Source organism: Suricata suricatta, chromosome X (assembly GCF_006229205.1).
Source record: "Suricata suricatta isolate VVHF042 chromosome X, meerkat_22Aug2017_6uvM2_HiC, whole genome shotgun sequence".
Lineage (NCBI taxonomy): Eukaryota > Metazoa > Chordata > Mammalia > Carnivora > Herpestidae > Suricata > Suricata suricatta.
This window is the reverse complement of record NC_043717.1, coordinates 92,627,539-92,771,717: the sequence shown is the minus strand read 5'-3', so window position 1 is coordinate 92,771,717 and position 144,179 is coordinate 92,627,539. Positions and strand designations below refer to the sequence as shown.

General features: G+C 40.7%; 1 protein-coding gene and 1 long non-coding RNA gene across 2 annotated transcripts; one reads left to right on the top strand and one right to left on the bottom strand.

The window, feature by feature from the left end:
* Positions 1-24,488: 24,488 nt before the first annotated feature.
* ARHGAP36 (Rho GTPase activating protein 36) lies at positions 24,489-29,426 on the bottom strand. Its single transcript, XM_029930438.1, has 9 exons — positions 29,280-29,426; positions 28,817-29,009; positions 28,533-28,588; positions 28,140-28,290; positions 27,536-27,684; positions 27,185-27,361; positions 26,886-26,983; positions 26,643-26,749; positions 24,489-25,764 (listed from the first exon to the last, which is right to left on the bottom strand). The coding sequence occupies exons 1-9, from the start codon at positions 29,424-29,426 to the stop codon at positions 25,676-25,678; spliced, it is 1,167 nt and encodes a 388-aa protein (XP_029786298.1). The 3' UTR covers positions 24,489-25,675.
* A 25,332-nt stretch (positions 29,427-54,758) lies between these two features.
* On the top strand, positions 54,759-68,688 carry LOC115284361. Its single transcript, XR_003905170.1, has 2 exons — positions 54,759-54,912; positions 68,385-68,688. It is a non-coding gene; the product is annotated as an uncharacterized LOC115284361 (long non-coding RNA).
* The last annotated feature ends 75,491 nt before the right edge of the window (positions 68,689-144,179 follow it).

Genomic DNA, 144,179 nt, shown 5'->3' with positions numbered 1-144,179 from the left:
CTGGCTGAAAGCTGTAAATATTGAGAAGTCATCAGCTTCTGCTTTTGCCTCCTTTTCCTTTTTTTCCCCTTGAAATGATATGTGTGTGTGTGTGTGTGTGTGTGTGTGTGTGTGTATTTGGGGGTGGCTGAATCTATGGGTCGCATTATTTTCTATTAGCTACTGACTGCCTCTCTTCCTATCCATGCCTTGGCTTCCTTGAATGATTGCATTTTTTTGGCACCCTGTTCTCCAAATCTAAAAGGGCCTCCTAAAGAGAACATCTCTTCCAGTTTGTGCTTCCCCTGAATATCTCAGGGTTTCTAGAAAAAAGAAACCAAGGGCCATCAACCCTAGGTCTTGGTGGGGATTCACAGGAAAAGTCATCAACTGACATTATTTGGCCCTGAAAGTATCTTAAAGGATCATTCCTCATAGTACTCTGAGATGATGCTCTCAGACAGAGGAAAAATAATACAGGGACTGGTTAGTCTGATAATAACTTGTAGAATAAAACTTTTTCTATAAAGCTGGAAAAAAACATATTTAAAAATGGGCAGAGGCACTGAATAGACACTTTTCTGAAGAAGACATGTAAATAGCCAATAGATACACAAAAAGTGTTCAACATTATTATTTATCAGAAAAGTGAAAATTTAAACCACAATTGGATATCACCTCACATCTGTTAAAATGGCCACTACCAAAAGACAATAAATAACATACTTGGGAAGGATGTGGGGGGAAGAACCCTTGTGCATTTCTGCTGGGAATGTAGATTGGTGCAGCCACTATCAAAAACAGTATGGAATTTCCTTAAAAAATAAAAACTAAACATAGAGGTACATACATCTTTTCAAATTAGTGCTTTTGTTTCCTTTGGGTAAATACCCAGTAGTGGAATACGTATGCAGCCCAAGTGTCCATCAACAGATGGTTAGATAAAGGAGATGTGGAATATTATATATATATATATATATGTGTGTGTGTGTGTGTGTGTATATATATATATATGAATTATATAATATGTAGTATATATAATGGAATAGTATATTATATAGATATACAATGGAATATTAGCCATAAAATGGATTAGATCTTGCCATTTGTGACAACATGAATGGGTCTAGAGGGTATAATGCTAAATGGAATAAGTAAGAGAAAGACACACACCATGTGATTTAACTCATATGTGGAATTTAAGAAAGGACATAGGGGAAGGGAGGAAAAAAAGAGAGGGAGGCAAACCATAAGAGACTCTTAACTACAGAGAACAAACTGAGGGGTTTTAAAGGGGAGGTGGGGGGGATGGGGTAAATGGGTGATGGGCATTAAGGAGGGCACTTGTCAAGATGAGCACTGGGTGTTATATGTAAATGATAAATCACTAAATTTTACTCCTGTAACCAATATTGCACTATATGTCAATTAATTAAAATTTAAATAAAAACTTGAAAGAAAATACATAAAATAAACAAAATAAAAAACATTTTAAAAAGCAAGTGAATAAACAAATAGAAGCAAAAACAGACCCATAAACAGAGAGAACAAACGGATGGTTTCCAGAGGGGAGTGTGGGAGGATGGGACAAAGGGGTAAAGGAAGTGGAAGATACAGGTTTCCAATTACAGAATAAAGAATTTATGAGGATAAAAGGCACAGTATAGAGAATATAATCAATGGCATTGTGATAAAGTTGTATGGTGACAGATGGTATCTACACATATGTGAGCATATTGTAACATATAAACTTGTTGAATTACTATATTGTACACCTGAAACTAATGTAATATTGTTTGTCTACTATACTTCAATAATGTGTAATGTATAGTAAAAAATTAAAAATGATATAGAGTGGCCAATAATCCATCAATTCCACTATTGGGTATTTATCTCAAGAAAATGAAAATACTTATCAAAAAGATAAGTCAGACAGAGAGAGATATACTGTGTGGTATTACTTATATATGGAATCCAAAAAAGTCAAACTTGTGAAAAAATAGGGTAGGATGATATTTACCATGGGTCAGGGGGAGGGGGAATTGAGACGTTGGTCAAACGATACGAACTTGCATTTAAAAGGTGAATAAGTTCTGGGGATCCAATGACAGGATGAAGGTTATAATTAACAATATTGTATTATATACTTGAAAGTTGCTAAGAGACTAGATCTTAAATGTTCTCACAGCAAAAAAAAAATAATAATTATATGACTGGTTGGATGTGTTAGCTAATGCTACAGTGGTAATCATATTGCAATATATAAGTGTACCAAATCAACATACTTGAAACTTCCACAATCTCATATGTCAATTATATCTCAATAAAGTGACATATTTATAGATGTATACACAGTGGTTAAATTTATACACTTTTATCTTCCTGGTCAGTGAGGTGAGAAACCCTAGGAAGTAATGTAACTATCAGCAAACATACCTAGCACCCAGATCTGGTTTCTAGCACCATTCTCTCATAGAAGAAACTAGGGCTCCTGGAAGAAATGGCTGATTCTAGCACTGGAGTGGGAATTGTACATGACTATTATGGAGTATATTCTAACGCCAGAAATAAATATGTGCTGGTGTATATAAATTGGATCTATGTGAAAAGAATACAAGAGTCAATTGAAATGGCTCTTACTGACCAAAGCTATAATAATTTGAATAACAAAGCAATAAAATAGTATAATCTTGTAATTCAAAAGCATGAGTCCTTCCTGATATAAATAAATTACTGAAAAAAAAACAAATAAATGAGGAGAGGCAAATCTCAGTGCAGAAGAATTCCAAATAACTAAATACAAATTCTGCATGTTTAAGGAGGTAAAGCATGACTCCCCACTCTATAAGTGTGGGCTGCATATAGTGACTTTCTTCCAAAGAGTACAGTGTGAAAAGAAAGCAAAAATAGTAACTTTTACAGGAGAGAACCTGACAAACATTACTTCAAGCTGGTGATCAGGGTCAATATATATTGATAGCATCCTTTTGAGACATTATGATGAGAATGGCACTTTACCTCTGAGGTTTTCCTCCCCAAAATACCTCCAGTATAATTATGATGGGAAAAAAAAAACAAAAAAAATGGAAATACATTGTACTGAATACCTGATCAGTAATCTTTAAAATTGTCAAAGTCATCAAAAACTAGGGAAGTCTGAAAAATTGTCACAACCCAGAAGAGCCTAAAGAGATGTGGCATCTGACTGCAATGTCATATCTTGGATGGAATACTATGCAACAGAAAGGAGACAAGATGGAAGCGCCTGGGTGGCTCAGTCAGTTAAGCATCTGACTCTTGGTTTTGGCTCAAGTCATGATCTCAGGACTCATAAGTTTGAACCTCACATCAGGCTCTGTGCTGACAATGTGGAGCCTGTTTGGGATTTTCTCTCTCTCTCTCTCTCTCTCTCTCTCTCTCTCTCTCTCTGTCTCTCTCTCTCTCTCAAAAATAAATAAATAAACATTTTTTTAAAAAAATGAGACATGAGGGAAAACATAAAGTTTGAACAAGGTATGGATTTCAATAATGCTGTATCAATATTGGTTCATTAACTGTGCAAAATGTGCCATGTTAATTGAAGATGTTAATAATAGGGGAAACTGAATGTGCAGTAAATCAGAACTCTGTACTATCTTTGCAATAATTCTGTAAATCTAAAACTGCTCTAACATAAAAAGTTTACTCAAGACAAATTGACTATATATATAGTCAAAGGGAGATATTTAGTGTAAATGTCCTATAATGGGATAAAACTATAACTGACTTATATATCCTTGGAAGGCAAAAGCAAGAGTAATTGAATTTTCAGTGGAACAGAAGTCAGGGAGAGTTTCATCGAAGAAATGGCTTTTGAGCTGGATTCATTTCATTCTTTCTTTTCCTAATTGCTGCAGATATAACAGTGAACATCACAGACATGATCTTGCTCTCTTACCATTTATACTGCAGTTAGGTGTGACTCAAATAAACATATGCAAATAAATTAAAATTTGTCTTTAATTATGAAAAAGAAGAGATGGTACAAACAAAGGAAACATTGCAAAGGCACAGAAACATAAAGGCACTTCATGTGTTTGGGGACACAGAGCCTATCATGAGTGGTTCCACTATAAGCAAGGTTGGGACTAAAGTATGCTGAATGAAGTACCCAAGGCACAAAAATTTAAGGAGACACTTGCCCTTAGATTTATGCCCTAGGTACCTCACTCCCCCTAGTTCCACCTTTGAGCACAAAGTTTGCAATGCAGAGTTAGGAGAAATTATGTCAAGAGACCAGACTGGGGCCATATTGTGTAAGATCTTGCATTGCATTTATAAGAAATTGAGGTTTGAGCTTGCAAGTAGTGGGGAATCAGGAGGATTTTAAACTAGAGTGAAAACTGGTCATATCTGCTTTAGAAAGGTCACTTTACAAACTGTGGACAAAATGAGTGGGGTCAGTGCAAAACAGGAGACTAGGTGGCCATTAAGAGTACAACTGGTTTTCTTTATATGGAACATTTGTGTCTATTTTTGAGGGCTGAGGGGAAGAAGATAATAGAGAAGAAAACATCCAAGAATTAACTGAGTGAGCTACATGAGGACAAGAACAGTTAGTTTCATTCTCAGTTGTAAACCCTAGTACAGTGGACAGTGCATGAAAGGTAGAATTGTTTAATAACTATTTGTGAATGGATAAATGAGTAAGTGGAAAATATAAAAACAAGGTCCATTAGGACCTGGAAGAGAAGAGATTTTAGGGTAGGAATTTGTCTTATAAAAGAGAAGGGCATCCTTTTCTTGGGAGAAGTTAACACAAAAGTGATAACTCTTCTTCCAGGAGAGTTCCACTTTGAAGACCAATGTAATGCTTGTAGTATCCTTAGGGGATGTAGAGGACTGTAATAAGATTGAGGATTGCAAGACAGTGAGGCAAAATATGCATGGCCGTTGGTCAGCAGTAGGGTGACTTGTGAATAATGACCACAGAAAGACAGACATGGCCTGTGTTTCTTATGAGCCAAGGAAGCCACCACGCTGTTGAAGTCAGAAGAAGGCTCCTAAATAACCCCAAGCTCTTAAGAGCCTGATATGACTATGTCATCCAAGGACCAACTCCTCAGTCTAACTTTTGGTCTGTGCAGTGTTGTTTCATCCCAGAGTATCTGAGTACTGTTACTTCTACCCAGGGAAAATAATCAAACAGAACTAATGAGCTACAGTGGGACTAACAATTTTAAAATAACTTCATTTTATGGGAAAAAGAAACACACGGGAACCAGAACCTTCTTATGATGGTAAAGAATGCATTTCCCTGAGGAAATTGGTTGTAAGTTATTTTATGGACTCTGTCCAAAAAACACCCTCCAGCAGGACATTAATAGATGTGCTATGAAAAATAGGTTCTCTAGCAAAATGAGTGTTTGAGTAAAGGCAGTTGAATAGTGCAACTCAAAAAGTAACTTATTTTTTATGACACATCTATTAATGTCCTGCTGGAGGGTGTATTTTGGAAACAGTCTATAAAATAACTTACAACCAATTTTAAACACCAACTTTCCAGTGTAGGACAGTTATAAAGGACTGGAGAGATTTGGGTTAACCTTGACATCACAAAAGTTAAAGCAGATGTACCCATAAATCTCCAGTATCACCCCTGATACACATGTTTGCTGAGCTATGTACAGTTAAACTGTATGCTTTATTGTAATATGTGTTGAACCCTTTAATATAGTAAATGAGTGCTATAATCACCTCAGACAGGATGAAGTTTGCAGTGTTCCCAGGTATTTAACCTGGAATACCTGACTAGTGTTTCACAGACCACCATTTGGGATACATTGTTCTAAAGCATATTTCTGAAAATCCATTGTCAAAAGGTAACACTTGGGGAAAATAATGTACTATTAGCACCCACTTTTATATTTGATAGCAACATGTTCTGGAAGGGATAAAGTATTAGAGATGTACATTACTCTCAGGGAGTTCACAGTCTACAGTTGAGACACAAGAAATAATAAAATATACAATAAATATCATGGTAAGAAATTAAATATACTATAATATGATGTGGTGTTTTGGATGAGAGGATGGCAGTGAAAATGGAAAGAAATAATCAGGTTTGGCATATATTTTAAATCCAAGATCAATAGTACCCATAATGGATTGAAGGATGTAAAGTGAAGGAAAAGAGAAAGTTAAAAAATGACTCCAAGGTGTTTGATTTTTGCATCTACATGGATGGTGATGCCACTTACTGTGACAAAGAATGCAAAAAAGGAGTGAGTTGTGGGAAGATGAGTGTAACCTGTGGGATTTCTAAAGACAGTTATTCTCAGGATCACCTTACGTGCTGTTATTACTCTCTCTATTCTGCTACATGGTAAAGTGAAAAACCAGTCCTCATGAGAGATGTCACACTAAAGATTCTGTCTAAAGCATTTATCCTCTCACTTATTCCTGTGGTAACGTAATTGATTAACTGAAATACCAGACACAGCCTATAGCAGTTGGAATTTCATAGACAGAACAGAGCTATTTCACAGAATAAGGTTGTTTCTGATCAAATATAGGAGATAACTAGATTAATAGATTGATTATTAAAATTTATAATATTTTAACACTAAAGAGTTGAAAATATAGCAAATTATATATAATTATTTTTTCCATTTACTCAACAACGAATATTTGTTGTGTGTCTAGTAATTGCCAAGTTCAATAATGAATTATACAAAGATGAACCAGTCAAAGCTCTTTATATTAAATTGTTTGGTCTTTGGGTATGTTGGTGTCATAAAAATGTAAAATTAAGTGTAATAAAGTTTTAGAAGTTTTGTGATAGAAGGCTATATTGAACTTAGTACAAAAACAATGGTGAAAGTACTCCATACTAGTGGAGGGTGGGCAAACAACTTGACACTTAAACTCATTCTTGCAAAATGGAAAAGATATTTTTCAAGTGGACAAAAGGGTGAAATAGAATGCAAATATAACATTTCAAGTAAAAAAAGAATATTACTACAAAGATTTGTATATTTGAAATGTATCTTGCAGGTAATAAAAAGCAATTTAAGGATTTTACACATAGAAGTAATAAGTCACATTTATGATTTATAAGGATAAGCCTAGCAGTTACATGGAGGGCAAATTAGAGAGAGCAAGACTCTTCCTGAGGGCAAGAAAGCCAATTAAAATCTTCTGGAAGAGTTCAGACAGAAGATAATGGAACAGTATCCGTGGGGATGAAGAGGAGATAGATCAGAGATAGGTCAAAAACTTAGAGTCAAAAAAGCTATTGACTTTCTGTATGTGCCATAGATATCAAAGATGGAATCTAAAGATAATGCTCTATTTTTTTTCTGCACAAACAGTGGTACAATTTTATTTATTTCAGCAACAAACATTCAAATTGAAAAGGAAATTTAGTAACATTGTAATACAGTTCTGTGTCCACTTAGCTAAACTGTAGTCTCCAATTATTCAAACACTAATCTAGATGTTGCTGTGAATGTACTTTGTAGATGTAATCATGTGTAATCAGTTGACTTGAAGTAAAGAAGAGTATCCTAAATATGAGTAAGCATGACTGAGTCCACTGAAAGGCCATAAGAACAGAACTGAGATTTCTCTGAAGAAGATATTCTGTCTCTGGTCTGCCAGTCAGCCTGCTCTATGGATTGCAGACCTGCCTAGCTCCCATACTCATATACATTCCATTTCTTTAGTGGAACCCTGACTGATCCAGATATTTCTAGAAATAGATCTGATGCCAGATGCAAAAGACCTTTATACTGAAATTAAAAATCACATTTTGAGAAAATTCCAAAGACATAAATAAATGGAGAAATAGAACATATTATGGATCAGAAAACTAAATATTGTTAGGGTGCAAAATCTCCCTAATTCATATGCTGACTCAACATAATCTTAATGAAAATCCAGTATGTTTTTGGGGAACTTACTAGGTGATGTTGAAATTCATAAGGAAAAACAAAGGGCGGGAATAATGGGGATTTTGTAGAAGAGGAGCAAAGAAGATAAATTTACTACCAGGTAAGAATACAAAGAGATAGTAATTAATAAATTGTAATATTGGCAAAAGTATAAGCAAACTAATTAATGGAGCAAAATCTAGAGTTCAAAATCAGACACAGACATATATGATGATATGATTTATAAAAAGAAGACATTGCAGTACTTTGGAAAAAGAATGGTATGTTTAATAAGCACTTCTAGGTGAAGAGGATATCCATATAAAAAATAAGCTTTGGATAGATTTCTAGAATGATAATTTGAGAAACACAGAGGACATCACCATCCCCAGCAAAGCAACCATTTAACTACTGGAAATTGATTTCTTGAATATCTTTATTTATTTATTTATTTATTTATTTATTTATTTATTTATTTAAATATTTTCTTATTTAGAAAGAGAGAGTGTTTGCGCAATTGGGAGAGGGGCAGAAAGAGAGGGGAGAGAAAGAGAATTCCAAGCAGGCTCCACATTGTCAGCATGGTCCATGAGATCAAGCCCCACGTTGGGCTCTGTGCCGATAGTATAGAGCCTGTTTGGGAATCTCTCTCTCCCTCTCTCTCTCTCTCTCTTTCTTCCCCTCCCCTGCTCATGCACACTCTCTCTCTCTCTCAAGATAAATAAACATTAAAAAAAAATTAAGAAAATTACCTAAATCTCAATAAGAACAATAAAAGTTTGTGGCATTTGAGTCTTCACATGCGTTTATCCCCTCCAGCCCAGTGGAATAGAAACTTTTCTCCAGGTATCTGCAGTCAATAAGATGGGCTCCCTCTCCACCTAGCTCCCAAACTAGGACCATAGTTCTATCCTGAGAGGGGCTGACGGCCAGCATCACTTATCACCCCAAGCACCATATTTCAAAAATTCTATTCTAGACAATTACAGTGAATCAGCCTTCCTTCCCTCCACCAATCTCTACTTATAGAATGGAAGCTTTATTCCAAGCACAGCAGGAAGAGTATGTTTGACCCCAAACAAACCTGACCCAACTCCCTAAAAACCCAGAGGTTACACACTAAGAAGATCAAGCAGAGAGGATCAGGAACCTCTCTGCTTTATGCCCAGAGTTCTGCTCCACAAGCTGGGGCAACATTCTAAGAAAAACATGCACCTGTCCCTACCCCTTGCTCCCTTGCATTGACACAGAAGTTCTTCCCAGGGGAAAAAGACAGACACAAGAACTAAAAGCTCCACAGATCATATTAAGGGGACTAACTTTATTTTAAAAACAGTGTGGAGAAGTTCAAGCACAAGGGCTTGTTGAAAAAAATTCAAACTTTACTGGTGACCAATTAAGAGAAAACTGGTAGTTCTATGATACTTACAACAAGCTAAAAGGAGGACCAACTAGAAGTTTATCAAAGAGAACCAGGAAAAGATACCAGAAGAATCCACTTTAGGTCCTATAGCATAAGGTTAGCTGTGGATTTTAACAGATGCCCTTTATCAGATCAAAGGACTTTCTTTCTATTCACTGCTGCTTGAGTGTTTTTCTTATGAATAGGTGTTAAATTTTGCCAAATGCTTTTTCAGCAACTATGGACATGGTGGTGTGGTTTTATCTTACAATTAATATGGTATATTATACCGATGGATTTTTGTATGTTAAACAAAGCTAGAATTCCTGGAATAATTTCACCTAATCATAATGTATAATCCTGTTTATATTACTGGATTCACTTTGCTAGTATTTTGTTGAGTATTGTTGGTCTATATACAAAATAATATTGGTCTCTAGGTTTTTTTTTTCTCATAGTGTCTTTCTCTGGTTTTGGTAATAAGGTAATACTGACTTCAAATAATTACTTGGGAGTGTCTTTCTATTCTATTTTTTGAAAGAGTTTATAAATTATATTATTTAAAATATCCAGATTTCAACAAAAAATTACAAGGCATACAAAGAAACAAGAAATTATGGCTTACTAAAAATAAGTTAAGAGAAACCATCCTTGAGAAAGCACAAACAGAACTCCCTAGACAACATTTTAAATCCAATATCTTAAATATATCACTTTTAACAATGGATAAACTCCTAGAAAAATCAATAAGGAAATAGAGGATTTAAACAAAATCATAAATGAACTATATATCTATAGAACACTGCAGCCATCAAAAACAGAACACACATTCTTTTCATGTGCACAAGGAACATTTTATACAATAAACCATATGTCAGACCATAAAACCAGGCTCAAAAATTTTTAAAGTTTGAAATATTACAAAGGATCTTCTCTGGAAACAATGGAATGAAACTAGAAATCAATAACAGAAGAAAAACTAGAAAATTCACAAATGTGTGGAAATGAAATAATACACTCTTAGCCAATTGGTCAAAGAAGAAATAAAAACAGAAATTAGAAAGTACTTTTAGATACATTAATATAAAAACACATCATACCAAAACTTATGATAAACAGTCTCAGAAGAAAATGTTTAACTGAAAATATCTACATTTAAAAAGAAGGAGTTCAAATAACCTTTCACTTTAATAAAATGGAAAATAAGTGCGAATTTAAAAAGTTGGAAGAAGGAAATAATAAATATTAAAGCAGAGATAAACTAAATAGAGAATATAAAAAACAATAGGTAACTCAACCAACAGCTGGTATTTTGAAAAGATCAACAAAATTGACAAAACTTTAGCTAGACTGAAAAAAAAGAAGACACAAATAACTATAACCAGAAAGGAAAGCGGACATTACTAATAATATTACAGAAAGAAAAGATTGTAAGAAAATATATGCACAACTATAAAATAACAAAGTAAAAAACTTAGACAAAATGGAAAAATTTCTAGAAGCACACATACTACCTACCAAAACAGACTCAAGAAGAAAAATGGAAAATCTGAACGGACCTACAAGTAAGGAGATTGAGTCAATAATAAAATCTTTATTTAAAAAGGAAAACCCAGGACCAGATGGCTTTACCTTTGAACAGTATGGAGGTTCTGCAAAAAAAGTAAAAATAAAAATATCATATGATCCAGTAATTCCACTAAGGGACATTTACCCAAAGGAAACAAAAATACTGATTCAAAAACACATATGATCCCATAAATTTATTGCAGCATTATTTATAATACCCAAAATATGGAGGCAACATAAGGGTCCTCTGATAGATGAATGGATAAAGAAAATGTGATATATACATACAATGGAATATTACTCACTTATTCAAAAAGTTAATCCTTGCTATTTGCAACAGTGTAGATGGATCTAGAGGGCATTATACTAAGAAAAATAAATCAAAGACAAAGAGCATATAATTTCATTTATATGTGGAATCTGAAAAAAAACAAATGAACAAACAAATAAACAAACTGAGACAGAATCATAAATAGACAACAAACTGGTGGCTGCCAGAGGGGAAGGGGCTGGGTGATGATCAAAATAGGTGAAGAGGATTAAGAGGTACAAACTTCCAGTTATAAAATAAATAAGCCACAGGAATGAAAACTACAGCAAACAGAATATGGTCAATAATAATGTGATAATATTGTATGGTGACAGATGGTAACTACACTTATGGTGGTAAACACAGAATAATGTATAAAATTGCCAAATCACTATGTTTCACACCTTAAACTAATGCAACATTGTATATCAAGTATTGGTCAATAAAAATAATTTATTTAAAAAAAATAAAGAAAAATCAATACCACTGTTTCTAAAACTATTCCAAAACATAAAATAGTATATCACACTTCCTAACTTTTTATAAGACCAGCACTATCCTCATACCGAATCCAGACAAAGACATCACAAGATACTAAAACTATACACCAACACTCCTGATGAATATAGATACAAATCTCCTCAACAAAATAGTAGTAAAAGGAATCAGCTGCCATATGTTAAAAACAGTATACACCATGATAAAGTGGGATTTATCAGTAATGCAAGGGTGGTTCAACACATGAAAAACAGCCAATGTAATACCCACATTAATAACACAATATTTCAATTGATGCAGAAAACATCTGACAAAATCCAACATAAAAGACATTACACTTTAGATTATAATGTAAAAATCACAAAAGACCATTGCTCCTACCCTATGGATGAGACCAAGCTGCATAACATACCAAAGTATGATGTTTTTCCAATAGCATCAAAGAGTTGAGGTTGCAAAGTGACAAAAATGAACTATTTTCCAGAAAATGATAAGCCATTCCTAAGAGACCCATGACCACTTCATCCTTAGAAGACTGTTGTGGATAAGGGTAAGAAAAAATCTGCTAAACTTCCTAAAGGAAAATTAAATATCCCATATTGATAAGTGTCACATTTTAGATTCCCAAGGAGTCTCGTTCTATGAGTTAATTTGTACGTATACATCAGCTACTTCCCAGAGTCTTCCTAAATGCATGGAGATAATACACTAAATCTGGTAACGGTGATACTGACAGAGATATCCCACCCCAAGTTGTGAGGTACAGGATAATTGAGAGAAACTTAATGAATGACTGCTGGTCTTCTATGAGTACAAATCAGAGGCTGATGAAGGCTAATAATAATTGAAAGACATCTCTCCACAGCACTGCAAATCTTGAACAAGATAGCAGCTAAAATTGTCCGCTGAAGACTGGGGGCAGGGCATCAATGTGATGTAATATTTCCTGAAGCACAAAAAAAACAGAGGTAAGACTGGAGAGCCAAGAAAACTTATCAGAGAACTAAAAAGTTGTCAAATTTCTTAAACAGACAGAAATCTTCTGTAGGTCTTGAAGTGGGCAGCAAGTTGCAGAGCACGCACACACACACACACACACACACACACAATCTTTGCAGTCCCCTCTGTGCTCAGATCATAAGCTCTGATATACGGAAAGCCTGCACACAAATTTTTATAGCTGCTTTGTTCATAATTGTCAGAATGTGAAAGCAACCAAAATGCCCTTCAAGAGGCAAAGGGATAAACAGTGTTAAAAAGAAATGAGGGGCACCTGGGTGGCTAAGTCGGTTAAGCGTCTGGCTTTGGCTCAGGTCATGATCTCATGGCTGGTGGGATCGAGCCCCCCGTCGGGCTCTGTGCTGACAGCTAACTCAGAACCTGGAGCCTGCTTCGGATTCTGTGTCTCCCTCTCTCTCTGACCCTCCCCTGCTCACGCTCTCTCTCACTGTCTCTCAAAAATAAATAAAAAGCATTAAAAATTTTTTAAAGAAAAAGAAATGAGCTATCCAGCCACAAAAAGACATTGAAGAAACTTAAATATGCATAGCTAATTGAATGAAGCCTATCTGAAAAGGCTATAAACTATATGATTCCAAATATGTGACATTCTAAAAGGCAAATATATGGAGACAGTAAAAAAAAAAATCAGCAGTTGACAAGAGTTCTGTAGGAAGGAGGAATGGATGAGTAAGTGAAGCATTATATATGGGGGTTTTTAGGACAATAAAACCATTATTCTGTATGATGATGACTATAAAGATGAATATGTCATTATATATTTGTGAAAATGCATATAATTTACAACACAAAGAGTGAAACTTCATGTAAACTATGGACTTTATTATTTAATAATAATGAATCAGTATTGGATCATCAACTGTAACAAATGTACTACAGTAATGCAAGATATTAAATCTAGGGGAAATGGGGGGATGGCTTAAGGGGTAAATGGAATCTCTGTACTTTTCCATCAAATTTTCCTGCAAACTTAAACTTATAAAAAGAAAACATAAAGACTATCAATTAAAACCATTTAAAATGCAGTGAAATTAGTTCTTAGAGGAAATTGAGAGCTGTAAAATGCAGAATGAAAAAGAAAAAAAATCTCAAATGAATAACCTAACCTTCCACCTTCAGACACTAGGATTGGGGTGAAAATTAATTATTAATAGAAAAACAAAACCAAAATTTTATTCTTTGTAAAGATCAACAAAATTGACAAACATTTAGCTAGAATGACCAAGAGAAAAAGAGACAAGACTCAAATTACTAAAGAATAAGAGGGGATATTACTACCAACCTTATATAAACAAAAGATTATAAGAGATACTATGAACAGTTATATGCCAACAAACTAAGTAAATAAGATAAAACAGACAAATAGCTAGAAAAGCGCAAACTATTGGAAACGACTTAATAAGAAATAGAAAATATGCTTAGATAAATAATACGTAAAGAGACTGAATTAGTGACAAATAACTTCTTATAAATAAAAGCCTAAACTACATGCCAATGAGAAAGAATGAAATCTGGCCACTTGTAGCAACGTGGATGGAACTCAAGGGTGTCGTGCTAAGTGAAATAAGTCAGGCAGAGAAGGACAGATACCATATGTGTTCACTCATAAGAGGAACAGGAGAAACTTAACAGAAAGCCATGGGGGAGGGGGAGGGAAAGAAATAGTTAAGGGGGGGGAGGGAGGCAAACCATGAGAGACTCTTGAATACTAAGAACAAACTGAGGGCTGATTGGGGTGGGGGAGAGGGTAAAGGGGGTGATGGGCATGGAGGAGGGCACTTGTTGGGATGAGCACTGGGTGTTATATGGAAACCAACTTGAGAGTAAACTATAAAAGAAAATAAAATAATAAATACCAAAAAATAAAAATAAAAGCCTAAGACTAAATGGTTTCACTGGTGAATACCATCAAACTTCTTTAAAGTTAAAAAGTATTTTTTTAAAGATTCAACAACTATCTCTTTCAAACTTTTCCCCAAAAAATGGAAGAGAATCACTTCTTTCCAACTAATACTGAGACCAGTATTACCCTCATACCAAAACCCTAAAAACACAAGATAAGAAAAGAAACTACAAGGATGTCTGGGTGGCTCAATAGGTTAAGTATCCAACTTCGGCTCATGTCATGATCACACGGTTCATGGGTTCAAGCCCCACATCAGCCCTTGTGCTAATAGCTTGGATCCTGGAGCCTGCTTCAGATTCTGTATCTCTCTCTGCCCCTCCCCTCAACTCACACTGTCTCTGTCTCTTGTTCTCAAAAATAAACATAACCCCCCCAAAAAAGAAAAACTACAGACCAATATCCTTTATGAAGTTGGGCAAAAATTCCTCAACAAAATGCTAGCAAACTTAATCCAGGAACATATAAAAAGGAATATGCAACATTGGATAGAAGTTGGATTTATCCTAGGAATGCAAGCTTAGTTCAGATTCCAAAATAGAATCAATGAAATATACCATATTTACAGAATAAAAGACAAAAACCACACAGTAATCTCAATATATAAACAAAAAGCATTTGACATAATCCCACACTCCTTCATGATAACAGGATTCAAAAAACTAGGAACAGAAAGGAACTTCCTCATCCTGATAAAAGGCTTCTATGAAAAATCCCCACTAATACCTTACTTAATGGTGAAAGACTGTAAGTTTCATCCTAAGATCAGGAACAAGACAGGATATCCATCCTTACTACATCTACACAACATTGTATTGAGGTGCAATCTAAGATAATTAGACAAGAAAATGAAATCAAATTCATCCAGATGAAAGTAAGAAGTAAAGCTATCTATACTTGTAGATCACATAATATTATATATAGAAAGCCCTACAAAATATACCAAAAACTCTTGAAACTACTAAATTAGTTCAGTCAGTTCACAAGAAAAAGATGATGATATAAATTTCAATTGTATTTCTATACATAAATAATGAAAAATCTAAACATGAAATCAAGAAATAAAGTCCATCTACAATAATGCCAAAAGGAAGAAAATATATAGGAATAAATTTTAACAAAATAAGTTCAAGACATACATATTGTAAACTAGAAAACGTTGCTGAAAGAAATTAAAGGAGATCTAAATCAATGGAAAGATATGGAAAGATGCTTCATGTTAAAGTATAGGAATACATAACATAATTATCAGTATACAAATTCAACACAATCCCCATCAAAATTTCACCTGACTTCTCTTTAGAATTTTATAATCTCATCATAAAGTTTAAATGGGTATTCAAAAAATCCAATGCAGCCAAAACAATTTTGACAAAGTAGAAATTGGACAACTCACAATTCTCATTTTCAAAACATACTACAAATTTGCACTAATCAAAAGAGTACAGTTCTTATATAAAGATAAACATATAGATCAAAGGAAAATAAATTGGAAGTTCAGAAATAAATTGATTATGATGAGGATTCCAAGACAGAGTAATGGACCTAGAATAATATCGTCAACAAATGCTACTGTTACAAGCAAATATCCATGTACAAAAGAATGAAATTAGACCACTGCCTCACACCACACACAAAAATTAACTCAAATAGATCACATACATAAACATAAGTTGAAACTATGAAACTACTAGACGAAAATTTAGGAGTACATTTTTATAATTTTGGTGTTAACAGGTTGTTTCTTTTTTTCTGTTGCTTTTTTATTATTAAGTTTTTTAATTTTAATTCCAATATAGTTAACATACAGTATTATATTAGTTTCCGGTGTACAATATAATGACTTAAAAATTTTATACATTACTCAGTGCTCTTTTTTTTCCCCATCAACTAGTTGTTTCTTTAATATGAAAATAAAGTGCAAGTGACAAAAGATAAAACAGATAAAATGGACTTCATCAAAATTAAAAACTTTTGTAGTGTAAAGTATATTATCATAGAAGTGAAAAAAATAACCCACAGGTTGCTTTAAAAAACTCTTGAAAATTATACTTTTGATAAAATACTTACATCTAGTATTTATAAAGAATACTATATCTCAATAATTTAAAAGGGAAATGAAATAATATAAAAATACTCCATTGTGTATATACAACACAACTTCTTTATTCATTCATCAGTCGATGGACATTTGGGCTCTTTCCATAATTTGGGTATTGTTGATAATGCTGCTATAAACATCAGGGAGTATGTGCCCCTTAAAATCAGTACTTTTGTCCTTTGGGTAAATACCTAGTAGTGCAACTGCTGGGTCATGGTGTAGTTCTATTTTAACTCTTTGAGGAACCTTCAAACTGTTCTCCAGAGTGGCTGGACCAGTTTGCATTCCCAACAATGCAAGAGGTTTCCCCTTTCTCCACATCCTTGCCAACACTTGTTGTTTCCTGTGTTGTTAAATTTAGCCATTCTGACAGGTGTGAAGTGATATCTCATTGTAGTTTTTTTTTCTTTGTAGTTTTGATTTGCATTTCCCTGATAATCAATGATGTTGAGCATCTTCTCATGTGCTGTTAGCCATCTGTATGTCTTCTTGGGAAAAATGTCTATTCATGTCTTCTGTCCATTTCTTAACTGGATTATATGTCTTTTTGGGTGTTGAGTTTGGTAAGTTCTTTATAAATTTTGGATACTAACCCTTTATCAGATATGTCATTTGCAAATATCTTTTCCCATTCTGAAGGTTCTCTTTTAGTTTTGTTGATTGTTTCCTTTGTTGTGCAGCAATTTGTCTTGATGAAGTCCCAATAGTTCATTTTTGCTTTTGTTTCCCTTGCTTCCGGAGATGTGTCTAGTAAGAAGTTGCTATGGCTGCATCAAAGAAGTTGCAGCCTGTGTTCTCTAGGATTTTTTATGGTTTCCTGTCTCACATTTAGGTCTTTCATCTGTTTTGAATTTATCTTTGCATATAGTATATGTTGTGTTTTGCATATGTTAAGTGTCCAACTCTTGATTTCAGCTTAGGTCATGATCTCATGGTTTGTGAGATTGAGCCCCGCACTGGGCTCTGAGCTGACAGCACAGAATCTGCTTGGGATTCTCTCTGTCCCTTTCTCTCTTCCTCTCCCCTGCTCATGCATATTCTCTCTCTTTCTCTCTCTCTCTCTCTCTCTCTCTCAAAACAAATAAATAAATAAACTTAAAAATAATAGGAAGACTTTAAATAGACATTTGTTTAAAGAATATACATAAATGGCAAATAAAGATATGAAAAGATGCTCAGTATCATGATTTATAGAGGAAATGTAAGTCAAAGGCACAATGAAATGTCATTTCCTACCTACCTGGATGGTTGTAATTAAAAAAGACAAAAATAATATTTGGCAAAGATATGAAGAAATTGGAACCCTCAGACATCACTGGTGGGATGGAAAATAATGCAGCTACTTTGGAAAACAGTGTGATATTTCATCAAAGTATTAAGCATAGAGTTTCTATTTGACCCTTAAATTCCTCTCCCATGTATCTTCCCCAGGGGAATAAAAACATATGTCCACACAAAAATCTGAACTAAAATGTTCACAGTAGCATTATTCATAGCAGTCAAAAGTGTAAACAACCCAAACGCCCATAAGATAATGAAGGGATAAATAAAGTGTGGTATGTCCGTGATGTAGAATACCTATTGCCAAATAAAAATGAGTCTAGTACTTATATATAATCCAACATGGATCAACTTTGAAAACATTATGTAATATAAAAGAATGCAATCACAAAGAGATGCATACTATGAGGGTCCCTTTATAGAAAATGTTTGCAATAGGTAAATTTATAGAGCCCGAATTTAGGTTAGTAATTGCTTAGGACTGAGGGCTACAGAAGGTTGGGGAATGGCAGGAAATGTATGTAAGTTTTCTTTTGGTTGAGAGATAAATGTTCTAAATATGAAACGCTTACAGATAAATATGACAAAGGCAAGACTATGAAAACTAAAAAAATATATATGACACATATATGTGTTAAATATTATATATTATATAAAATGCATGTAATCTATAGTACATATATAATGCATACATAATACAATATATAGTTCACATATAATATATATTACATATATTATATAATATCTATAATACATATTATATATAAAAGAAGAAAATAGAAATCTGTTAAAAAAGCAAATCTCACCATTTGCAACAACACAGATGCACCTTGAGGGCATTATGCTAAGTGAAATAAGTCAGATGTCAGAGAAAGACAAATACCATATCATCTCACTTACATGTAGAATCTAAAAACATCAAACTCATAGAAACAAAGAGTGGAACTGTGGTTGCCATGGCTGAAGGGTGGGAAATCAGGAGTTATTAGTCAAAGGGTACAAACTTTCAATTATAAGATGAATAAATTCCAGGAATGTAATGTATAACATGATGACTAAAGTTTATAATACTGTATTGTATACTTGAACACTGCTATGAGAGTAGTGCTTTAATGTTCTCATCATCCCCAACACCACCAAGTGTTTGAGGTAAAGTATATGTTAACTAATCTTTTTTCAGTAACCACTTTGCATACTATATATGTATCAAATTATCACATTGTATACCTTAAACCTCCATTATATTATATCTCAATTATATCTTCAATAAAGCTGGGGAAAAAACTACAAACTTGCATTCCTAAATTTAAATATTCATTATAAATCTATAGCAATCAAGAGAGAGGGTACTGACATAAAAGTAAACAAATAGAGCGATCAGACAGAGAAAAATGCAGAAATATACATAAAATGAATGATCAATCGATTTTTGACAAAGTTGTAAAGGCAATTAAATGGAGAAATTAGTCTTTTCATTAAGGATGCTAGAAAATGTGGATATTTGTGAAAAAAATTGAAATTCAACTCATATCTCACACTATATACAAAATCAACTCAAAATAAATTGTAGGCAGAAAAATACAAATGAAAAATATAATTTTTCATTTTTATTTTCTTAATATGATGTATCACATTGATTCACATTACTGACTTCAGAGAAATGTAAATCAAAACCACAATGAGAAATGAGTCACACCACTAGGAGGGCCTTAAAAAAATAATAATAAAAATGGCTGGTGAGGACATAAAGAAATTGAAAATCTCATGCATCACTGGTAGGAATGTAAAATGGTGCAGTCACTTTAAAAAAGTTTGATGGTTTCTCAAAAATATTAAAAATAGAATTGCCTTATGACCCCAAATTCCATTCCTAGATATATACCTAAAAGGAATGAAAACATATCTTCCACAACAACTTGAACATAAATTTCATAGCAGCATTATTTATAAGAAAAAGGGGAAACACCCATCTGGCCTTCAACTGACGACTGGATAAATAAGACTATAAAACTTCTTAGAATAAACATAACATAAAACTGTAAAGTGTAGTGAGTGGGGGACCTAGGGTGCAAAATTGAAGAATCTCTTCACTTTCGGGGACTTTTACAACTTTGCAAGTGAGATCCTCCTTAAATTTTGAACACTAGGCTCTTCATCTCCTCGCTGCAGTATAGATTTTGTGAGAAATGTTTAGTGATTTGGGGTTAGGCAAAAATTCTTACCAATGACACAAAAAGTAAGATCCTAAAATTTTTTTAACATGATAATCTGAACTTTGTTAAAATCAAAAACTTCTGCTCTTGGAAAGATTCTGTTATGAGAATGAAAGACAAGTCACAGACTGGAAAAAAATTAATCCAGAATGTATAAAGAACTTTCAACTGTTAATCAAAAATATCAGTTAAAAGTAGGCAGAAGATTTGGACAGATACATGACCAAAGGATGGGGGTCAGGATATGAAAAATGCTCAAAATCATTGTTTAGTAGGTATGTGCAAATTGAATTTGGTACATCCATATGATAAAATATTATTTGGTATTGAAAAGGAATTAAGTACTGATGCATGCTCTTATATGGATGAAGCTTGAAAATGATATGCTACATGAAAGAAGCCAAACACAACATATCACATATTGTATGATTCCATTTACATGAAATGCCCAGAACAGGGAAGTCTGCAGAGATAGAAAGTAGTTTAGTGGCTGCCTAGGTTTGGGCAAGGGGGGAACAGAGATTGATTGCGAATTGGTATGTGGTTACTTTTTGGAGTGGTGAAAATACGATTCAATTAGATTATGGTAATGGTTGCACAACTCTGTGAATATACAAAAAATATTGAATTCTACACTTTATAGATTGTATGATATGGGAATTATATCTAAATAAGGTTTTTTTAAATATCCAGGAGACTTATGCTCAGGACCAGATCATATGGACCTTTTTTTCCCAAGCCCCTTCCTACTAAGTACAACTTAATATAAAGCCTGAAAATAACTTCAGAGCAAACCAAAGGAGAATTCTGAAACATGACAGAGGAAAGTATACTGGTTTGGGATCCCAGGACTGGAGAAACAGCACAGTATCAGGACATCTTACAACCTCTTGCCCAACAGAAGAAGATGACCCAGGCCTGCCATTTCCTGAACACCAGCTTCGTTTTAGCAATCGAAGATAGGCCAGGAAGGCTCCTTCTTCCTCTAGATCAAATGGAAGTCCTACCTACATCATGTGAGCCAGGCAGCACTATGAATCAATAGCAGAAAGATAACAGAAAACTTTCAAAACACATGGAAATAAACTTACCATCTGAATAGTCTGTGGGTCAATGAGAAAGTCTCAAGGGAAATTAAAAAATATGCTGAACAGAGTGAAAATACAATATCAAACTTGTGGTAGACCGCAAAATACTGAAAGCTTACATTAGAAAAGAGAAAATCAGTATGTTCCTCCCTAAAGAAACTAGAAAAGAAGAGGAAAGTAAACCAGAATATAGAAGAGAGGATGTATTTTAGACGAGTTCAAGTAATTAGGGCTGCTATTTGAGGGGAATAATGTAGAAATGGAATATGAATGAGCAGAGATTTAGAAAAGAAGACAACCTGGGGCATGTGAGAGCATTATTGATTGGCCTGAGGAACCAGCTAAGACTGAAATTCTAATTATTAGAAGCACCAGTATTTGGAACACTACTCCTGTCTCTCACAGTGGTCATTGTGAGATTGGAAAAATCAGATGTTTGGAGGACCTCAAACCTGAGACTAACTAGTGCAGATGTGGTACTTGGAGGCCAAAGGGTTGAAGACGTAGTTCTAAATTAATATGCCCTGACATCTGGCTGGATGAGGGAAGAAGTAAAGAGGAAAGGGAAGGCTTGTGGCACTAGGCACCTCAATGAAGGCAAATAGCAGATGTGTGGGACCTGGCCACTGTTAGGAGATTCGAGTCACAATGAGACATTGAACTTTACCCCTCAGAAGTCCACTCATGCCCAGTGATGCCAAATGGCTGGTTAAGGTGCTAAGAAGTTAAAGGAGAAGGTGGTGAGTGTGAGACCAGGTTGTGCAGAATGGGTCTTCCATGTGGATATTGTTAAGACCCCCTAGGATGAGACCAGGATTGGAGGGTCAAGGAAGCCTCTTGACATCACCCTTGGAGTATGGGAGACTGGGGATAATTCCCACACCCATTTGCCACTCTCAGCTCAAACCCTCTGGTTAGCAGTCAGCACTGGGGAAGAATTTAAGGGAAACAATAAGATCAGGGGGGAAAAAAAGCTGATTTCAGAGAAGGGCAGGAAGTAAAAGGAATGTTCTAAAATAATAGACTTTCCTGCTTATTATCTGGTTTATTGGTTGGTTTTTAAGCTGAGTGGGGAAAGCACAGGCCAACTCTTCTGGGGACACATTTTGCTATTTTGGCCCCGTAAAGTTCTAAAATGGCAGTCACAAGGTTTGTCTGTATATTAATCCAGATGTCTGGCCTCAAGTCAGCCATTTGCCAATATAAATCTTTGTGTGACCATTTATATAAGAACAGAGTTGGAATAAATAAACTACATTTCCCACTGGCTTTAATACATATGGGCCCTCGATGCATAGTCTAGGGCCCGCCTGAGCTAGCACAGTTGTTTTCTAATAACTTCTCCTATCTAGAGAGGAAGGACCTATGCGGAAGGAAGATGAACATTGCTTGTTAAAAGTGCAAATCCCATCCAAAAATTTCCCCCAAGACATCATAAAGCATCTTCTTGACAGAGGAAGAATTCTAAAATGGATGGCCCAGGATAATGTAGTCGTGAAACACCCCAGCTTTGGAAACTGGTTGTTTTCCACTTACCAGATATTTAATTTGGCCAGATTATTTGACCCCTCTGTATCTCACTGCCTTCCAGGAAACAATGAGGATTACAGTAATATGTACTTCATAGAGTTGTGAATATTAAATAAAATGATGCATGTAAAGCTTCAAACCCAGTGTCAGACACTTTGGAATAACTCAATATATATCAATGATTACTATAAGAATTACAGCAATTATTATGGGAGGGAGCTAATGTTATTACATTTCTGCTCTCTGTAAAATTCTATTAGAGGAAATATCCTAAAGCAAAGTGTACAACAATAAATAATACACAACATTTCACTTTCTGGGGCTCTATGCCTGACACGGGAAATTTCCAAGCATGTCATGAAGTCTTAATTTTTCAACAAAGTTTGGAGGTCCTGTCAATCAAACTGCAGCATGTTCTTCTCTTGCCCCTGAAAATCGTGTATTTCCAGATGTTTTCAGGTTTTCATTTTTCACCAATCCAAGGGGGATATCTCAGTTGAGAACATCTAGTTATCTCTCCCATTCACTTTTAGACACCCTCCTCTTAAGCTTCATTCTTACTTCTCCTTTATCCCTCCTCAACCATTTATCCTACTTTAACTCTTTCACTCTCTTTATTCAACTACAGCTCTTCCTTTTTCTTTCATCTTACTCCACATCCCCCTTCCCTTTATTCCATGTCACCCACCTTTCTCCTTTATGCCCCATTACCTCCACCTCTTTATTCTCCACCACCTCTGCTTTTTAGTCCCCATCACCCCCCTTTTATCCCCATCGCTTCCATCCCTTTACCTCACATCACGCCCCCTTGCTCCACATCACCCGTCACCTTCATACTCCATCATCTCCTCCTTATTCGCCATAACCCTTCCTCTTTTGTCTTTATCACCTTCAAAACTATTCCCCATCATCTCTCCCCTTTATTCCTTACGCCCTCCCCTTTATTGCGTGTCCCCTTTCCCCTTCATTTCCCATTCCCCCCTCCTTTATTCCACACCTCCCTCTGCTTTAATCCATTCCTCCCCATCACTTTATTCCATGTCACCCCCTCTCTTTTTTTTTCCTCCATAATATTTTATTGTCAAATTGTTTTCCATACAACACCCAGTGCTCTTCCCCTTAAGTGCCCTCCACCATCACCACCACCTCTTTTCCCCCCTCCCCCTTCCCCCTCAACCCTCAGTTCATACTCAGCATTCAATAGTCTCTCAAGTTTTGCATCCCTCTCTCTCCACAACTCTCTCTCCCTCCTCCGTTCCCCCTGGTTCTCCATTAGGTCTCTCTTGTTTTCCTGCTAGACCTATGAGTGCAAACATATGGTTTCTGTCCTTCTCTGCTTACTTCACTCAGCATGACACCCTCAAGGTCCATCCACTTTCCTACGAAGGGCCATATGTCATTCCCTCTCATGGCCATGTAGTACTCCATCATGTATATATACCACATCTTCTTGATCCATTCGTCAGGTGATGGACATTAGGGCTCCTTCCATGTTTTGGCTATTGTTGACATTGCTGCTATGAACATTGGGGTACATGTGCTCCTATGCATCAGCATTTCTGTCTCTCTTGTCACCCCCTCTCCTTTATCCCTCTTCCCTACCTCTCTTTCCCCTTCAGCTCCATTCAGACCTTCCCAACTCACCATCCCAATTTTCAAATAAACACACACACACACAGAGTAAGCCATGGATATGCTGCTGTCACAACACAGATGTTTATTAATGATTAAATGCCAGAGAAGTTTTAACAATCACAAATCTTTGAGTTCTGAGGTTGTTACCCATTGTGTGATCAATTTCTATCCCTCAATACAAGACACTCTTCATTCTATGGACTTTGGCAGTTGTTACCCCTCAATTCAGCTATAATTTTGGATGTCATACATAACCCATATCTGTGTGTTACCAGAACATGTCCCACAAATTTGTATCGTCCTGCATAGAGGAGCTACAGAGACGATAGGTAAGAACATTTGGAATCAGGTGACTTTAACTACTTGGAACTATGTGCCTCTACCTAACTAGCTGTTTTCCTGACATCAGGGTGTGAACCCCAGCTGTCTGTAAAACAGATCTAGGTAATAAAATCAAATTTCTCCTCTAACTTTTGACCCCAGAAGGCTAGTTAGGCTTACATTTGAGGTTTCCCTGTTAGCATGACCTAAGCAAAACTGCACAGAATTTTGGGGGTGGCTGCTTGATGAGCCATTGGTCTAATTAATTTGGAGGGGGGGGCAAAAATCCTGAGGTGGTGGAGTTGCTGCAGGGACATGGATATGAGTTGGTGTGACACGGTTTTAGCATTAATTGTTTGTCAGCTGTCAGTAGGCTGACCTAACATCCTAGCATGCCTCTTGAGGGCCTTTCCAATTGAGCTCTCGGGAGGAGGGAAGGAAAGTCAGGAAAAACATGCAATTCCCTTTTTGGGGGTAGGGAAAGCATCTTGAGATTTGTGAGCTTCTCCGGGACAAGGTGTTTACCACAAATGTCACATCAATTAAAGGACAGGCTGTAGTGTGGGAAAGCCAGGATCAGGGGTAAAAGAGAAAGGCAAGGTCACACCAGGGAGCCTGGGTGTGACACAGAAACATCTCTGCTTTTACTAGCTGAAGGGACCAAACATCCCCAGTGAAAGGGCTGACAGTGTGTTTGGAGTTCTCAGCCTGACCCGAGCATCAGGTGGAAATCCTTCTTACCCTCAGATCTTTACCCTCAACGTTTCCTCAATGTTTCCTGAAACATCTCAGGTATACCCCCACCCTTTTCCCCTGTCCGGCATCTGACAGAAGGAAAAACATCTAAGGAAAGAAGTAGCTGATGCCAGTTTTGGCCTCCTTCTCCTGGGGCACACGGAGCAATGGGCGGTCTTATTCCGGAATAGGGAGGCTATCCACTCCTTCCTCGTTGTCAAGGAAATAGGCAGTGCTGGGAGGCACATCTGGCTCCTCAGAGGAACCTGGAAAATAGTAACAGTGTTAACTCCTTATGTTTCTAGACTTCATAGTTTGCACAGCACCCAAGGGACTACGACCTAATTTTGCACTTCAAATACAATACGATGCAAGAAGTTAAGGTAGGAAAGATATCCCCATTTGACATGTTAAGAAAACTGCAGCCAAACCGTGGGAAGACAGACCTCTAAATCTAGGCCCCCTGTAGAAGGTGGTGGGGGTAGGGCTGTGTTAGAGAACAAAAAGAGTGAGACAGATACCCCATATTTACAGCAAATGTAAAATACCACCCAGCAGGTGGGGAGGAAGGCCACCTCCTAAGAACCACCACCACCCTACAACCAGCCTGACTTGTTTTACTAAGCAAATGAGTAACAAAGGTCAAGATTTTGGTTGTCTTCAAAATCTGGCCCTTCTTCGAGGTTGTGGTTTGGGTTTTCTCCAAGATTTGGGATATCTTGCATATCTGGGGCTCCTTCAGGGTCTGGGACCATATCAAAATATGGTATTTCTTCAAAATCTTGGATTTCCGTAAGTTCAGGATTTTCATCATCAGGGTCTAGAATATCTTCAAGGGGAGGAAGATCATCAAAATTCAGGGAATCATCATTGTCATTGTTGTCATCATCATCTACTTCTTCATCAAGTTCTGGTATGCCTTCGAGATGTGGACCTTGAATCTCAAGGTCATTTGGGATCTCAAGACCTTGAATTTCTCCAAAGACTACTCCTTTATTGAAATATTCAAATATTAGCTCTTTATGGCTTAACACACCTTCCTCATAAGATTCATCTTCCTCAAGGGGCTCAACTTCAGCAAGGACCTGGCCTTCAGGAAGGGCCTGACCTCCAGCAAGGGCCTGACCTCCAGCAGGGAACTGACCTTCATCAAAGGGGTTGTTCTGAGGAAGGATAGCAGCCCGGGCTTCAGCAGAAGTTTCCACAGGATCAGAAAGTAAAGCATCCTCTTCCATCTTTATGCGAGCACTCCTGAGTGGGAATGAATTTGAAAAAGCAAGTCAGTTTTCATACTTGGGTTGCCTAACATGATGGTGGTCTCAGATTGGAACCCACCATAGGAGATTCTGCTTCAGGTTAAGCTTAAACTATCCAAGAAAACACTCACTGGATCCTCCTCAAATTCCTGCGTCTGATAAAATCCAGGGCTTCAGGACTGGCTCTCCACACACGCTTAGCAACCTGTTTCTGAATGTGGGGAGGTACCTGAGGGTAAAATGAGCAGTGTTAGCCTTTATTACACAACATTTTTAAATTGATACTCCTCTCTCTCAAGTACCCAGGACTGAAGACATCATGACCGCTGATGCAGGAGGAATTTCTGGAAGATTTAGTGGCTGATTGGTTTGGCTACCCTCAGGGATGCCTTGTGAATAGGAAAGAAGTTTTTTCAAAAGCTCTCCTTACCTGGAAGAGGACATCCCAATTATCAATCATGGCACGAACCACATTGACAGAAGCAACATGGTGGTCAATCCCCAGTTTTGTTTTCCTGGACTCCCTCTTGGCAAATTTTCCTTTCTTCAGGAGAGCAGATCCAAACACCAGAGCCAAATTGTTGGAAGTCATACGGTTTCCTAAAATCTACAAAAAGGAAAATAGAAAGTGATCAACTCTGAGGCAGTAATGGAAATGACACAAATATGAATGTCTCCTTTTGTTCTTCTTTCCTTCTACTGTCTGTCTCTGTCTCTCTCTCATACACTCCCACACATGTTCCCTACTGCAGCTCTCACTACCCTTCTCCAGATGTTTTACCAACTGTCCGTCGATGCCAATGGAGTCCTCGCAGTTCTCAGTGATCTTATGCAGGGCCTTCAGCAGACGCTCCAAGGTATCACTGTGGCAGGGTGGCATCAGGTAAACCAGCAGCTGCAGGGCAGAAAGCTGATCCTGTGGCTTTAAACCTAGAAGAAAGAAAGCAGGGTCTGGCTCAGGGGGCTAGCCTTGACAGCAGCCTGATACCAAAAGAGATGTTATTATGCTTGAAAACTGAGGAAGGGCTATGGAGGAAGTACCCAGGCATCTTGTCTTTGCTCATTCCCAAAGCATTTGAGCTCAGGAACCTTAAAAGCAAGAAGTGCTCCCATCAAAAGCAGACCCCTTCTATAGAACATAGGGCCTTCTTTGTCATGGGAGGACACACATAGTTTCAAGAAATTCTAGAGAAATCTCCAAATAATAGACTTATAACGGACTATTAAGAGATACAAAGAAAGTAATCTGGATGGGTGTTTCCATCTTCAGATATTTACACTGTTTTAGTTCCCTGGGGCCCTGTAGCCAGAGCTCTGTCCCCATGCTGCCACACCCCCATATTATTTCCTCTCTTTGCCTGACAAGATAACAGCAGAAGACTCACTTGCTGTCAGGAGGAAGGACAGGTACAGATCATCTGGCAGCAGAGAGTCCTTCATGTCATGGAAAAACTCCTTGAGGAGTGCAGCCACATCATGCACATTCTGATTGTCATCCAGCACTACATCCAGACCCTGATCAAATTCTTCACGGAGCTAGAAAAAAATGGAGAAAAGACATGGACCTTCTGCTCTGCCCATCATATGTTCCCTCCTGGGATTTCCTTCCCTAAGTCTCAAGCTTCAGTGGAGGTGGCTGGCAATATGGTGTGCCTGAGGAGCTAGAAAGAAGCCTTGATACCCCCCACCAGGCATAAACTGCCCTCAGATCTGTGGGGGAGACCCCTCAAACCTTTTCTTCCCCACTCAAGGAACACAGGTGTAAACAGCCAGTTTACCTGACGCACTCTCTCCGCTGAGTGTTCCGAGGTGAAAATCCCCACTGTCCTTAAGCCTGAAAGAAAAGACCAGGGGATGCATATAAGTATCTCTGGTCCCCTTCCCTATGGCATTTCCCCTCTCTCCAACTGAGTACCAGTCCCAACTGGTGGCAGAGGAATGTTCGCATCCTTTCTCGGTGACCTCTTTTCTCTACCCATTTCTAGAACACAATTCTTTCCCTTTAATTGCCTCCTACCTTGATTAACCCATCATTTAATCCTTGGCCTTGAGGCCTCCTTACCATGTTTCTCAATGAAGCTGCAGCAAGCCTCAACAACCTGAGGAATTTGTTTAGCAATCGGATTGAGGCTCATTTTCCTTTTGGATCCCAGAAGTCGCTGGCCAATCGGAAAGGAAATCCTGGAAAGTTGCAGGGTCTGCAGCAGCAGGGCCCCATCCTCCAGTTCAGCCAGGCTGTCCACGGATATTGCACCCTGTAGAGGAAACCAGTCTGTCTTAAAGTGGGGGAGGAGGAGGGTCACTTCGAACCTTCCTGGGGAGGCGGAGGGTCACTTCGAACCTTCCTGGGGATTGTGTCACATTCATTACAGGAGACTTTCCGTGGGAAGCCAATTACGCCCACACCCACACTTGTTCTGTTCAGCTCGCCCTCCCTCTGAGAACACAGGCTTTGACCCTCCCACGTTGCATCGCTGGATGCCTCAGGGGTGGCCACTGTTTGGAACTTGAAGGTTTTAACTCACTCGACGCCCACGGCGAGTAAACTCCCTGGGCAAGGTGGGCTCATCCCGTCTGCGACTGAAACAGCGCCTGATCTGGCCAAACATCCTTTGCACCACGTTTCCCCGACGACGGCGCGAAGCCTGACCCGTGGATTCTTCAATCTGCATCGCGGATGTTAGTTCACGTTGCTTGCGGCGGGTAAACTCATTCAACAGCACCTCTTCCAGGCGAATACCAAACGTCTTGAGTGATGCGGCTGGAGAGCCAAGGAAAGAAAGAATGAGAAACGTCAACTCTCCGCAGTGTTTAAATCAGGAAGAACTGCATGGGCTGTAGCGCTCCTCTAAGCAACCGCCTGCCGCCCACCTCACCCCTCCAGACCCGCAGCGCCCCTCCCTGGGTGGGTGGGGGGTGGGAGTCAAAAAGCCCCTGCAGTGGTTTGGCGGAAGGACTCGGCTCCACTCAAACTACCCCGACGGGGCTCAAGGTCTCTGCCTTAGGTCCTGCCAGGAGGTGACAGCCTTGAAGCAATGAGAGGGGTTTCTTCTGGGAGACTGTCTGGGGTAAATCCATGGGGAAGGCTTAGGCAGATCTGCTGGAACTGCCCGGGTCTGCAGCGAGTGCGCCATTTCCTGAAATCATCCCTATGGGGTTGGGGGGAGGGGGTTGAGTGCCCCCAGAAGCCATGGGCTCCAGGAGCCAGGGTCGCCATACGGGGGGTGGGGGGCAACAGCCCATTTATTTCCTAAGAAAAGTACGAGAGCCCCTCACCCCTCGGCTGTCCTCTGAGAATCGAAAATCCGTTCTCCAAGGTGTTTGGACGGTCAATAGGTAGAGCTATGGAAAGAGAAAAAGAAAAGACACGCACACTCACACAAACAGGATTTGATAAATGACGACAACATCGCAATGCATTGATACGCGGGGTAGGAGGAGAGCAAACAGCTCCGTCCGGCCCGCTGAAAGTGTTTTACTTTGTCCCAGCCTCAGTTTCCCCGTTTGACAACAGGACCAATCTTATCTACCACCTTTGAGACTCCTAGAATTTAACCGAATCAGACGATCAGAGGCTTCTCGTGCGCAGCGCGCACCGTGTCACGCCCCAGCAGCAGCACCGCACCGGGCTTTAGACATCCGCTGCGGGCTTGGGGCGCCCGGACCGTGCAACAGGCTAGGGGAGGGGCTCCGCCTGCGCTGCGGCGGCAAGTAGGGGTCGCCAAGTTCCTGCGGGCGCGCTAGCGCCCGGGCTGCCGTCGGCTCACCGTGCCGCAGCCCTGGCAGTGGCGAAACGCGCCGTCCCCGCGCTCAGACCCCCGCCGCGGGGTCTTTTCGCCCCTTGCGTGGCGTCCTCAGGTCCCAGCCTCCGAGCGCTCCTGGCGCGCCCGCCGCCCCCCTCACTTTACTCTGCACTGGGGGCTCCCCCTTCCCATCTCCCGGGGGCCGCAGAGTCCATGCTCACGCCCCAGCCCCCTGCACGCTCGGGCCCCATCCAGGGCTTCGTCCCGCTCCCTCACCCGCAGCTGGCGGAGGTGGGCAGCGATCGCAGCGCACCTCCAGCCGACGCTCCCGCGCCCGCACCGCGCTCCAGCTCTGAGCCCGGATTGGCGCGTGTCTCTCTCACTGTCTCGCTATCTCCCGTCTCTCGAGCACGCCGTCTCTGTGCGTCTTGGTCCTTTCTCAGAGGGTCCCTCTGTGCCTCTGCCTCGCTCTGACTCCTTGCCCCGCACTTGCTGCATCAGTCTCTTCACCTGCCCTCTGTCCACCTGTCTCTCCCTGCCGTCCACCTGTCTGACCGCCCCTCAAGCCCCCAGGCTTCGACCCAACTCAACTAAGCTTGATGTCTTCCACAATTCAACCAAAACCCTTCAACTCCTCCTTCCTCGGTGGTCCGGGAGCCAGGGGAACGAAGCGGGGGCCAAGACCCGGGGGAAGCCCCTCCCGCCCTCCTGGACCCCAGACTCAGCTCGTACTGCCCGGGGGTCCGCTCGCCCGAAGGCAGGGACGCCACGCTCCGGGGCCAGCTCACCTCGGTCAGGTTTGAATTCAGAGAGGAATTGTCTGGCCACGAGTTCGCGGTAAGCAGTCTCTTGCAGCTTCAGACGCTCCAGCTCCGACAGACTGTGTATCGATACCATCTTCGTCCTGCGGTCTGGATTGTGTCCTGGGGCTCCTCCCAGAACGTTCACTAAAAATATGAAGGCGGACAATAACAGCAAAGGGGGCATGATTCTGGGGCACAGTGCCCTTGCTGCCTTTAGAAAAGAAACGCAGCCACCCATTCTGGAATAGGATGATTATCTAGGCTGCATCATCCAATTGTCACTGGACCTGGTGGAAGGAGCTATGGGGGGGGGAGGGTGATAAAGGAGGAGGGAAAACTGGGAGGTGGCTTCACCCTCAAGCCGAGCTGCCTCTGCTTGCTTATTTGGGAAAAAAAAAAAAAAAAACTTAAAAAACCCATCCCTGAGCTGACAACTCAGAAAATAGAAAACCTAATTAGACAAAAGAAAAAGGAGAAGGAGGAGGAGGAGGAAGAGGAGGAGGAGGAGGAGGAGGAAAAGGAAAAGGAAAGAAAAAAGACTTAAAAAAAAAGAGAAGGAAAAGAGATTAAAAAGAAAACCAACCAACCTTATTCACAATTTTTAAATGTATGCTGAGACAAGTATAAGGTAACAGTGTCCCTCAATTAATTAGAACACTAATGGAGTTCATTTAATTGTGATACCCTGTGCTGTCCAGGCTGGATGAAATGGGCACAATCATCTACGTTAGGAGCACTGAAAATGTGTACAATTCTTCCAAAAGGCAAACTGGCCATATAAGTACAGAGCCAAAAATCATCCCCAGAACCTTTGACCCAGTAATTCCCCTTCTAGGAATCTATCCTAATGAAATCTTCCTTCGGACAGATATGTCCGGACCATATGTACATGAGCCATAACAGGAAAAAATTTAAGGGAAAAAAGCTAGCCCAGTTATGACACAATAGTTAAATAAATTATGGAATGACCACAGTCTGGAAATTATGTAATCATTAAAGTGATATTTACAAAGAGCTATTAAACAGCAGATACAAAATATAGAATTGTATTCATTATGATTACGTCCATGTGAAGAAAAATCTTTTTATTTTTTAAAAGACAAAAGAAATGCACCCCCAATATGAACAGCATCTGTATAAAGTTGTAGGATTTTGTTTGCCTTTGCCTTTTCTCTATTTGCTAAAATTATGCAACTTGATTATATTATTTTTTTCATGAAAAAAAGAGACATCAGTTTGTACCAAAACAAACAAACAAACATCGTTTCCTGGCCAATTCTAGTGAGACTCCCAACACAGGACTGGTGATCAGAGTGAAGTTTGTCTTAGTGGTCTGGCAGACCTGTTTCCTATGTCCCTTCTTCATGGCGTCCACTACCCCAAACTGCTGCTCCAGGCTGCATAGGATCCCCCAGTAAGGATCTACCTGAACCCCACACAGTATTCTTTCTTGCATATCCTGGTCTCTGTTACTCATTTGTTCTTTCATTCATTCATTTTTTTAAAAATCTGTATTCATTACCCACTTTGTGCCAGGCACTAAAGATTCAACTGTGAGCAAATAAAACTACTTCTTTCATGAAGAATTTGACAATGCAGTGAAGGCAATACACAAGTTGGTAACAATTTACAAAACCTTGTGAGAAGTCAATCACCAAGATAGAAACAAAGTACTGTGAGAGCAGAAAAGAGGAAACATCTAAGTCGGCCTTAAGGGGGGGGGGGATCGTCCAGAAAGAGAACAGCTTGTGCAAAGGCAAAGAGTTGGGAGAGAGGTTGTAATACTCTTAAAGCTGTAGAAAGGGGATGTTAAGAGATAAATCTGCATAAGCAAGCATGAGCTCAGCAATGGCCCTGTAAGACATATTACGGAGCTGGACTTCTTCTGAAGGGATTTAAGTGGAGAGGGACAGAGTCAGAGCTGCATTTGGAAAAATCATGAGGAGCAGTGAAAAGCCTGGTCTGAATAGAGTCTGAGGTACATAGATCAGCCAAGAGCCAAAGGGATGCTGATACAAGCCAGTGTGGCTGGGGCAGGGGTAGGATTCTATGGGTAGAATTGACAGAGCTTAGGGGCATTGTAATAAGAAGGAAAAAATTTAGTATAGCACCAAAGGTTATGGTTTGGGTGAGTGAGTGGATTCTGGCCCTTGAGAGAGAAGATAATGTGGGACATGGGGAACTAAACCTTTTGACAAGAAGGGAAGGGGTCACATGCTATTTTTCAGAGCTCTCCTTTGTCATGGAGTTTTAAGACAATATTCTATACATTATAGTTGGGTTGAGTAGGGGGCTTAAATCCCAAAAGGCAAGTAATGTGGGTTTGACAGAGAAAAAGCAGCAGAAGTTTATCATTCAACAATCTATCCAAATGAACTCTGTCCAGAACAAGCACAGAAACCCACAAACCCACCAAAATCCCACCCTTCCTTTGTTCCAAAATTCTCTTTTGCCCACTTTCTTTAATAGCCAAAGTCACACTTATCAAAAATAAATTCTTACCAGATAACTGAAGTGTAGTATGAGAAAAGATGAGGAGTCTTTTTATGGCTTTTGAAATGAGCTAGGAGGAAAAGCCTTAGCAAGGAATTTTTAAACTCCTTCAACTGCAAAGCACCATTCCCTGGATCCAAAGTGAATGCCTAAGCCCAACTACCAAACTACATCCACAAAATGATCATTTTAACCAAAGATACATGCACAGCATCCACCTCAGTCCCAGACTAAGTTCCTAACAATTGTCCATTCATGATAGATGTTCCAGAGCCTATTACCCAAGGGTCTCATCCTGACCCATACAGCCTAGCTCTGGCTTAATTTTTTTGACATTAATCTCCCCCTCTTCCTCTTTCCCCAATTCAGGCATGTTTGTACCTGCTTTGGAGTTGCGGCTATTTCTTCTTGCCAAGGGTTACCAGATCTGGTCATCAAAAGAGTATATAGCTGAATCTTTTACCCAGAAACCAAGATGAAAATTGATCCCTCTACCCCCACCCATAAGGTATGAACAAATAAGAAAATTTCAAAACAACACCAGCAGAGAGAGAGAGAGAGAGAGAGACCTTTGAGAAATGAGTCAGCCTAGATGCTTACAATTACTTACGAAGGAAATCAAAGGCCTTAGAATAAACAGTTTGTCATTGCCTCCTGCTCAAAGATACAGGGCTGCTGTTATGCCAGCAAAATTGACGCTGTCTTGCTTGCCTTCAACCCTCTCAAGCCACCAGAAGAATACAGGACAGAAGTAGAGTTAGGAAGGCCAGTGTGCCCAGACAGGAAGCAGATGGAGATGGGGGGTGGGGGGATAAGTAATCAGGCTTCAACACCAAAAGAGACACAGAAACAGGTTCTTGAGATTTGAATACTTGTCCTCAGGCTTGGTTTTCCAAACTGAGTACAAAAGGAGGCACCTCACAGGGAACAAGGTGCCAAGACTCTCTTAATCCAAAGTGCCTTCCCCTTCCCCTTTCAGCATGCTGGAGGGCTGACCTGAAGTGATCATGACATCAAAAATATACTAGAAGGGAGAGGAAAGCAGGGTCTCTCAATTTCAACCAAGAATTCAAGACATTTGCAAAAACAAAATCTTTAGACATATATCTGCAGGGGCTGCTGGAGTCAGAGCTAAATAGAACAAAGTTGAAAGCCAAGCTTTACAATATTTTGGCTGTGTAACCTTAAGAAAATCAGGTGAATTCTCTGAGCTTCAGTGACTTCTATATAAAATGGAAAGATGATGCAGTACCCATTTCAACAGTTGTATGAGAATAAATGAATAATGCATGTGTGATAGTTAGCATTCATTTTTAATAAAAACGTTGATCTTGAAGGTTCTTTGCAAAGGAGTTTACCAGAAAATATCAGGTTTCAAAAGTAATTAGATAAAATTAGAATTTGTATCAATGCATACAAAGTCTTACTCTGTTCAAGCTCTACTAAATTTGAATTAAATTAAAACAGGTAAAGAGATCTTGGGAGACTGTTGGGAATAGGTCTTTCTTCTTCAATCTCCAACAGCATCTGGGTCAAGTCTAAAAAAAGTCATCTTACAAAATTTAGGAAAACTAACTGCATAGATTAGTTTTTTCAAATGCTATTAGTCAGGTTCACAAAATGCCTATGCTTCTCAAAATTTATTTTTCTTTCAACCCATACAAATTTACATTGTCACTGGCAAAAGAAAGCATAACTGTATGTAAATCAGTAAAGGGGCTAGGATATTAGCAGATGCCAAAAGAGAGAATGTGAACAAAGACCAGAGGGACACCCAGAGCAAGTCTCCAGCAATACATAAAGGGGAAACATATTTGGGTATCATCAAGCTTGTTCCTCGTGTCCTCCCAAAATGCATGGCACAGATGGAGAAACAAATTAAGTCAGAAAGGTCACCCTTTTCAGCATTGTGAGGATAGGAATGCTTTCATCTAGGCATAAATCCACAACCCTCACAATTTGGAAGACTAATTTACTCCACTGTCCCCATCAAATAGTTTGGGATGGTGCAGTGCTCACTAGCAAACTCCTATGAGAAAAAAAGCAGGGCACTGCAGAGATGCCATCATTTGAATCCCTATAAACTAGGCACTCTATGGCACCACCAGAATTTTGCTCCAAGACTCTGAGAGGTCTTCAGAGTTTAAAAAATTGATAGTGGATGTGGTTGAGTGCCCAGAAGACATTGTGTCCATGTTATTCAAATGTCTACAGGCAGTGACAATAGATAAAGACATCCCTGTTAATATATCACAACATGGGAAAGAGATACAGGTCTCCAGATAAAAATTTTTGAGTACCAGTTTGGTCTGCTGGCATATTACATCATCCATCCCTGAGTGTTAATGAGTTAGCCTTTAAGTTGTTATCCATAACCTCAATTTCAGCAAAGACTATAGTCATGATGAACAAAATGGCTCATTTTATTCTACACGGTGATGGTGCCCCAAGATAATTAAACTCGGGTACAGTGCTCTTCAGTAAGTGAAGTCAGCTCATCATGTCATAGCCAAAGCTCATAAACCGGAGGTAGTACTGTTAAAATATATTGAGTCAAGCTCTGGCTTTTTTGAAACACTTTCTTTTTAATGTTTCAGGAATTGTTTAGTATATTAGAATGGACCAGAGAGAGAAGGAACCTTAACCATCACCTAGTCCAGAGCTTCTATTCTACAGTTTAGAAAACTGAGGCTCAGAGAGAGATGGGAGTTTGCCAAAGGCCACACAGCAATTTGACAACAGAATCTAGACAAGAGCCCAGTTCTCAGTCCTAGGGCTCTTTCCAGTGCCCCATGTACCTTTACTCTTAATAGCTGCAAAATAATGCACAGCTAACTGATGAAACCAAAGAATGGACACATAATCAGAGTGTGATTTGATAAGCCAGGGGAGGTCATATCTCAAGGCAGACAACTACCACAAATTACAATTTCTGTGTAAAATAAGTACAGTGATCATTGTATAGAATGTGGGATACCCTTTTTAAACTTTATTGACTAAAGAAACAACTCAAGCCCAGGATGGTGAAAGGCAATCTTTATGTTATAAACATCCCAAAGGATAGTGTAAACAAGGTGGAGTGACACCAAATACAACAAGATATAGATATTTCCACTATTTGCTGCAGTGTCTGTCAAAGTGCATAATAGTGCTGGCATCACAAGCTGTTCTGCTGCTTTTCCCCCTTTTGGTTGCTGCTTCTATTATGTTTTGACAAAAAAAAGTAAAAAAAAAAAAAAAAAAAGATGTTCCATCAATAGGCAGTAAATTTTTTTAAATGTCTAACTTGTCTTGTGCTTTTCATTTTCTCAAAAGCTTTTAATATGTCCATTATCTCTAGGCCCTAGCACACAGTAGGTGTTCAGTAAGTGTGTCTTGGGTGAGTCATAGGATTATACTCTTTGAGGGTTTTGAGAGAACATAAAGGTCTTGTAATTAAAACAGAAACAGCTCTTCATGATTCATGGATAAATGAATCATGCCATTTTATTCTCACAACAACCCCTGGGAAGGAGAGAGGTTGGGTATTATGTTTCCTCAATTTAGAGATAACAACAAACTAGGGCTTTGAAGAGGTTGTGACTTACCTGAAGTTACATGAAAATGCCATGGAGGAATACGACCTGGGAACCAGCTGTCCCTACCTATCCTCAGGTCAGGCTTTCCTTTCCCACTAAACCATGTTATTTCTTTGTGGGACTATCTGAACAGAGACTGCATTCTTTCCTAAGAAGGTGGCTGGATTTCTGAGGTCTCGTTTATACATACTATTCTTGGGAAATGGTAATAAAGGTAGATCAGATAGATCATTGGATCAATCAATTGATAGATTGATAGATAGGTAAATGTGATGATGATGATGATGATGATGATGATGATGATGATAGAGAGAGAGAGACAGAGAGAATGGGAGTGACAGAGCCAGAGAGAGATAGCTGAGAAAAAGACTATTGCAAAAGATAGAAAAGAGGAGTGGGTAGAGGGAAAAGGCACCAAAAGCCCTATCTATTCCTCCAGCCACATCCCTCACCCTAGCCTACTCCCACACTGACAGCATGCTAGCCTGAAAAGGTCCTGAGATATGGACTAGAACTTAGGTTCAAATCTCACCCTTGCCACATGTAAGTTCACATACTCATCAACCAAGTGACCTGTAGCAAATTATCTCACTTTCCTTGCCTCGATTCCATCACCCTGCAAAACAAGAGTCATGATACCTATTAGATGTGACTGTGGTAAAGATTAAATAAAAGATAGGGTGGAATGAAATAATTCTCCATAGGGTACAGTGCTGTACGAAGGTGAGGAATTGCCCCCAAATAAATCTAAAAGTGAAATTTGAGAGGAAGACTGAGAAGTGCTCTGGAATGAGGCAGACAGCATCCTCATTGAAGAGTCCCCTCACACCATTTTTTGAAGGCAAAGGTGGGTACTCGCCCCCTGCCATCAGGAAGCACACACTTTTCAGAGGGGATGAGTTAGCATGTGTCTTCATTGGATCTTTTGGTGACCAGAGATGCAAGGCAACTAACTTTGTTTGGACAAAGAATGGGAGCTACTCTAGGCTGCAAAATGAAAACAAAAGGTAACTGGCCCACAAAAAAGATTGAGACCCTACCTTTGGCTTCCTAAGCAAGCACAGTGTGCAGGCCATCCATGCTAGGGATAGTAGAGGAAAATGAGGAGCCATCTGGAATGGAAAGCCCCAGTTTCTGCTCTTGGGATTTTGCAGCCCATTTGAGGTCACCTTTATGTCAAGAATCTGAAGGACTGTCAAGAAAGGCCCATGGATCTAGTATCATTCTTCCCTGCTCTAATTTAAATCCATTTCCTCTCCTTTTTTCCTTTAAGGAATATTAAGAATTGATTATTTCCTCAGTCTCACTAGCACTAGGAAGACCCTTACTCACCTGTAAGTTTTCAATAAACTCTGATTTGTTTTCCCCTCTTTTCACGATCCCTGCCATCTCAAGCCCCCCTCTCTAAGGCACACTCCCTTTCACACACACACATTCACTCTCAAAGACATCCGTGCACACACACATCCTCAAGCTCTTTTGCATATGCATTTTATACACCCCCCCCACACACACACATATTTGGTACAACAGAGAGGGGGGACACTGCGATCAAGCATTTGTATCTGCAGACCACAGCTGGGGCTTCTACAGAGTGGGCATGAGAGAGAAAAGACCAATGGGGACACTCCTCCAAACTCTATGGACAGATGCCTAGGAAGGAAACCTTTAGAATAAAGTTGTTCTCAGAATCTGTGCTGAGAGCTACCTCTTCCCCTTCTTTGTTTCCCCACCCCCACCTGATTCTCTTCTCCTTTGATTGTATCTTCCCCCAACAAGCTTCCAATTTCTGCCAGTTTTCTCCTTCAAAATCCTGTCTGAGTGGCTGTCACAGAGAATTGGGGCTGTAGGAGATATTCCCCAGGTAGTTGTCATGCTAAAAATGATATTTTAAAACTACATTAAAACAACCATATTTTAAAAAAAAAAAAAAATCAATGTCTGTCTCTCTACCTACCTATCTATCCCCTCTTCAAAATTAGACCACTGTCTTGGCTGTGATGCAGTGGAAAAAAAAAGCCCTACACCAGAAGTCACTAAGCAGCTGAGTGGCCTTGGGAAAGTCTGAGACCATCTCCAAGCCCAAACACAATTGGCATAATTTATTATTATCCCGTTTATCTAAGAGCACCTTAGAAACACTGCTCTCAATTCTGCAGAATCCTTGATATTTCTACAGGACTTCGCCATCTCCAGAACATGGGGGCACACTGCCGCTGTCCACAGTTGGGAAGAGAGAGGGTCCTTTGCCCCTCCCGCAGGTCTAAGGACACCAGAGTGCAGCGGGTCTAAGGGTGTCTCCTCCTCTACCGCTCCCGGAACTCCAGCTGGGCCGTCTGCCCCCGACCTCTAGCTAGGCGACCAGAGAGGGAGGGGAGGAGGGAGGAGGGGTGAGCGAGAGAGCCCGGGGCAGACTTTGCGCCCTCGGCCCCTGGAGACTGGCCCTGGGTCTCTGGCTGCCACCAGGCTGCAGAGCGTGGCCTTCTGGCTGGGGCGCGCATCTCATCCCTGTGTGGCTCGAGATAGCGCAGAAGCTGCAAAGTTAAACAAAGCCCCGCGGCGCGCAAAGACCACTCTCAGCTACCTCTCCGCGGCAACAGAATTCCAAACATTAAATCTTGCTCCCGCGCTGGAGGTTTGAGCATTGAAAGAGAAAACCCGGAACTTGCGCAGCACTCGCGGTTTTCCTCTCCCTCCCACGTCGGGTCCTCCACTTGGAGACCCTTCACCTCCCACTCTAACCCCTCAGTGGGCTGCACTCAAGCCCCTGGAGCCCTGCCCCAGCGATACCTCTTGGCGACTGTCCTGGTCCGGCCAGGGAATACATGGCTGCGAGACCCGTTGGTCAGTCGTTCAGCGCGGCCACAGCTCGTCCTAAGACGAGCTGCAGGCTCTGCGTGCGAGCTCTTAGCTCTGCCGCTCAAATTCCCCCACTCTCTGTAAAGCCTTTCCCGGTGGGGCAGGGGTGATTCATAGCAATTTTCCACGCAGCAGCCAGCTCAGTTCTTTACGCATACCTGTTTGCTAAATGCCCTGGGCTACTCCCACGGCTTCGCACTGTACCCCACAGTCTTCTCTCCCGTTGCTCAAAGCTGAGCTCTCCTTCAAGATTCAGCCCAAGAGTCCCTTCCTCTGAGTACTGCAAATTTCCCCTCCCCTGGGCATGCCACATAATCTCACATTACAGGTGAAGGAGAGAAAGAGGTGGGGGAGGTTTAGATGGCTAAGAAACTTACAGAAGGGCACAGAGTTCATTAGTGGCAGACCCAAGAAGGCCCAGAACTCCTGGATCCCAGCTCAGCACACTTTTTGCTACCCCTCATTGTTTCCCTTCTGCCCTGTTTTGTATTGCACTGGAAGGCAGGGAACATCTCTTGGCTGGCCCCTTACACACAGGAAGTTCGCAAGGAATAACCCCCTCCTTTCCTTGCCTCACTCCTCTGGCTCCTTGTTTCCCACAGTGTCCAGGGCCTCTGCCCTTGAAGATTCAGAGACAAAAAGATCATTTTGTTCAAAGTCCAGTGCAAGAGCAAACAGAAGCTGACTTCACCTCTACCCTCCTGGATGAGAATGGTCTCAGTAACCTCCCCCCTGAAACACACACAAACACACACACACACAACATATAGTCTTCACCTTTCTTTTTCTGTCTTCTTGGCACCTGGCAAAATCAGAAGGCATACACACTGGTCCAAACCATCTTAACTTCTAATATCTTTTTTAAAAAATGCTTCCCTTCTAATCTGCAGCCCAGCAATCATATGTACAAATCACTATTCAGCCAAGCAAAAATATGTTTTTCACAAGTACTATTCTCACCTGATGCAACAAGGGTAATGCGGGGTTATAAACGCAAGCTCTCAAGAGGGAAAAATTTCAAATATGCAATTACACCCCCTCCCAACTGGATTTCTCCTCTCCTGGACAAAGAAAATAGACAAACAGAGGGTGTTTTTGTTGACTTGCAGAGGGACAGGAAGGGAAAAGAAAGAGGAGAGTCAAGAATGCCAGAGTCTATGAGTGAACCTGGCAGGAAGGAGCCAGAAGCAGAGCCTAGGCAAAGGAGAGAAGGAAGGAAAGGGAGGGGAGAGGAAAGAGGGCAGCTGTTGACTCCAGGCAAACACAGATACTGGGGCAGCCCAGGGAGACATGGACTTATTTCCCAAAGGTTCTGGAAGGTGGCTCTTAGGGACCTTCATTGGAAATGATGTCCAGGAGCCCAGTGGCCAAGTCTCTTAACCCCTAGCAAAGGGAGACAGCTTCTGGCTCTATAGCAGCAGCACTGGTGGCACTCTGTTCACTGGAAGTACCACTTTGCTGCCATCACTACCAAGAAGATGCCCTCTTCTCCTCCTCCTCCTTCCACCCCTCCTCCCACAGGACTTCAATAAATCTTACCCAACACAGGAATGTAATTTGAATGCTAAGGGCAGTTTTCCCTTCAATTGAAGAAGAGGATCTCTCCCTCTCCTCCTGCTGAAAATGGGCTGGGTGCTGCCCCTTTATGCATTCTAGAACACTGGATCAGGAGAGGGGGAGAAAGGGAGCGAGCGGCAGTTTGAGGCTGGTCCAAATTGTCCTTGGCATCCTCCTCTCTCTCTCTCTCTCTCTCTCTCTCTCTCTCTCTCTCTCTCTTTCCCCCACCCCCATTGCATTTTTCTGCAGCCCCTCCTTCTGGCCCTGGCAGCTCGGCTCCCCTTACTCACTGCAGCATCGTGCAGTCACTCCCCACACCTTTGTGATACGGGACTCATATTGGGGTGCATCTTTCTGGTGATGCTTGCTTCCAATGTGGGATCTTAGACTGATATACCAGGAAAAGATTTTAGTTGGCAGTGGGTGGGTGTCACAGAAGATAAAAAGAGAAACCCATTCAGGTAGTGAACTACCTTGCCAGGAAAGCAACACAGGTCAGTGTTAGGGGCAGTTGGGAGACATGATACGAACCTGAGTGTACAGGGAGTCAACTTAGGCAGAAAAGCAGCAGGTTGTTGGTTTGGGTTATAGTGATTGCCATGGTTGCATAAATACATAAATACTTCATGATATATTAGCAAGAAGGTAGATCACTGAATATCACTCAGCCTCAGATTTCTCAACTGCAAAATAGGGCAGTAAATGCTCACCGTATAGCACTGAGGGGAAGAGTGTGTGAAACAACATCAATAAAGAACTTAGTACATGGCCTGGCACAAAGCCCCTTGCCCCCTTAACTTCTTTCTGGTGTTGGGCACAGGGAAAAAAAAAAGAGTTTCCCAAGATCACATAGCAAGTAGCAGAGTCAGGATTGGAACACAGGTAACCCAAGCACCCTCCCCAAAAAGGGTGCTTTCCACTCTAGTTCCTCCTCTAAGAAGGCTGCAGGGCTATCCTTGGGGTCTTGGCTGGAGTGGAAGTGAGGAGATGGGTTAGGAGCAGACTCTATGCATTTGTATATAGAATCTCTATCACTTAGGCCCAGGCCCAAGGGCTCAGGTTTCGGCTTCATCCCCCTGCTCATCATCACTCAGGTAACCAACCTCCCCATGCCATCTTGGACCGATTCGTTGCCACTTTAGCACCACCTCTGCTGCTCAACTCTGAGACAGTGACTCACCCTCTCGCTGGCCAGGGCCTCTGTCCTCCAGGAAAGAGGCTTTCTTCTTAATTGACTGCAGAAGCCTCAGCCGCAGTGGAACAACGCCCTTCCAGGCAGGCTTACAGATGGAAGGCTTTGAGGAGGAAAGAAATAGCCTTTGCCCCAAAGCTACTTCCTCATCCTCACAGTGCCTGGGGTGCCACTATTGGAGTCCTCTCTCCAGATTCTGTATGATAACTGCATAGGTACACTCAAGTCACAGTGTTTCCAAAAGAAGTTACCCAGGACATCTCTTTGCCACGTCTATACAGCCACAGTGCTGTGTCTGGCACTGTGCTAGGTGCTGGTGAGACATAAGGTAGTAGGAGATATCCTTGGAATGCAACAAGTGATCACCAGAAATGTAAAACACACACACACACACACACACACACACACACACACACACACAATGTGGCAACTTGGAAAGGGGGAGAAAAGAATGCAGGGAGAAGTAAATTAGGAAGTACCTGTGAGAAGTGGAAGTGATGGAGAGAAGGGCTTCACCACAGCCCCAAGGGCCGGGGCTGTGACCTGGAAAGTGGCATCACTAAAATCACTGCTGCAAATGTTTCCCTTAAGCACAGAACATTGCTTAAGTAACTAAGTGCTAACCGAAGCCCTGTTTTTCCTCTGCCTTTCTAACGAGTTGGAGGCATCATGTGGTGGCCATGTATCCCTCCCTCTGATTCCCCCGCCTTGCAACTCTTTCAAATCTTTATCTTTCATTAGGGTTGGGGAGAGGAGGAGGGACTGGAAAAGAATGGAGGTCTTCCAGGTCTTAACTGGAATAAGCATTTTACATGTGTTTCCTTTCAACTTCACAACCACCCCGCGGACCTAAGTCAGTGATTTGCCAAGCTAGTTGGCTACGAAATGGCAGAGCCGGGATTCGAACTAAAACCGGGAAGCCTTAGGCACGGTGCTTTACAAAATGCGCCGCAGGGAGCAAGTGTTCTCTTCCTCCACCACTCCTCCACCCGCTTTCCCTCTGAACAGAAAGGAGGAAAGCAGGCGACAGGAACTAGATGGTCATCTGGCTGCGGAAGTTTCTGCAATGACCCCTGTAGCCTGCTACAGTGGGAGGGGACCTCGGAGTTTCCCGCGGGGCGCTAAGTGGCCAGGAGTGCAAAGCACCTTTGACGACTTTACCGCCCCCTGCTGCCGGTGGCTCCCCGGCCTTGCCATGGCTGCTGTTCTCCGGAGGGCTTGTGTGCTAAGAAAAAGCAAAACAAAACAAAAAACTCACCGATAGCCCAACAGCTGTCACGGGCTGGTGCGAGGCTGCAGATAACTCTACAAGATTTGGTGATAAAAACGGGAGGAAGGAACATATTTGACGCCCTACTATGTGTCCAGCGCGGGGTCAGTGATTTTTATGCAGAAAACCAGGTGCTTTGCACAATAGTGAGTTTTCCATTAAGAGAAGTCTTCAAGCTAGGATAGGACAGGTTTCGCAAAAAGCTTCTCTGCAGATCTGAACTCCTTATTTCTTGAAACCAATAAAGCCCTCCACCTTTAACAGTTGTCCACTCCCTCAGCGAGGGGAGGAAAAAGCACCTGCTGGGGGGCAGAGGTCAAGGAGGAGTAGGGGTTTGGGGAGGGTACTGGAGGAGGAGCCTCGCGGGGGGTCGACTGTACTCCGAAGCAGGGTCTCCGCCGAGCCCTAGCGCTCGCCACCCACCGGCGGATTTCCCCCGTCCTTCCAGTTTTCCGGGGGTTGCGACTGGACCCCGCCAGGACCCAACTCACTCTCTTTGCTTGGGAATGGGGAACAGGCGCGTTAGGGGGGCAACACCTCAGGTCAAAGGGAAAAGAGCGTCTGTGCCTGCACCGCCTCTCCGCCCATCCCCCCTCGTTTCTTCCCCTCCTCCCCTCCTCGCCCCCTTCTCTTCCGCCGGGAGGGAAGGAGGGGGCGGGCTGTGTGTGTATGTATGTATGCATGTACGCGTGTGTGCGCGCGCGCGGGTGCGGTACGTCCGTGTGTGCGTTCAGTATGTTGCCGGGTGTGGGGTGTGTGAGCGCGGCGCATGTTTTAGCCCGAGTGCTTGGTGTGGAGTGTATTTGGTTTGCGCTCAAACATGGAGCGTGTGTCCGTGTGTGCACGCCTGTAGGTTGCACGTTTCTGCCTGATTATAGTGTGACTATGTGGGTGCGATCTGAATATGGGTGTGTTCGATGTATGGTTTCTGCCGGGGTTTGTGGTCTTGCTGTGGTGAGTGTGTATGTGTGTGCAGTGTGCAAATGTGTGTGCCTGCTGAAGCTCATGTGTATATGTGTGTGTGTTTGGTGTGTATTTTCCTTTAGATGTGCCGTGCCAATGTGAGTTTACCGGTGGTGTTTCTTGTGGTTTATAGTGTGTGAGTGAGTTCATGAGCGACGTGTCTTTATGTGAGCCTTTAACGTGTGTGTGTTCAAAGGTTCTTGTGCGTGAAGGTGGAAGGTGTGTGTGACATTGGCTGTGATAGGTTCATGTGTGTGGTGGGGCCGCAAGTGGCTAGTGTATGTGCTCAGATGGAGGGTTGGATACCGTGTGTATTTTGGAGTGGGGTCGCCGCCTGTGTGTACGGATACGGTGTGTGAGAGAACAGAGCTGTCTAAAGAAGCCAAGTGACAGTGTGCTTCGTGGTTTTTTTTAATTGTGAGTGTGGTGTGTGGCACCAGGACTGGGACGAGGAAAGCGGTAGGGGCCCGCGACCCGAGCAGAGTCGCCCCGCTTGCCTGATCTGCCCCGTCTGTGTTCGCCTGTCCCTCGCTGGTGCTGTGCGCTCAAGGCCCGCCGGGGCCGGTGTGAGCTTACCTGGCTGCTTAAAGGACGAAGAGGAGGGCGCTGCACGTGATTGGCCAGGTAGGGAGCCTAGGCGCGGTGCCGGGGCTGGTGGGAGTAAACTGGGGAGCTTCTTGGTCACTCACCGGACACCCCTTTCCCCCGGAGATCCCAACCCTTGCCTAGCTGAGCCCATCTATTGGCTCTGGGCCTGGCTGTTTCACACCTCCTTGGCTTTGTGTGGGCAGATCTAGTTGCCTGGAATCCCTTTCCCCCTGGGCCTCATGACAAACTCCTACTTATTTTTTTTTAAGATATAACTTAAGAATCACAAAACTTTCTGTCTTCTGTACCTCTCCCTCCCTTGAGCCACCATAGTTAACACTCTTTATAATTCTCATGACATGATCATACATAACTGCAATTATTGGCTTCTCCTTTTAAACTCTGATCTCCTGCAGATAATGCCTGGTATAGAGTAAGAGTAACGGTAGTGATCATAATAATAATGTTACCATTCATTAAACATTTACTGTGCATCAGGCTTTGGACTATGTGCTCTTACATGCATCACCTCGTTGGGTCCTTACAATGACCCTGTGAGGTAGGTGGAGCTATGATTGTGGCTATTTTACACCTCACACATCAAGCTCAGAGTAGTTAAGTAACTTCCCAGGGTCACCCAGCCAGAGGGAGGCAGAACTGGTATTTAAACACAGGTTTGCTGTGCTCCCTAAACCTTTCTTCTATTCCTGGCAGCCATACCAAGGGTTCCCTGATCCTTGCTCAGCACTGAAGTCTCTATCAAACGGTATCATTTCCCAAAAATCTTTCCTTTGAGTTTTCTAACATCACCAGGAGTGCTCAGCATAAGGACTTTCTTTGTCTCTTCAACAGCTGATACCTTCTCCACCTAATTACCTGCTTTGTTGGCACCTCAAAATCTTTAATTGCTCTAGGCTCATCAGCACCTCACCAGCTCCAGTTCTGGGAGCTCTCCTTAGGCTGGTGCTGAAAGAAAGATCAGAGAATGAGTGTTTTCTGGCCATGGGGTCTTGGGAATTGGGCATGGAGGAGGATGGAGGCGAGGGGATAGGATGGAGTGAAGGAATAATTTCACAGCTTCCCCAGACCCATTTTTAAGGCATTACCACCAGAAATTGGTATGCAGTAAATTTCAAGCAGGACAGTCATCTCCATATCAAGCCGCACATAGAGAAACAAGCAGACCACTCCCCCCCAGGAAAAGGTTCCTGAATGGCACCATTTTGTATTACTCAATTTTGGAGGGGGGAGCACTGTACTTGCCTAATGGGGCTCACACTGCTCTAATGCCTTCCGACTAGCCTCATATGAGAAATCCAAATTAAAACAATACATTGCATTTGGGTGAAACACATTTATGGAGGGGGGTGTCAGGCTAGTCATGGCTTTCAGCTCAGCCCCCAGGGAACCAGCCTAGACTCCTGCAAAGAGGTCAGGGGGTGGATAGAGAGGGACACTTCAGCTGTGGTGAGTCACTTCACCACTATTTAGGGGGGAAAGCGAGAAGCACGATTTAAATTGCTACTGTTATTATTGTGCCCTTTCAACTGGCACAAATGAGCCTGGTGTGCGGCAGAAAAGCAGCTGGAACATCCATAAAGCTTCCTCCCAGCTGGGCCTGGGTCAGCACCTCATCCTGGGTGGGCAGAAAAAGCTTTGCCTAAACTAATATGTAGCCAGAAAGTGTCCTTTTGAAAAAAGGAGGGGGAAGATAGAGGAGCCAGTCTAAGGCATGCAGGACATAGACCAGCTGAAGCCCTCTGGTAAGTTCATACAAGCAGTTCATGCAAACTTGGTGTCTCCCAGCATCTGGTCTCAGGCATTTGGCTTTCTTGCGGCTGTGGGCCAGTCTGACACCTCTGAATATACCAGCTTCACTTTTACTTCCTTAGAGTCACTCCTATATGGCCTCTTTTCTAAGGCTCTTTTCCTGCCTCTTATCCCAACACACACACACACACACACACACACACACACACACACACACACACACTACTTGGAGCTTAAAATCCCCCAATATACATCTCTCTCTCACTCTTTGGAGTTCATAACACGAGATTACATGGGGAATTGTAAAGGCGGAAAAATGAATTAATAATCCCCATTATTTTCAAATGTAAAGAGAAATTTGCTTGTTTTCATCCTAACAACAAGAACCTGTAGTGGCAAGGTACAAATGTGAATTTTATTGTGGAGAAGGATCTCGGTTTTCCCATGAGAGTAAAGCCCTTTAAAGATGAGAATCTTTGTTTTTGTTTTTGTTTCTGTTTTCCCATGGGGCCAGAGGAGCTTTGGAGTGAGACAGCTTTGCGTTTTTGGGCCAGATCCAACACTTACTTGCTGTGTGATCTTGGGAAGGTTACTTCATCTCTCTGATTCCCAGTTTTTTCATCTGTAAATTGGAGATGTTAACACCTGCTTTAGAAATGCTCAGATGACTGAAAGAGGTAAAATATAGAAAACGCCAGCCAAATACCTAACATGCACAGTAGATGATCAAGAAAAGGTTAATTCCCTCCCTCACTGTACTCCCCCCACCCTTATCACATATCTCAGAATGCCTCAACCACTTTGTTCAGAGACTGAAGCCGACTGACTGACTTGCCAATTTTCCTCATTACTGGTGTGTCTGACACTCTTGAAATAGCCCCTCTTCTTTTAGGACAATGTTTTGATCAGCCTAATGCAGCCCGGGAAGAACTGAACCCTTAGTCCAATTCTCACTCTGTGGTTTCTCCTGGCAGTGTTAATGAGACCAATGTTTCAGTTATAATACTCCATCCAGGAAAGTTTCAAACTACCTGCCCAGTGTCTGGACTCCCCACCCCCCCCGGCCAGTTATGGCCTCAATTCCCAAACCCTGACTGCAGAACCAGTCCTGACCTGTCTCCCCAATATGTGCCATTGTACTCAAGAGAATGACAGCGTGATTATTTCCTGGCCAAACTGTACCCAGGACTTCTGTTTTGTTTTGTTTATTCACCTCTACCTTAGGCATTAAAAAAGGTTTCAAAGGCCACCAAGGTTGGGAGGTAGATGGGGTGACAAGTAGAGAGATGATGGGATGGGTATTTTTCTGAGATACATTTTGCAGCACCTAAAATACAGCTCCAATTCGTTGTTTATCTGTTTGCAGTTAAAGGAAAGTAAAATCTACCCTTTGCCAAAAATGGTAAGGTCAGAGAAGACCCCAATCTGTGTCCTTTCCTCCCTGATACTATTGTCTCCCTCTAGAGACAAAAGCAAGTCACTACAAGCTAAAGCTGCATTTAAGCGGGGATTGGTAGGGGAAGATGGTGAAAAATTGAGGGTAGGGGGTGGATATAATCACAGGGAGGGATAAAGAGACTACATAGAAGAGAAGCATTGCTATTCCAGGTCGAAAATGCTCTGAGAGCTGGGCTTCAGGTGTTCCCTGTCTCTGCAAGATGCCTTCAACTACGCCCTTGCCCTCACCTCTCTTAACACATCCTGCATGCTGCCCTCACTGACCCTAGACTCCATCATGCAAGATAATCTATTCCTGAGTCCCTCTGAGGGTTTAGGAATTTAGAAAAAATTTCTCCAGCTCCTAACCATCTCTGCTTCTGAAGAGACCAGGTAGCCTCCTCACCTTTGAGGAGGGAAGTGACAGGAGTAACAATGAAAGTTCAGCCTTACCACATCTCTGCTGAAGCAGGGGTTTAGGGTTGGCCTTGGCCAATTTAGTAAGCTTTCCTGAGTTCAGGAACCTACCAGTTGCCGGGTATTGAGTGCCCATCCCGAGGAAGCTGCGTGGTGGTTTTTCAAGAGGTGTATTTGAGACGTGGCAGTAGCTGCCAAGGCTCATCAAACATGCCATCTACCTACTTCTGCTGATACATGGGAGAACAAATGATACTGCCAGAAGGAAACAGAAATCATTTCCTAGTGACTCAGAGCCCCAGTGATGAGGACACAAGTGGTATTTGAATTGCATCTTCCAGTTGAAATGTTCATTTCTTCATAGAAAGGAATCTATAAGCAATCAAATAGATCAAAGACTAGAATTTGGACTCTGAGCAAGCGAACAGCATCAACATCCTCCTGACCACCTAGTAAGTGTCTGCTGTGTATCAGCGTAGTGCTAGGGGCTTTGCAAATGTTATGTCTTTTAATCTCACTCAACCTTTGAAATCACACTAAAAGGGGCTGTAATCCTTGCTCAGCCACTGTCTGGCAGTGAACAAGTTACTTAACTTCTCTGGGCTTTAGTCTTTAAAGGTAAGATAATAATACTTACCTCGGAGAGTTGTAAAGAATGTTAAATAAGATCATTTGTGTAAAGTGACTGGTATGTAGCAAATATTTGGAGAAGGAACAAAGGATACCTTTTTGATACCAGAACCATAGAAAATATGTAATGTAATTGACACTACCATATTATTATTATTATTATTATTATTATTAATAACCTGGAAATGTAGGTATTATTATATCATCTAAAGAGAGGTTAAATAACTTGCTCACAGCAACAAAAGCAGGCCTGAGCCTCAAACCACTGCTGCCTCTTCCCACCCAGTTTTAGAGGACATTTCATGATCACTGAGATGACCACATTTGGCTGACCTGCTCTAATCATTACATTCGAAATTTGAAGGAAGAAAATCTCTCGAATTAAACCACATATAGTAGGTTTCTAGATCACTGTATGGGCTATTTGCATATCATAGGCCTTGTATGACCCTTTTAAAAACATTTTTATTTTGAGAAATAAGTCAGGCAGCGAAGGACAGATACCATATGTTTTCACTCATAGGTCTAACCGGAGAAACCTAACAGAGGACCCTGGGGTGGGGAAGGGGGAAACAGAGTCGGGGAGAGGGAGGGAGGCAAATCATGAGAGACTCTTGAATACTGAAAAGGAACTGAGGGCTGAAGGGAGAGGAGGACAGGGGAAGAGGGTGATGGTCATGGAGGAGAGCACTTGTGGGGAAGAGCACTGGGTGTTATATGGAAACCAACTTGAAAACAAACTATATAAAAAATAAAAATAAAAAAATAAAAACATTTTTAAATTATAAGAGTAAGGTAAAAACAAACTTAATAACAATTTTAAGAAACAGAAAAAAATTACTATTATCCTACCAACTTAATAGGATCTCTTACTTTACCTCCTTGCTGAATTTTCTTTTAGTCTCTCAAAAGTGCATACATAACCCAATTATAATCATATTGCTTCCCACGTTGCTACATATTCTTCATAATCACCATCTTTATGGCTGTAGACTAGTCTAACAAGTGGTGTGTCATATAGTTTATTTAACCATTCCACTACCATTGGACATTTAGGTTGTCTTAATAGATAAGTGTGAAAAACGAAATGATGTTGCTTTCACCATTGCCATAATCATCCTCAGGGACCTGGTGTCCTGCTCTATCAATGCCCAATATGTTTTTAGTCATTTCATATTTAAGCTTGATGAATATCAAGCTCTATGGCTGGAGCCTGAGGTACGTTTTGTAAGGGTATTAGTTTCTGACAGTTTTCATCACACAGATTTTGTATTTTATCCTGAATTTAACCTAGGAATCTAAGCTCAAGAGCGCCACATTTTTTTTCTCCTACGGAGAAATGTCTTTGGAAGTGCAAACAAATGATTTACAAAAGAACTTCAGGAGGGAAGTCCAGCCATTGATGAATGGGGGTGGTAGTCTGATTGCATGACCAGGGGTGTGGGGTGTTGCTTTGGCAAACTTGCCCCAGCTCTGGAAAATAATCCTGTTACAGCTCAACCAGGCCTGGCCTTAGCAAATTGATTGGGTCCCATCTCCAAGAAAAGATCAAATTTGTATGTAAAGTGGGCCCCAGGGTCCCTTCAGCTTTAGAGTTTTGGCTGCTTTACAGAAGTACAACTGTCTGAGGCTAAATCCAATGCCCAAAGTGAACTGGAGAGAGAATTTCAAGTGGGTCAGTCATGCTGTCCCTTTCCCTGGGAAAGAAGACCTTTCTGGGCCACTGTTCTTCCCAGATTTCGATGATGCCTCAGCCAGATGTCTTCAGATGGTCATCCACTGTCTATTGTCACCCTCAAAAGATGGCTGTGACATACCAAGTATCTCCTGGGAAAGTGGAGGTTGGTGAATGAAAGAACATTTAGAATACTTCCCCCTCTCTTTCCAGTCAGTGGCCAGCTACATCCCCCCACTTCTGGCTCCAGAGGATTTCTGGAAGATATTTGAAGGGAGACATCCAGGACAATTATAGCCCTAGAGGATATCGATGGATACTCTCTAGTTGGCACAGCATTTGTGAGGGAGGGTTTGATGAATGAATTCTTACCTGGCTAAAAAACTGTACCCAAAGACTAGTTACTTATTTCAGAGGAGTGTTATGTGACTTAAGTGAGATCATACATGTAAAGGACTTTACCTAGGGCCAAGCATCTGGGAAACACTTCACATATATTGGCTGCTCTTGTATGAGTCACAGAGTTGGTGGGGCAGAGTGTGTCTCTGGCATACGTGGGGGTGCAGGTCTTACCAGACTGGAAATTCAGTAGCAAATCTAAGGTCTTGCACGGGTTCAAACACCAACAACTAAAATACAGAATGGAGACCCTGAAAAGAACTTAGGTTTGCTTAAAAAAATAAAAAAAGATAGGCTCAGTCGAAAGTACTTACAATATAAATAAGCTATTTGTATGAACTGTGTGGCATGTACATGGGATCTGTGTGTGGTGTGCTTACGTGTGATGTGGGCGTATTGTATTGTGTGTGAAAAGTACGTCATGCATGTGAAGTGTGTGTTTTTATGCATTCGTGATTTGTATGTGGGCATGTGTGGGTGTGGGAATGTGTATGTACGTGTGTAATTTATGACTACATATCTGTGCACCATGAGTGCAATGTGCGCTTCCAAATGAGGGAAAGTCAGCCATCCAGGACTATATTTACAAGGGCACAGCTGGAAATCCTTTTTTGGCCAGGTCACTAGGCATTCACAACTTGGAGCATGTTCAAAGAAGAGCAGCTAGATGCGGGTAGGAGCCATGCAGCCATGTCACATGTTAAACAGATGAAGGAACTGGGGAAGTTTAGACTGGGTAAGAACAGGACTAAGTGGGGGTGGGGAAACAGGAGGGCAGGCACTGTTCCCTTGGAAGGATCGTGAAGGTCGGCGCTGGGGCCAGAAAGACATAGATTTGGGTTTGGTTTAAGGAAAAGCCTTCAAATTCTAATAGACATAGATATCTTTAGATGGGGATGGGCTTCCTTGTGTGATACTAACCCCTTCCCAATTCATAAAGGAACCTTCATATCCTTGATCTCATTGGAGTCACACTGCAACCTTGCAGGCCAGGGAGGGGTGGAAGGGATCCTCTTACCCTTTTTTTAAGATAGGGTGCCTAAGCCGTAAGGCATTAAAAGGCATTCATAAAATTTCCCTGCCTTTTTATCAATTTACCGGGATCACATAAAGCTGAAAGAAAATACAGAACAAAAAACTAAATTTTCTGTGTGTATGCAGATCTCTTTCCTTCTCAGAGATCTTGTGACTTGCCAGAGACTGTACTTGAATTTACTAAGCAAGCTGCAGTCCCTTAGCAGCAGGTCAGACTCCTGGGATGGTTCTCAGCAGGGTGCTGGGGCTGACAAGAACTAAAAACAAGTTTTTGCTGAAATAAGTTGCTGAGGCCCACCATCTCTTTACCTCTCCTCCCCCGCCTGTGAGGGGGCAGAGGAAAGAGGAGACAGCCCCAGGTTTGGTCTACTGCTGGTGACCAATGACGCACTCTCACCAATATAGATTTTGGAGGTGGAGACTATAGAAGAACAGGTGGCAGTGGGGGCAGGTGGCAGACTGGAAGGGGTGGGGCTTATCAAAGGAGAGTGAAGGACAGTATGGGTGGGGGTCCTGGGAAATCGCAAAAAGAAAAAAAAAATCAGTCTCCTGAAACTTTAAGGTGGAAAAAAAAATCGGTTTCCAAAGCTTACTTTGTAGAAACAGTTCCAGGAAAGGGGTAAAATGCCGCCCACACGTTTTGATCTGTGCTGTGATCTTTGCACACCTATGCCCTCAACTCCACAGGGAAAGGGGAACTGCGCATTGATTTCAATCACCCAAGGAAAGACCCAGGCCAAAGACCGTAGGCCTCCGCTGCCAGGCAGTTTGGGGCAGTGGGCAGTTGGCAGGGCTTCAGCAGAACCAGGTTTGCTGCCAACTCCTTGTATGACCTTGGACAGGCCTTCACCGTCTCTGGGGTTCAGTGTCGCCATCTCTTAAATGAAGAGGTTGAATTCGACGACTCTAAGGGGGCCCATGTTGCTATTTCGTAGTTAAGACTGAGATGTGAGGAACAAGCTTAAGTCAAAAGGACCCCCGCCCCCGCCCCATCTTCGGAGTCCCCGCGCTCAGGCCGCCCTGCGCGGGATGTTCATCCTTGGGGCTCTAGGGGTCTTGGGTTGCGGGACGGCGCGTCGGGCCCCGGGGCTCCGCTGTCACCGGGCGCCCCCGAGCCAGCGACTCCGCCCACGCGCTAGCCCCGCGTCCGGCCGGGCCATTAGCGCGATTGCTCGCGGTTCCCGGCAAAGCTGGTGATTTATGCGGGGCCTCGACGGGGCAGTCCCTTGAGCCAGGAACAATTAGCTAAAAGCCAGCGGGAAGGGAGGCGAGGAGGCGGCGAGCCAAGCCCCAGGGCGCCCTGCGGGGTTGCAGCCGCCGGCGGCCCCGGGCCCGAGCACCCCAGCCCCCGGACTCGGTGGGCCCCACTCACCACGGCGGGGGCGGGGCTCAAAGGCCGAGGCGAAAAGGCAGTCCAGAATCCACGCCATGACCTGCGCCGAGCGCCGGCCGCTCGCAGCTGGCTTCCGCGCTGTCCCCGCACAGGGCCGCCCTAAGTAGCCCCTGGTGACCACGCCCTGAGCCGCACCCTGCACCCAGCTCAGAGTGTCTTGGTCACCGGACACCTCGGGCTTGTCACAAAGGGGGCAGGGCCTCAGGGGAGCCCCCCCCTCCTGCTGGAGGAGAGGCCGTTGGTCCTGCACCCCCTTCCCCCACGCAGAGGGAGGCCAAATCCCCGGGAGCTCGTTCCGAGGGCAGGACCCTGCCCCTAGCTCTGGGGCAGGGAGGGGAGACGCCAACTCAGACCCGGTGAGCCCCAAATCTGAGTGGGAGGGGAGGTCTCTGCCCTCGAGGAGCCCTCTGATCGGGCACATAAGAGCGAGCCTGTGCCCAGGAGCTGGAATTTGCAGGCGAGGTGGTGCACCTCTCCCAGAGAGCCTCAGATCTGAGGGGGAGGCTGAGACACATCGTCTCAGCCCTGAGGAGACCCAGTCTAGGTGGCAAATGGTGTCTGCCCCAGGAGCCCCGAATCGGAATGGGAGGAACTGCCTCAGCCCTTGGGAACCTCCTGTTTTAGGAGAGACATCACCTCAGCCCTAGGTAGCTCCAAATCTCATTTTAAGTCCCTCTTCCGTTCTACAGAACCAAGAATGTGAGTAGGAGAAAAGAGCTTTGTCCCCCAAGGAGACTGAAAGCTGAGAGTAATTTTACTGCCCTGTCCTGCAGATCCTTCAGGAAAGAGGGAGATGTTATGTTTCCTGGGGAACCTTTGTGTTTTAGAGGGTTGATCTCCAAGTGAGATGAAAGAAGTATGTATCAGTGTGGGGTGCCCCCAGTTGCCACTGACTTACAGATTCTGCTGCCTATACTTTTGCTCTAGGAACCAGCACAGGAGGGGCACCAACATTTATTTTTAGAAAGAATTTGATATTTGATATTTCAATGGAGGGTGGTACTTGTTGGATTTTATTACACTTCACCTATGACTTCATATATTTAAATTTTAAATACGTATGGGGGCACATGCTATGATGGGTTCAGTAGTAAACCAGCCCTGAGCTGCTTAAGTCCAGGGACCCAAATTAATTTCTCCCCCGATTAGCAGTTTTGGGCCTTGACTTAGTGCTTGTTTTTCTCCACTGGGAAAATGGGGCTCTGCAATCAAAATTCTAGTGAGGAGGTAGCAAGAAATATGAAAAATCCTCTTCCAACAACTCGACTGCTGGCCTGAGGAGTGGAAACTGCAATCACAGGTCCTTTGGGGAGAGTAGTTATTACATTTGTTTTGTTAACCTCTGATATTAGCATTAATGTGGCAAAAAGGGTGCATAAAATGGAAAAAAATCACCTGTACTTTTTCATGCAATTCTTAGCAAAATCAAGGCTGTAGTCAGAGTTTAGAGAGCTTCCTTCCACTCATTTGCCTGCCTTTCTGAGAAACATGGTCCCACTCTGCCTTTGCACCAATTTTAAAATCATTTCCGGGGCGCCTGGGTGGCTCAGTGAAGTGTCCGACTTCAGCTCAGGTCATGATCTCGCAGTTCATGGGTTTGGGCCCCAAGTCAGGCTCTGTGCTGACAGCTAGCTCAGAGCCTCGAGCTTGTCTTCAGATTCTGTGTGTCCCTCTCTTTCTGACCCTCTCCTGCTTGTGCTGTCTCTCTCTGTCTCTCAAAAATAAATTTTAAAAAAACAAAAAATTTTTTAAAAATCATTTCCAATTTTCTGTTTTCCAAAAGCAATCAAAGACAACAAACATTCACCAGACCTGCTCTTTTACCAATTTCTGCTGTACAAATACCCAGTCATCCAAGCCAAACAAGTCTGACATCTAGAAATGTCCAGTTTCAGACCCTGGATATTGAAATCTCGGCCTTATCTCTTCCCATGAGCTTATCCGCCACCAGCTTTTATCATGGTGTCAATGGATTTCTTTTTTTCCAGCTGAATGAGGTTTTTCCTTTTTTTTCTCTTTCTTTCGTTCTTTCTGTCTTTCTTTCTTTCTTTGGCTCCCTCATGGGGAGGCTGCCTGCCCAGTCCAATCCAATGGGGCTCAGTAACTGAAGTTTCTCTGCTTCCAGAATAGCTCTACTAGAGGTACAAACTGACAGCTATCCTTTGTTGCCTTTTTCTGCAAGAGATGTGATGTGGTAAAGGAACAAAGCTAGGGATGCTCACAGGCCTAGATTGGAAGCCCAATTCTGCTGTGTACGAGCTGTGTCATCTCAGGAAAATTACTTAGGAAGCCTCTCTGTGGCTTGGCTTTCCTCATCTGTAAAGTGGGGATATTAATAGTTGTGAAGGAGCTCCAGGCAAATCAAAGCCAACTCTTTTGAAAAAAAAAGAAAAGAAAAAGAGAAATATAAGTTCAGAATTTTCAAGAAAATGTACTTAGCAGTTGCGTTTGCAGTTCTCTTTCTCCCTTTCCTTTGATCCACCTCCTCTGCCATGTAATTACGGCTCAGTTTCCTTTGAAAGGCTTTACCCTCAATTCAATGTCACATACAAGGGGAATGCATTCATCTATCCAACTATCCATCCACTCGACAAATATTTATCAAATGTTCTCTATATTCAAGACATTGAACTATGTTTATAATGTCGATTCACTCAATGAATTATTGCACAATTATTTGTAATTGTATAATTTGAAAGCTCATGTTATATCCTGAGCAAAAGCTAATGATTATTTTAAATGAAAAATAATCAAAATGCAAAATGGGTGCACATTATTAATAAGCAGTACAAATAAATAATAAGCCTGTACATGGGGGAGGCTAAGAGAAAACACACCAAAATGTTAATATTGATAGTATTTAAGCAATGCAATTATGGGTAATTTTTAATTGTTTTGTTATTTCCATATTTTAGTATTTTCCAAGCTTTATTTAATAAACATATATTATTTCTGGAGTTAAAAGATACTACCTGTAGAAAAGAAACTCTGTAACCCTCTTTCTGCTGAAGAAAGGATAGGGAAATGACTGCTGCCTTCAGGTTGGGACTGTGTTATTGGTACAAGGCACTGGGGTTAGCTTTAGTGACCCAGAAAAAGCTGAAAGTTGGTCTGTGAGTAAAATGCAGGATGCCTTTCCTGTGTAGAGGCACATGGCCAGTTATGCTAACTCCCTCCCAAGAATGCAGAGGCCCTTAGCACTGGCTTGGCGCGGTCAGAAGCCTGTTTGCTTGGACCTGCAACCTCTCAACGTAAGGCACGTGCTCACAAGGAGCATGTCGGGTATATCTTCCCTCACTCTGACAGCCCAAGGCCTCTTCAGGGTCTCCTGTTGCAATTCCAATTAAGAGTCAGTCACCTTGCTCCTTACTTTAGGTCACTGTTTTACCATATTTTTATGGTAAACATATTTTTAACTGGAAAGAAGGCACAATGACAAAGTCGAGCTGAAGGCTTGTGGACTATGAGAGGGAAGGCTTCAAACCTTCTTATCGTTTTTCCTGAAGCTCAAAAGTACTTGTCACCCAGGCAACCAGTTGCTAATTAAATGGGATTCCAAGAATCAAAGCTTGTCATGAATCAGGGTTTCACAAAGTATGGCCCATTGGACCCGATGCATCAGAATCACTTTGGGTGTGTTTTTAACAATACAGATTCCCTGCTTCCACTCCAGACCTACTGAACAAGAATTTCTGGGCATGGGGACCAGAAAAGAGCATTTCTGGCAAACTCCCCACGGGGGCTCTTATATCCAATGAAATTAAAGCAACTCTAATATAGAGGAAAGAAGTCTTTCCCTGAAAACTCCTCAGCACTGTCTCCCCACGACACTCCAGCTACAAGCAACACTGGGGCAGCCATCTGCACAACTTGCTCCCTTTAACTCCACTCTACTGCCTTTTGGTGTGTGGGTAAATATGTAGAATGAAAAATTGAGCAAGCCTCAAAACTTGGAAAGGTCTAGTAGTATTGAAATGAGCATACTCCACAAAAGTCATCCATTTGGATTTTCTGAGAACCCTGGTGTATGTCTACATGGCATTTTTCAGTCTGCTTATCTCATTGAGACTCCCTACTTGTTGGGTTCCTCACATAATGCAAAGGCAGTTGAAGTGCAATGGGAAGAGCATGGCATTTAACGTTAAAATATCAGGAGTGAGACTGGATGAATGCAAGCAGGTCTGCTACCCAGCCTAAACCTGGGGCTCCTCCTCTATGAAATGGGGATCCCCATCCCCCCTGCTTACTTTCTTCAACAGGTTGTTATGAAGGGCTCTGCAATTTCAAGTGTGAGATGGCAGAGGACTCTACTTACAGGCTCGTGGATAGAATTGGCAGATTAGCAACCCTGTGTCCCAGCACCCCCTTTGAAGGAGTCCTCTGGTGTGCACAGGGATTGTTTGTGTTCTCTAAAAGGGACTATTAGCCTTAGGACCTCGGACTTTGCCTCTCTGCTTTTCTGTTTGGAAAAGATTTATCTGGGCTCACAGTAAACATAGCAGAATTATGGGGGGACCTTTTGAGACCTCTATGAACCTCAGAAAGGCCCGAGTTTCTTCACTTCCCAAATGGGATTGTACAAAGAAAACATGAAGTTCCTTTCTAGCTACTTAGCATTCCTAAGATACACTGCTTCCGTAGCACATTTTTCCTCCCATAACCCCATTGCTTCCAAACACTGTCATATAACCAAAGGCTGACAGGGTCCTGTCATCGTCTTTGCGAGGTAGAAATGGGAGAGAATTATTTCCATTTTTTAAGTTAGAAAAGGTGAGGCAAAAGACTGTAAGTGACTATCCCAAAGCCACCCAAGGAAAGAGAGATGACCCAAAGTGAGCCTCCGAATCTTGGCCCCTTACTACTGCTACCCCGTTCTTTTCCAGTACCTCTCACTAGATCGCAGGAGCTGTCTGTCAGTGTGCTGACACCACTCAGGAAAATGCAAGTTTCATCCTGACACCAGGAAGACAGAGCTACGATTACGCTTCAGTCCCCAAGGAGGCAGAGAAATTGCTTTTAGTTGACAAGTGCATCTCCCACACACGTACCCCCTCTGGTTGAATGAAAAGATAAAATCAAGTTAAAAATTCCAAATGCTCTCTTAATTTTGTAAAGCGTTTTTGCTCTTTGAGCTAGGGCTAGACAGGATGAGAGAATTTTCCAACTCTAGAAGTTTTGACAGGGTTGGGGGAGAATAGTAAGAAATAAGGGGGAGTATAGAAAAAAAATCAGAAGAAAAAAGTAGAGAAGAAATGCCATAATCAATAAGAGAAAATGGAGTTCTCTGAAATAAAGAACCAGAAAAAACTGGGGGAGGGGGTGTGTTTATGCCTTTGAAAAACAGCAACAGATGTGAGCCACTGAGATTTCCATTATAGATAAAAATTCTATGGCTTACATTAACAGGAATTTGGGAGCTAAGCAGGCAGACTGTCCACGTCCAGGTGTTAACAAAGACTTCCAGGCCCAGGGAAATATCGCTTTTGGCTTCACTTGCTCAGAAGTTCATCTCTGCAAATCACTTGCCCTTACATGTCTAAGTGTGGCAGTTCCTGGTGTGTTCTCATCATCTGGAAAGACAGAGACTAGCACAATCCCCATTGTATAGATGAAGAAACGTAAGCTCAAGGAAGGGAAGTTACTTGCCCAAGGTCATTTTGCTTCTCTTTCTTTCTTTCTTTCTTTCTTTCTTTCTTTCTTTCTTTCTTTTTCTTTCCTTTTCTTTTCTTTCTTTTTTTTTTTTTTGAGCTTATACTTGAGCCACTGTTTGTGCCTCCTTCTTTTGTGCTTAGCTTCTTCTCGCACTACCTATATCCAGACTGAAATCTGGTCTTTAGTCCTCATCTATACTTTCTGTCTCCCTTTAGACTCCAGAGACTGGAGACTTCCCCCTAGCTGAGAATTTCAGAGCCCTTAAAAAAGCTTCCCAGCTAAGTACATCCTTATTCTTAGGAGCTGTATGCTGAGGTATTTAAGAGGAAAGTGTCATGATACCTGAAATACACTCTCGGAGTGAGAATAGGAGTGAGAGCAAGAAAGAGTGTGAGAGAGAGAGGAAAGAGCATGCAAACATAGCAAGTTATTAATGAAGGTATGTATAAGTATTTATGTACCATTCTTTCAATTTTACTGTGTGATAAAAAATTTGAAAATACAGACTTGGGGGGAATCTCTCCACGTAAGTGGCCATCTTATCTGCCTATGGTAAAATCTGGGGGTCAATGGCACATCCCCTCCCACAGGCTCCCACCTCAGGACTCCATCAAGATGGCCTAGCCCCTAACACAGGACTATCTCAGCAAGAGAGGCAGGCTAGACCCATGAGTGGTTTTGATGTCTTAGATGGAGCTTGGATTCTGAGAAATGGCTGCGTGTGCTGAGTGGGAGTTAAGGGTGATGTATTTGGTAGCAAAGCAGCTAAATAGAAGGCCTAAAGAAGAAATCTTCACCAAAATTCTAATCAGAATTTTTCCAAAAGTGGATTTAAAAAAAAATCGGGGTTTGCTTACCAGGGCTGGAAGTGTCATTAGAGATAATCTAGTCCAACCTCCTCACCTCCAGGGCAGGGCACTGAGATTCAGGAAAGGAAAGTGACTTACCCAACATTGTCCAGCAAGTTAGTAGCTGAAATGTGGCTAGAAGCCAAGTGTCCAGTCTTCTAGTCCAGGGCTCGGTACATTATATCATTCTGCCATCCTGCCTTAGGTTCGTGGTCTCTTGAAAGGTCTGCTCATCCTAGGGCTTGCTCTCTTCAGACCAGCATGGCACTCAGGGGATTTGCAGTCAGTGAAAGTCCCTGCCGCTGGGAGCAGAGCCAGGCACCTGAAGATGGAACCTGTCACATCCCATTGGAATGACCTCCCTCTGAAACTGAGATGGGCCAGGCAGAATCTGGGAGCAGTACCTTGAAAGCAGAGTCAGACCAGTCCTGTGTGGCTGGTGCACCATGGACACTCGAGGCAGAGGAGGTCACAGAAAATGCTGAGGAGTTTCCCATCTTTCTTGGACCCCAAGTGATTTATTGATCATTTGCGGAGAAGCCACTCTGGTTCATTGGTGTAGCTGCCATTACCTTTGAGGAGGCAGGGTGGGGGGGTGGTGTTCTGCTTGCCACTTCCCCAGGTCTGTCTGCTCACAGGATTGGCTCATGGGACAGCTTAGCTGGACCCTCATGAGCCTGTCAGGATTAATGGCATTTGACTGTAGATCATGAGAAATCACATCAGTAGCTGTGGGTGGGGGTGAATTGAGCAAGTAGGAGGAGGGCAGAAGAGAGGAAGGGAGAAGAGCAAAAGGAGAGGGAGAAAAAGAGGAGGGAGAAGGGAAGAAAATGCAAGAAGGAATTCTCTGACATTTCTGAGCCTGTAGCTTCTCTCACTTTTAATCATCTCCTTTGTTAATTGCCATTTGTCAATGCAATAAGCCTTTTTCCACTGTAACTCAATCTTGAAACAACTCAGGTCTTAAAAAGGGACTCAGGGCTAGCCCCAGAGCCCTAATTTCCCCTAGTTAGTGAGTTGTTTGTACTTCTCTCCTGCATTCTTACCTTCCAGGTACTGTGAAAGCACTGGCCCCAGGACAAAAGATAGTAAGGGCTGACTTTATCTGCCAAGTTGCTTTGGGTCTTCAATCAACCCAAGGCCCCCCCTCTCCTGACTTCTGGGGCCCAGAACCCTCTTCTACTTCCAGCAACTCATGGCTTATAACTGCACTGCTTATCCACCCTCCAAATCCCAGGAGACTTGCCAGACTCTAAGCTAAGGGGTAAGCCAAGTAGGGGCCACCAGAGCTGTATCTGCCTAGGACCAGAGAGCAGCCTTGTTTGAGAGGAAGAGCCATAGCTGAAGACTAGGCTGTATTCAGAAAGTCCTTTTCTGGTCCTCAGTAGAAGAAACATTTGGCTAGATCACAGGATGGTGGATCCCGAGTGCCTTAGCAAATAACAGGAAAATTTGAGTAAGCCTATGAGTGACTGTGGCCTTGACTTTGTTTTCAAAAGAGGGCTCTGATTTGAGGAAGAAAATGGGGTAGAAAGAGACTGTGTGGCATTGGTATAGGTCATAGATGGAAGGCTGGGCTATGCTCTCAGGCCCAATTTCCTGGTAATGGGTCTACAGCTTCCTCCACCTTCCTAGGGAGAGATCAACCAGTATATCTACCCAAATTGCACATCTCACTGTCCTCAGAGATTGTCCCTCAAATCTACTCAATGGTAATGAGATGCTCTGAAATATATGGGGAAAAGGGTGGTGATATTAGCACCCAAGGCCAGGTTCAACGACTGAATGCCAAACCTTAGCCTCTCTGTTCTTTTGTCCTTCCCTCCTGCTTCAAAAAAAGAAAAACCCTCTCTGGGGCCTTCCTCACTGATGCTCAGCCCCTCCTATTGCTGCCCTCTCAACCACTAAAAGGCTTCTCACTTCCTTGTCCATCTAGCCTCTCCCCTTCCCCTGACTCCTTCTCTGTGCTTACACATATCTCAACCTTCCCTAGGAAACACAGTCTTTCCCTCACCCTTTCTTTACCTGCCCCTGGGTCTACAAAGCTTCTCAGATGGATGGTGTCTGCTGTCCATTCACTATTTTACTTCTTGCTACTCCACACCCCCTACCAAAAGCCCTCACTGGTTCTTACTTCTACACTCTGTGGCCTCTTGCCAGTTCTCAATCTTCTTGACCACATGGCAGCATTTGCTGCCCCATGATTTCTTAGTCCTTACTGATTGAAAGTCCCTCTTTCCTTAGCTGAACCTCCCAGACTGCTGCCAATTCATTATTCCTCTCTCTCTCTCACCTGCTTATTCATCTTCTTTTTCTCTGTGGGCTTCTTCCCTTAGTCCACACAGATATTCAGACTCTGCTATATGGCTTTGAGGATACTGTGCTATACTAGTGTTCTTATCAATGATTTCTCCTTATCTCTTTGCATTCACCTTAAATAGGAGAATCCGTCAAGGTCCCCTCCTTAATGCTCTGTTCTTGTGTGGAGGAGCTCATTCATTCCCAAGGCCCTGATCTCTGAGGTTACTCAACACCTAAAATGGTGTCCTCTGTATAGGAGACAATTAATGTTCACCTGACTGATTAACATTTGTTCACTGTCCCGCAACTTGTAAATAACAAATATTCCATAAAGGCTGGTTTTGGGAGTCTTACAGTTTATAAACATTCCCTGTCTATTTACCTAACTTCCTTCTTATTATAACCTGGTGTGGTTGGTTCTTTATCATTCCCATTTTTATAGAAGCGAGAAAGGGATTGGAGCTAACATTTGTTTTCTTGCCTCTTCTGTACCAAATGCCTTATATGCATATTAATTAATTTCTATAACAGCCCTGTGAAGTAGTTGTTCTTAGCTACATTTTACAGATGGGAAACCTAAAGCTCAAAGATATGTCTAAGATCTCAAGGAGTATATAATTTCCCTCCTCTGCTGTTTTGTTGTTCTGTAAATTTGATCATACCAAATTTAGTGAGCAATACTGGGGAGGCATATAAAAGGCATCACAGAGCGATATCATAATTATTATTTACCTATAAGTATATTTTTTGAGTTTGCATTCCAAGGAAATGTAATGTCAGGCATTTAAAGAGCTGAAAAGGAAAATAAAACCTTCTATTTCCAAATATTCCCTGCCTTTCCCTCTGCATATTATAATAATAGGACTGATTATTGCAAGATTACCATGTACCAGGCATTACCCTCAGTGCTTTACACAGGGCTACTATTATACCACAATTTATACGTAAGATAATTGTGCCTCATAAGAGTTAAGTAACTGGTTCGAGGACTCCTACTTAGTTTGTACGGTAATTAAAATTTTACGTCAGGTTTGTCTGACTCCAAAGTTAATGTTCTTTCAATGCCACCAAGTTGCATTTCCAAGAGGATAGGGAAACCGAGGCTCAAAGAGATTAAGTGACATCAAGTCTCCTGACTCTGTATCTTATATTTTTTCACTTTGCTCCAGCCACTTGTATCTCTTTGTTTAAGGGATTGCTTCGTATTGTCAATGATCTTTATATGTCTGTGGTCTATCTCCTCAACCACATTGTCAGCTCTGCCAAACCTCTTTAGATCCCCCACAGAGGGTTCTCATTAAATACTTGTCAATTGATAAGCACGGGGCTCTCTTCAGTTGAGAGAATTATTAATAAACCACCAGGCTTTGACAAAGCTCTTCTCATCTCCAAAGGAGTTGAGCCCTTGGTGCTTAGGAAATGTATCAATTCCTCGCCTTCCTGCAGTTGAAATCAGGAGCCCACACTCTCCGCCTCCACACAGCATCCATTCTCCAGGGAGCCTCAATAGCGTCAGAATATTTCACTGAAGGCTGAATTATGTGTGTGACGCTGGGAGGATAAGGTCCCTGTAAAGCGGGAGGAGAATGCAGGCTGTGATTCTGCGTGCAGGTGGACCCTGGGGATATTTCTTGCCTTCTGAGATGATGAGTCAACCTCTAGCAGCCACACTCCATAGAATGAGCTCTAAAGATTGATGGTTTCTGTTATTATTGAGACTATTAATAATCATTTTTACATTTATTTGTACAGCAAACTTCCATTTATGCTAAGGGCTTCTGCACAGGATTTCATTAGTTTTAGTTTGTACCGGCCTTCTGCAAAACCTTTTTGGCTTCAATATTCCCTGAAGAAAAAGTCCTCTGTCCAGCTTTTGAGGAAAGGAGTCACTCCAATAAACTAACAGCTGAGACCCTGAGAAGGGAAACACTAGCTGGCTGGAATTGAAGGCCAGCAACTGATTCTGCTAAACAACATGCTGCAGTCACGTATCTAGGGATTGTACACAGATCCTCCAAGCCATTCCTGTTTTTGCCTGTTTCCAGTTCCCTAGAACTAGCCCAGTCTCATCCCCACCCTCCCCACTGCTCACGCAGATACCTAGCTCTTTCTGCTATTAGAATTCACCCTTCAGTGTCCCTTCCCCCATCTATGGCCTCAGGGACACTTCTGTGAAAGCTGGCTCATCAATTATCTCCTCCCGTCTCCCAAACCAATTTTCTCATTCATTTGTATGAATACGCCCAGCATCCTACAAAGAGACAGGCAGTAGTAACAATCATAGCTAACACTCATAGAGCTTTTACTATGAGCCAGGCACTATATTAAGCACTTTACATGCATAATCTCTCTTCATCTTCATAACAGTCCTATGAGAAAACCTTATAAGGATTCCCATTTTATAGAGGAAGAAATTGAGGTTCTCAGTGAGTAAGCAACCTGCCCAAAGCCACACGGGTGGCTAATGCAGAATCAGGACTCACACCCAGGATTCAAACTCTCTGATAGTGAACTTCTTCACTTTATTGTCTCTCAGTATTGGCTTCCATTTTCCAGATAAGAACAGTTACACCCAGAGATCAGAAGACCATCTAGCTTTCAGAAGAAAGAGTCTCAGGAAGTCAGAAAAATAGAGTTTTCGTATTTCTGCCAGTAATAGGCTAAATGACTCTGGGTGAGTCACTTAAAAGCCCTTGCTTCTGAATTTTCAAGGGTCCACAGTGTGTGGGATTCAAAAGTGATGAGCCAAGGGAGGTTAATCTCTTCCAAATTTATAAAGCTTAAAAAGCAGCATGCAAACACAGAGTGTTCCTGATCATAATCCTTAACATTATTATTCCAGCCTATTCATCTACCAATGAACCTGGGATAGAGTTCTGGCTCTGCCCCTGGATTCTGGTGCCATTTAAGTGTCAAGACAAATGGTCTCAAGGAGTCGGGGTGATCCATTATCCGGATATGGATTATTTCTCAGGAGTAAATCGTTAGCCGTGTCTGGCAGCTGATGAATTCTCCCACCACACCTGGGGGCTCATTGCTCTGCATGGGACGTGCAGGGAATGCAAGCAGCAGCTGGAGTCACAGTATGACTCTGCAGACAGGATCCTGGGGGGCAGGGAACAAGGATGTTCGCATTAGATTCCACGAGGCAGCAAAGACCTCATCCACCCATAAATGAGAAGACAGATAATGAACCCACCCACTTACAGCCCAGTGCAGGGCAGAAAAAGACGACTTCTCTCTCCTGATGCTTGCAGCCTCCTTAGGGACAACAAACCACAAAAGAGACTGACAGATTCATATGCCAAGACCTACCAACAGAGAGATGAAAAGAATGGGCAACAAAAAGAGAAACCCGAGAAAACAAATGGAGAGAGACAAAGATAAAAAGAGACAGGGAAAGAGGGAGAGAAAAGGGAATAAAATAAAGACTACAAAAACAGACACATATGAAATAAGAGGAGAGTAAAAAAAGCAGAGAAACCCAGGAATGGGAACTAAGATGAAAGGGAGAGAGAAATAAAAACAGATTAAGAAAGAAGCAAAAAAAAAGGGGGGGGGGAAGAAAAATAAAAAAAGATGAGCAAAGAAAGAAAAGGTTTAAAAATTTTTTTTATGTTTTTATTTATTTTCAAGTAACACAGAGCGTGTCAGAGCATGAGTGGGGGAGGGTCAGAGAGAGAGGGAGACACAGAATGTGAAGCAGGCTCCAGGCCCCAAGCTGTCAGCAAAGAGCCCAACGTGGGGCTCAAACTCACGAACTGTGAGATCATGACTTGAGCCAAAATTGGAAGCCCAGCCAACTGAGCTACCCAGGTGCCCATAGAAAAGTATTTTTAAAAAAGGAAAATATATGGGTAAGAATAAATCTAGAGAGAAAATAAATAGAAGCAGAAGAAGAGAAAAGGAAAAAATATAATAAAAAATAAGAAAAGGCTCTAAAAAACTAGAACAATAAACCAGTAAGAGATAAAAAAAATAAAGAGTGAAAGAAAAGAAATGGAAGGAGGATGAAAGGGAAAAAAACAGATGAAGAAAGTAGAGAAATATGAAACATCAGGCTGAGGTCTTTAGTGCACTAGAAATGTCTTGTTTTTCTTCTTTTCCTATTTGTGTCTTTTTGCTGCTGTTGTGTGGTAGACATGATTTCAGTGTGATGCCTCTGGGCTCGTCTTAAGAATGGTCAGAGTCACCAGGCTTTCCTCCAAAGTCAGCTCCCTTCCTCCCACTTTCCCATTCACCATTCTTGTGGGGTAAAGTATTGAAGGCAGAAACAGAGAGGCAAAGAAAATTACCTACTGAAATAAACACGACAGACCCACAGTGCGGAGCACATAGAACACATGTGCGCACACACACACACACACGGGAGCTTGCACCCACATGAGTAAAATCGGACAGACCTAGAGGCATATTCTGAGGCAAATAGGTACACAGGTGCTGAAAGACTTGAGACTTAGGCAGGGACACACCCACAGAAGATAGGTGTCAGCAGAGCCAACCTGAACATAAGGGTAGGCATGGGCACGAACTGATAGGGAACTAGAAACAGTGCTGCAGAAGATGACCCAGAGGCATAGGAAAAGATGGCCACGTGAGCAGACAGGTGCAGAAGCAGAAACCAGCCAGGGTGCCAGGAAGAGTTTCCCCCTTAACCCTGCGCTTCCTTTCTCCTCTTTGCCTTCAGGAAGTACTCTAATAATGGGCATTTACCTCTCTGTGTCTCCTGCCCTCAGGATTTCCCTCTGGGCATTGTGACAGTTGGTAGAAATGTGTTTTATTTAAATAGAATCACTTCTGCTAACAAGTCTGTTAGTTACTGTTTCATCCTTTCAGGGACCAGATGTCCCTAACCAGTTTAAGTTGCCATATCCAAAAGGCCCCTTCAGGCATGGTTTTCAATGGTAAATTATCAGGTCCTGTTGCTAGGACAGATCTGGAGCCTGCCTTGACTCTTTCTCCAAGACTAGGACTTGAATCCCATGATCCTATTTAACTTTATTGGACTTTCTTTTTCTCCTCTGCAGTTTGAGACAGATGAGAGGTGGAAGCCAAGCCGGGAGATCTAATACCTGAACTTGAATGAGAGGAACACCAAAAGATTTCACTGGATAAAAGTGTTTCTTGCAAAAGAAAAGTTCGAAAACCTCAGGGTTACACAGGGCCAGATAAGTCCTAAGGGCCCTTTCAGCTCTGACATTCTAGGATTCTATGACTAAGATCTAATCCGTTCAAATCTAAATCCTCAGTAATTGGACAAACCTTCATTGAATTTGCCGAGCAAACATAGCATCAACTGTCTGCCCCAATAAATATTTAACTGTAGCCCCAGTTTATTGATTTTGTGCAGTCTCAATATTTCTTGGCACAGTTTCCGACACTGACTAGTAGACCCACAATGATGTGAAACATACAGGCTCAAGATGCCCTCCCGGGAAAGCCACAGATGGGTTTTGGTGTGTTCATCTGGTTTAGGCTGACACACAGACTGCACTACCCACTCTGGCCTGTGCCAGACACGTGGAGGGGTGAGATAGCTACCTTTGAAAGGGGCATAATGCTTGAGTGGGTGGATCAGGTTGGCTTAGAAGCTCAGGGATAGAGGCGCCTAGCTGGCTCAGTCAATAGAGCATGCCCCTCATAATCTCAGGGTTGAGTTTGAGCCCCACATTGGGGTAGATATTACTTTTTAAAAATCTTAAAAAACATAAAAGAAGCTCAAGGATACTGTTGCCAACTGATCATAAAGAGAAACTAAGTGAATGGGGCTTGCTTTGTGCAGCTCTACTTGATGATGGGAACATCCCTTAGAGCTTCTGTCTCACCATTTCTTCTACAGTGAGTGCTTTCTCCGAGCCAAGCTCTGTGTTACAGCTAGGGATACAAATATGAGCCAGATGCAGTCAAATATCTCTCAAATACAGGCATACTTCATTTTATTGAGCTTCACTTTATTGTGCTACAGAGACAGTATTTTTTTAATTAAAAAATTTTTAATGTTTTATTTATTTTTGAGAGAAAAAGAGAGACAGCATGAGCAGGGGAGTGTCAGAGAAAGAGGGAGACACAAAATCAGAAGACAGGCTCCAGGCTCTGAGCTAGCTAGCTGTCAGCACAGAGCCTGACCCGGGACTCAAACCCACGACCTGTGAGGTCATGACCTGAGCCGAAGTCGGACGCTTAACTGACTGAGCCACCCAGGTGCCCCAGAGACAGTGTATTCTTTTACAAATTGAAAGTTTGTGGCAACCCTGTGTTTAGAAAGTGCATCAGAACCATTGCTGTTGGAAACAACAGCATTTGCTCACCTCATGTCTCTGTGTCACATTTTGGTAACTCTCACAATACTTCAAACTTTTCATTATTTTACTTGTCATGGTGATCTGTGATCAATGATCTTTGACGTTACTGTTTTAATTATTTTGGGTAGCAGTTTTTAGCAATAAAGTATTTTTAAATTAAGATATGTGCACTGTTTTTTAGACATAATGCTATTGCACACTTAATAGACTACAGTATAGTGTAACTATAACTTTTATATTCACTGGGAAACCCAAAACTTCATTGGACTCATTTTATTGTGATATTTGCATTATTGCTGGACCTGAACCCACAGTATCTCTCAGGTATGCCTGTATGTGAGCTGAAGTTGAGAAATATTGATGCTGTTCAACATCAACAAACTTAGGCTATGGATAAATATTTATGAGGAAAAATAATTTGGTAGGAATATTAAAGTATATTCACACTTTTAATTATTCCCACAGGCAAAACTGATGAATTAGAAATTTTGTTTTGGATGTAGTCTTCAAGACACATAGAAGTCTTGTAATTCGTTCAGGTAAAATAACTCGGCTATTTTCTAAGTACAACTCCAAAAAGTGCAAGTTAACTTAATACTTCTTGTTAATCTTTTAGTTACACATTGTTGGTGATGCGGTTTCTTTTGTTGGTGATGGTTGAGAGCATTGTTTTTTAGAGAAAATTAAGATATTTACTGGAAGGAAAGACTCATTCCTCTTTTTACATGCTGCCATGACACTAACCCTGTCATTCCCAAACAGAAATACATTTGTGTGAGTTTGTTCCCTTGGTCATTCATTTCTTTGATTATTTGGTTTTTCATCCATACATCAACCATACACCAAGCACCTTGCCTGAAGCTTGCACCTTCAGGGTCAGGTGTAGAGTCACTGAAGAGAATCAGACATAGCCCCTGCCCTTGAGGGGCACACAGTTGAGGAGGGGAACTAACAAATAACTTGAGGACTTTATAATGAGTGCTGTACAACACCTCTTTGAGGTGTGGACAAAGAGAAGCTGTGAAAAACAAGGATTAAGAGATGAGGGTACTTGGAGAAGTTTTAAGGGATGAGGGGACACATGGGTGGGGGGAGGTCTGAAGCTCAGCCCTATTTATCACTATAGGGCTACCCAGAGCCATCCTTGTTCTCCAAGCTCTTAATTTTTTTTTAAATCAGTAGCATGTATTTGTAAAAGCCAGAGAACTACACAGCAAGATCAGTCTGGCTGGGGTTATCCCAATAGCCTGCATAAGTTTAACTGCTTCAATTTAAGAAAAAATATATCCATTCCTTAAAAACAAAAAACAATACAGTGAAGGAGTTGGTCAGAGACTGGATTCCCTAAGTCCATTTTCTTGAAATCAGACATTCCTTGCCCTCCCGATACCCCTTTCTAGTACAATTCGTCTCCCATGGGGTAAAAGGGTTTGAGGAATACTCGGTACCATGATGGCTTGCAAATTATTCACATTCCAAAGGAGCCTTAATGATTTCCAAGATAATTGGTTGTAGAAATAAGTCCTTCTAAAAACCCAGCAATAGAATATTCCTGATGTCACAGTATGATTCAGAGCATTTGGCCTTAATTACTTTGATTGTCCGCCAGGATTTAATATATGAATATTACATTGCGATCTTCAATTTAATTTCTTGTGTAAATGGGTTGTGGCAGAATCCTGTAGTCCTGGAACTGGCACAGAACTCAGCGTGGGAGACACTATCTTAACTCATCTCATTACTCACGCCATTTGTTGTCCTTCAGGCTTTGACAGCCAGAAGATGGGAAAGTAGCAGAGGTGATGTGATCTCTCAACCTGGGTCCAGACAGACATGAGCCATAGTCTCTACTGATTACGTTGTTACACAGACACAGACAGCACTTGTTTTCAGAAGAAAAAAAAATTCTTGTCAATTTGCAGCAGTGTGCCCTGGTCTTTCTTAGCATACTGGAGTGGAAAAAGCTGGGACATGGATGCAAAAGGTCTGGGTTCTAGTTCTAACTTGCAGTATAACCTTGGGAAAATCCCTTAATTTCTCACCTTGGGCAGATCTCCAAAACTCTCAGCTTTCAATTTGTCATCATTAAGCAGAGAACTACATAATCCAAGTGGTTTCTAGAGTGAAGATTTTCTGACCCATGAGATTTGACCACGTGTCAAATCTGACAGTCTTGATACCATGACTGATATAAGGGTGTTTCTATCCATCCTGTGAATAATAAGCAGCCCCCTGAGGATAAGCAAACTCAGAAGGAAAGAAGGGAGAAAGAGACAGGGAAGATTGGTGAGAGGGACAGGGAGAAAAATGTAGAGAAGTTGAAGAAACAGTTCTGCAGCATTAGCGAGGTGTCCCCCAGGGCCTGGGTGACCTAGTTAAGATCTTAGCAAACTGGGAGGTCATTTGGGCCTGGGGAGCCTACTAGAAATTAGAGGGAGAAAATGAGATTCAAAAAGTATTGAATGGTAATCCACAGTGTTGGAGAATTTATTTGTAGCTCATTTAATAGACAAAGAGCTTGCAGCCAGAATGTATAATGAACCCCTACAAATGAATAAGAAAAAGGTAGGAAAAAAATAGATAATATACTTAAGTAGAAATTGTACAAAAGACTATATCTAAAAAGTCAATAAGCATATTAAAAGGTTCTTAACCATACTAGTCACCAGAGAAATACAAATTAAAGCACAATGAGATACCATTGCGCACCCACAGAATGATTGCAGTTTTAAAAGCTAATAATACTAAATGTTGGTAATCATTTGGAGCAATGGAAGAATATGAATTGGTACAACAGTTCAGAAAGCTGTTTCGGAGCATCTACCAAATATGTGCAGTCCCTATGACCCAGTGATTCCACTTCTAACAGAAATGCATGCACAGAGGTACCAAAGTCGAACAAAAATATCCAGAGTAATATCAGTCATAATAGCTCCAAACAGGAAATGGTCCATATGCCCATTTACAACAGAATAAATAAGTTGTGATACATTGACAAAAGGGAATATTATACAGCAATCAGAAGGAACAAAATAAGCTTCGTGCAACAGCGTGGATGAAACTCACAAACAGAATACTGAATCAAAGAAGTCAGATGTAAGACTACATACATATACATAAGTATATAAAATTATTAACTCACAAACTAGTTTTTACAAATGCATGTTAAAAAGCACAGGAACAAATAAAAAGCATAGAGTGATTATGTAAAAGTCAAAGTAGTTGTAACCTTCAGGAGGGAGGAAAGGGGTTGTGATTAAGGAACAGACACAAGAAGGGCATCACGGATGCTGGTAATATTCTATTTTTGACTGGGTGACAGTTAACATAGGTATTTCATTGACTAAGCTATACACTTAGGATTTATGCACATTTCCTTATGTGTGATGTATTTCACAGACATAAGAAAAATCTTTAAAAATACAAAGGTAGGAAACAATCCAAATACAAATCTTTGTCTCAGACTGTGACCCCATGTTCTATGTATTCTTTCCACACCTTGCTTCCAGCAATAGGATCCTGGACTTTACACAAGAGACGGCAGTATTGTGCCCCATTCCTCTCTGTATCCAGCTACCGCAACTCTCCATCTTTAAAGCCATCTTTAAAGCCTGACCCACACTTATACCTAAACAGCTGTCAGCCAATTGACTGGACTCAGAGATACTACCATCCCTGCTGCTATCTAGGCTCCTTGTCATTCCTCCAATTCTTAAACTATTATTGTTCTATTTCAATTCTTTCTTCTGAGTCTGTATTTTGTCTCTTATTTCCAACCTTGTTCATGTCCTTTGGGCCAATGACTGAGTGACCTAACTGGGTTTCCTTGGCCTGAATCTCAGCAAGTCCTCCCTCTCCAAATACTTGAATATCTACTTGTTTGCTGTGCAGCTTCTTCTACTCCTGGCTGACTCAGGTAGAGAATCCACCCCCACCCCACCCCCAGAGCTAGCAGGTTGTAGCATAGCTCTACGTTAATATTTCTGTCATGAAATACATGAACATTCATACTAAGTGGGACAAATAAAGACTGTCCATATCTTAATGAATGTAAGTTAAAATGAGTTTTAACATCATACTTGTAAGAAACATTTTAGTTTTCAGAATTTTGTAATTTTGGGAGTTCAAATAAGGAATGATGGTCTATAGTAGGAACCCAATGCTTCTTTGGTAGATGGATGGAAGCATAAATGGATGTTATACATTACATATATTTATCCTACCAAATAAGTGACAAATGTGTTTTTAACAAGAGTCTTCATAGCTTTAACCAGGAGTACTCAATTTTGGGCACTTTAGATTCCATTGCTGGCAAGAGGAACACTATTGGGAAAATCTACCATCTAGGCCTGCTACCAACCACATCATTAAGGGCCTGCCTTGACTCAGGTGGGCACCTATGACCTGATCAGTGGCCACTTCTGTGCATAAAACAGCAAGCCCTTTTCCTTACTATGGGGGTGTGGGCAAAGTAAGCCTAACTAGAAAGGAAAAATGGGCATGACAAGTACACAGGGCTATTCCATTTGGTCTGATATAAAAGGAAAGGATGGACTATGTGTATCTTGAGATGATCTTCCTTGACTGGGCTCTCAGCCAGGCTTTGAAAGTTGTTACATGGCACTGAGTTTGAAATCACCCTCCCCAACAAGTACTCAAAGTGCAATGAATTTATATTGTTACTTAAGGGTAGAACTTGGTATAAGGGTACTACATCCTGTTGTGCCAGGATGCTCCAGAAACAAAGAAGGGAGTTCTAGAAGAGGCTAGCAAGGGATTAGAGTATGAGCCAAAGCCAAACCTTCAGGATCCCCTACCCAGGAGATGCCAAGGTATCACGGGAAAATTCAGCAGGAGAAAACCACACAGCTACTTTCAGGATCAACGGCTAGAAGGAAAAACTAATGGAGAAGGTGGGTTTGAGGAGAGGTCAGAAGGCTCAGTCTCAGAGCTCCAAGGCACTGGGCTGTTTGCTCCTAGAGAGTGGAGACTACGAGTGACTAGCTCATTATAACCAATAGCAATGATCCAAACTTTACAGCCTTAAAGCAAGGGGACAGGACTTACAACATAATCTCTAAGATCTCTCCTTACTATCATTTTTAGCACCCATGAATCTATGATTTTCTTCTAAAAATTCTTATTGATTCTCATAAGAGTAATGCATGTTCCTTATTGAAAACTTTGAAAATTACATAACTACATGAAAGTTTACATTCACCTACCATCACACCTCTTGCACATATGAATGTATTCCTTTTTGCTTACTTGACTTTACTTTCCAGCTGTTTGTAAAATTGTGATAAGAGAATTTTGTATTTTGAGTAATACACTAAATTATATCATAAGCATTTCCATGTCATTACAAAAGCTACAATTCTAGTCTAGTTTGCATGCCCACTGAACGCTGTGAGGCACACTAAAAAGTATAAAATGTGTGCCTTACCATTATAGAACTTACAATCTGGTTGAGAAGGTGAGACTGACATACATGAAACCAATAGTGAAAAACAAACAAAAGAAATATAATTAAATGTCATTTCTTGGGACAGACTAGAAGGATAGTACAAATCCAAAGGAGGGAGAGATTGCTATGGACAACACTAGTGAGGGAAGGCTCCCAGAGAAGGCAGGATTTAAGATGGCCTTTAAAGGATAAAAAAAGGAGAATGAAGAAAGCAGAAGTGTCATGGAAACAGAAGCAATGAGGAAAGGCTGGACTGAGCAATAAAAATCCCGTTATGCTTTGTTGTTGATGATGATACAGAACTACCCATGGCCAGGGTCTCTGGACTTTCCTGGGGCTCATCTTACACATGAACAAATAAACCCAAGTCTCTAACCTAAAGGGGTTTTGGGAGATAAATGCATGAAAAATGAAGCGCTCATACTAATGTGCCAATAGCTTAAGCTCAGACGTTTTTTCAGTTTAGTAATATACTTGTTCCTTTGCTACATCTTGAAGTGATGGCTCAAACACCATGGGGCTAGTGGCTAGAGTTTCCAATTGGACAACTTGCTATGTATATAGCTGATTACATGACGCCAGAGCCCTGATAACAGTCAGTTCAGTATTGTGGGTTGGTAATCATAAGAGAGAAACGAGAAAATGCTTATGGCATAAGCCTCTTTCTTCATCTACTGAAGAAACAACTGAAAAACTCATTGAGAAAGTTAATTAAGCCACATCTGTGGTCTGAGGAGCTTCCCAGTGGGACTAGAAGTTTCTTAGGTTCAGGAAACCTGTGGTTTGAAAAACAATAGAAAGTTACCCTCATACAAAATACCACAGTTTGAAATTCATTTGTGATGTATCAGGAAGTGCCCTTGCCTCTGGTCAGGAGACTTGCCACTAACTAGCTATATGACTTTGACCAAATAATTCCATTACCTCTTTAAGTTCACCTCAGTTTTCTTCCTCATCTGCAGAATGGGAAATATCCCAAAGTTCTCTTTTGGCACAAAAACTCTATGAGCCTATGATTTCTTTGGACCATCACAGCCTTTCAGATTTCAGGAATCCCCTATGACAATGCAAATAACTCTGAGAAAAGACTACTTCTTACCCTTGTGTTGCCAGTCACAGTCACCACCATACCTGGGAAACGAAGTCCTTTGGGGAATGGGACCAGGAGAGCAAGCAGGCTCAGCCTACAGGGAGAGGCACAGAAAGAAGTGGGTGTGCCCCTAAGATGTCACCAGTTAAGCAGAGGAAGGATCTTGATACCTCCTCCTCTATCTGCCTCTCCCCTGAGTGCCCAGCAGCAGGCTGTGCCTGACTGGGTGCCTACGTAGGTGCCTGCTCACCACAGGGTGCCCTGGCTGCCAGCATGCTGTTCCAAGCCAATGGGAGAACCCTAAGGGGAAGTACCCTGAGGCCAATCATAGATGGCAGTATCTCTTTAATGGCCTGGTAGACTGAATATTTGGCTCCTTTTCATTGGTTCAGGCCAACTGAAAATTCTCTGGACTCTCAGCCAATGCTGAGCCATTAGCCAACAGGAGTGGGCTCGGTTGCTGGATCCTGTTTTCCTCTGAGGCTGATGGGTAGCCCTGCCCTAAGGGCTGCCCTGTCTCCCCACTGTCATCCCTGACTGAAAACTTTTTCCATGAAGCACAGAAGGCATGAACAGTGGGACCTAAAGGTAGGCATGCTGGGGGCCAGGGGCCATGCCCAGGTCCAGCCCCTGCAGGTGAGTGCAGGTGAACCAATAAAGGGAGAGAGAAAAGCAGATTTAACTGCTGTGAGTGGGCACTGTAAGATTGAAGCTAAGGGCAGATTCTGACAGGTAAAAGTCTTTTTACTTCCTCCCCACCAGCCATTAGTATTCAAGTGTCTTGCCTAAAACCTTATGGTGCCTTCTGTATTCTTGCCCTATAGCCTAAACCAGAGCCAGAGAAGAGTTCCTCCCAAGACTGTGAGAAGTTTGCTGCTGAAGGTGTTTTGGCTCCCAGTTGGAACTTGTATTTCCTGCCTTAGGATGCCTATGATGCCCATAGATAGATTTGATGGATCTGGACTCCAAGGATACATGGATCCTATGATCTATGCTTCTTACATCTCAGACTGCAGTCTTAGCAGTTTCTCATATGCTTTACGAAAGGCTAAGATTGTAGGTTAAGCCCTTACTAGTCTGGGTAGTTATCACTTTGCTCCTTGACCACCGCCACTATTATTAGTGCCATCCAAGGGCAAAGCCCCAAACCTGGGCAGCCACTTAAGCAGTTTGTACACACGAGGCAGAGTGAGAAAGAATAGGTTTCATGCAAGGCATTCTACATTTCCGGAGATATTTAGTCATTTATCAAACACTTGCTGATTGCCTTTTATGTGACAAGCCCTCTGCTAGGTGCTAAAGGGGCAAAGAAAAGTAAGACACATGGACTTTTGGTGAATACCACCAAGGCAGGACCAATGAAAGAAGGTGTCTTGAGCATTGGTTGTAGAGTACTGTTTATGTCCTTTAGTGACTGATCTGGTGTTATAGCTGGTTTTGGAATGCTCCAGAGATGGCCCTTTGTAAAACCAAACAGAAATGTCTATCTTAAAGGCCCTTGGTACTCCTCTTAAAACTTTTTTTTTAAAAGAATCTGCTACAAGATTGCTATAAGGCCTTGGGCAAGTCAATTTGCAACTTCATCCTCAAAATGAGAAGTTTGGGCTAGGGGCTAAGGAGCACTTTTCAAATCTGAGAAACCATCTAGGGGTCTGTAGTAAGCAGTCATTTGCTCCTCAGTATAAATTTAAGTATCTGTGTTCCTTCTCCTTGGGCTAAGCTACATTTTAAGCTAAATTTTTAAGCTTATTTTTATTCTTTCAATTATGGAATGAAAGGCTTTGTCAATTGGTGAAAAAATTTCAGGGATCTGCCTACCGAAGGGAGAAGTATATGGGGAAGGGGAATGAGGAGCAAAGGGGATATAATAAACCTCCACAATATCCTGACATCCTCTTTCTTCAGGCTGTGAGGCCCTGCATTCATTGGGGATAATTCCAAACCATAGTTTATGATAAAAAGAATCATAAAAAATTATTTAAGCCCCTTTTTGGGGCTTAAAATGCTTTAACAGCAAGGAGCGGTTGTAACAATGGACTTAGAGGGCTTGGCAGAAAGCTCTGAGTACATGTTACACATGCCTAGGATGCAGAGATTGCCACAGCATCTTTGCCCATTACTCTTCTTTCCTGCCTATTTCAGGTTCCTTTCGACCTTAGATCTCACACTCACTGGCCACGAATATTTTGAGTGACATAAGGTCAAGAAAAAGGACAGTGATTCAGAAATGCACATCATTCCTTAAGTACATTTAATTGCAAAAGACATCTAATCAATCCAGTCCCCTGTCTGAACATGGCAGCTAAAAGAGGAAAGCAAAGCTTTTGCCTTTTACTCCAAACCAAAATAAAAAGCCAAAGGGGGTGGGATCAATGAATCCAAATCAATGGTCTATATTTATGTTTCTTATATGGTAGTGCTGATTTGCAGCTCTCCAGGTGCCAAATGGCATCTGGGAAACATTACTCCATCCCCCAACTGACGTAATAATTAGATTGCATAAATGGCTCCCCTGTGCTCACTGCCAGCCCAAGAGACAAATGTTATTGGTGAGCCAATCAATCTTTTCCCCTGTTAAAGTTTGAACCTGCATCAGCAATTATGTTGTGGAGGTCAAAAGCCACCCAAATGAGTGAAAACTGGCAAAGATGAATTTTGGAAGTGGATTATACTACATTACTTCCCAGCAGTGTGTGTATGGTTGGGGCCTGGACAGATGCATGAACATATCCACAACTGGACATAGCACAAGGGGCCAAAAGAAGAAAAAGAATGGCTAGTGACATCTTATGCAAGATTTTGCTTTTCTCTCTTCCTGTTGTCTGCTTCCTACTTATATAAACCAAGAGGCTAAGTATGGCAGGGGAAATCGTTAGTCATTTGGTGTTAGTCTTTTTGGTAGGCTGAATATTAGTACCCCCCTCAAATATACCCATGTTCTAATCCCCAGAACCTCTGAATATTACCTTAAATGGGATTTTTCAGATGTGATTTATTTAAGGAACTTGAGACAGGGAGATTATTTTGGATTCTCTAGCTGGATATCTTGAATCTCTTGAATGCAATCATAAGTGTTTTGTTTTTATAAAAGTGAGTCAGTGGGAGATTTTAGACAGATAAAAAGGAGAAGGGAATATGACTAAGGATGCAGAGATGGGAGTGATGTGGTGCAGCCACAAGCCAAGGAATGCCGGGAGCCACCATAAACTGGAAGAAGCATAACCTCCCACAGAGCCTCTACAGGAAGCATGGCCTTGTCAACACTTTGATCTTGGCCCTGTGGAACTGATATCAGAACTTGGGGCCTCTAGGAGTTCCTGGGTGGCTCAGTCCATTAAGTGTCTGACTTCAGCTCAGGTCATGATCTCCCAGTTTGAGAGTTCGAGCCTCGCATCAGGCTCTGTGCTGGCAGCTCAGAGCCTGGAGCCTGCTTCGGATTCTGTCTCTCCCTCTCTATGCCCCTCCCCAACTCATGTTCTGTTTCTCTCTCTCTCTCTCAAAAATAATAAATAAAGCATTTAAAGAAACCCTTCTGGCCTGTAAAGTGTTAGGTAACAAATTTATGCTGTGTTGAGCCTGACAGTTTCTGGTAATTTGTTGCAGCTGCCATAGGAAACTAAAGTAGTCCTTAATTACTAAGCTTAGGTCACAGGTCAAGTGATAAAGGATCTTGCTGTTATAAAATGAATAGCATCAAAATCCTTCTCTGCCCAAAATATGATTTCCACCTATCACCATGCAATGCCAAGAACTACAATCTAAAATTCACATGTATATGTCAACCTTCTACTTTTGGGGTAATTGTTTCTTGCTGTTACACTGCAAACAGTACATATAAGCCTTGTTTTCCATTAGTACTTTTGCATGAATTTATATATCCAATTACTTCCAGCAATGAGGCAGGCCTTGGGGGGACAGGGAGGGACAGTGAACAGGTAGGGAAATACAGTAAATATGTCTAAATTGAAACCGCAATTGGGCTCAAATCAAATCTCTTTTAGTAATAACACTAAGTAGGGCCTTTAGGAAAACAAGTCATGGCAGAACTAACTTAATTTACTCTTCTGATAAGGTTACAAGGCTTATGGATCAGGAGAATGTTGTAGACAGGATGCATCTGGATTTTAACAAGGCTTTTGACTTAGACTTTCATAAGCTTTGTGTATATCAAGTGAAGAAATACAGGCAGTAGGTGAGACTTTAGAACTAACAGGGGACTGCTGATATGTAGATCAGGGTCTTTAGTGACAGGTCACAGGTCTCTACATTAGTCTCAGGTCAAGTCACCACTCTTATCCATGGCTCGCATGAAGATCAAGGCAGTATTCTCTCTGAGAGTGAGGATTCTGGGGAGGAGCTAGAGGGCCCAGCTGGCAGATCAGATGTGAAGATTCAGGATATAAAACCACATCAGTAGCCTGGAACATTCACCACCCCCTGTGAAGTGGAATGTCCGGCACTACTAATCCAAAATTCACATATACAAACAGGTTTATATATGGAGTAGCCATCAGAGAGCAGAAGGCAGAGTAGGTCACCAGGCAGACAGCTCGATGAGTCAGAAAAATGTGAGGCTGGCAAAACAGAACAAAAACAAAACAAAAACAAAACAAAGCTAAATGTAGCCAGTGTGTGCCTCTTCAGAAACAATAGAGAGCCATGTTCCCACTTGAGTATTCCTCATTGTCTAGGCCGTAATGGGTTTCAGATAGGGAGAAAATTCTTTTTATCTCTTAGATGTGTGTTTTCTTTAATAAAAAAACTTACCCAAATATATAAAGTAGAAAGTGGCAATATGAATCTCTTACAACATCAAACCCCAAAGGTAATTATTATTATCTGAAGAGTATTTTTCCACAGTTGTTTTTATATGACATTATTTATTATATACAATTTATTAATACAAATTAAATCATGCTATACATATTGTTCCTGCCTTTGCCTTTTATTTAACAATATGTCATGGGCATTTCTCCATGTCAGATCAGAAGAGCTAATAATTATTGAACATTTCCATATGCCAAGTAAATTCTAAAAAGCATTTCATGTTTTAACTCATTTAAAACTCAAAATGACCTCAAGAAATGGGTACTATTATTACTATCCCCATTGTAAAGAAAAGAAAATAGGTTCAGAAAACTTTTTCATGATCACATGGTGATTTGAGTTCAGGCCTCTCTGGTTTCAAAGCCCATGCACTTAACATCTTATACTTATACACTATGTTCAGTACTCTGAGGTACTTCATTAAAAAGTACAGCATAAGAATTTACAGTATCTTCATCATCATTTATTTAATCTTATATCAGTGGACACAAGATTGTTATCTTATAGAAGGACTTCTCAGAACCTTAAATATGCTAATGTGCATTATGACTCTTCCTAAAGGTAGAGTATCTTGCAAAAGTATCTGCTGTGTCCCAAATTTCCTTAACCATGACATCCATTTGCTCTCCAAGAGCATTTCAGGAACTGGAGCATTGGTGTTCAACTTGTGATGTGTCTCTGCGTCACCCAGGCTGCTTTCCCAGTGCAGATTTATAAGCCTCAACTAAAGTGCTCCTGATAGAGGTAGTTCATATACCACACATTGAGAAATGCTGCTGTGTGCCATGAAATTAATAGTCAATCTAGAAAATAAATATAAATTGATACACAACCACAATTTTAGAGAGAACAAGGGCAGGAGTAGCTGGGGAAAAGAAACACTTATTCTTCTTCCCTCCCTGGGCTATCTACTCATCTGCATCCTATCTGCTCCAATGCCAGAAGCCCACAGCTCAATGAAGAATTTATCTAAGATTCTCAGTGATTTAAGTTCCCAGGGGACTAAGTCACCAGGGGCTATCACACCACTCTACCTCCCTCAATGAAGAAACTGGCCACCACTGAAAGGATAAGCTAACAATAGAGGGATATTTCTGGGGAGTCCATCCTATGTAAATTTGAACTCTTACTACTGGGGCCTCACTTCATTTCTGTCATCTATACAAACATTAAGAACAAATAACTGCAGACCAAGAATTAACCCAGTAGGGAAGAAAACAAATAGGAGAGAATAGAGTTTGTTTTTTTAAATTGTGATCTTGGAAAAATACAAGATGATCTGCTCATGCTCTCAAGTTATATTTAATATCATCAAATTCCATTCACCCTTTCAGGTTATTGCTTAAGGGTCACCTGAGGTTGGCTTGGAGACAGGAGAGGGAAGACTTAAGAGGAAAGGGTGGGAGAGGGTGAGCACAATGGAATGAGTACTTAGCAAGAAGTTTGCTGGAAAGGTTCATCTCTAGTGAGTGGAAAGGGCCTTACAAAAGAAGGTACCTGAGTAGCCTATTGCTGGTTTAACCCCAAGCCCTATCCTTGAGACCCTCTCCACAAATCACATGCTGAGATTTTCAAAATTGCTTTACTTTTAAAATCTCAAAGGAGCCTCCCTTCAGCTGTGAGAGGCTGATGCGACATTGTTATAAACCCTATTTGACAAATGGAGTTTCAATGATGCTGGGGTTTGGAAGAGGTTATGCATGAGGGTTAATAGTATAGAAGGGAACTACATAGATCCTGATGCAGTAGAAAGTATACTGAAATACACGGTTTTATATTTAGCAGAATCTCAAGCATGTCAAATTGCATAGAACAATGCTGCAAGGAAATATAGATCCAATATCAACCGTTATTTCTGAAAGGTTGCATTATGAGTGCATTATGTTTTCTTCCTTATACTTGTCTTGGTTTATCCTCTCTTCAAATGTACTATAATGGGCATTGTGGCTTTTATGCACAGGAAGAGTGTAAAAATTAAAGAAAAATGAGGCATTGGACTAAAATATTCAAGTTCTAGGGGATGCCTGGGTGGCTCAGTTGGTTGAGCCTCTGACTCTTGATTTTGGCTCAAGTCTTGGTCTCATGGTTTGTGGGATTGAGCCCTATGTCCAGCTCTGTGCTGACATCATGGAGCCTGTCTGGGACTCTCTCTCTCCTTCTCTCTGCCCCTCCCCCACTGGCTTAAACTCTCAAAATAAAGAAATAAACTTTAAAAAAATTTTAAATAAAAAGTTCAAGTTCCAGCTCTGCCCCCATATGAATCTCTTCACTCTCTGAGACTCACTTTCTAAAATCCTCCTAAGGGCCTTAAGTTTGGGTGAAGATAGTGGCTGAAAGACAGTGTGAGAAATGGACAGAAAAGGAAAGGTTAAGACTGATGAGCTGCTGTAGTTGGAGTATCTTGGGAAGGAGAAATACTGTTTTCTGATCTCAGATATGTGGTTGTGAGAATACTTTGTAAGTTGTCAATGGCTATTATTCAAGTTACAAGAGTAATTCTAATAATGACCCCTGATTCTGTCTGTCTGTCTGTTTCTCTGTCTGTCTCTCTCTCTCTCTCTCTCTCTCTCTCACACACACACACACACACACCTTCCTAAAACTGCTTAAAAATCCACATTTTGGCTCAATTTTCTCTCCAATTTCTCTGCAATATTGCCCTGATGATCTCATTACCAACTCCAGGCAGAATCTGTTTTCTGCTCGTTACTAGCCAATCTAGCTACCTTAGAGTCTCCACTATATCTGAGTTCATCTCCCTATAGATTGTTATGTCATTAACAAGTATCATCTACATGACTCAAAGTCATGTCCCAGGGCTCTGCAGCAGCCTGCATAGTGATGAAAAAGCAGCCTGGTCCAACCAGGACAGGATCTGGATCTTCTAATTTCAAACCAGATTAATTGCCTTGTTAATGACCATGCCTCACCTGGTACAATGTCTATTTTTGCAAACAAAAACAAAAATAAAAACAAAAAAAAATCCTGTATACTCCACATATTTCTGGAGCCTCACAGCAGCACTGGGAGGGAGGTAGGGCAAGGATGGACAATTCTGTTTACAGAGCAAAGAAAGAGCAAGTGACTTGTCCTAGATTCACAGAGAGTGGATAACAGAGAACATCAGAATTTGAACCTAGGCCAGGCTTTTTCCCCCACATCATGGGATTATCTCAAAGTTGGATGTGGAGAAATGAAAACAGAAAATAAGTTACTGTGAACCTGAGCACTGAGAGATGAGGCATGATATATAGCAAAACATTTTTCTTATTGGAGTAATCAGACATGACCCATAACTTGTAGTAAAACCCCATTTGGGCTCTGGAGGCCTGGGACAAGAAAATTTTTTCTCATAACTCATGGTGTATGAGCTTGACTTATGAAAAATAAATAGAATTTGAAGAAATGGTAAATGGGTAGGAGTGAGGGGCTGTCAGGGAAAGAGAATAGCACAATATAGGCACAGATTTAAGAAACCAGATGTGTTGGATGGAAATCAGTGGATAATAGTATTTCTATATAGCTGGGATTGGACATAATAAAGGAAAGATAAGATGGGTAGATACGTCTGAACCAATTTGTGGTAGCTTTGAATACTATGGGCCCTGCCTCAATGTCCATCTTTCTCAGAAGCCAGTCACCTACCAAGAAAGGATTTTGGGAAGGCAGCAAAAGATAGATGCTAATCCCTGGGAGCTGGAAACCAAGGGAACAAATGTCATACCTACATGGATTCCAGAAGGGAAGAAGACACACCAAGGCTCCTTGGCAGGATAGATCATAATGGCATACCACTTTCAGAGAAAAAGCTTAATTTAGTTCACTAAAATTCTTGCCTTGACATCTTCCTCAGTTTACCTTGTGTTAAACACTAAACCTATTATGTTTTCCTCAGCCCCTCTACCACCAATTTTGCTTGTCAAGAGGGGTTATTTTTTCTTCAAGATGTTCTCCTTGACCTTTGCCTCAGTGGTCCTCGGTTCCCCATAGTTAAATCCACTGACATCTGTTTCTACTCAGTCCCTTTCTTGTCTCCTCTTTGGCTCATCCATTTAGGGTTAATCTTACTCAGAGTTAAGTCCTTGGTACTTTTCTCACAGTCTAAAATAAGCACCCTATCCCTGGTGCACATCCATGGTTGCAACTACTATGTCAATGACCTCTAAATCTGTACATTTTCTCTTTTGAGTTTTAAGCCCACACATCCAGCTGCCTATTAGACATCTATACCTTAATGTGCCTTAGATAACTCTAACTCAAAATATTTCCCACCATTTGAGGAGAAATTAAATTCCCACACAAAACATACTTTACCACCTAATCTACCATCATATGCCCTATCATCCAAATTAAGCACCTGAAAATTTTCCTTGACTCTTGCCACTTACTGTCCCTTAAGCATCCAATCAATCAGCAAGTCCTTAAGTATCTACTTGTTTAATGTTGGTTGAATATGTCTGTTTCTCTCCATCCCTACAGCTGATCTCTCATCTGGATTCCTAAAATAATCTTCTGATTTCCTTGACCCCAAACCATGTGCCACAATTCTCATGTAAGCCTTGAGTGGATCCCCTTCTCAGATATCTCCTCTTCCAGGAAGCAGCTCCTGAGCCCTCCCATCCACTCCTCTCTTCAAGACTTACTAGTCTTGCTAGGGACATATTGCAATATAACCTCAGAAATGCTGGTATTATATTCTGTTTCTGCAGGGGGAAATGAAGGAAAGAAAGATCATTGCTTCCAGAAATGTTTACAGGTGTACACCATTTTGGAGAATCTTGAGTTACAAATGTGCCTAAGGGAACAGGGTCTTGTGAATGTACTCCAAGGAAGAAGCCAACTTTGTGGAGGCCATACTAATGCACCTTCAAGCACTCTGAATATTCTAATTTTACATTTTTTCTGTGGCTTTCTCATTAAAGATGTGACCCACTGCTGCAAGAATTTGAGAAATAAAATGCATCATTAATCAAAAATTACTCTTCCCTAAAATAAAATATTAGCTCTGTTGGGTAGTTAATTGTATTATCAGAATGAACAGCTCATCCTCTTTTACAAAGGCTTTAAATCCTAATCGCCTAATAAGTGCAGGAATTATAGTTAATCTAGCTCAAAATTTAATTATGATGACTCATACATCACAAAGCAATGAACACAGGAGCAAAACTTGTGTGAAGTCATGTCCAACTGACCTTGACCCAAGGCCTGCTGGCTGGCTTTTTCTAAGTGGGAAATTGGAAATCCTTCCTGTTAGTGAGATAGCAGGGCCATGCAAATAAGTCCCGCTGAGTCTACCTCAGAGGTTTTACGGGAAAGCCTGCCTTAATCAAATCTTACCTTGAGAAAGCCCAGAAGCAATTCTCCCTCTACACTCCACCTTGCCTTTTCAGATCTTGTTAGGGGATTATGCAGTTGGTTTTAACTACCATCACTATAGTGAACCAGGCCAGGACAGAGTATTGAGGAATTGTATGAGACCTTCAGAATTTCAAGAATGTACCTCAATCTGGATTCAGAGACATTCTGGGTTAACAAGGGCTTAAATTGTCAACACTTTCTGGAGGTGATATGGCTTTGAGTTCTCTCATTCTCCTGATTGCTCACAGAACTGAGGACAATCCTCCAGGTGTTTTCTCAGTATAAAAGTATGATCAGAGTATAAAAGTATGAGTCTGATCATACTTCATTTGTGATTTCCCACTTCTAATAATAATGGCTTAAGAAGTTATTACCTCTCTGAAAAGTTACTGGCACCTAAATTGTTATCTCACAGATTGTGATAATTATTTATTTTTATACCTATGCAAGTTGGAGTCAATTGCATCACTTGTAATTAATAGTTGCTAAATTCCATCTTTTATATCCAGCCATCATGACTCGGGGAATACTTTCTGTTTTCCAAAATAGCTGCTACCTTTACTTGCTCCTTGCCATCTGTATTTCTAAAAGTCAATCCTTTTTTTCTTGCCTGTTTGAAAGTCATTTATATTTTGTCTCCACCACTTCAATGGGTATCAATCTCTATATATTTTTTACTAAAGCTTTGTGTCCTTTTCTTTCTTTCAACCTCTAGGTTGATTTCCTCCTCTTGCTATTTTGGGGATTGGGAAAACTATTTCACTTTAAGTGTTTTATGATGATCAACATGTTTTAGTTATCTATTTCTATGCATCTATTTCTTTTTTTTAAATATAATTTATTGTCAAATTAGCTTCCATGCAATACCCAGTGCTCATCCCAACAAGTGCCTTCCTCAATGCCCATCACCCATTTTCCCCATCTCCTCTGCTCCCCCATCCACCCTCAGTTTGCTCTCAGTATTTAAGAGTCTTTTGTGATTTGCCTCCCTCCCTCTCCCCAACTGTTTTTCCCCCTTACCCTCCCCCATGGTCTTCTGTTAAGTTTCTCCTGTTCCACATATGAGTGAAAACATATGGTAATCTCTCCTTCTCTGCCTGACTTATGTCGCTTAGCATGACACCCTCGAGGTCCACCCACATTACTAAAAATGGCCAGATTTCATTCTTTCTCATTGCCATGTAGTATTCCATTGTATATCTAAACCACATCGTCTTTATCCATTCATCAGTTGATGACATTTAGGCTCTTTCCATAATTTGGCTATTTTAGAAGCTGCTGCTATAAACATTGGGGTACATGTGTTCCTATATATTAGCACTCCTATATCCCTTGGGTAAATTCCTAGCAGTGCTATTGCTGGGTTATAGAGTAGTTCTATTTTTAATTTTTTGAGGAGCCTCCCCACTCTTTTCCAGAGTAGCTGCACCTGTTTTCTTTTTTTTCCTCCATAATATTTTATTGTCAAATTGTTTTCCATACAACACCCAGTGCTCTTCCCCTTAAGTGCCCTCCACCATCACCACCACCTCTTTTCCGCAGCTGCACCTGTTTTCTATGCATCTATTTCTATTTCTATGTTACAAACTTCCCAAAATTTAGTGGCTCAAAGCAACAGTTTTGTTTCATTAACAATTTCATGGATCAGGAATTTAGGAAGGCCTTAGCTAGTGATTTGTCTCTGATTTATATTATATCTCCAGCAGAGCTAGGGCTGGACACGCCACTTTCAATATAGCTTCTTTACCTACATTTTTACACTTTGGTATTTCTGTCTGTCAACATGACATCTCACCCTCTGAGGCCTCTTCACATGACCTTAGTTTCTCATGGCATTGGTTGTCTCAGAGTAATGACATGTTGGCTGGCTTTCAAGAGGTAGGAAGTGGAAACTGCCAAATCAGGTAAGAGATAGTCCAAGAATGGTCACATCATCACTGTTATTGTATTTTATTGGTCAAAGCAGTCACAGGTCCCATGCAGACTCAGATTGAAAGAATAGATTCTACCTGTTGATGGGGGAGTGACATTGCTGAAAAGCATATGGAATATGAGCTATTGTTGGAGGTATCGTTGAAAAATGCAAGCTTCCGTTTTCTATAGATTTTTGGACTTAGTGTTACACTTTAAAGTATAAGTATAAAGTATAAAGCATGTGGGGAAAGTGGGCAATGAGAGAGAGTAGATGAGAAAAAGAGAGAGTTTGAAATGATTAAATAAAATCAAATAAGTCTGAATAGATAAAGTTTTAAAAAGAAAAATTAAAGAAATTAAAGTATTTAACTTGAAGTTAGAATTATGCAGTGGAAGAAATAAAGATTTGAGTTTGTAAAACTCTGGACTCACTTCCTGCCACACCTTACCAATTCTGTATTCATGGAAAAGTAACTGTATACATCAATAAACATTTATTGAACACTTCTCATATGTTAAACATTGTACTAGAAACTTAGAGATACAGAAGCAAAACAAGAAACTCGAGAAACTCAAAGTATAGTAAATAAACAAATATTTGCAATAGAAAGTAATAAATGACATAATAGTGGTACCATGTACTTTGGTGGTTTAAAAAAAAAAGTAGTTATTACCTCAGTGGCTTAGTAAATGTTTCACAGAAAAATCAACCCTTGAGCTGGATCTGAAAGGATAAGTAAGAGTTTATCATACAGAAAAATGAAAAGGACATTATGGGAGAAGGGAAAATCCTAAACAAAGGTATAAAGATATGAAACAACATTGTTTCTTTAAGGAACTGCAAATAGTCATCATGGATTACTAGCACAGAATATCTATAAAAAGTTATGTTACCGAAGTAGGTAAAGAATCATGGAAATCTGTGTTCCTATGTGAAGAAATTTGAGAAGTATGTTGTTGTTCATGAGAACCTAGAGAATGACATGATCAGATTTGCATAATAGAAAATAATTCTGCAGTAGGCAGAGTAAAGGAAAGATTGGAAACAAAATTTACCTACAAAAGCAGGTAGATTGTTGCAATAAAATAAATGAGAAAGACCTGAAGGTTGAGCCAGTGCAGTGATAAAAGAAAAAAGAACAACTTAGTCATGTTGAGGAGGTAAAATTTATAGAATGTAGTCATCAAATAGATGTTGTGGTTGAAGAAATAGGACTTCTGTGAGAAGTCTACTTTTGGTAACCATTTGTTTTGTGTTGTTATTTATTATAGTAAAGCATAATAGTTTCTGTGTGAGCTGAAGTGCCTTCAGGTCAAGCCTGTGGAGATGTCAAATAGATAGTGAGAAATAATGGAATACTGAATGTCTACACTACAGATACAGTTTTAGCAGTGATCAGAATAGAAATGGTAACTGAAGGCTTGGAAGTGGAGGAATGTGCAGAATGACAAGAAAAAGTGTCACAAGAAAGATTCTTGGAGGAATATCACTGTGTAAGGGGTAAATAGAGAAAGAGGAACCTGCAGAAAAATAATCCTTTGGATATGAAAACATAGCATTAGAAACTATCAAAAACTATACAAAAAGAGAAAAAATGAAAGTCTTAATCAGTAATAAGTCAATGTTCATTAAGAAGACAGAAAAGGAAAATGGAAGAAAAATATTGGAATAAATAATGACTGAATACTTTCCAACTAGATGAAAATTATGAACTTTCAAATTCAAGAATTTCAATAAATCCTAAACAAAAAAAGGATTAAAAAATACCACACTGAAGCACATCAAAATTTCATTAATTAAAATTAGGAATAAGGAGAAATCTTGAAAGAAGCCAATGGGGGAGTGGGAAACATTATATGCAGAAGAACATATATAAGAATGATAGCAGACTTCTTATTGGAAATAATGGAAATCAGAACCATTTAAAAGCCTTTCTTTTTTTTTTTTTTCAAAACACCAACTTCTGTTTCATGTAATTAGACTTATACAGAAATTAGAAGGTTAAGTAACAACTAGTTAATCACCTAATTTCACAGCTATCTGAAGTGGCAATCGTTATATAGCAGCTAATCTATGATACATTCAAGATAAATGATACAATATATTACTTGTTCATAGGCTACAACACAGCCTGAAAAGCCTTTCTTTAAAAAATAACTTTAAAAGCACTGAGGGGTTCCTGGGTGGCTCAGTCGGTTGAGCATCTGACTTCACTCAGGTCATGATCTCTCAGTTCATGAGTTCATGCCCCACATCAGGCCCTGTGCTGACAGCTCAGAGCCTGGAGCCTACTTTGGATTCTGTGTCTTCCTCCCTCTCTGCCCCTCCCTTGCTCATGCTCTGTCTCTGTCTCTGTCTCTCTCACTTGCTCTCTCTCTCTCAAAAATAAATAAACATTAAAAATTTTTAAATAATAAAAGCACTGAAAAAGAAACAGTTCACCATGCTAACAATAGATAAAATAAAGCTGGAGTGGCCATATCAATACATTCAAATTAGATTTCAGACCAGAGAGGCTCATTTCATAATGTCAAAGGAGTCCATTCATCAGAAATACATAAAATCTTAGGTATTATACAACTAATAATAGAAATTCAAAAATATATAATGTAGCACCAATAAAATGAAAGTAAACAGACATATATATGATTATATTTGGATATTTTAGTATCTTTCTCTCAATAATTTCTAGAACAAGTAGACATAAAGTTGATTAGGTTAGAGAAGGCTGGAACCAACAAAATAGGTCTAAATGACATTTACTCCACCAAAAAGCATCAGAATAAATAATTTCCAAGTACATATACATATACATTTATCATGTTAAACCATTCTGCCCCATAAAACAAGCCTAAACATGTTTTTTAAACATTAAAATCAGTAATTGGATTACTGGGTATTTACACAAAGAATACAAAAACACTAATTTGAAAGGATCTATGCACCTTTTTGTTTATAGCAACATTATTTACAGTAGCCAAATTATCAAAGCTGCCTACATGTCCATCAGCAGATGAATGGACAAAGATGTGGTATATATATACAATGGAATATTACTCAGCCATAAAAAGAATGAAGTCTTGCCATTTGCAACAATGTGGATGAAACTAGAGTGTATAATGCTAAGTGAAATAAGTCAATTAAAGAGAGACAAATACCATATTATTTCATTCCTATGTGGAATAAACAAAACAAATGAGCAAAGGAAAAATAAAGAAAGAAAACAAAAAATACAGAAAACAAGCAGATGGGTAGGGGGATGGGTGAAATAGGTGAAAGGGATTAAGAGTACGCTTATTCTGATACCCACCCAATGTGTAGAATTGTCAAATTACTATATTTTACACCTGAAACCAACATAACACTGTATGTTACCTATACTGGAATTTTTAAAAAGTCCATTCCCCTGTGGGTATTCCCTCAAAATGAAAAAATAAATAAATAAAAAGAAAAGCACCCTGCCTCACATTTCCCCAACACTAAAATCATACAAATATGGTCTCTGATTAAAATATAATTAAATTAGAAATAAATAATAGAAAGATATATGAAGATTCCATGAATATTTAAAATCCAAAAAATTCACTTCTACATAACCCATAGATCAAATGAGAAATCATAAGAAAACGTGAAAATATTTTGAACAGAATGAACATGATAACACAAGATACCAAGATTTATGGATTTTAGCTGAAGCAGTGTTTAGAGGGAAATTTATATCATGAAAGGCTTTATTAAAAATGAAGGAAGGTGTCACACTAAGTTATCAGAAATCACTGAAATATAAAGCAAAAGCACATTAGAGAAAATCAATGTGACCAAAACTAGTTCTTTGAGAAGATCAATAAAATTGATAAACCTCTAGTCAGACTGATTAGAAGAAAAATAAAGAAGACACAATTTACCAACATCAGAAATGAGGTAACACCACTACAGATTCTATTAAAAAGCAAAAGATTTAAAAAATTATAAACACTGTTAAGCCAATAATTTCAAAAATTTAGGTGAAATGGACAAATCTTTTAAAAAACAAACTAACTAGCTCACTCAGGAAGAAAAAGATATCTTGAAGTGTCCAATATCTGTTAAAATATTAAAGAGTTTGTAGTTTAAAACCTTCCCACAAAAAAACTCTAGGTCTAGCTGATTTTTCTAGTAGAATCTAATGACACCGAAATAAGAAATAACACCAGTTCTACACAAACATTTCCAGAAACATTAAAATGAGCAAATAGTTCACAACTTCATCTGTGTCTGCATTTGCCTGATATCAAAACCAGTCAAAGCTATTACAAAAAAATTATAGACCACTATCCCTCACGAACACACACACAAAATTCTTAACAAATTTTAGCAAATCAAACTCAGTAATATGTTTAACAGATCATGTCCAAGTAGAATTTATTCAAGTATCACAAGGTTGGATTAGCACTTGAAAATCAATGTAGGAGAGGCAAGATGGCAGAGAAATAGAGAGTTCCATACATCTCTCAAACAAAGAAGAGCTGAAACCAAAGGACGCTGAACTGCAAGAGTCTGGGAGGAAAAGAGACAGAGTCCACTAAGAAGACAGCCTCATAGGGCATTCAGAGAGATATCCTATCTCTAACTGCTGAGCTTTATTTGGGCTGGGTGCCCCAGTCCCAGTTAGCATCAGGAGGAACAGCTGCCCTACTCCTCCTACTAAATCCCCAGTAAGGAAATGCCCTGGGCTGTAGAATTACATTTCAGGCGGTATCATTAAAGCTCTTGGACTAAGATCTGGAAATGAGGTGGAGCGCAGGACATAGAACACCGCCCACCTTGACTACGCCAACAGCACAGGGAGATCTGACCCAAAAGAGTGATTTGCAATGCTTGGTTTGAGAAGGGACTGGGGAGCCACCATTTTTCTCCTCACAACCACCAAGGCAGGACCTCAGGGAGAAGCCCATGGGACCCACAATGGAGGTGAGACTTGCCTACACCAAACCATGCACATACGTGTGCTGGAGAGCTGCCTTTTTTTTTTTTTTAAAACCAGAGCCCAGGGCAAGACTAGCATTGATGTATTACCATGATTAACTCAAGATCAATTCTTGTTATTCAGATAAATTCTCCCTTATCTCTTTCTTATCTCTCCCCTCCACAGGACTGGGAACTCTGGTTATAAGTTTGCTTAAACAGCCACATTTAATCCATTCTCTTGATGCATATTCTACACCTCTGTCACTACCTTCCTTTCTCTCTCTCTCTGGGATAATCAGACTATATAGTTTCTCTGGGTAATATTATCTTCCTTTCTTCCTCCTCACCTCCCACCATATTCTCCTTTTTCTCCCTCTGAATTAAGCACTTTAGTCTTTCTGCCTGGCCAATGTTCAATTTCTCTCTCTCCTCACCCTTGTGATTTCTCTCTTTGTAAATGCTCTTCATCAACACTGCCTCCACCCTGCTCTTTATTTGTAGCAGGGATTTCTGGTTTTATACTTATAAAGTACCCTTTGTCTTTTATTGTATTTGTTTCTGTTTTTATTTTTTCCTTCCAGTTTGTTTGTTTCTTTGATTTGTCTGTGCATTTGCATGCTTTTGTTCCCTGTTTGTTTGTTGGTCTGTTTTCCATTCCAGGGCTATCTCAAAAAAAAAAAAAAAACACCAAAGTATACCTGGTGGACAGTCCCAAATATCACTATGAGTAGGGAAATAAAATAACCAAAGGCACAACAAGAGAGAACAAGGAACACTATTGAAAGAACACTTCCTGAACGGACAGACCATGGACAGTCAATAAACTTCTTTATTTTTTTAATTTTTTAATGTTTTTTATTTATTTTTGAGAGACAGAGAGAGACAGTGTGAGCACGGTGGGGTCAGAGAGAGAGGGAGACACAGAATCCTAAGCAGGCTCCAGGCTCTGAGCTAGCCGTCAGCACAGAGCCCGATGCGGGGCTTGAACCCATGAACTGTGAAATTATGACCTGAGCTCAAGCCAATCGCTCAACTGAATGAGCTACTAGTCGCCTCAATGAGCCTCCTTTATTATAGCAGACCTAGATGGTGCAGAATGCATAACAAGTTTTTTAAACTTACAAGAAAACGACGTAATTTGAATCGACCTTTGGCACAACACATCATCGTGAAACTGGCAAAATATAAGGATAAAGAGAGAATTCTGAAAGCAGCTAGGGATACAAGTGCCCTAACATACAAAGGGAGACCTATCAGAGTAGTTGCAGACCTATCTACGGAAACTTGGCAGTCCAGAAAGGAATGGAAGGAATCTTCAATGTGATGAACAGAAAAAATATGCAGCCAAGAATCCTTTATCCAGCAAGCCTGTCATTCAAAATAGAAGCAGACATAAAGGTTTTCCCAAGCAAACAAAAATTGGAAGAATTCATCACCAGTAAATCAGCCCTACAAGAAATCTTAAGGGGGACTCTATAAAGGAAATGCTGCAAGGAACAAAAGGTACGAGAGACACCACTACAAGCATGAATCCTACAAAGGATGCAATGACTCCAAATCCATATTTTTCGATAATGACATTGAATGTAAATGGACTAAATGCTCCAATCAAAAGACAGAGGATATCAGACTCATTTTCGACCTGAGGACACCTTCAGGTTGAAAGTAAGAGAAATATCTATCATGCTACTTGAAGTCAAAAGAAAGCTGGAGTAGCCATACTTATATCGAACAAACTGGACTTTAAAGTAAAGACAGTAACAAGAGATGAAGAAAGGCATTATATAATAATTACAGGGTCTATCCATCAGGAAGAGCTAACAATTATAAATGTCTATGCACTGAATTCGGAGGCACGAAAGTACATAAAACAGTTAATCACAAACATAAGCAATCTTATTGATAAGAATGTGCTAATAGCAAGGGACTTTAATACTCCACTTACAGCAATGGATAAATCAAATAGACAGAAAATCACTAAAGAAACAATGGATATGAACAAAACAAAGGACCAGATGGATTTGACAGATATATTTAGAACTCTACATCCTGAGGCTATGGAATTCACTTTCTTCTGGAGCACACATGGTACATTCTCCAAGACTGACCACATACTGGGTCATAAAGCAGCCCTCAATAAATATAAAAGAATTGAGATCATACCATGTACACTTTTCAGATCACAATGCTATGAAACTTGAAATCAATCACAGGAAAACATCTGGAAAACCTCTAAAAACATGGAGGTTAAAGAACACCCTACTAAAGAATGAATGGGCCAATCAGGCAATCTAAAAATATATGGAAACAAATTAAAATGAAAATACAACAATCTAAATTCTTTGGGATGCAGCAAAGGCAGTCCTAAGAGGAAAGTACATTGCGATTCCAGCCTAGAAAAAGTAGAAAAAGAAAGTAGAAAAAGTGCAAATACAAAATCTTACAGAGCTCCTAAAGGAGCTAAATGCAGAGAAGCAAGAGCACCCCAAACCCAGCAGAAGAAGAGAAATAATAAAGATCAGGGCAGAAATAAACAATATAGAATCCAAAAAATAGTTGAGCAGATCAATGAAACCAAGAGTTGTGTTTTTTTTGAAAAAATAAACAACATTGATAAACCTCTAGCCAGGCTTCCCAAAAAGGAAAAAAGAGAGCACCCAGATAGACAAAATCACGAATGAAAATGGATCTATTACAACCAATCCCTCAGAAATACAAGCAATTATCAGGGAATACTATGAAAAACTATATGCCAACAACTGGACAACCTAGAAGAAATGGACAAATGCCTAAACACACATGCACTACCAAAATTCAAATGGGAAGAGATAGGAAATCTGAACAGACCCATAACTAGTGATGAAATTGAATCAGTTATCAAAAAATCTCCCAACAAATAAGAGCCCTGGACCAGACAGCTTCCTTGGGGAATTCTACCAGACATTTAAACTCTGATTTAAATAGCTCTTCTCAGGCTATTCCAAAAAATAGAAATGTAAGGAAAACTTCTGGACTCATTCTACAAAGCCAGAATCACTTTGATTCCAAAACCAGACAGAGACCCAGCAAAAAAAGAGAACTACAGGCCAATATCCTTGACAAATATGGATGCAAAACTCCTCAACAGGATATTAACAAATCGAATTCAATAGCATGTAAAAAGAATTATCGAACATTATCAAGTGGGATTCATTCCTGGGTTAGGGGGCTGGTTCAATATTCGCAAATCCATCAATGTGATACATCACATTAACAAAAAAAAAAAGATAAAAACCATATGATCCTGTCTATACATGCAGAAAAAACATTTGACAAAATACAGTATCCTTTATTAATAAAAAACCCTAGAGAAATTTGGGATAGAAGGAACTTACTTAAACATCATAAAAGCCCTTTATGAAAAGTCCACAGCTAATATCATCCTCAATGGGGAAAAACTGAGAGCTTTCCCTCTGAGATCAGGAACACGACAGGGAGGTCTACTCACACCACTGTTGTTTAACGTAGTGCTGGAAGTCTTAGCATCAGCAATCAAACAACAAAAGAAAATAAAAGGCATCAGAATTGGCAAAGATGAACTCAAACTTTCACTTTTCGCTGACAACAGGATACTCTACCTGGAAAACCTGACAGACTCCACCAGAAACCTTCTAGAACTGATCCATGACTTCAGCACAGTCGCAGGTACAAAATTAACATCGGTTAATTTTAAATCGGTTGCATTTTTATACACCTATAATGAAGCAACAGAAAGAGAAATCAAGAAATTTATCCCATTCTCAATTGCACAAAAAAACATAAAATAACCAGGAATAAACATAACCAAAGATGTAAAAGATCTGTATAATGAAAACTATAGAAAACTTATGAAGGAAATTGAAGAAGGAAGACACAAAGAAATGGGAAAACATTCCATGTTCATGAATCAGAGGAATAAATATTGTTACTACCCAAAGCAATCTACACATTCAATGCAATCCCCATCAAAGTTGCACCAGCATTCTTCTCAAAGCTAGGACAAGCTATCCCAAAATTTGTATGGAACCACAAAAGACCACAAATAGCCAAAGTAATATTGGAGAAGAAAACCAAAATGGGAGGTATCACAATCTCAGACTTTAGCCTCTACTACAAAGCTATAATCATCAAGATAGTATGGTACTGGAACAAAAACAGACACATCCACCAATGGAATAGAATAGAGAACCTAGAATTGGACCTACAAGTGTATGGCCAATTAATCTTTGACAAAGCAGGAGAGAGTATCCAATGGAAAAAAAGACAGCCTCTTTAGGAGGTGATGTTGGGAGAACTGGACAACAACTTGCAAAAGAATGAAACTAGATCACTTTCTTACACCACACACAAAAATAAACTAAAAATGGATGAAGGATCTGATGTGAGACAGGAAACCATCAAAACCCTAGAGGAGAAAGCAGGAAACAGCCTTCTTGACCTCAACCACAGCAATTTCCTACTTGACACATCCCCAAAGGCAAGAGAATCAAGAGCAAAAATGAACTATTGGGATCTCATTAAGATAAAAAGCTTCTGCACAGCAAAGGAAACAATCAATAAAACTAATAGGCATCTGATGGAATGGGAAAAACTAATTATAAGTGACATATCGGATAAAGGGCTAGTATCCAAAATGTATAAGAAACTCGCCAAACTCCACACCTGAAAAACAAATAATCCAGTGACGAAATGGGCAGAAGACCTGAACAGACACTTCTCCAAAGAGGACATCCAGATGGCCAACAGACACATGAAATGATGCTCAGCATCACTCATCAGGGAAATACAAATCAAAACCACACTGAGATACCACTTCACACCAGTCAGAGTGGCTAAAATGAACAAATCAGGAGACTATAGATGCTGGTGGAGATGTGGAGAAAGGGGCACCCTCCTACACTGTTTGTGGGATGTAAACTGGTACAGCTGCTCTGGAAAACAGTGTGGAGGTTCCTAAAAAAAATTAACAATAGAGCTCCCATATGACCCAGCAATAGCACTGCTAGGAATTTACTCAAGAAATAAAGGAGTGCTGATGCATAGGGGCACAAGTACCCCAATGTCCATAGCAGCACTGTCAACAATAGTCAAATCATGGAAAGAGCCTAAATGTCAATCAACTGATGAATGAATCAAGAACATGTGTTTTATCTATACAATGGAATACTACATGGCAATGAGAAAGAATGAAATCTGGCCATTTTTAGTAATGTGGGTGGATCTCAAGGGTGTCATGCTAAGTGAAATAAGTCAGGCACAGAAGAACAGATACTATATGTTTTCCCTTATAAATGGAACAGGAGAAAATTAACAGAAGACCATGGGGTAGGGGAAGAGGAAAAAATAGTTGGGGAGAGGGAGGGAGGCAAACCATAAGAAATTCTTGAATACTGGGAACAAACTGGGGGCTAATGGGAGTAGGGGAGAGGGGAAAGAGGGTGATGGGCATGAAAAGGGCACTTGTTGGGATGAGCACTGGGTGATATATGGAAACCAACTTGACAATAAGCTGTAAAAGAAAAAAATTTAAAAAATAACATTTTCTGATCATAATACAATAAAATGAGGACTTAATAAAGTAGAAACTGAAAAAGAAAAAAAGGAAAGCAATATAATTCTCATATTAACAAAAGAAAAAAGAAAACCATATGATTATTTCAGTAGAGAAAAATACATTAAATAGAATTCAACATCCATTCCTGATGCTTAAAAAAACCTATGTAAACTATACATAGAGTATATCCTCAAATTGATGAAAAGACATTTATGAAAATTCCAGAACTAATAATATAGTGAATATTGAAAGACTGGATGCTTCTTCCCCACTAAGATCAGGAATAAGCAAGGATATCTACCCTCAATACCTGTATTCAATATTATACCAGAGGTCATATTCAACATGATGATGAGTGAAAAGTAAACAAAAGATTTGAAAAAATATTTCATTCCCAGACTACATGATTTTCTCTGTAGAAAATCATAAGGGATCTACAAAAAAAGTCTACTAGAAGTAATAAGAAGGTTAGCAAGATTGTAGGATACAAGATCAATATATAAAAATCTATTGTATCCTAGAAACAAACAAAAGGAAATTGAGAATTTTAAAATATTGATTCCAATAGCATCAAACAACATAAAATACTTAGGAATATATTTGACAAATTATGTGGAAGATGTGTATACAACATTGCTAAAAGAAATTTTTAAAAACCCATATAAATGCATATAGACTACGTTTATCGATCAGAAGGCTCAACATTGTTACAAGATCAGTTCTCTCTAAATTGATCTATAGATGTATCACAAACACAGTCAAAATCTCAGAAGCCTTCTTTATAGATATTGACAGGTTGAATCTAAAATTTGCATGAAAATTCAAAGAACAAAGAACAAACTGTCCAGTTTTAAGGTTTTTTTTTTATAAAGGTATAATAATCAAGACAGTTTAGTATTAGTGTAAAGGCAGATATATATTATCAATAGATGAGAATAGAGTCTATAAATAGACTGACATATATAGGGTCAGTTGGTTTTTCTTAATAGAGAAGTTTATTTTTTTAATTTTATTGAAACATAATTAACATACAGTGTGATAGTAGTTTCACATGTACAATATAATGATTCAACAATTCTATACATTAATTTGTGCTCATCATGATGCATGTAATCTTAATCTCCTCTATCTACTTCATCCCTCCATCTACCCCCATCCCCCGCTCCCCCCCCCCGCCCCAGGCAGCAACCAGTTTGTTCTCTGTATTTAAGAGTCTGGAGGTTTTGTGTGTGTGTGTGTGTGTGTGTGTGTGTGTGTGTGTGTGTGCCTTTTTTATTTGACAATGCAATGTCAAAAAAACCCACAAATAATCTGATTTGAAAAACGGGCAAAGGACCTGAATAGACATTTTTCCAAAGAAGACATAGAAATGGCCAACAGACACATGGAAAGATACTCAACATCACTAATCATCAGGCAAATCCAAATCAAAACCACTATGAGGTATCACCTTACACCTGTCAGAATGACTAGAATCAAAAAGACCAGAAATAACAAGTGATGGTGAGGATATGGAGAAAAAAGAACACTCATGCACTGTTGTTGAGAATGGAAATAGCTGCAGCCACTTTGAAACGCAAGATGGAGGTTCCTCAAAAAATTAAAAATAGAATTACCATATATTTCAGTAATTCCACTGCTAAGTATTTACTCAAAGAAAATGAAAATACTTCTTTGAAAAGATATGTGCACTCCCATGTTTATTGCAGGATTACTTACAATAGCCAAAATATGGAAGCAACTCAAGTGTCCATCCATAGATAAATGGATAAAGAAAATGTGGTAAATATTACTCAGCCTTTAAAAGAATGAGATTTTGCCATCTGCAACAACATGGGTGGATCTAGAGGACATAATGCTAAGTGAAATAAGTCAGAGAAAGACAAATACCATATGATTCTATTCAGATGTGGAATTTAAGAAACAAATGAAGAAAACGGTGGAAGGTCAGTTTCATTTTAAAAATGGAACATCTTTTTCAACAAATGGTGGCGAAGCAATGTAATGACTACATGCAAAAAATTGGAGCTCAGTGCTTATCTCACACCAAATACAAAAACTGACTCAAAATAGTTCAAAGTCTTAAAACAGTAAAATTTTTAGCAGAACATATAGTAGAAATGCTAAGTGGCCTTGCATTTGGCAAAATTTTTCTAAATAGATTATAATAAACATGAACTAAAATAGTAAGATCAATAATTGGACTTCATCAAAATAAAAACCTATTGCTTTTCACGAACACTGTTACAAAAATGTAAATGTAAACCACAGACTGGGAGAAGATATTTGCAAATCACATGCCCAGTAAGACTTGTGGCTAAAATACATAAAGAACTCTTATAACTCAATAATACACAAACAAAAAGAACACAAACAACACAAATAGGCAAGAGACAAGAATAGACACTTCAGAAAAGAAGAAATACAGATGACAGACAAGTAGCCACTAGAAAAGATGCTCAACATCATTAATCTTTACAGAAATGCAAATCAAAATCACAATGAGCTACCAATATACTCCTATTAGAGTGTCTAAAATAAAAATGACCATACCAGTGCTGGTAAGAACATAGAAAAACTAAAACTTTCACTCACTTCTTTTTTTTTAATAGTTTATTGTCAAATTGGTTTCCATATAACACCTAGTGCTTTTCCCCACAAGTGCCCCCGCCTCCATGGCCATCACCCCCTTACCCCCTCCCCCTTCCCCTTCAGCCCTCGATTTGTTTTCAGTATTCAATAGTCTCTCATGGTTTGTGTCCCTCTCTCTCCCCCTCTCTTTCCCCCTTCCCCTCCCTATGGCCCTCTGTTAGGTTTCTCCTGTTCTTCTATTAGACCTATGAGTGCAAACATATGGTATTAGACCTATGAGTGCAAACATATGGTATCTGTCCTTCTTTGCCTGACTTATTTCACTTCTGGTGGGAATATCAAATGGTACATCCACTTTGGAAAATAGTCTGACAGTTTCTTTAAAAGTTAAACATACACCTATCTTACAACCCATCCTTCATCTCCTACATATTTACCCAAGAGTAATAAAAATATATGTCTATGAAAAGACTTACAAGTGTTCATTGTAGTTTTATTTAAAAGAGTTCCAAACTATAAACAACCTAAATGTTCATCAACAGCAATGGGATAAATAAATTGTGGTGTATTTGTACACAATGGGATGTTATTCATCAATTTAAAAGAGTAGACTGTTGATATATGCATGACATAGATTAATCTCAAAATAATTATCCTGAGTAAAATAAACTAGACAAAAAAAGTACATACTGTCTGAGTCCATTTATATAACATAAAATTCTAGAAAATGCAAATTAATCTATGTGACAAAACGATCAACAGCCGCTTACGGACCGTGTAGGGGATGTTTGGCTTATACATTTGTTGGTGATAGACATGCTCATTATCTTGATTAAGATGATAGTTTCATGGGTTTATACATGTGTCAAAACTCATCAAAATGTTTATTTTAAATATGTGCAATTTATTGCATGCCTCAATAAAGTTGTAAAACCAAGTAAGATCAGAAACAAAGAGTAATCATAGTGAGTTCAGTGCCAATGGAATGATATCACTGAAAGATCAGAAGAAAGATACGAGGTAAAAAAGTAGAGATTGAGTATAGGCCACTGATTTTAAGAATTTAAAAGATAGAGAATAACTTTAATAGTGGATGAAGGGGGTAATGGTGTCAAGAAAAATTTCTAAAGAACAGGTACAGTTGAGTATATGAATAACTTAGTAAAGGACAAATAGGGAGGTAATAAAGATTAGAAAATGAATAATAACCTAAGAAAAGTTAGAGAAGATGTATGAATAATAGAGATAGAGAATGAACAATAACGTAATAAATGTTCTAAGTAAGATGGAGGGGGAAGGGAAGAAGAAAAGGTATGGAACAAGAGTGGAGGAAGTAAAACACAAGGGCCAATTCTTTGGAGACTGATGGAGAAATATGAAGTGAGGGCTGATGAAGCTAAAGACACATTTGTAGTTGTGAGGATGAGGATTTAAAGGTGGCTTCAATTTCCTCTGAGAAGTATGAGTCTAAGTGATTATTGGGGGGGTGTGGAGACAGAGTAGAATGAATGGGACTATTACTTGAGGGGAGTGATGAAGAACTTGGAATAAAAGTGGGAAGAGAAAGGTAAAAAGAGATGATCAGGTGCCTTTGAAAGGGTTCCTGCGTGTACTGAGGGTTGAGCTGAGGTTGAAAACTATTATAGGCGTCAATGTTTGGGGTGTTGCTCCTTTCTCCCACAGTGGGCAGTATGGGATTGGAGAAATAAGATGTTTGGAGGCTCCCAAAGTGGAGGCTAGATAGTGCAGAAATGGTATTTGGAGGTCAAATGGATGAAGATGTAGTCAGTGCTAAATAAATGTGCCTCAAGATGGTGGCTAGACATGGGAAAAAATGAAGAGAAAAGGAAGGATTTGAGACACTAGATGTCTAAATGAGGGCAAAGAGCAGATGACATGGAACCAGACATTGCTAGGAGATTTTAGTCACAATGACATATTAGAGTTGAGTATCGTAGGGGTGAAGCCATATCTAGTGATGTCAAATGGCTGGTGATGATTGATGTGGTAAGAAGTTAAAGATCAGGGAGGTATGTGTAGAATGGGTCTTCCATATGGATATTGCTGAAGTCACCTAGGATGATTACAGGACCTGGCGTGCCAAGGAGGCCTTATAGTCAGTCCTCAGAAAATAGGGAAGAGTAATTAAGAGTTCAGAAAATGATAATCTCAAAAGGAGGTAGACATTGGTTGCCCTGTGCCTTAAAGGAGCATCATGCCCTCACATCTAGTGGGAAAGTATACTACTACTGAAAAAATTAATCTTAATTTCATTAAACTGTAGGGGCAAAGTTTTTCAATGCAGCCAATTGTGTTTTTCTCTTATGCCAGTCTTTGGAAAAGAGTTGGTTTGAACACTTAGCTCATTGCATCTCTGAGAAAACAAATTAATATAATGGATTTAAAGTGCTCAGCTCAGAGCCTGGCACCTAGTAAGTGATCAGTAAATGGAAGCTGTGACTATTATTATACTTTTGATTTATTTTACCCATTAAGTAATGTTATCCTTTTGAAAAGGTACTTCAGTGAGCTATGGTTTTCCCTATGGAACTACAAGGCACAGTTCTGTCTCTGAAAATGATGAACCCTTGCACTGGCAACCATTCATAGCCCCAACCCCTAAAAATATGGCCCAGGTATGACTACAATGATTGATTGGCTTCAAAATATCAATGCTAGGTCCAATTTTGAGGATGTAGAAAATTAATTGGCTATGAATTCTATGAGAATTTGGGGATCATGGGTTTTTTAAAAAAATCTTTTAAACTCAGCTCAATAATGTTCTGTAAAATGAAATAAATCCTAGCTCCATGTCATGCCCTCAAGACAAACATGTCTTTTATTTTATTAGTAAAATTCAATGGGCAAAGAATGCGCTTTATACTTAAAGTCAATTAACTGGCATACACTGTCACAATTATGATTCTAGAACTTTCATGGTATACCCAATGTATTTTGTCAACAGTTTCTCATTATCTCTCTCCTACCAGAATGACATCTAGTGAGGTAGGCAAGCCAACTTTGGCAGTGATGGCATGCCCTATTCCCATCAGATTTCAAACCACATTTTATTGTCCTGTGCAAGGGAGAATAGTAACACTGCACAGTGGAGTGTATATACAGGGGATGGAATCATCAGGGTGATTCCTCTCAGGTTTATGGGCACCTAGACATGGGAGACGGAGAGGCACTTAAATGTTAGACTCTCAGTTCCCATTTAGAAAAGTCTCTCCTTCTTAACCCCCAACATCGCATAATCTCTAATCTTCAATCTCTCTGATCAACACAACCTCTACTCTCACTCTTGGCATCCACAACTATTTTTCTCCATCCTGCTCTCCATTTGGAAGAACTTTCCCTTTGCCTCAAATTCTCTTTTTTAACCTTTGACTCTGTCCTTCCTCTCCTCCTCCCCAAGCCAGACAGTAGACTCCACACTGTGCATTACTTATCTACATTTGCGGGGCTGGATGCTCTTGAATTAAATTTTGAGGTGCTATACTTCAAAGATCACTTTCCTGCCTACACATACCTTCCACTATTGCAGTGTCTTTGGGGAAAAAAAAAGCATACCTCCAATTCAGACCTCATTCTCATTCTGAAAATAAGGTGAGGTTTGATTTTAGAATCCAATCCCTCATTTTCATAGAAATAATCTTGACTCCTTGTACACCATTTATATGATCCTGAGGTAGGCAAAGGGGTAGAATAAAAAAGTCCATATCTTAAAGGTCAAGATAATTTTCTTTTATATTTATGAGAGCTAACACTGAAACACAGTAACAGACCCCTTAAATTTATAAATATTTTTCTGGTTATTTTGGCCTCAAGACACAGGCCTCACAGACGTGAGTCATTCATATTCTTTGTTTAATAGCACACAAGCTTCATTATAAGGACTTTTTTTGTTTTAATTAATTATTTTTGTCTCATCATTTCCAACCTCTAATCCCATTTTCCTCTGCCTCATAGGTATATTCTAATATACTTAATAAATGTGTACAGCCATACCACCCTGAAGGTGCCAAATCTAATATACTTAATAAATATCTTTTCAATCCATCACTCAAATATGTATTTATATGTGTGTGTGATCTTGAAATTTTATAGTATTTTTTTGCATAAATTTTGTTGTACCCTGAAAATTATTTTATCACTTAGCATGATTTTTGTTTAAGACCTATTCATGTTGCTTTAGGCATGTTGTTATGGACTGAATGTTTGTGTCCCCACCCCCAAAATTCCTATGTGAATCCCTAAGTCACACTGTGATGGTCGTTGGAGTTGGTGAGCATTAGGAAGTAATGAGTTAGATGAGTTTATGAGGGTGGGGATCTCTTGATGAGATTAGTGCTCTTATAAGAAGAAACACCAAAGAACTTGCAGTTGTCTTTCTCTGCCACTTGAGGACACAGATAACAGTCATCTGCAAGTCAGGAAGAGAGCTCTCACCTCACCAGAAACTGACTATGCTATCAACCTGATCTTGGACTTTCAGCCTCCAGACCTGTGAGAAAATAAATGTCTGTCTCTTTGAGAAAATAAATGTCTGTCTTTTAAACCATCCAGTCTGTAATATTTTGTTATGGCAGCTTGAGATAAAATGTGTCTAGATTATTAGTTCTTTTTTTTTAATAGTTTATTTTCAAATTGGTTTCCCTAATATACCCAGTGCTTCTTCCCCACAAGTGCCCCCCACCATGACCATCACCCCCATCCCTCCCTCCCCCTCTTCAGTCCATGGTTCGTTTTCAGTATTCAATAGTCTTTCATGATTTGTGTCCCTCACTCTCCCCAGCTCTCTTTCCCCCTTCCTCTCCCTTTGGTCCTCTGTTAGGTTTGCCCTGTTAGACCTATGAGTGCAAACATATGGTATCTGTCCTTCTGTGCCTGACCCAAAGGATACAGAAGTGCTGATGCATAGGAGCACATGTACCCCAATGTTCATAGCGGCACTTTCTACAATAGCCAAATCATGGAAAAAGCCTAAATGTCCATCAACTGATGAATGGATCAAGAAGATGTGGTATATATATATACAAAGGAGTATTACATGGCAATGAGAAAGAATGAAATATGGCCATTTGTAGGAAAGTGGATGGACCTCAAGGGTGTCATGCTAGACTATTAGTTCTGATCTTATGTGGTATTCTCATTGTATGCATATTTCACATTTTACTTATCTAGCCCCTAGTTATAGATATCTAGGTTTGCTATTACAAAAAAAAAAGAATCCATAAATATCTTTGCACATGTCTCTTAATGGATCTGTTCCAGAATTATAATCTTGGTCATAGAATTTAATAGAGCTTTAATTTCATTAAACACCTCCAAATTACTCTCCTGAGTGGCTGTACCAGTTCACATTCCCACCAGCAAGCAATACATGAGAAAATCATTCCCTATATCATCACCTACTTATAATATTATCTGACATTCTAATTTTGCTACTCAAAGATATGTTCAGCAATATCTCATGGTTTTTCAAATTACATTTATCTGAGTATTATTGCAATTGAGTATTTTTCCATATTAATGGATTTCTTATTCTGTGAAATGCCAATTCACATATTTTTCTCATCTTCCACTGGGTAGATTGTTTTCTTGTTTAGAGATTTTGAAAGATACGTATTTTATATGTCATTAATAACTCCATCTGCTTCCAAAATGGATTTAAGATAGATTAACATAAAATTCAGAGCAATAAGGTAGATGAATAAATATCAAAAGATCTCTAGGAAAATCATGTAGAAATATCTTTGTCTATTTTTTAAAACTGAGTTATTTGATTTTTTTGCTCTTGAGTTGTAGGAATTACTTATATATTTTAGATACTAACCCCTTATCAGATAGATTGTTTGCAAATATTTTCTCCCAGCTCATAAGTCAGCTTTTCATTCTGTTGGTTGTTTCCTTTGCTGTGCAGAAGCAATTTAGTTTGATTTAGTCTCCTCTTTTCTATTTTGCTTTTTTTTTTTTCTCTTGTGCTTTTGGTGTCCTATCAAGAAATCATTTCCAAGACCAATGCAAATAAGCTTTTCTCCCATGTTTTCCTCTAGAGGTTTTACATATAGGCACTGAAATATTTATTAAGAGGATAGATCTCATATTAAGTGTTCTTTATTAAAATTTAAAAAATATTTTTATTTATTTTTGAGACAGAGAGAATCAGAGCATGAGTGGGGAAGGTGCAGAGAGAGGAAGATACAGAATCAAAGCATGTTCCAGGCTCTGAGCTGTCAGCACAGAACCTGATAAGGGGCTTAAACCCACAACTGTGAGATCATGACCTGAGCTGAAGTCAGACACTTAACCAACTGAGCGACCCAGGGACCCCTCACATTAAGTGTTCTTGTCACATAACACACACACACACACACACACGGAAGCTTTTGAATGTCACAGATGTTTCTATTATGTTGATTGTGGTAGTTTTCATAGGTGTATGCATGTGTTCAAACTCATTGAAATATATACATTAAACATGTGCCACTTTTTGTATATCAATTATACCTTAATAAGGCTGTTTTTCAAAATATGTAGAGAAAGGCAAAGCCAAGAGTGAAATAGTTACCTCTACCTAACTAAAGGTGAAATACCTCTACCGAACATAACTCTGAGTCTCCTAGCAGCCAAGACAAAAAGAAAAAGATGATTTATTCAACACATATATTTTATGTTGAAGCTTAAGGTGTTAAGTTTCCTTGGTCTCTTGGCTAGGTCTGAAGAAAGAAAACAAATATGGTTTGAGATGATAATTTGGCTAGTCTGCAAAATACAATCATCAGAACAACACTAAAGAAAATATTATTTGGGGCTGAATCATCTCACTAATCATCATTCTGCAAAACGCTTTTGTGACATTTGTTTTGGATGAAAAATATGTTTAAGACATGTTGATTTTTAAGGATCTTTTAAAAAAAAACTTTTGTTTTGAACAGTGGGAAGCATAATGCATAAAACCATTTTGAAAATGTTTTCTCAAAACACTGGGATGCTAAGCAGTGTTTAAAGAATTTTGATTTCCTAATGTTGACTTCAAATGGCCATGAAAATTGCAATCCTTGGTGAAAAATAGTCTTCCACTGCTGGACTGAGAACAGCTTGCCGTAGCTTCTGGTGGAAGGCTATTACAAAGTCAGCTTTTCAAGGGGCACTCTCAGTTGGGGGCAAGGATCACTAGGCGTTAAGCCTTTTGGACAAAACAAAGCATGGTTCAGGGACTCAGAGGCAGTGTCCTTAGGCCAGTGGTCACTGGTAGTGTTTTGAGCATCTACTAGAGCAAAGTAGAGAGATAAACAAAGATGTGGCCCCTTGGGCTTCACCAGTCACTTTGGGAGTCCTGTTACCTGTTCAGCTAGAGTAAGTGAGGTTTTTCAAGCCTCTTAGCCAAACCTGGTTGGCTGGTACTTCTGGGACTTTAAGAATCCTGGAGTCCTAAAGCAGGAAAAAGCCCTCAACAAATACCAATTTCTAAGCATATAGTATGTTCCAGGCCCTGTGGCAGGTACTTGACATACGTTGTCTTCAATGTTCTCAGCAATCCCATGAATACAGTAGTATTAGTTCCATTCTACAGATGAAGAAATTGAGGCTTAGAGATTTATGTGATACTCCCAAGGTCACACAGCTTGTAAATGGAGAAACTAGAGCTAGAACTGAAGTCCCAAAACTCCAAAACTTATGCTTTTAACCATTTCATTATATTGCCTGCATCCTCTCCAATCAGCAGTGGGATCAGTAATTAAAATTATTCATTTATTATATTAAATATTATCTTATATTAATATTGTCCTTTATTGCTTACCAAGCATTTTACATTCTTGTCTCCCTCACTAGATTATGAGTTCTTTAAGGATATGAATTGCCTTTTATACTTCTTTTCTGCACTAGTAGTGCCTAATACAGTTCTAGGAAGAAAGAAAGAAAAGGCATAATATTTATTTGGTATATCCTATGTCCCAGGCACTATCCTGAGCATTTTATAAGCTTTGTTTCATTACATTCTCATGCCCCTATGATTCAAGGGCTACTAGTATTCCTACTAGATGAGGAAATTGAGGCTTAAAGTTTACGTGACTTGCTGAGAAAAAAAAAAAAGCCAAACACAAAAGAGTGCATTCTGTATAGTTCCATTTACAAGAGATTAAAAACAGGCGAAACCTCTATATGGTGATAGAAGTGATTAAAGTAGCTATGATTTCAGGGGGGTACCAACTATGAAGCAGTGCTGATTGGGAAGAGGTATTAGAGTCTCTGGGAATGCTTAAGGTTTCTACATTTTAATCTGGGAGATGTTTACCTGGATGTATGCATTTGTAAAAATGCATCGGCTTGTGCACTTTAGACTGATGTTTTGTGTGTGTGTGTGTGTATAAGTTGTACCTCAATTAAAAACACACAATAACCTTGAAAAAGGAATGAAGTTGATCTTCCTCTAGATAGTTTGTGTTTCTCCTCACAGCTTCCCTAGGTGAACATGAGCTGTGAGAACAGGATCCACTCAATATCCCCCCTCCAGCACCCTCCACACCCCTCATTCAATACTTGAGTTTCCTTTTAATTAAGGGACCATATTTTAATACTTATGATGTTGATAATTCAAGCAGAGGCATCCCTCAAATGGACTTTAGTAATTAAAATCTGGCAATGTTGAAATAATTCTTCTCTCATTAGAGAGTTTTGCAACAAACTTTTGTTTGTTTTGGAAAAAATAATAACCAGCCTCAATTTGGTTCATCTATTCTGTCTCATCAGTATTTATTGGTTAAATACTCTATATAAGCCATTGTGCTGGGCCCAACAAAGACTCCAAAGTTGACAATGACAGAGTCCCTGAAGAGCTCTATGTCAAGTGAGGGAGGTAGATGGGCACAGGAAGCTCTGCTATGCCATAAGGTAAAATGTTCTTGTTACATTATATACTGCAAACTGCTATGGGAATCGAGAGGGAGGTGTTGATTTTAACAGTGGTAAGTTAAAGGGTGTGTTTGGGAAGGTTTCCCGAAGGAGGTGGCTTTGAACTGAGCCATGAAGAATGTGGATAAAATCCACTTGAACTGGATAAAATCCACAGACTCATCCCTTATCCCTCTCTTTCTCCTTTTCTCACATCCCCCATCCAAAGCATCCACAGGTCTGTTGGCTCTGCATTCAAAATATATCTTGTCCAGCCACTCTCTCTTCGCTTCCACTACTAACGTTGCACAAAGCGGTAATCATTTGTCACCTGGCTTATTGCACTAGCTTTGTAACGGGGTTCTCCCTTTCCACTCTTGCCTCCAGGATTTTCTTAACCAGGGTTCACAGATCTTATTAAAAACATCAATCAGTTGTCACCTGCCTACTTAGAAATCTTTTGTTGGCTTTTGACTTTATTTAGAATAATATCTCAACTCCTTACTATGATCTCCATAACTCTCTAGGATCTGGCAACTGCCTGGCTCTCTGACTTTGTCTCCTCCCTATCTCCTTGCTCACCAGGCTTTATCCACACTGGCCTCCTTGCATTTCCTAAAACTTCCCAAGCACACTTTTGTATCAGGGCCTTTATACTCTTGGTTCCCATTACTTGGAATGCCTTATTTTTAACCTCATCATGTCTCTGTTCTTATGTCACCTCCTCAGAGAGGTATTCCCTGAAGTTCCCACCTAAAACAGGAATCCCTCCACCATTCTCTACCCCTTTTTCCAGCTTTATTTTTCTTCACAATATGTATCACTACTTCACATTTGCTTGTATAAATATGTCCATTGATTTATTGACTGCCTTCCCCACTAAAATATAAGGTCCATCAAAGCAAGAGTTTTTGTCTATTTTGCTTACTGCTAGATTTCCAATACCTAGAACACTAACTTGCACATAAATAGGTACCCAATGAATAACTTCTGAATATACAGTAAGAGATAGAGGGAAAATATATTCCCAGTGGAAAATGTATTCATGCATCCACTCAAAACAGTGCAAAGGGCTGGGTGTAAGGTATATCAGGGAAGCTAAGCCTGACAGATGTGGTTCCTGTCTTTACAGAATTCCCAGTCTAATAAATAAGCAATTACAAATTGTGGGCTAAATTATTTAATGTGGACGAACACCATGGATTGTGGGAATACATGGGAGAAGTACGCTACAATGATGAGCACAGTGACTGGCCCATTTTATTTATTTATTTATTTATTTATTTATTTATTTATTTATTTATTTATTCATTCATTTATTCATCTACCAAACTTAGTTAAGCACCTCCTCTGTGGAAAACATGGTGTTTAGCAAACGGAATTATCAATTAACTAGATGACTCAGGTCCTTCTCTTACATAGCTCACACTCAAGTAGAGGAGACACATTATCAATGTTGGGATATAGAAAGACAAAGGTGAAGGCTGGTAAATAGAAAGGAGGCAAGAAGCTGGAGGCAAAGAGGCCTGTAAAGAGGCTGTTGCAACAATCTGGCCACAAAGGAAGAAGACCTGGTTTGGGTCAGAGGAGTTGGATTGAAGAATGGGGGATAGACCTTGCCCATGATCTAACTGACCTGACTGTAAGATATGGCCATTTTCCCCAAGACATCCTTAACAAGGCCTGAAGAACTCCCTGTGGGGCCTTTTACTCTCTCCCTTCCCACTACCATGCATGCTGGTTTCTCAATAGGGAGTCCCTGTTAATCCTTTCTGACATTTTATGAGGTCCTCAATGCCGTCATATTCCACTGCACAGAACTGAAATCTTTCACTGGAAATAAAAATGGTGTGTGGAGTTGTTTTCCTACTGCAAGACAGGCTATATTAGCCCTACTGAGCAGTAAAGTGGAAGGGATGGAGAAGGCAAGCAGGAAGCAGACAGGAGCCAAGAGGGGTGTGAGTGGAGGAATGCCCCTCCCTTGAGCAAACCAACTGGGACAAGACAGTCTGACCAAGGACTGAGTTTCCAGAGGCCCATTCCATTTCAGATGACTTATTTAGGCATTACTTTATTTATACCCCTGCCTCATTCCACACTGCCTTCTGATCTGATCTGTTGATCCCCTCCCTCCCCTCACCCTTTCAAATTAAAGGTCATCAGGATAGATTTCCTTGGGGGCCCAGGCTACACCTGTTTCTTGCACGTGCTCATATGGGAAAATGGCCAAGGACTAAATACAACCACTTTGTCGTTGGGGAGAAAACTGAAACCCAGAGAAGTTGATGAAACTGTTCAAGATCACACAGCTAATAAATAGCTAAATCCTGATTTTGCCTAGATTTGAGCCTAGACATTCTGATATTCCCAGTTTGGGGACAACATTCTCTTATGGTTCAAATAACAGGAACTCACTTTCCAGTGGAGATCTTTCCTAATTGGAATAAGAATGTCATTTAGTGGAAAAAGAAGATTCCCTTTAAAAGTTGGGTGCATTCAACGTCTCAGGAAGCTAGACTTATAAATGTGAGAATGTGGGAAAGGAGTATACCCATGTCTACGTGGTGATTTCTGTCAATTCCACATATACATACACATGCATGCACTCACATACACTTCTCTACTCTTCAGTCACCTAGAACACAGCCCATTGCTAGTGCAAAAAGTCCTTTTTAGCATGCAGCAACCATTTGAAACATGATTCCACAGTGGTCTATAGCACCTCAAAGTGGGTGAGAGGTGACCTCATCATCTGAGCCTCTTCCTGTTCAAGGCTGGTCCCAGTCACTCCTTTTCTGCTCTCACTCCCCCTACTGTCTGTCATTTTATCTGTCACACTTTGTTGCCCTGATCTCTGTCACACTTGGTCTGTTTCTTTCCTCTCTTGTTCTCTTCTTTCCTATCTCTTTCTTTCTTTGGTGTCTTTATCTGTATCTCTCCATGTCTCTCTGTTTTTCTCTTTCTCTTTCTCGCTCATCATTTCTTTCTTTCTTACTCATTTCCACACTCTCTCTCTTGCTCCTTCCCTTCCTCTGTCTCTTCTAATAGCCCTCAGAGAATCTCAGGCTTCTAAGCTGATCAGCCAGAATTGGCCTGTTCAGCTCTTAAATGCCTACTTTCTTTAATCTTTCCATAAAAATAATTCATATTTCCAACCTAGATTAGCAGTCTCCCTGAAGAAAAAACCTGGGTCTTTGCCCCTTGGCATCATTCCAAGGACTTGGCATAGGGTTGGAATACAACAAGTACTCAGAGAATACTAATTTTCTGCCTTAGTCCACTGCCTTTGACTGTTCTGAAATCACAAAGTTATTCTTAACCTCAATACCTCCTCTTTGGAGCTGAAATAATTCATGGCAACTGGAACGAAGAGACTCCCAGTACACAATGAGCATATATGCCTTGAGAGGTCTTCAACCCTCCCGCACCCAGAATAGCAGTACATCATTTGTCTCAGGGACTAGCCAGTCATGAACAAGAGTATTCTTGGTCTGAATCACACAATAGCTGTCACCTCAATCCCCTCACAGCCTTGCCTACAGATTTCCCCTACAATCGGATCCTAATCTTACTAGTTGTGTGAGCACATGTTTAATGTTTGTCTCCGCATTAGAAAGTGGGTTCCATGAAGGCAAAGTCTGTATCTGTCTTTTTACCATTATATCTCCAGTGCCTAGCACAGTGCCTGGCACAGAGTGGGCATGCAATATGCATTTGTTGAATAAATCAGCAAACAAACCAAGTATGCTCTGTAAATCTCCATGTTCTCTCCTGTAGGATGAAAAATATACCAACTACTTCCTAGAAATCTTAGAAGTTGAAAAATGATAATATATTTAAAGTGATTGGCATGCAATAGGTGCTCAGTAAATGTAAGAACTCCACAGTGTCTTTAGGAAGGCATAATGACATGACACATAGAGAACTGACTAGCACAGTGCCTGGCACAGAGGAAGGCCTCAATAACTGTCCATGCCCTTTCACATCTTTGTCACAGCCTTAGCCAGAGCTGCAGGGTTAACAGCTAGGAGTGAGCCCCCTCCCAACTGCCTCCAGGAATGTGGGCTTATACCTTCTGGTAGCCTCTTTCAACAGCCCTAAGCAGTGGACACTTAAACTGTAAACCCCAAGGCCCTTTTTCAGCCCCTGCCCAGGCTTTCCTGACTAATTAGATGAGTAACAGTGTTTACTGTCTCTGGCTGGGCTTGTGATGGATGGTGGAGGCTGCGGATCATTAACCTTTCCTGGGTTCCCAAATGTTCTCATTAAGAAGCCCTGTCCTATATCTTTTTCCAGCCCTGAGCTGAGGGCTGTGGGGCTGGCTGACAGGGTGGGATGTGACTGCAGCAGTTTCGGGAAGAGTTCTCTGCTGCAGCCTCAAGGATTTTGTCTGTTCTTTTTCCCCCATGTCCTTCCTTCAGAAAGCTTCTTCCCAGAGATATATTCTCTTGGGAAAGCCCCACCAACAATATATTACCCTTCTTGCCTCCTCTATATCTTACCAGGGTGTAAGGATCAATTTGGGACTGAAGAGTGACTGGAAAGATCCTCAGAACTTCAGGGTATAAGTAACAGAGCCCCAGAACACTGAGGCTTACTCTGACTCTGCGTCTAATTGGCTCTGTGACTGAACAAACTATCTTGCTTCTCTCTACGCTGTTTCCATACCTTTGGAATGAGACTCTTTACTCTTGAAGGGCTTTTCCAGCTATTTGGATCTCTGTTCCAGAGGTAGGTGTAGTGGTATATTACTATAAGACAAAACTCAAAAGATGGAGCTCACAAATATGACTCTACTCCAGTCTGTCAATCCTTCTAGTTTCTGTCTAAGAGAACTCTTTATTGCCTTCGTGCTTTTCAGAAGGTCTCTATGCAGGATCTTCTGTTTTCCTAGAGACATACTTTATGATAAAACTGTAGGAAAGGAAGTCCAAAGAGCTGTTTGGTCAGGATTACTATGGAACGTAGTGACCAGTTTGGGAAAGTTGAGCATGTACCAGCACAAGGTTTGGAGGACAGCTATAAGCACAGAAACAAACAAATTCTCTATGTTCTCATGGCAGAAATATACTTCTGAGTTCCGCATATAACTAGTTTTATGACTATGGATGAGTTGCTTAATGTTTCTGGGACTTAGTATTTTTTAATTGTAAAATAGAAATAATAACAGAGTGGGCTAGAATAGTCAGTGAAACAATTGATATAAAACTCCTAGTTCAGAGGCTGCATTTTCCTTAAGGAAGTTAAACTGTGCCCCATTTTATCTTAATCAAGGTATCATCTTCTCATTGAAGTTGAAGGGGTGAAATTTTAGCACAGTTTCTTCAACTTTCCCCACCATCCAGCCACAGAGGCTTAGAATACCCACCAGAAGAACCACTCATTGAAGACCTATGGTACATGTGTATTTTAGCTGAGCAAAAGTATCAAATGGGAAGATGGAATGGAGTGAGCTAACACAGTTGCAGGAAGAAGTTTATGTGATTAGCCTTTTAATACCTAGAGCACTGTGATGGGATCCAAACAAGAGAAGTGGAAATGACCAAGGCAAGAATCATGGAAGGGCTGAAACATAGGACATTAAAGGAAGAAAGTCTACATGACTCTTAATCTCCCTTTAGCCTCACTTTACCCAATTCATTATGGAGTCTTGTCTACATCCTTGAATAATTCATTTAACTTAACCTCAACATTTCCAAAACTGAATTTACTGTCCCACCCTCAACATGTTCCTCATCATTCAGTGCTCCCCATTTCAGTGAGTGGCACCACCACCCACTGTAAGCCCCACATAAGACACTGGGCCACATATTTCATGAATTCTTCTCCTTACAAACCATAGTCAATCTCCAAACCCAGTATATTTTACATCTCAAATGTGCCTCAAATCTGTAAACTACTCTCTGTATTTATTCCCAATGCCTAAGCTGTATTTCAAGTCAATTAAATCAGAAACTTGGAAGGTAAGACTCAGGAATTAGCATTTTAAAAAGCTCCCTGTATGAATCCAACATGTAGTTAAGGATGAGAACCACTGCTCTATACATTATCCAAAGTGATATTTTCAAAACATAAACCATGCCCTGTCACTGTCCTGCTGAAAACCCTTTCCTGGATTACCATTGTGCTTAGAATAAACTCCATGCTCTTTTCTATGGCCTATAAAGACCCTCTAAAAGATGGTCCTTGTTGATGTCTATAATATCATTATATCCTCCCCTATTTCTTACATGTCAACCATATTAGATTTATTTCTGTACTCCCCATACACTAAATTCATTCCCATCTCAGAGACTGGCATTAACTGTCTCAGTATTCCCAAACTCAAAGGCAAATGTTGAGGTCCCCTGCTCTATTGCAAGAAAAAGACTATCTTGTCTGTATAAAGAAGGAAGGTAAACCCAGTAAAGAGGTTTAGATTCTCCCTTAAACTTTCCCTCAACACTTCCCCATCTGCAACTCTACGATACCATTGGAGTTGCTTTGTACAGTTTTTACCATACCAGCTGTCACTGGTTTCAGGGCCATGTGCTGGCCATTACCATCTCTCCTATCAGTTTCACACTATGCAATCTAGTTAAAATGGCCACACAAAATGCAAACTAAAACCACACAAACACACACATGCATGCATGCACATGCATGCACACAGCAAAATGGCTAAAATTGAAAACAAGAACATCAGTACTAAATGTTGCCAAGGATAAGGAGCAACTGGTTGGAATACAAATATATAGAATCACTTTGGGAAATTTTTTGGCAGTATATAACAAAGTGAGAAAATATACTTATTCTATGAATCGTGTGTCCTATACATAGATGTGTAGACAAATGAGTGCATATGTCTACCAAAAACAGGTACAGGAATGTTCATAGTAGAGACATTATTCACAGAAGGCCCTAATGGCAAATAACTCAAATATCCATCAACAGCAGAATAAATAAGCTAAATGTACTATATTCACACAACTAAATACTACAAGTACAGCTAAAAAGGAAAACAAAACAAAACAAAACAAAACAAAACAAAAAGAACTATTGGTACTATCAACAGTATGGGTAAATTTTACAGACACTAAAATGAGTAAAATAAGGCAGATACAAAGAGTACATTGAAGAATGAGCAAAAGAGATGCCAACAGAAGTCAGACTAGTGAAGTGGTTCTCTAAGCACCAGCAGCACCTGAGAACTTGTTATAAATACACATTCTTGGGCCTCACTCAGATCTACTGAATTAGAATCTCTGAAGGTGAGGCCCAGTCATTTGTGCTTTAATGAGACCTCCAGGTGACTCTGGACTAGTGGTTACTGATTAGGGGAATATTGACTGAGAAGGAATGTGAAAGAGCCTTCTGTAGTGCTTGACACATTCCACAGCACCCAAGACAGTAGGTGCTATTTTATAAACAAAAAGGACAAATTTCAATTAGAATGGGAGTGGGTTGGTGTGTAGAAACAGGGCATGTAGTATCTGAGGGAATTAGAAGTGGCAGGAGTGAAGAGTGGAGGAAAGTATCTCCAACTAGTGCTAATTACATTGGTTAAGCCGGTGGTGCTCTCCACTTTAGCTCAGCTACCACCTTGCTCTCCAACCTCTACCATTAAGCCTACAGAATCCCCCCATTTTTCCTACCCACAGAGTAGTGTTTAGTCATGGGCCCTGGTTGCTGACCTCTCTGTCTTTGAAAATTTCTTTCCAATTAATAGAACTCTCATCTCCTTAATGGGATAAGCCGGTGCTGTTCCAAGAGTCATTTCATTTGGCTGTGGCTCTGGATAGTGTAGAGGGAGTTAGAGATCTCACTAAGTCTGCCAGAGTCATCATTTTCCTGTCCATTCCATCAGTCCACTTACTCTAAGAGCCCGTCAAGAAGAAGATGAAGCCCCTAACTGGGGTGCTGTGTTCAAAGCTGACTGTTGGGGTGCATGAACCTGCTAACACTGACCTTGGACCAGGCCTAGGAAATTCACAGCACTCAACAGGTTAGCAATCAATTGATGTTGGCTTCTTGGAGATTTAGAACTGTAGAAGATTCAAACTAGAATGACCTTAGAGGGTTTCTTGTCTATCTTCTCATTGGATTCATCGGAACCTGAGGTCCAGGACACACGGCAAACCAGTATCTCCCAGGAAGAATATTTAGTAAATGTCCTAGCTATGTTATCCATGTATCTCCCCAAACGGGACTATCTGGAAAAGTAAGTGACTGCAGTTCCAGCTCTATCTCTGCTCTTTTTCTCAGCCAAGATCATCTCATAGTAATGGGCTCATGATGGGAATATATCCATTCCCAGAGAAGTAGCTTTCCTCCAGAATCCTGAGAATTGAATATGTTTATTTCAGAGACCTGGAGAGGCAAGGCAATGTGCTACAAAATGGCCTGCCTCTCCCAAGGGCAGTATTCACACCAGTACTTGATCCCAAAGTTTAGATTGGAGCATCCTGGTTATCACTCCATAGTTCATCTATGCTTTATACTGAGCAGCACTGTAAATAGTGGCTTTCCTTTCTGTGGAAGAGACTCCTACTTGGAGACATTTGCTCTGATGAGGAAAACAGATCATGTGATACGGTAGAAAGATGACTGAAACTAAAGACAGAAAAACATAGATCCACTCTGTCACTTATTAATCACAAGATATCAGTCAAATCATATCATCTCTCTGAACCCCATATTCCCCAACTCTAAAATGGAGCTCACATTATCTATTTCCAGAGTCATTGTACAGATAAAACAATATCCATGTAATACTTTACACAGTACCAGATACCTAGTTAGAACTCACTAAATTATATGTATTATTTTTATTACCTGGGTAATTTTAAGTCCTTACACCTGTGGAGCCATCAGTTTCCATATCATATTTCAAATGGAGATGGGAACATCCACCAGATAGTGTTGTTACAATGATTAAATGAGATCATGTTTCTAAAATGCCTTGCAAGATACCTGGCACATGGAAGGCACTCAACACCTGTTCATTTAATTTGAATAGAGACCAGAGAGAACATATATCTAGGTATAGGCCGGGCAAGGAGAGACTAAGCCACTGGTTTTCCAAAAGCAAGGGTCTTGACATTCAATTAGAAGAGGTGGTAATTACAGAGCTATCAGCATTGGGTCATTTATCTTGAAGACAGAAAGCTGATCAGGGCTTGTTATGAGATTTTATCCAGTAGCACCAGCTTGTTCAACATCAGTTCCTGTCACCTGAATTTTCTATGTTTCCCAAGATCCTTGGGGGACTGTGACAGGGTTTGTTTTGGAGAAACAGGAAGAACAGAATCCAGGACATAGACTAGATACAGCCAGATGCCTTGATTCTATTCCTTGAACCATGGCAGCTTAGTCTGACTACTGCAGGGGGTGGAGAACACTCAGGCAAGTGCAATAAATAGATATCTTTAGACAACAATAGAATGCTAGACATGAGGCCTGAATAGGTGCTTTGGGAGAATAGGTAAGGCACCAAAATGTCTGCTTCAAAGGGCCTGGGAGGACACTTCAGCCTGGCTTTGAAAGACGAGTAGGAGTTCCACAAGCAGGCGTCAGAGAAAGAAACAGTGCATGTAGAGACAGGGAGAAGTAAAATAGCATGGCATGTTTGGAAAAGGGATTCACTGAGGCTCAATTGCAGAATGTGTGAGGAGTGGACAAAAGTCTGGTGAGGAAAAGAATCATGAATTTCCTTGTAGGACAAAATAGTGTGGATTTGATCTTTAAAGAAATGATGCTGGGGCCCAGTGACATGATCAGATTCATGTTCTAGAAACCTCTGGGTACACTGTAGAGAATGGGCTGCAGGGATGAGGGGCAGAAGCATGGGGACCAGTTTGGAAACTGTTGCAATGGTCTAGGTAAGAAGCAATGAAGGGCTGTACTAGGGTAGAGACAATGTGGAGCAACAAAGATAAAGAACTAGACCTTGGTGATCAGTTGAATATGAGAGTTGGAAGAAAGCAGGGGTGAAGACGACTCAAGTTTATAATTTAAGACACTGGGTTAATGGTGGTTTCATTAACCAAGATAAGGAACATAGGGTGGAAGTAATGAGTTATATCAAGTTTGAGGGATAGAAAAAAAATCTAGATGAAAATTACAAAGACTGCTATTTATTTTCTGTATGCCCAGCATGGCATATTATCCATGTTTTTCTTCTTGAATACTGTAGTTTTATTTATTTTTCCAGCTTTATTAACATATTATTGGCATATAATATATGTAAGTTTAAGGTATACAATGTGATGATTTGATATCTTATATAGTGCTAAATGATTACAATAAGATTGGTTAACACCCCCATCTTCTTGCATAATTGCCATATTTTTTATGGTGATAACATTTAAGATCTACTCCCTACACTTTCAAGTGTATAATATAGTATTGTTAATTATAGTCACCATGCTGTACATTAGAAAAAACCCTATGATGTAGACACTATAATTACTCCCATTTAGTGGATGAAGAAACTAAGTCCCAAAGAGGTTGAGTGATATGCCAAGTCTAGTCTGACTGCAGACTTCTGGTATTTGCACTTCTCTGCCAGGAGAGATAGACAAAGGCTTAAGGACAAGTCCCCACACAAAAGCAGTGACATGCCTATCGTTGTGCTGAAAATGGCCGCCCAGACTTTAAATCGGCACTGTGCCAATTTACAGTCATTTCCTATCATCCCATTTGAAACAGATTTTAGGGGCTAATCTGGAGAAAGGTACACTCCACCGTGGGAGGCTCTGTGCCCCTTAACATAGAGCTGTTGACAACAGAAAAGACTCTCAGATGCTCTTCTACCTGACTACTATATAGAGGTTTTCACAGAGTGTTGTATCTCCTCTCATTTGCTCTGGACCTAGACCCAGACTCATTTCCAGTGGCCACTAGAAAAATAACTGAGATCACAAACACAGGCATCATGCTGTTTATAAAGAAGCTCGCAAGTGTTAGGAGCTTTTAGTGCCCAGGAGAATATATCAGGGAAGACCTTGGGGAACTGTGGTATTTTGTGCATTGCCTTTTTCCCAGTCTTAGCTATCTCTCCATGCAAGAGACATCCCTTCAACAATTACCCCCTGAATGGTCTTTCTTGGGTTTATTATTTATTTGCCTCCTATCAACCACTTCCACCCTCAGGGGCTTTTCTAAGTCACTCCAAGACCTCTGTGGTTTTAATTAACCAAGTGGTTTGGTGCCATCAACCTTTTCCCATCAATTTATTAGTCATTTCCTTCTTGGGCTCATTAATGAACATACTTAATAACACTGTTTCCAGCCTCCAATCTCTGGAGCCCTCCCCCGCTCGTCCCCCCCCCTCACAATGCCTTTCTCCTTGCCAGGAACTGTTGGACACTCATATCCTGGACCTTTCCCTCAGTTCCAGTTTGAAATTCATAAATATGAACTTACTCTCCAGGGTTAAAGAGGAGTCTTTGGGCATGTGTGTGGGTGTGGAGATGCATATGCATGTGTAAGAGGGGGAGAGAGAAGGGAAAGTCTGAGAGAAACAGACATAAAGAGAACAGGGAGAGATAATGAAAAATTTTCCATAATAAGGTTTTTATCCACAGGCCTTTTGAAAATCAATTACGTATAATGCATATCCTTTATCCCATCATCTACAACCAGCTGTCACTACTGTCACTGTGCCACCTCTCCCCTAAAACCATGAATCACAGGCTTATAATTGTCACAACTGGAAGGGGCCTTAAAGATCATCTAGCACAAATTTCTAATTATTCAGAAGAGAACATTGGGGCTCAGATGGTGCCAGGCTATTGCTCACTAGGGGTCACTAGTAGAGAACCCCCGCAACCACCTTCCCTCACTGCGTGGGACGGGTAGAGACTGTTGGCTACTAACAATAGAATGCATGTATATCTACATGCATCTCTACCCAAACTCCAGAGCAAATTCCTGCTCTAGGGTTAAGAGAACAGACTCATGAACCTACTGTTTGGGTTCAAATCTTGGCTCTGTAAGTCAGTGCATTCGTTTCCTGGAGCTGGTGTAACAAATTACCACGAACTAGATGGTCTTAAACAACAGAAAATGATTCTCTCATAGTGCAAGAGGCAAGAAGTCCAAAATCCTGGCATTGGCAGCATTGGTTCTTTTGGAGAAACCATTCCGTGCCTCTCTTCTAGCTTCTGGTGGTTGCCTATAATTCTTGGTGTTCCTTGGCTTATAGACACAAACTACAGTGTCTGCGCCCATCTTCACATGGCCTGCTCTGTTTCTGTGTCCTCTCCTCTTTTATAAGAACATAAATCATTGCAGGTAGGACCTATCTTAAATCCAGGATGATTTCATCCCAAGATCCTTAACTAATTACATCTGCAAAGACCCTATTTCTGAATAAAGTCACATTCTGAAGTTCAAAGTGGGCCTGAATTTTGGGGGCACTATTTAACTCACTACAAGCATAAAAAGTCTCAGAGCCTCAGTCTTCTCATCTGTAAAGTGGAAGTAATAACACTCTTCATAGTCCTTATTCAAGGCTTTGAAGATTAAATAAGTTACTAGATGGTAAAGCTCTAAGAACAGCGCCTGGCATACAGTAAGCGTAATACTGGCATTTTAGTCCCATTGAATCCTTAGAGGTCCTTAGAGAATTCTGTCCATTTTGTTCTCTTTTATTTTCATTTTCTTTTTTTAAAAAACTTTGTATCTCCTAGATTGAGAACAGTCTTTGGCACATAAAAGGGGTTCATTAAATATTTTTGAGATGAATACATGCATGTTTTGGGATCACACCCGAAGGAAGGCCCCCTCCACAGCTGATGGGAGCCCGGATGGTTCACTCACACAATTCTCTAACTGGAAAAGCTAGAATTCATCCAATCTCTTGAGGAAACAATTGAAACAGCATGAGCGTTGTTGGGGGTGCAAGCTAACAAACACTGTTGTAGGACACCCATAGGCCACACACAGCACTAAGGAGACCACAGAGTAGGGAAATTTGAATCACTTATTTCTATGGATACAGCTACATCTATAAGGGTGAGAGAGAGGGAAAGAGAGGGGAGGCAGGCAGGCAGGCAGGCACCAGCTGCTGGCTGACCAGGTCAATGAGAACCAGCAGGTCTCTGAATAAAATCCTCCCAAAGGGTCCTGGGGACATTGCTAGCGAGGCTAAGAGAAGAAGTCATGGAGCTCCCTATGGGCTATGTCTTCAATTGGATATTGTCACCCAAAGGATGCCCTTACTAGGAAAGCAGGCTCTGAGCCAGCTGCCCAACTGTCCCTTAAGGCCCGGTTACCTTTCATTCCCTCCACCCCGGGCAGGAATTTGTTCCTGGGGTTTGAGTGGAAGATGCCTCTGTGTGTGTGTGTGTGTGTGTGTGTGTGTGTGTGTGTGTGTGTGTGTGGTGCTCCTGTACCTGTTTCTTTCAGGGATGAGGAGTGAGGGGTGTGTTGCTCTCCAGGACAGGAATGTGTAATCTAAGCCAGTCCCCAAGACTAAGGCTAGCAGAAGAGCTGAGATCTAAAATGAGCACACTGACCTGAAGCCTTTGCTTGAACATATAAGGGTGCAAATCACTGTGGGCTGGCCAGATTGGGCATGGGGGAGAGGCATCAGGGAAGCTGGAATTGGGTCACTTTTAGTGAGAATGCAGGTTCGTGGAGCTATTTTCCTACCATCCTTCCCAGAACCATGCAGTGTGAGATGGCCAGTGAGAGACAGCCAGTAGCTGGGATTTGGAGCTCAGTATGTGACTTGATTGGGAATTCAGTTGGTAGCCAAGATAAGGGCACAGAAATAGCTAACGTTTATTGAACAAGTACCAGGTGCCAGGTACTGAGTTAAGCTCTTTATGAACATTCACCTTTTGTTCCTCAGAATCTCGCTGACTTAGTTACCAATGCATCCCCCTTTTCTAGTGAAAAAGTCGTGTCTTCGAGGGCACACAGCTGGGAAGTGATAGAGCCAGAATCTGAACCTACACAGGTTGACTCCAAACCCCATGCTCTTAACAATTCAGCTGTATTGGCCTCAAAATAGGGCACATCCCAAGGCCAGGGTACAAGACTGGGACTGTGGCCAGTGTCAGTTTGGTCTTCAGGCAAATTTGGGGGTCTGGTTACCCGTGGTTATACTGCTACTGTCTCAGATGTTGATTAATCTTTGCAGCAAAAAATGTGAGGATTATATGTGAGGTAGCGCCCCCTTGTGGGTATAGCGGTGGTAGCAAGTAAATAAGGGATTTTTGAAGATTACGTTTTTCTTCATTCTGAGTGTGTGACTGGACCCAGTGTGCTTGGTGTGACTGATGGTGCTTGCAGTCCCAGGAGGGCTGGCAGATGAAAAGGACAAGAGTTGTCATGAAAGTACTGAGAGAATGCCCAAACTGAAGCCAAAGGTCTGTGGTGCCTAATGTGCTTTAAAACTAAAGATACTAAAAAGGGGTTGAGGGAAGAAACCAAGAAATCAGACTCAGTTTCTCAGGGAAACAGAAAACAGAAATGAAGGAAAACCTGTTTAGGAAATCCCTCGGTCCCATTTGGTATGATAATAATCCTATGCTATTATCAATCCATCAATAAGTGTTTAATAATATTAAATATTATGAATGGTAATAGCTGTAATTTATAGAATTCCTACTATGTGCCAGGTTTCTGTATATGTATAATCTTCCTAAAAATCCTGCACGTTGGAAATTATTCTTTCCATCTTACAACTGAGGATGCTGAACTTGAGAACATAAGTGACTTAACCGAGGCCACACATCTAGGAAATGGCATAGCCTGTGTCCAGACCTATATCTGTCTGGCTTCAGAGTCATGCCTTTTTTATTTTAGACTATTTCCCCTTAAACTGTCATTAGCATCCACAAATTCTGTAACTCTCTTTAGTTTCAATTGGCATTTATGACATGTTCTCTATGTGGCTAGATTCATCTAAGTCTTACAATGATCCTATGAGACAGACACTATTGTTAGTCCCTCTTTACAGATTAGGAAACTGAAGTACAGTAAAGGTATGTAACTTGCCAAAGATCATAAAGACAGCAAGTGGCAGTACCATTATTTGAACTCATGCCGGTCTGACTCGAGGAGCCATGTTCTTACCACTCTTGCACACTGCTTCTCCAGAGACAAAGCAGACCCCCAAAGGGCCTCAAGGCACAGTTCATCCTGTAGATGTCCTCAGAATAAACTTGAAGAACTGGGAAGTGACTGGACTGGAGATAACTCACATCCGGCCCTCTGCCCCCGCTTACCTGTCTCCATAACATATATAACCTTGCAGGTTACGATTTCTACACTTTTGTTTTTTATCTGTCTCTCCCACCAAACTGTGAGTTCCTTGGAAACAGCGACTTTGAATGTCTTGTTCTATCCTCAGCCTATAGAATGAATGGCATGTGGAACATGATAGGTGTTCAGTAAATGTGGATAGGCTGAATCCTAGCCTGCAGGTTCTTCTTGACTCCTCTGACAACTTCTATTCTCGGTTGAAGCTAGACTGGACAGATTTGTTAAGGCCACTAGTGACATACATGACCTACAAGCAGCAGATATTTTAACCTCCAAATTATTGGAACTCTTAGTAGCACTTGGCCCAGTTGACTTCCCCCATCATTCATTCAACAAATACTTCTTGAGCTTTGTCTAGTGGTTAAGTGCACGCACAGACTGTGAAGCCAGGCTGCCTGGGCTTGAGTCTTGGCTCTGCCACTGACTAGCTGTTGAATTTTGAGAAAGTTACTTAACCTCTCTATGCTTTAATTTCTTCACCTATGAAAATGAAGAGTAAGCAATACCTTCAGTTGTTGGGGAGAATGCAATATGCTAGTATATTTAAAGATCACATACTACATATGCATTTGATAATTAGAATAAAGTCATGGCAGCTAGAGGGGCTATAACCGTGACCAAAATAGACAAAAACAGCTGCCCTCTTGGGACTTACCATCTAGTAGGAAAGAGAGAATAAACAAAGAAGTCCATAACTTTGCTGTCTCTTTCTCTTCTGTCAAGCCATTAATTGTTGGAATTTCTAAATGATCCTTTTCTCTACCTCTCTATTTATTTTCTCTCTCTTCCTCTCCCTTTACCTCCTACCTCCTCCTCCTCCTCTTCTCCCTCCTTTCCTCTCTCTCTCTCTCTCTCTCTCTCTCTCTCTCTCTCTCTCTCTCTCTCTCTCTCTCAGTGCTCCTTCCCATCTATTGTGTTTGGAGCAGAACAGCCTGGCCCTGGATTCAGACGGCCTCTGCTTAAATCCTGCCTCTGCAATTTACCAACTCTATGATCCTGGGGAAGTCATTTAACCCCTCTGGACCTCAGTTTCTTCATCTTTAAAATCAGGATAATAAAGCACCAACTTCATAGGATTGCCAGGAGAATTAAAGTAGATAGAGTTAATTAACATAAATCTCTTAAGATAGCACTAGTACATAATGAGAGCCTAATAAATATTAGCTATTTGGGGAAGACTTCCAAATCTCTCCTCTGAGCTCCAAACCACATATCCACCTGTCTTCTTGGCATGCCCAGTTGGATATCATAAAAACACCTCAAACGTGATATATTCAAAAGTCAAACCCGTGCCCCCACCACATATCCCAAACTAGTCTTCTTCTAGTGCTGTTGCCTTTGTGAATAACACCAGCAAGCACATAGCTACACAAGTCCTAGGCTCAGAATCGTTATTGTCCCTTCCTCGCACTCAATCCACATAGCTATTCCATCAGTACGTCTTGTAGTAATGACTGTAGGGAGTTTAGCATTGCTATTAAGAACAGAGACTTTGGAGTCAAACGTGGTTAAAAAGCCTAGTTCTGCCACTTGTTAGCTCTGTAGCCAGCCCTCTCTGAGTCTTGGTTTCTTCACAAGTACAACAGGGACAATAATGGTGTGTATCTTATTGGATTGTTGTGAGGAATAAATTAATTAGTACATATACATGTCTTAAAACACTGCCTAGATATAAAAATCACTCAGTAGTTGTAAAGTGCAATTTTTATTAATGCAGCTTTTTTTGATAGCTGTTGCCTTGGCTTCCTTATTACTGTGAACCATCTCTCGATGTGTTTACTTCTGTAGGAAACAAAACTGCAGGAAATGAATGTATGAAATGCTAGTCGTGAAATCTGGTTGGTGAAGCCCCAGATGACCCTAACTCAAACAGAACAGCACAGATGGCTCAGACCCTCATCTATATTCCAATTTCATTAGTGGGAGGTTGGTGCCAACCTGGTACATGGTGAAACCTGGCATTTAGAGAAGACTGAAGCCAGAGAAAATTAAAATAATCATTAGAAATATTTTTAATCACTAAAATTTTATTAATTGAATCCCTACTATATACTAGACACGGAATAGATAATTGGATCAGACCCAGCCCTGCCTTCAAAGACCTCACAGTATCTTAAGACTAGACAACAACTATAGAAGCTTCAAGTGTACTGATCCACTCTCCACATGGCTGTGATTTAAGATATTCACTGAAGATTGCTTAGTATCAATGTTTCTTTCTTTGCAATAGAACAGTTGCTAAACAAATATTCCTGTTAAAACCCTTATTTATATGCTCTAGAATCCTTGCCCTAAGGAAGAGATCACCACCCCAAATCTGGAGTTACACAGACTGAGGATCAAATCCCAGCTTTGCCACATCAGAGCTATGTAACTTGGAGGTAGTCTTTTAACCTCCCTAAGCTTTTTGTCACTTCATTTGTACGATATAGTTCATAATAGTACCAACTACCTCATAGGATTGCGGAGGAGCAAAAGAGCTCATCCACACAAAGCAGTGAACACAAAGCACAGAGTAAGTGCTTGATTCCTACTGGCTATTATTCTTAACCTATAAGTACACAGAGATATTCCTAGAAGAAATGGCAAAGACCTTGAGAATGTTTATATATTGAGAACATGGAAGGTTGTTCACAAAATAAAATACTGTCTTATATGAAAAAACCTGACCACAGCCTGGGTTTATCACACACTCCCCAGCTGGGTCATAATGGGGCTCACAGTGTGAAAAGTTGAAGCAACCTAGGAGTTTTGAATAATAAGCTGAGAGACCACGAAACCCTGCTTTGAATCCCACTTTAGTATTCCAAGGAGAGCTTTCTAGAAGTGATCTATTTGTTCCATAGTAGTTTGCAGTTCAGATATGCTGTCCTTAGGGAGAAAGTGGCCCTAGATTGGGGTCTCATGGACCATATAACCAGGATTTTCATACTTTTTTGGTGGTAAGACAGAAATAGTATGCTTTTTCATTGGGTTTCATTGCAATTACTGTTTTGTTTGTTTGCAAGGAGACAGTGTAGTCATTGCTGTGAGTATGGTCTCTGACATCAGACAGCCTGGGTTCAAGTTCTAGTTGTGCCACTTACTTGTTCTGTGACCTTGGGAAAGTCACTAAACTTTTCTGAGCCTCAGTTTCATCCTTTATCAAACAGTAATAATAATATCCCTCACAAGACTGCACTGAGGGACAAAAAGACGTTACATACATAAAAACCACCCCGTCCAGTTTCTGGTACTCAGAAAGCACAGTAAGCTGACTCAGTAAGCTTCACCTTACAGATGAGGAATTTAGGAGGAGGGAGGTTTACAAGTCCTCTTTACCCCCCAAGCCTGTCTTCAACAGTGCTTAAAGTTCTATGATTACAGCCTCATACCCTCAGTTAAGTTCTCCAGATACTTTCTGTTGAAGGAAATATACCTGGAAAGGGCCACACCCTCAACCGGAATCAAAATGAGCATGGAGATTGGGTGACTGGCAACTGGTGGCCAGACACAGAGCTGGGGTATTCGCCAAGGAGAGAGAGGCCCAGAAGGGAAGTGAGCAGGTATCAGAAAAGAACTTCATCAGCATCTCAATTGTTCCTATAGGAGCTCTGGGTACAGTGGGAGGATTGAAAGGGCCCCTGTGCTGGGTGAAGGTCCAGGTACCTTCTTGCTAAGCTCAAAACTCGTACAATTAAGAGGCAGAATGATAACATCAATATTTCCCCCTTTGTGTTCAGGGCTTTCTTAATTAATTTGTCTTTGAACCATTAATTTTTATTGCTTGTTCTCTTCTCACCCTCAGTGGCTCAGCAAATGTGCATACCAGCCTGGCATTATCAATCTTGTTTCTACAAAGACTCTTTCTTCAGAACTGCTTTGTATAGTCTCCTCACCCCTGACTCTGGTGGGCAGCAAATGAGCAGAATTTCATTCAACAAGTATGATCCCTGGGATCCACTCTGGCACAGTGGTGGGAAAATGACCTGAGTACCTAGGGGTTTCTAAGTTTGAATCTCAACTTTGCTGTGTGATCTCAGCTAAGTTGCCTAAACTCTCTGAGTCTCAGTTTCTTCATCTTTAAAATAGGTATCATGATACCCACTGAAGATGATTACTGCAAGGATGAAATGTATGGCATGTGTTAATAAACCCTTCTTAGGGAATACCCCTTCTATGTTCTAGAATCATTTAGCATGTAATGAAGGATGAAGAATAGATAAGGGGCAGTAAGTCGAGACTGGAGGAAAAAGTAGAATAATAAAAAGAGAGGTAGATGTGAATGGAGGGACAATGGGGTAGTATAGTACCTTATGGCTTCTACATTCTATGTTCTCTGTGGAAAAAAAAAGAGACCAGTGACTGTGTGCAGGAGAGTGGGGGTGGGCAGAAGGCTGGAGGAACTCTGCTCTCCAGTGCTAATGCTCACACATTAACTGTGTATAACCCTTGGCCCCCCTCAGTGAGCTCACTACCCACAGCTCTAGAAATTGCCGTCTGCTCCAGAAAACTGGCTTCTTCTCTCTCCTCTTTTCTCCCCCTTCACTGCCTCCTCTCCTTTCTCTTTGTTTCTTTTTCTGCGTTTCTCCATCTCTCTTGCCCTCTGTAAGTTAATATCTCAATAAATACCTCTCTCCATCTCTCTGCCTCTATGTATCTCTCTCCCTACATACATACATATATGTGTGTATATATTCATGGTATACATATATATAGACACACAGAGAGAGATATACTGTACTGCATCTTTATCTGTCAGTCTGTCTCACTCTCTGTCTCAGTCTCTCTTTCCCTCTCTTCTCACATTCTCCACATTGATTCTTCTTTCACCCCGATAGAAGAGTCATTTTCAGAATTTCTTGAATTCTATGGAGTTCCCTCATGACTGATGGAGAATCTGTGAAAGTTCTCAAAGTGGGTGGCAGTGGCTGGGGCTGAGGAAGACTATGGCTGCCAAAGAAGGCAGGTGGAAGAGCTTTCCTTCCCTCCATCTATAAATGGCCAAAACAAGTCCTCTTGAACAATTCCCTCCCTCTCAACTACCCAGCTTCGAAAGCAGCCCTACCATCTGTCGCAGCCCCTTTGCCCCATGATAAACACGGTGCTGTTCAGGTTACAATACAGTGAAAAGAGCTTGGAAGGTGTATGTCATCACAGGCCAACAGGGGCTGTGGCAAATGGTTGTGTGTGTGGGGTCACTAGGGACAAGGGAGGGGATATATTTCCATACATTTGCCCATAGGAGCTTTTCTGCTTGTCAACTGTCCACAGGAACATCTTTAGAAAATATCTCAAGGACTCTTGGTGTCAGGGACATAATGTTTGAGTCAATCTTGCTCCCAAATGCTTCTTTGTGTCACCCTAAACCACCTACCTCATCCTCACCCCCTGACCCAAGCAGTTGGCTTATAGAGAGGCTCAAGCTTCAGGCAGGAGGCACAGCATGTGCCCTTTCTGAGCTCGTCCAATGTTGGACTCCACTGATCATATGCTATGTTTAGGTTCCACACCTGTTTTGCAGCACAGTTCTGCTTCCTCCTGACCAGCATTGAGGCCGTGGTATGAAAAGAGCCTTACAACTGAAGCCAGAAGTCTTAGTTTGGGGTTCTCCTGTTTGCTACAGTGGTCCCCAGTGGTTTCAGGAAGAAGTTCCCAGATGAATGACCCCTCAACAGAAACAACATATAGATAGATCCCAATTATCGACTCATTTATTACAGTGTTAAACTATGTGCAAAAAGAAAACAAGCTGTAAACTTTCCATGCTCATGGCTGGTACAGTTACAAGGCTGAAATGAACTTCCAAATGCAGTGTAAACAAACGTACAAAACCAATAAAAATCAAATGAACAGCAATGATTTTAACAAGGTGGATGATGTTATTTTTCTAAAATTAAATTGCTGTTCAGATCGTGACTGCCGTGCCAAGTGGGATACAGGTTCTTGTGAATGCGTCGTGCTATATTGCTTCGTGCCAGGCGATGACTCAGCTCTCGTATTACATTTTTCCTATCAGATCTACTGCTAAACTGTCACTCCTCCAGCCCTCGGGGACATCATTTGGCCTTCACTGGGACTAAGCCATCATTTATATATTCAGTTTTCTTATGTTTTTTTCCTCATTAGTCCTTGGCAATGCAAGTAGGACAATGTGAAGCTAATGAGATCTTTTACACAAAATGTGGCAGAGATTGCTAGTTTTCTACCCTAAAACCCACCTCCTTCATCTTCTAATGTCCCCAACTAAAATGCTATATTCCATGGCCTCCTTTGTGGCTAGCTGTGTCCATACCACAAAGCTCTGGTCAATGAGATATAAGTGGAAGTGGTATTTGGGATTTCTTGCAGATTCCTAAATGGAGAGGGGGTTGGCCCTTCTTTGCCGCCTCCTCCATATTACTGCTTGGAATGAGCAAGTATTATCTGAAGCTATAGCAATCAACTTGGATTACGAGCATGAAGGCCATGTCCTAAGGATGGCACCACAGAAATCTGGGAGGACTTGGTGTCCCTAACGACTTCTGAAGCTACCACACCTAACCTACACATCCCTTTGACGTGATAGAAAATTAACCTATCTTGTTTAAACCTCTGTCATTTTGGGTTTCTTTTTCTGAAATATCAGTCTAATCTGACCCTAATACAGTGAGGAAGATGTAAATTTGGGTCCAGAAATCCTTATAATTTTATAAGGTGTATATCCAGATGGATGATATAGAATAAATTTATTTCAGTTTAGACTTTCTTTGTGATAATGACAATTTTTAAATTATCACAGAAAACTCTGTAACCACTACGAATATCTGTACCCAAAGAGACTTTCAGAGTCCAAAATAAGCTCTGCCTTAGCGGTTATCATCCAGAAAGGATCTAGAAACCTAACACTCAGGTGATGAAGTACAGACTATTAACAATCTATTGGGGATCACCAACCCTTAAACTTACATCTCAGGCTATAAAAGGGCAAAGTGGGAAGCTTGGGTGAAGAGTGCCCTTGATTGGGGGAAGAAGGCAGACAGCAGCGCCATCTTATCTAAGCCTGCTCTCCAGCCCTTTGTCAGAACCAACTACATTTCTCCTCACCCCATGTATCTACACAGAAGACTACTCACGGTACCAGAAATCATAAGCAAAGAAGGTGACTCTCATTGCTTCCTAGAATGCCAGGGACATGAAGCACGTGACAGGAAGGCTGAGGCCAAAGTGCTAGCCAAAGGGTCAGCTTTCTATCCCTCCGTGGGTCTCCAGCTGCTTGACTTAGCCATGGCCCTGGAAACTTGACTCCTGTGAGTGAAATCCCTGTGCTAATTTCAAATTTAGCCCTGGGCTTCAGGCCACTTCACAAACTGCCTCCTCATTTGTTCCCCTCCCTACCACCTCCTCAGAGTTCAGGGCCAGAATTTGGTAGAAGAGGGGAGCTAGGAAATATAAAGCTACTTTGACCTGCTTAAGCTGTCTTCAAAAAATAAATCTTAATCAAGTCACTGGAGAGAATCCCTCCTGCCCTCACCACAATTCTTTCTCTCTCTGATCTTTTAGTTCCTCTTTCACTCACCTCCTTTTCTGCCTTCCTCGAGTCCTTGCCCTTGGCCAGCCAGCCTTTCCTTCTCCTGCAGGCTTTACTGGTCCCCTAAGGATGGAGGAGTGGAAAAAGCACATGTTGGGGCTACCAAACAAAAGTTAATCCTGACTCTACCACTAAATATCTGTGAGATCTAGAGCAAGTGGCCCCCATTCTCTGAGTCTGTTTCTACTCCTAGAAAGTGGGACTAGTAATTCCCCTAATAAAGCAGTCTTCAAAATTTAATTAAATGACACAATATGAGTAAACATCCCCAGCACCTAGTAATGACTTTTCATCAACATGTGTGTATGCACATACAAGCATGTATAGCCCCTGCTGGCTGTAGGTATTCCTCAAACTTGACCTTCTTCCACTGCTGCCAGCCTCAGTGAATGGCACCTACTGCCAACCAGAAAGCAAGACCTTATTCTGGGCTCATTCCTCTACTTTATCTTCCACATTCAATCCATCACCAAGTAAGTCCTGTCAAGTTTACCTCCTTGCCTAGGTCACAATTTGTGTCATACTACCAAGTACCTCTCACTGCTTTGCAAAGTTACAATTTTACATTTATTGGTGTGATTATTTGTGCTTACCTCCCCTCTCATAATTGTATTACCAGTGCCTAGTACAGTGTCTGTTATACACTTAGGTGCTTAATTCATATTGTTGAATAAATGAATGAGGTAGAGGTAAGCCATTTGAGACTCAGAGAGGTTAAATAACTTGCCCAGAGTCACAAAGATAGTAAGCAGCTGAGCCAGGATTTGAACTAAAACTTGTCTGGCTACTGAGCTGGTGTTCTTAATGCACTGCTAAGCATAAGCATAAGAATGCTATACTAACAGAATGGGGCATGAGAAAGGTATGAAGTCAGGCAGAAGGGATTTATTTATTTTTGTCATATAGTTTATTACCAAGTTTATTTCCATATGACACCCAGTGCTCTTCCCCACAAGTGCCCCTCTCTATGACCATTCCCCCTTCTCCTTCCCCCTCCCTCTTCAGCCCTCAGTTCGTGCTCAGCATTCAAAAGTCTCTCATGATTTGCCTCCCTCCCTCTCCCCAGCTCTTTCCCCCCCTTTCCCATTCCCATGGTCTCCTATTAGCTACGCAGAAGGGATTTAAAGTAGCCTTTTGTATAGTTTTGCCTGCAGATTGGACTTTAAGTGGAGCTCTTTCTCTTTCCTACTTATGGGCTGTGTCAGTGTGACTCTGGATCAGGATTCTAATCTGGCCAAGATGAGCTCTTCACCCTTTTCCATGCCACTTTGACCTGGGTGTGGTGTGGGTATATTTGTTTTTTTTTTCTTCTTGAAATAACACTGCCATTTATTGAGTGTTTACTATGTACATGAATGTTCTTTACATACATTACTTTACATGTATTATCTTGTTTAAGATTAATTTTATATACATTTATTTAATCCTCTACCAGTTTGTGAGGTTCGTACCAATATTATTCTTATTTATTGGATAAGAAAACTGAAGTTCGGAGAGGTTGAGTAATTTTTTTCAAATCTATACAGCTTGTATACAGCAGGGAAAGGATCTGAACTAAGACAGTTTGGCTTCAGTGTCAGTTTCCAAGCTACTGCACTATCTTGAGAAGATACCTTATCTGTATGTAGCTCTGAAACATATATAGATCCCTGAAGCAGGGTATTATGGAAGTTAAACTCTCAAGCTATATAACCTCGGTTCACATCCTAGCTCTACTACTTATTATCTGTATTTCTTGGTAAAAGTTACTTAACATCTCTAGATTTCAGTTTCCAAATCTGTAAAATCAAGATATTAATGCTACCTTCTCATAGAGTTATCATGAAGATTAAATAAGGAGATCTATGTAAAATACTTAGCACACTGATTCACCTACCAAGCAGGTCTTGGGTTAATGTCAACTATTATTATCTTTTCTTTGTCTTTCTGGCCATTGTGTTTATCTTATATAGTTGTGTTATAAACATGTACTGTCACTGTCCTCCGAATTCTTACTTGATTCTCAGGGTTGTGATACAATACCTCATTAGAATTTATTTTTTTATTAGTTTATTGTCAAAATGGTTTCCATATAACACCCAGGTGTGGGTATATTTGGATGAGTGGAAGGAACAAGGAAAAGGGATAGGCAGGCCTAAGCCTAGTAAAATGGAGCAAGATATGGATCTACCAGACTCCCTGAATGTTGAAGGCAGCAGAGACTGGGGGATAGTGGTTAGTACTACCAGTGGACGTACAGCAATTCCTCAAGGCTCCAGGCTCGTTTCAAGTAGAAAATGAGTAGTGGCAAAGTGTTGGAGAGTCTGCAGTGGAAATGTGGGGGGAGAGTAAGAATAAGCATTATATTATTATTGAGATTTTAGTGCATTAGATGCTAGTTTAATCCTCACATCAACCCAGATCAGGAACCAAAGACCAGAGGGGCTAAGTGATTTGCTTGAGATCACACAGCTAAGGGGTGACAGAGCTAGGTCTTGGACCCAGATCTGTCGCTCCAGACAGATGGCTCACATTCTTTCCACTATGCCGTGAGGCTGTGTACTGAAACCATGAGGAGCACAAAAAAATAAATTTGAAGGAAGAGTAGAAGTCAAAGCTCAGGCCAGTTTTGCTCAAGAAAAGCACCACGCCACAAGCTTCTGTGCTCTGGTGCTTCCAGGCCCCCTTGCAAGCTGCTGGCAACTGGCTGGCAATAATAAGATGACCTGTCATATTTCCAAGCTAGCACACTGGGCAACCTATCCCTATGCCATCCCTCTCACTCTATCTCACTGGCACCAAGTTCTTCATTCCCTAGTGTCTCAAAATGTTAAGCACTGCTCTCTTTGATCCCTTTCAAAGTAAGTAAAGTTTAGGAGTAAATTTTACTCTTTAAAGAGTAAGAAATTTTAGGAAGGCTAAATTATAAGAATTTGGTTTAAAGTAAATTTAAATTTAAACTAATTTAATTAAAAATAGCTGAGTGTCTATTCTGGCACAACACTGTAATCTGAGTTTATATGGTCTTTTTTTTTATTATGGTTAAGAATTTTATTATCAAAATTATTACATCTCTTGTGAAAGTTCAAATGTTACAGCAAGGTGCAAACACTCCACTTGAGAAAGAAGTGATACTTCTTCCCTTCCAAGAGTTTCCCTCCCCCCGCCCCACCCCACCCCCAGACGTCTGGTCTTGACAGCACCCTGCCCACACAGAGAGGCTGGGGTCTCTGCACGTGCCAGGCAGGGTGAGGGCCACCTGCCTGCTGGTTACAGCCAAGGGGAGAATGCAAACCCCAGCCCAAATGGAGAGACATTTACATACGTTTTATGTAATATACAAAGAAACCAGCATCCCAGGCAACATGATTTCCACTCCCAATGCTCTCCCACACTGAAGGGTTTGTGGGGGAAACAACAAAAAGAAAAGTATTCTGCTGAGGTCTCAGCATTAAAAAAAAAAAATCTCCCCTCATTTGAGCAAACACCTGATTTCAATTTTGAAAAAGTGAAATTTTGTAACAGTCACACACAAAGAGAGAAGACTGTGCATATGATAGTTGAAAGAGAGGGTAGAAAAGAACGGGATGCAAGAGGCTGGGGGAAAAAGGAGAAAACAAACTGGAAGGAAGGAGGGAGACTCACAGTATTATCTTGTCCAAAAGAAAAGAAGTAAGGTCCACTGTAGCACCAGGGATTACACCTGTCATATATTTGCTACCCCTACCATGGTTATAACTGAATACAAAATTAGATAAATAAAAACACGCAGGATATTACAGTAAACAAGTGAAAGAAATAAGCTGGCAACCATATGGAATTTTAAAAAGATTGTGTACCCCACCTGGGCAGGCTCCAGGGCTCCTCCAGGCGTGTACAGCAGGCACAATGCACTGATGGGGAGAAGCCAGTCTGCTCGCGTCTCTCATCCAGAACAGTGTTAGGTGTGTGGGTGGCTTTATAACTCTAACCTGGGCCACTCTCATATAAGCATCCCCCAAAGAAATGTGGGACATGCCCACACACAATCACAGTCCTGTCGGTGCCACTCCACAAACATATCTCTCCACTCTTACCCTGCAGTCACAAGTGCGTGCTCCCTAATCATGGAGGCGGTCCTACTCACAGGATCGTCATCTCCTGATTAGCTGGGAGTAGAAAAAATAAAATTCAAAGAAGTCCCAAAACACTTGGGATCCTTACTCATCAAATTTATTGCCAAAAGCTGATAACTAGCAAAGCAATTGGCCCATCTCACTTATTCCTCTTTTGTCTACTTACTTACTGGGTTACTGAGCTGTGAGACAGCTTGGGGGAGGGGAGTGGTATGGGAACAGCCGGGGGTTCAGACAATCATCTGCTCCTGAATCCAGTTGACCAGGAGCTCTTCTTCAGAGAGCCAGGCACCCCTCAGCCAGAGCACATTCCAAGCTTTGCTATCCTTGCCTGTATTTCTTGATGATTTTAAGATAAAGGTAGGGAGTGTTCTTGGTGGACACATCTTGGCCAGATACCTGCTTTTGGAATGGTTGTCACAGGGTGAACATTTACATACCTACCTTTCTTAAGTGCATAAAAACCCTATTATTAATCATATGGCTTGGGGCTTCGAGATTGACTCTTTTCATTTTTTTCCTCTGAAAAGAACTCTTCTGTGTGTGTGTGTGTGTGTGTGTGTGTGCACGTGTGTGCACGTGTGTGTTTAAAAAGATGTCCCCACTGCACAAGTGACTACAGGCTACAGGCAAGGATGGGAGACAGAGGCTTCAACACGACTCATTGCACTTAGAACCGTTACTAACCAGAACACCATTTGCTTGTCAACAATGTACCCTTATATGGTCTTTAAGGTTATGAAATAGACATGCAACAGAAATACTTAATTCCTGGCTCTACCACTTATCAACTATAGGATTTTAGGGAAGTCACTTCCTTTATTTAATTCTTGGGTTCCGCATCTGTAAATGGAGATTATCACTCCTTCCTTTCAAGGGCATTGGAAAAATTAAGAAAGAATGTATATAAAACACTCTGGCACAGTACAGGCATATGCACAGCTATTATTAATGATGGGCCACACCAAACATAACATATCTTATTCCACCAGATCTTAGTGGTTACTAATAATGGTTATTTGTTTGTTCATACATTTCATTGTAAACACAACTAACAATCTTTATTCTATTCAATGTAATCCCTAGTGAACCTAATGACCAAACTTCTGGCTGATCAAATTCTTAATAAAAGCAGTCAGTCTATCTGTGACCAAAGATAGGTTGAAAAAGTATAAGTACTTTCTGTCCAAAATTTGCTCCTAGACTCAGAAACACATACAATTTTAATAAGTGATTTTGTACACCTATTAACTTTCAAATACATGAGACACATTTAACCTTAAACATAATTAGGAAATTCTGTGATTCATTTGAAAGTAGCAAAAAAATACATGGTCGGAAACGCCCACACTCTCATCCCAGAAATCTGTCAATAGCAATGTCTATAAATGGTAAGGCTTGATTTTCTCATGATCACTGAATGCTTGGCACACATATTGGCTGAAGATACCCCTGAAATCCTTACCTAATTGAATATTAGAGACCACACGTTGATAGAAGAAGATAGTAAACGGTACTCTGGAGATTTCCAATGATTACAGCTGGGTCTGTTGGTTTTGAGAACGAGGTGCACAGGGAACTCCTGGATCGAATGAACCCATGACAAGATGCACAAGTGAAACTGCAGCATCAGAACCACCTTAGACACTTGTAGCAATTCCAAGGGCTCCATTTATCTATACCATGAAATGAATTCCCCCTGTGGTTGTGCCGTGATCGTCCCATGCAGAACAATGGAGGAAAGGGGAAAGTATTCTAGATAAACAGACAGACGAAACATTTTCTAGGATGCATGGCTTGTCTGGGTTATCCTGAGCCTAGCCTGACTGTTCCAGCCAGTCCATGGCTCTGTCTAGGGGGCAGAGTTATTTGCTTAGTATGTCTGGAGTTATCAGTCCCTATAGAGTGGTCAGTGTTTCTACCTTGTAAGTGTGTCCAGAGTGTTCTATCTGTCCCTCAACCCCAACCATTGGCAATACCTCTGGATTTCTTCTGTACCTTTCCTAGGACTTTATGATGTTTTTTCCAGCTGTATGTACAGCCCAAGAATGGCCAGAGATAAGCCTGGAGCAGGGAAAGATTTCTTCTGGGCCTCTGGCTCCTTTGGCCTTAGCAATGTCCCCTTGGCCCCATAAAAGAACTGTCTCCAATGGGAGGCAGGGGTATAAGCCAGCTCCAGAAGGAGACTTGACCCACTCCACCATGTATTCCAGGTGGCTTAGGCAAAAGAACTCTCCCTCCCTCAGCCACAGCTTCTCCTCAAATCAGCCTTTCACGTCAATATAGCCTTGCCTGCTACATAACCTCTGTGGACCGAGGACCTGCCCTCTCCAAACTTCCAAACTTTTTACGGAAAGGGCAGGTAGAGCACTTTTGCAATAGCCACAGCTATCCCTTGTAACTATAAAGGAGCATGGTTCTAGAGTTAGACTGTCTGGATTCAAGGTCCTTCTTTGCCACTTACCCAGCTGTGTGACCCTGAGCAGGTTGCTTAACCTCTCTAAGTCTTTGTTTCCTTGTCTATAAAATGTGTCAATAATACAATCTACTTTGTAGAGTTGTTGGTAAAATTAAAAGATAATCCATGTAAACTACAGCATAACCTTGGTCATATTACTTAGCTTCTCTCTTCATCAGTTTCCTTGTATTCAAAATAAGAAGAATAATAGTGTCTACCTGATAGGGATGTTATGAGAATTAAATGAATTAAAATTTTTCAAGCAGAGATTGGTACAGTGTAAGTGCTATATAGGTGTTTGGTAATTAAGACTAGACTCTTCTTGACTCATTTCATAAACATCTATCAGTTACCTATTATGTGCCAAACATTATTCTAGTCACCAGGGATGCAGAAATTAGCAAGATCAACAAGATTCTCTAATTTTATGGAGCTCAGAGTCCATTGAGGTAAGACAAACAATAACACATCAATAAAATTAACAACACAAATGTAAGGTAATTATGTCCAGGAAGGAGGAGAAACAAAGTAACAGAAAAGAGAGTGATAGGGGGAGAAGGTATAGGGCACTGTTCCTTAAGGTGATCAGAGAAGGCCTTTATGAGAAGGTGACATTTAATCTGGAACCCAACTACAAAAACATAGCCATATCCTGAGAGACAACCTTCCAAGCAGAGGGAAGATATAGTGCAAAGGTCCTGAAGTATGGTTGGAATAGAATAAGGGGAGGAGAAATTAGTGGGTGCTGAGGGCAAAGAAGGTGACAGAGGCCTGATTATGTAGGTGCTGGGGTCCATGTAAAGGAATTCAAGTTTTATAATAAATGCAATAGGAAATCAATTTCACAGGCCAACCACTTGTTTTACATTTGAGGAAACCAAGGCTTAATTAGGGGAAGTAATTATCCAGGATGACACACAAAAAAATGAGTAGGAAACATGGGATAAAGACTAACATTCCCTTATTCTCCAGCATCATACATTTGATTCCCAGCCATATTGTATTTTGTGCAAGTTATATCATAACACTGCAGATTCATGAATATAGTTTCCATAAATGAAATTGATGACCTGAAATGTATTTCCAGTCATTTATTCAGCAAGTCCTACTGAGCACATGCTAGTGATCAGCCCCATGCCAGACACTGAGGATGGCTAAGTGCCATACAGTTTATGCACAGAGAAGCACTGAACCGCCTCCAGCCCAGCCCTTCTCCTTCCAGTGTTCTGGGAAAGGGCAGGAACTTCTGCACTCGTGGGTAGGAGCTAGGAGTCTGGTGGGAGGAAACTGGAACGTGGTCCTACATGCAAGCAAGCAGATGAATTATCTATCCTTGGAACTTCAGTCTGACATGGAGAATGACTATATGTTCATTACCTTCTTGAGATAATTAAAAAAAAAGAACTTATCTATAAGAGATTGCCATCTCATATTGCAAAGTCCAGCTTTTACCAAAGAGAAGACATCAACTGAGCAGCCTGACTGCTAGGATTTTTCAGGCTACTGCAGCCATCTCCTTGTTAACCACAGAAAAGAATGCTCTACTTTTATAATGCTCCACTAATTCAGTTAAACTCATCTGGGACATTCTGTCATTCCCTTCCTAGAGCTGAAATACTCTGGTATTTCCAAAAACAAACTCTAATAAATACTTATATATAACAAAAGTAAGTGAGTTTAGAATGCACAAGAGGGACATTTTGGCTTACAAAATTTTGGTTTATGATATATACTCTTTTGTTAAATAATATATTTACTTTGTAAACCATTAAGAAATTACAAGATTATAAAGAAGTTTAAAATTACCTGTAACTCCACAACCCAGAAATAACCACTATTAACTATGTAGTTTTTCGACTGTCCTTTCCTATTTGTAAAAAGAAATCAAGATGACATTGTATATACATGTGTAACTTGTTTTTGCTATCTAAAATTGTTCATAGTGTCCCAATTCATTAAATATTCTCCAAAAACATGATTTCATGAATTCCTATATAATAGTAAAATAAAAATATGTGTCATAATTTATATAGTCTAACCTTTAATGCAACAGTTCCCAAAGTCTGAAGATACTAGTAACATTTAATTTTTAAAAGAATAATATTTTTTAAAAAGTGATCCATGGTCAAATGACTTTTCAAACTCTAGTTCAAACGGAAATTTACAAGTTTCTTTTCTGTGAGGCTGATCTCAGAGCCGTATTACATCACAGTCTATTGATTCTCCAAGGGAATACGGTATGCAGCATTTCCTGTTTGCTCATAGATTTCCTTTATAGGAGTCCATCTCCTTGGACTAATGCTCTATCAAACAAACATAGTGAGATACTGCCCCAGTGTGGATATTTAGAATGCTGCAGTTCTTTAATCTTAAATCATTCTGCCATAACCATACTTGCATAGACATCTTTGTGCTTTTTGCATGTTGTCTTTGCTTTTACCTAATGTCTTATTTATCTTATTTATATTCAAGGATCCCATCTAAGATACCATATTATATTGACTCCCAATAAGTTCTTTTAAATGTTTATTAATTTTGAGAGGGGGGAACATTGGGGGGGGGGCCACTGAGAGTGATTGAGAGAGAGAATCCCAAGCAAGCTCCTTGCTGTCAGGGCAAACTGAGATTATGACCTGACCTGAAACCAAGAGTCAGATGCTTAACTGACTGAGCTACCCAGGTGCCCCTGACTCCCAATAATCCTAAGGTTCTTCTTTGTCTTGATGCTTTCTCAGATTTTCCATGTTTTTGAAGACCTTGAAAGTTAAGTATTTTTCTAGAATGTCTATCAATTTGGATTTGTCTGATTTTTTGACAATTAGACTGTGGTAATACATTTTTGACAGGAATAAACTGGAGGAAAAGTACTATTCTCTTTAACTTATCAAGGATATACACTATTAACATGACCATTGATGTTAACCGTAATCAACTAGCTTAAGATATTTTGTCAAGTTTCTCCACTGTAAAGTTATTCTTTTTCTTGTTTTCCATACTGTTACTCTTTGGAAGCAAATCAGTATGAAGAGCCCAGAGTTAAGGAGTAGGATGTATGCTCCATATTGCAGATAATTTTCAAACAGAAGATATAGCTGTTTATTTAGGCCTTCAATCTTGGAATGATTTCTTTGGTTCCATAAGGTATGTAGGGTGTCATGGTTGTATTAAATTCAGTCTTCTTCTATTAAAACTTATCTATTTGGGCACATGTACAAGCACAGTGTAGCATTGACACCTGTGAAAGGTGTTCTTTTATTCAGAATCCCCCTCAAGTTTTAGAGAAAAGCAGCCATAAAAAAGCATATGACAATGAGAGTATTCATCTCCTAGTAAAACAAGCATAACCAGTAGTTATTTTTAAAAACACTTAAAGCCTCTCAAATTGTCCTAAAACAATACAGCAAGTGAAGAACTACTTGTTTAAGAAAATCTACTAAATCTTAGTAAGAAGAGTGACAAGCTGTGGCACTTGAGCCATGACTCACTCCTTCCCTCATTGTCAGCTGATCCTGACAGGGCTCCTTCTCCCTTTAGCTCCTAGTTGAGGGTCTTAGTATCTCACCAGAAAGGAGAGGACTTCATCATTGATCATTCCCCCTCCTTAACCATGAGTTGCAGAGGTTAAATTCCTGGTGAGTGTGACCAAGAGGAATGGTGAAGGATGCTTTCCTTCACGCAGCCCCTGCTCACAGGCAGGAAATTTACCCGGGTATGGCTGGATAAGAATACTAGGGCCCCAGTTGTCCTTGCTGCGGCTCCCCCATAGGGCAGAGGTATCACATTGGGAAAGGTAAGCAGATACCAGAGACCACTGCCCTTGCCAAGGAAGCTAGACATAAAGCATAGGTGTCATTCCAAGAAAAGTGGCCTAGTTTTCCCACACTCAGCTCCTGGGCTGTGGCCTGAAGATTTTTGCCCAGTGGCAGATGCAAAAATTATGAAGAAATGATTAATTTTCGGAAAACATTTTAATATACTCCTAGAGTTATCATAGTCCTAGAAAAAGAAAGATACATATGCAGTAATCAGGGCTCATTGCTTCGAAGAGATTTATTCTCCAGCTTTCTGACCCCCATCTCCAACAACACACACACACACACACACACACACACACACACACACACAGTGCAAGAGCAGCCCACCCTTAAGGAGTGACAGTCCTCCGTGGGCTCAGTCACAGTTCACAGTGCAGTTAGTCTAGAGAGTAGTTAAGGGGTGGCAGACCTAGAGCTGGGCCACACACCCCCAACCTGGGTTTCTCCACCTTCAATCACCTCTTCTTTGTGTCTCTTCTGATGCTTCCCATTTTCTGCTTTATAGTTTAGGAAATGAAGCATGGCTTGTGAGGAATAAATGAGCTCATAGAAAACACCATTAGCTTATAACTGGCACACAGTAGGTACTTAATAAATTGAAGCCATTTTTATTGCCTCTCCTACTGATTGAATTTCCTTCAGAGTGTAATTTTTATTCTAGGTAAATGGTTCTCAATCAT

Excerpts from the sequence above, each read along its gene's own strand:
- ARHGAP36 (XM_029930438.1), bottom strand. The coding sequence starts at position 29,426 with ATGCAGATTGAAGAATCCACGGGTCAGGCTTCGCGCCGTCGTCGGGGA. Across the intron at positions 28,291-28,532 it reads CAGCGGAGAGAGTGCGTCAG|CTCCGTGAAGAATTTGATCA; the intron begins GTAAACTGGCTG and ends ATTTTTTTCTAG. Across the intron at positions 25,765-26,642 it reads GAACAACCCCTTTGATGAAG|GTTCCTCTGAGGAGCCAGAT; the intron begins GTCAGTTCCCTG and ends ACTATTTTCCAG.